This window comes from Scardinius erythrophthalmus, assembly GCF_964197995.2.
Source record: "Scardinius erythrophthalmus genome assembly, chromosome: 13".
NCBI classification, from domain to species: domain Eukaryota; kingdom Metazoa; phylum Chordata; class Actinopteri; order Cypriniformes; family Leuciscidae; genus Scardinius; species Scardinius erythrophthalmus.
This window is the reverse complement of record NC_138233.1, coordinates 27,392,487-27,493,685: the sequence shown is the minus strand read 5'-3', so window position 1 is coordinate 27,493,685 and position 101,199 is coordinate 27,392,487. Positions and strand designations below refer to the sequence as shown.

The following is a 101,199-nucleotide window of genomic DNA, read 5'->3' as shown; positions in this document are numbered from 1 at the left end:
TAAAACGTCAGTAGGCCTGTATTTTTTTTATATATATGAAGTATTGAGTTATGGCTTTATGGTATTAAGGACAGCTAGATTTAAGGGGTACATCTGTTCAAGCTATATTACTTGTGTACCACTTCATACTTCATTATTTCAGAATGGAAATGTTGCTATTTTATAAACTAATGGTAGGGAAAGTTGTGGGTCGTGTTTTGCTTATTGTCTCATTAATCATGTATTTCAGTTCGATCCGCTATTTTAGAAGAAAAAAAAAATAAGTTTTTCCCTTTCCTCACCCTTCACCTCCTCCACTCTCACTTTCACCCCACATCGCGCTCACATTTCTCTTTCCTGCACGGCACGAGCATGCGACTGAACCCTCCCCCACCCATCAGTGTCCGCTGGAGCAATGAGTCTCGATATGATTGGTTCTCGTTCAAGCGCATCCTACCCTGATTGGCTGCCTCACCGGTCAGACGGCCCTGATTGGTCACATTTTCGTAGCATGTTTTACCCGAATCCCGGGCACATTCAGGGACTTCAGCCTTCAAAGCGGGTGATGCAAGGTTTGTGATTGTTTTGGTTTTCTCTTTGGGCTGGCTTGGGTGCGTGTGCTTGTCAAACCGCGCTGATAGAGCTCTGTTTTCATTTGCGCTTTTCATTTCTGTCAGGCAGATGAACGCGGCTGTGGACTGGCGTTGGAGTGGCTTTCTTAGCTAACACACTTGACTTGCATTTAAGGGCACTTAGTTGTCAACACTGTGGCAGAGTTCGGGTTACTTTAAGAGTAAGTGTGTTCACAGTCACTTGATATTTTAAATTAATCATTATTCCATTTAAACAGCGGCAACAAGTGAGATATGAAGCTGGAATTAGGACGTGGTAAATAAAAACCCAACAATATCTATAAAACTTTAAGGGTTTTATAAGCGATTTAGTGTTGGAGATGTAAAAAAGGCAGGAATCCAGTCATGCATACGTGAATTGGCACAAAATCTTAATTTTTGTCATTTCATCTTAATGTCAACATTTGTGAGATTTAGTCAGTGAAAACACGTTTGAGTTTAATTGATCTAATTTTGTGTCTCTGGAAAATAGTGATCTATGACATTGTATTATGTTGAATATAACATTTTTGTGTCTATTTGTTAATGAGGGACTTGTGAACACATTCATGTTTTCTAGATTTGTGGAGCAAAAATTATAATTTGTATTCTGTAGTAAAATAAGATGACCCTGCAGAATGGCCTCAAGCGGCATGTTGTTACTAGCAATATTAATCAGTATTTTCATGAATTAGTTGTACATTTCAGACACCTTCGCCTTCATTAAAACAGGGTAGCTGAGTGAAATCAATAAATTTGCATTCATAGTGTTGCTATTAGGACTTATCTTCAATTAAAATATGTGCAATTAAATATGTAAGAATTCATATGCCTGTACATAAGTCAAAGAATAATTTTACCTTTCAGATTAATCTATTTTACTCTGATTCTGCTTGGTCTGCCATTGGTTACTCAATTATTCAATTAATTGTATAAATATATATATATATATATATATATATATATATATATATATATATATATATATAAGCATTAATCAGAATTATATCAAAAGTAATTTATATAGGAGGCTATTCTGTAAAAGTTTAGGATCCCAGATAGGGGGCCAGTAGTGGGGTAAGATGGCTTCTTTTAATATTTTTTACATTTTGTTTTATTACAACTAAATTAGCTATTTTTTCTATTTATTTCCTATAATAACACATTGGCTGATGAATCATCATCCTGCACATGCTAAACTGAAGTTAATAGCCTATATAAAAATTGAATTGGGCTGTGAAAGTGCTTGACATTTACCACCCTGAATGTCTAAACAACAGCTCATTCATTTTCATTACCTATTAGTAATAGTTAGTTCCACCTTATTTATTTATATATAAAAAAGCATTGACTTCTTATTTTTCCTCCCATCTCATATTTTTTTCCACCAGCATGTCCCCTTAGGGGCTCCATAATACAATGCATAAGAGAAAGCCAGTAAATTTGAAGCTGTAATGTTGTTCACAACTTTTAATCATTCTATTTTTTACCACCCTGTGGTGTGACAAATGAGTTTTTAAAATTACAAGTGCTTCATATAGTCTCAATTAATATGAGGTCATAAAAATGGCATGAATAATAATTATACAAGAATTACAAAAATCGTTTTACAATAGATTTAGAGGGACTTTAGCTTGTTACATCACATATCAACTTCCTCAAAGTATTTACTTTGGTTGCAAACCCTCTTTTTGCTACTGTTTGGATTTACTAAAGACACACAGTGAAAAATTAGCACTGAAAAGACATGGGCAGGCTGTTTTTTGCAGGCTGACCTTATTGCATCATGCATTTGTAGGAGTTTCCCTTTCAGACGCAAAATGTATGGGAGGAGAATATTTAAATTAATCATGCAAGGTGATTTACTAAGGTTTGCGTTCGTCAAATTACTGGCACTTGCGCCATTATTTAAAGCCCCAAATAAGCATGTCTCAAACCAGACGCTAATTTTTCGCAGCTCTTGGTAGATTGTGTTGGTCATTATGGAAATGATCCGGTTGCGTCTGTGTTCATTAATTTGCACGGCGTTAGTAGATCACGCACAGAACTTTCCACTCCTATTGGCGCTTTTTTGGAATTGCGCTCACATGCTAATTTGCCCTGTTTAGTAAATCCGGCCCTTAAAGCAACACTAAAGAGCTTTTCCTCTTCGGTCCCCCTCCAGGTTGGAAGTGGAATTGTCCATTACCGCTGTCGTAAATAATTTAGCCTACCGTCACATGCACGCTCGCTGTTTATCCAGCACCGGCTTTGGAATGAACGATGTCCACAGACAAGGTAGAGTATGTAACAACAATGAGAAGGAACCAACCACCGACTCATCTTCTTTTTGAATATTAATTCAAATTCTCTGCTTCTCGATGAATGAGGGGGGGGGGGGAGACTTGTTCAGAACGTCTCATGATCCTCATCCATCTTGTCATCGGGGCCAGGCGCCAACCAGTCGGGCTGTTTAAAACTGACCCCCAGCACTAACGAAATAACTGGTCAATACTATCTTTGTTGCCGAAATTACTGATTGGTTAAGAGAAAGACAGAGACCAAGGTCTCACAAGAGTCCTCACGAACCAGAGCCATAAATCATCCAGTCTCCAGAAAGTCTGCTTACCAAAGACATTTTTATTGGTTAACTTAAGGAAAAACTGGTCAACGTTTGATAGTTTTGCAAGACGGATCAGTTCAGAAAATGGTACTGCTGACCCCTGCGGCCAACGGACCCCATCTTGGTCCCATGAGAGATGAACAAAACCTCTCTTCAGCAAGAACTATCCATGACCTCAGATTGGAATATCTAAACTTTGCACACCAAAAAGACTTTACCTATCAAGATCCATAAAACTCATTCAAGAACAATTTTCAACGGACTTAAAAACATCATACATCATTCTATGTGTTTCTACGATATATATGTGTCCGTTTAATATGCTTTGATCCCATATAATTCATGTAATTGTTATAATTATAATTATTAGACGTGTGAATGTGTGAAGTGTGTACTGTTTCATATCAATGCTATCTTACGAACACAAATAGCAAGATGACGGGAATTAAATCTGTTTAAAAATGTTCATATTCTGATAATTCGAAATCATGCCTAAACTGCATCTGGTCTTTTAGTTTCATTAGAAAAACCCCTCAGGGAATACATGATTTATGACTTTGAAAACAAAGAACAGTGTCTAATTGGTCCGCTCTCTTCAGAAGGGGAGGACAAATTTTAGTTAAAAACCTTAGACCCAAAACTCTCTGGGCTCTCTCTCCAAGTTCGCTCTCGGGAGTCCAAAAGTTAGTTCGTTCAAAATGTTCTGATACAGAAGAGCTCTCAACGAGTGCAGAACAAAGACGGAGACGGCAGACGATGGTTTTAGTAACCATGTAACGTTAACAGACGAGCAGATCAACCCAAATTAATATCAGATATGGGTTAGATTCAATTTCCAGTCATCTAGCTCCTTTCCGTATCTTATTTTCTTTCTTTCTTTTGTGTTATTCTTCTTTTCCGATTGAAAGTCTCGGTTTTAAGTTAAGTTTTGCTGCAAAGTTTCGTTCCACGATTCACGGCTGCAACGCACGCTTTCAACTTCAAAGACGCATCAACCATCCGCGACCGCCAGCCACACGTGACTGGTCCTCGCCCCATCTATCCAGGCACGAGGAGACTATAACCAACGAACGAACCCTGACGCTGACCAAAGGAATTCCCAAAAGGAACGCAAAAGCAAAGACGCAAGTAGACTACCTCCAGACTAAAATCTTAACTGGTGTTTTGATAAATGTAATAACCTGTCTAAGAAACGATAGAAGGGTTAAATTAGCCTAATGATTGATGGTTCGTTCAGGTCATGTCTTACAAGTGCATATAGAAATTCGGAATTTCCTTCCTCTTACCCTTAAACCCATTCTTCCCAAACTCATTCTTCTGTTTGTATTTCTTTCTTTATTACTCTCTTCCTTTCTGCAACCTGTATGAATGTGTGTGTATGCGTGCGTGTTTGTGCTAGTTGTTAGGATAATCAATAGAGTGTGTTTGGGTTAGAGATTAGCTGTATGTGTTAGTATATAATCAATAAAGTATTGTTTGTATTTGAAAAGAGATTACTTGTGTATGTGCTTATCAGATTTATTGTCTTGAACTTCGATCAAAAGTTACCTATGCTTTTACCCTATTTCTTAATTTACTGTTAGGGGGTTATTCTTTCTTGGCCAGGAAGATATTATATTTCCTAGAGTTAATAATTGTTTATGCCTTCTGTTCATTGGATGAACTGATAAATGATCATATTGATTCTGTTACAGTAAATTTTGAAAATAATTAAATTATTAATTATTGATCATAATTCGTTATGAATAATAATTAATTATATTTATACGTGGGCGTATAAACGCTACAAGTATGTTGCATGATTTTACGAAAGTATGATGTATTGCGACATCAGAAACGAAGAAAAACGAAATAATGACTATTGTAACGCTTGCCGTAAAGCAAGTCAAATTTGTAGTTTCTTATGTCTCATTCGAACTACAGAAACGCTACCCGTTCTGGCAAACTTGCATAGTGCGGTTATAGCAGATATAGGGCCGCAAAGCGAATCCACAAGTGCCTTTCACCCTGTTACGACTTGATGAGCCACTGAAACCATTTTGGAAACATTATTTTAAGGAAAAAAAATAATCTTTAGTGTTGCTTTAATGTCACTTACCCTTCAGTCAGTGCCAGTAGTCAGTTTTAGGTGTGTTTAATTTGTATTGATTTAATGTCATATTTTTTATTTACTAAGTGGTTATGATGTGTGCAGTCTACTTTGGTCATATGTTTAGTGTCTGTTTTGTCTGTAGTTGCAGAGCAGAGCGGAACATCGAGTGCTTTCATAGGATCCTGTAGAATTTTGTCTTTTGTTGTTTGACTGAATCACAGCACCAGCTGCGCCAAGATTTCAAGAGAGAGTAATCTTGATCGAATCGATGCCTGTTTTCTGGCGTTCGCCATGTAGATAATGCATAGATACAATCTGTTAATGGACTTTGATCTAATAATGGACTGTTAGGTCTCAGCGGGTGTTTTAATAAAATTCTCTTGCTTCTGCACTCCCCGATTGCAGCCAAGTTTAATAGGATGCATTCAGTCACACTGAATTTATTTAGGGAAATGTTATCCGTGCACACTCTTCCCTTCAAGATAGGCTATGTGAGGGAGTTTACCCATTCGCCACGCTGCAGTGTGTGTGTGTGTGTGTGTGTGAGTGTGTGTGCTGGCAGGGAGGCGGCATCAGCAGTGTGTAATCTTTCTCAGGGGCATCTTTCTTATGCTCTTTGCCTCTCCCCACCTCTATTTTTCCCTCCTTTATTGTCTTTTTCAATACGTTTTTGAGGTTTTCAACGGTGCCAGTTGCAATATTCCTCATTCATCATTGATTGTGTCCTCTGACAGGTTCTTTTCCCAGCTGTCCTCTTACCGTGGCTCAGAATTGATTTGACGGTGCTGGATGTGCGTTTAGTGTTGAGATGGTTTTCACCTTGTTCTGTCCTTGCGCTCTTTTACAAGGAGAAAATATCCCCAGTTGGTTTTAGAGAAACTATATTGTAGTGGCAAAATTGACCAGCTATATTAATTAAGAAGATTTTGACTTTAAAGTATAGCCTAGGGTAACACTTTACAATAAGGTTTCATTAGTTAACATGAACTAATATTGAACCTCAGTTCTACAGCATTTATGAATCTTTGTTAATGATAATCTCAACATTTAGGCCTACTAATACCTTTTTTAAATCAAAAGTTGTATTTGTTAACATTAGTTAATACTATGAAGTAAAATTAACAAACAATGAACAGCTGTATTTTTATTAAAGGGACAATAAGTAACTTTTTAGGTATCTTAGGTATCTAGGTAACTTTTTATTATCTAAAATCAATATTTTATTCATAAATATGTCCTCAATGGTGTACAAATACCTCTGCCAATGATCTGACTTATCCTCGTAAACGAAGAATTTATTATCTTTATATACATAGGACGGGTAAGTCCACGGAGGCTTCCATGTAGTTCCGCCATCTTGAAAAACTATAATAGCAGAGAGGGACAAAAAGTACTAGGCCAACGCGTTTCCACAACGCGTTTTCGTTCAGAGCCCGCGTCACATGACTGAAACCAGCAGAAACGGAGCAGAGCAGTGAGAGGCGCTGTCACTGCCCGGCAAGTTTAAAAGGCTGCACTGCACGGTTAAGTCACAGGATAACGAGTCCTCTTCGTCGAAAAAGTCCACAATAAGACCGTAAAAGGAATCGTGATCGGAGATTACAAAAACAAGGGTTAGGCTATTAATTATTATAATGTCGGGATAGCTAATGCAGGAGAAAGCTTTCATAAGAGACACTGAAGTTTGCTGCTTTCTTCTCAACAGGTAAGTCAATATCACGGTCTTAATTACAGGCTTTTTATTTTTATTTTTTTATTAGCCTATATAGACCAGCGTTTCCCAGCGGGGTGACGCGGCACCCTGGGGTGCTTCTGGCGAGAGCAGGGGTGCTGTGTAAAAAAAAAAAATTTTTTTACCATCAATCTCGGATCGTCGGAAGTCTCTAATAACAACAAATAATGTGCACAAATTAATAATAAAAATGCAAATCATAAGTTTTCGGCGTTGAATTGCGGAGGTTGCGTTTGCGTGTGATTTTATTCCCGTGCCTTATTCCCAGTGCGTCCACATAAAGCTGCCTATTTTTCATTGATGCGCTTACAGTCAAATACACACGAAAACATTGTCACAACGTCCGTCTCGCCGTGTATTCACATAAACACATCGGTTATGTCCGTGCTTCTGTCAACGCAATGCGTGCGATTAATGTTTTTCAGTTTAACACGTTAAAAATATTTAACGCAATTAAAGCAGCATTGTTTTTTCTGTCATCCTTTGGCTAGCGTTACATTATATAATCACGTTCTTCTTAATGCAAATGCTTCTAACCATGCAAGCGAGAAAATACAAAAGAGAATGCGCTGTCCTGTGATGCTGACATGACGCGCGCCAGACTCGACTTCTCTTTCGCGCTTTCGCTTTGAGTATCCTCATCAGAGCAGTCTTAAATTAGTTAAGTCTTAAATGAACGTTAAGAGTTGTGAGAAAATGGGACGCGTGTGGGATCCACATGTGACAGTGCAGCAGTGACATCAGAATCAAATAACACTTCATTCATAAAAATATGCCATTAAACAATTATTTGAAATATACTGTCTTTATGATGTTTCTACATTAATTTGGAGATTTACTGTGAAATTATTAGGCTACATAAAATATAGTAAAAACAAGCTATCTTGTATGAGAGTAGGCCTATAAGTTCTTCCCTGTGGTATTGAAAATTAATACATTTATTTATTTATTTATTGCTCAAGTCATACATAAATGTTTCATTCATTCATTCATTTATTCATTCATTCATGCATTCGTAACATGCATGAACGAAGAAAAAAAAAAGGAACCGGAAGAAGAAAATCTTATGATACCTGTCATTTGTGCACATCAAAAAATAAATAAATAAAAATCCCAGCACATTTCAAGGTATAGTATCAAAGTAGTATCGTGACAACACTAGTGTAGGGTGCCACACATTTTTTTTTAAATTTCAAAGGGTGCCTTGACTGGAAAAAGGTATCAAAGTAGTATGTGCTATTAGAGGACATCCTGTCATAGCTTTTTGGTACATAATGGCTACCGTAGATGCAACACACATTTGAAAATGCGAGGCGCTAGAGAGCACTAGTCATTTGATTGCAAAATACAATTTCACCACTAGATGGGAGAAAATCCCACTTAGTGTCCCTTTAACTAATGTTTACAAAGAACAAATACAGTTAAATGTATTGCTCTTGGTTAGTCTATGTTAGATAGTACATTAACTAATGTTATCAAATGAAACCTTATTGTAATGTGTTACCAAGGGTTGTTTAGAGCAGTGGTTCTCAACTCCAGTCCTCGGGACCCACTGCTCTGCACATTTTGTATGTCTCTCTTATCTGACACACTCAGTTCAGTTCATGGAATCTCTTCTAATGAGCTGATGATCTGGTTCAGGTGTGTTAAATAAGGGAGACATACAAAATGTGCAGAACAGTGGGTCCCGAGGACTGGAGTTGAGAACCACTGGTTTAGAGAACAAGTTGCACCATGAATTTGTAAGGTGTGACGATAATTGTTATTACAGATTTTAGGTTGTGTCATAACTCGTTAGATAGCATTTATCTGTCGCCTGGTGTCTGGAATGTTATATTTTAAAGTAATAAAACTAGTTACTTTTGTTTAAAGGGGTGGTATAATTCCCTTTTCACAATATGTAAAATAAGTCTTTGATGTCCCCAGAGTGTTTTGAGCAAGTTTTAGCTCAAAATACCCCATAGATATTTTTATATAGCATGTTAAGTTATCACTTTTTGAGGGTGAGCAAAAACTCACCGTTTTGTGTCTATCCCTTTAAATGCAAATGAGCTGCTGCTCCCGGCACAGAGGGCGGAGCTTCAACAGCTCGTGTCCTTTTACCTCACACAGGCATGCACTGAAAATTTCAACAACTTTTAGCCTTTTATGTTCAAACCGGTGTCAGACAATGATGGAGAGTCTCAAGAAGAAGTGACAACATGTAGAATGCAACAGGACGTTTCTGAATGGTTAGTTGATGAATTTATGTAGTTTATGTGTAGTTATCTTCTAGTCATTAATTAGCATATTCTGTCTTGATAATCTATAAATCGTGTTCGGGGGCGGGGTTTATGTAAATTTTAGGGTTGGTGATGTCACTAACCCGGGAGGAATGTTGTGTAGTCCCTACCAGCCGTTTGTTGTAGCCTAGTTGTTGCAATTTCTTTAAAAGCAAATATCTCCCTTTGCTTTGAACTTTGAGCGGTGTAACTTTGCAGATGATGTTTATGTTCAAACAGCAACATTACACACTAACTACTAAAGTTAAAAAAGTGAAATCATAATCAACCACCCCTTTAATGGTTAATTGGAAGCGAGTTAAACCTGACTTTTTGTGAACAAATCATGTATTTTCCATAAATTTTCCTACTGGATCAATGCTTGAGTGGCGTTTTATGAAACAGGCATGATTAGCCAGCTTATTCAATGTGGCCAAAGTGCTCGGATCGCATACGTGACGCATACTTTGTGCTTCACTTGCCAAAACCAACGGTCCCCTGAGGTCCTGACCAGAGCTAATGAATTCACAAAGAATGGGGCTCTTCTGCATGAGTGCCAATCTGTCTGACTTCTCCACTGGAGCGCACACACGCAAGATACAGTATGTCTGTGTTCCCAGACTGCCTTTTTATTAACACACTGTAGCAGAGGCCTAGCAGAAATACAGTACAGTACGCCACACAACATAGCCTACAGTACAAAGGTGGAGTGTGCGTTAACTGATAAATGTTTGCAAAAACTTCGCGATTCATTAAATAGGGTACATGAGAAGAGGATAGTATGTTTTAACAGTTCATGTTAAGGAAAACCTTTATGTGAATCAGTTAAGAAACTGAACCTGCATTAAATAATGTTTAGGGCTCAGTACAAATAGTTAAGGACAATTCTGGAATTATCAGATGATATACATATAGAGCTTATACAGCTTGTAATAATGAAATATTTTGTGCAGTAATGCACTTGCAGTGGAAGTCTTTGAGGCAAGATATTGATCTGGGATAACGTTCAAATAAACATTGTTTGAAAGTATAGCCAGCAGCCACTATAGGGCTGGATCATGTGGTGTTGGTGTTTTTTTCTTTTTTTGAGAGAGAGATTCAGCTATACCATTTATGCCTGGTGTAATTAATAAATTCCCAGACTGAGCAGAAAACTGTAATCTACTGTGCAAAAGCAAGCGACTGCTTCCAGTGTAGGCAGCTTTGTTGATTTTAATGGGAGCGGTGTAGTTTTGAGGAGTTTAACCACACATTTTCAGAGTAATAATGATGTAATGACTAAAGTGTTTCATAATGTACAGCTGTTTTTGCGCCGATGCCAGGATTATCATTCATTAGTTATGAATAGTATCTATCTAAAGTCAAAATTCTTAACATTATAACTACATAGTATCTAAAGTATGAACTAAGTTATATCTACATAGTATCTAATTCTTAACATAGTTTTAACTAAATAGTTATTTATTATGTAAAATGTTTTGGGATCGAATTTCAGCAAATAACTTTTGAGATTCTTGAGCATTATATGTGTTGCTTTTAAAAATTAGACTATTGTGATAAAATTGCTTACTAACATTGTTTGCTATATTAAATCCTTTATCTCATGTCATGAGCCACTAAATGAACACTATCTTTTGCATGATAACAGAAGGATGCTAGAAAGGAAGTGGCCTCCACTTAAAGCAGAAGCATCTTTATTAACAATACAATTTTTCTGTGTACGGAACTACCAAAATAAGTCTCTTATGCTCCCCAAGACTGCATTTATTTGCTAAAAAATACAGGAAAAACAGCAACATTGTGTTTTCAGCATCATTCCTCTTGTCTTCAGTGTTGCATGATCCTTCAGAAATTATTTTAATATGAGTTGCTGCTCAAGAAACATTTCTTATTATCAATGTTGAAAACAGTTGTGCTGCTTTATTTTTTTTTTTTTGTGGAAACCATGATAAAAAAAATCAGGATACTTTGATAAATGAAGGTCAAAAGAGCAACATTTCTTTGGAATAGAAATTTTGTAACATTTTAAATGTCTTTACTGTCACTTTTGATCTATTTAATGTGGCAAAAAATAGTGCAAGTGCTAACAAAAAAGCATCACATTACTCCTTTTAAGCCTTCAGAATAGACTTCCATTGTAAGTTCACATACTGTATATGAAAATCTTTTGTTCATTTTTACAAACTGAGGTATGTGGTAATCAGCAGCATATACTGTATATGATACATGCAAACACCCTTTGACAAATTTGCATAGTAATGAATCATGGGTTATGTGGCCAGTGTCAACTGATCATAGCTTGTGAGTTTCTCTAGCTGACAAATTATGCATGTTGCAGCTGAAGGAGACACTTAACAGTTTCTGTTCTACCATTGAGCAAATGACTCATTAAGTAAAAGTTAGAATGACTTTAAAAAAAAAACGTGGTAAAAGACAAAGTAGTAAAAAGTACTTTGGCCGAGAGAGCTCCTCGCGCTGCAACTGAAGAAAACATGCAAATAGATAAAACACCAGCAAATTAAGAAAACATCTTCATCAGTTTGACAACACGTGCTGCAGCAAGTACTCATAACACAACCAAATACAGAAACACACTGCAAATAGCACAAACCACAACAGAAATGTTTCCAGGGGACCCCAACAAGTGACAATGTGTCCTGTCTGGGACATGCTTATTGTTCAATGTCTATTCATCAGTGGTGTTGTCGATGACCTGATAGGTGAGTTTTTGGTTTATGTTAACATCCTGGTCGTATGTGCCTTGTGAGTATTTACAGCGCTTTTCTGTGTTTAGTTTAGTTGTGAGTATTTGCAGTGTGTTTCTGTATTTGCTTGAGTTGTGAGTATTTGCAGCGCTTTTCTCTATTTGGTTGAGTTGTGAGTATTTGCAGTGTGTTTCTGTATTTGGTTGCATTGTGAGTATTTGCAACGCTTTTCTGTAGTCTATTTGGTTGAGTTGTGAGTATTTGCAGCGTGGTTCTGTATTTGGTTGAGTTGTGAGTATTTGCAGTGTGTTTCTGTATTTGGTTGAGTTGTGAGTATTTGCAGTGTGTTTCTGTATTTGCTTGAGTTGTGAGTATTTGCAGCGCTTTTCTCTATTTGGTTGAGTTGTGAGTATTTGCAGTGTGTTTCTGTATTTGCTTGAGTTGTGAGTATTTGCAGTGTGTTTCTGTATTTGGTTGCATTGTGAGTATTTGCAACGCTTTTCTGTAGTCTATTTGGTTGAGTTGTGAGTATTTGCAGCGTGGTTCTGTATTTGGTTGAGTTGTGAGTATTTGCAGCGTGGTTCTGTATTTGGTTGTGTTGTGAGTATTTGAAGTGTGTTTCTGTATTTGCTTGAGTTGTGAATATTTGCAGCGTGGTTCTGTATTTGGTTGTGTTGTGAGTATTTGCTACATGTTTTTGTTTTTGGTTGAGTTGTGAGTATTTGCAGCGCGTTTCTGTATCTGGTTGTGCTGTGAAGTAATTTGCAGTGCGTTTCTGTTGAGTTGTGAGTATTTGCAGCGTGTTTCTGTATTTGGTTGCTTTGTGAGTATTTGTAGCATGTTTCTGTATTTGGTTGCTTTGTGAGTATTTGTAGCATGTTTCTGTATTTGGTTGCTTTGTGAGTATTTGTAGCATGTTTCTGTATTTGGTTGTGCTGTGAAGTAATTTGCAGTGCGTTTCTGTTGAGTTGTGAGTATTTGCAGCCTGTTTCTGTATTTGGTTGCTTTGTGAGTATTTGTAGCGTGTTTCTGTATTTGGTTGCTTTGTGAGTATTTGTAGCATGTTTCTGTATTTGGTTGCTTTGTGAGTATTTGTAGCGTGTTTCTGTATTTGGTTGTGCTGTGAAGTAATTTGCAGTGCGTTTCTGTTGAGTTGTGAGTATTTGCAGCCTGTTTCTGTATTTGGTTGCTTTGTGAGTATTTGTAGCGTGTTTCTGTATTTGGTTGCTTTGTGAGTATTTGTAGCGTGTTTCTGTATTTGGTTGCTTTGTGAGTATTTGTAGCATGTTTCTGTATTTGGTTGCTTTGTGAGTATTTGTAGCGTGTTTCTGTATTTGGTTGCTGTGGCGAGCAGGACGAGGCCGAGGGTCTTGAGAGAACGGCGCGTGGACAGGGGACGTTTACACGACAACGATACGCTTAAAACGGATGTTTTTCCTTTGAGTTTTCCACGTACAGACGACATCACTGTCAAAACAATCCAATCACACGGATCTGCGAAAAAGACTAAAACGCTGTATTCTGCTGCCAGACCAGTAGATGGCGATGAAACACTATAGACTGAACACGTAATGCGCATGTGCATGGCGTCATTTTCTTCAGAGATTTGCGTTTTTGTTGTTTACACGGAGACTGTTTTCTAAAATTTGCACTTTGAAACCTGTTTTCAAAACTTTGCGTTTTCAGGCACCCAAAACGCATTTGTCGTGTAAATTAACGGCCAAAATGCATAAAAAGTGTTATGTTTTTAGTTGAAAACGGTGTCTTGTAAACAGCCCCTAAATGTCCATAATGAAAATGAAAGTGAAACAAAGGCAAAATGTGACAGTACGAGTAGTCATCTACAGTTGGATGTGACCAAAAATGCACAAAAAAAAAATTCATTCTAAGACAATCATAAAAAATAACATTTTTAACAATAGGAAATACACACCCAAATTTCCATTACTTCATGTTGTTTCTTGCACAATTTTCCTTTTTTTTTTTTTTTTGCCCCCTCTCAGGAAACAAAAGATCAATTTTGTGCGAGCCCAGGCTCCACCCCATTCCTCTTCAGTCTTTCTTGTAGCCACCTCACACTCGTTCCTCTCTCTCTCTCTCACTCTCCCACTCCCATAAATGCAGTGACACTTGCATTCTGTGTGTGCATGCGTGTTTGTCCGAGAGAGAGAGTTGAAATAGAAAGTGAGGGAGCAGGGGGGGGAGAGAGGGAGTTGGAGAGAAAGAGAAAGACAAGGAGGGGTGGGAGCGTGCTCGTGTGTGTGTGTTTAAGCTAGCTACTCACAGAAAAGAAGGAATAAGAAAATTGAAGTAGCCGCCATATGCTGAGGATTTTGGTGAATGCCTTGCTGAGGAGACACGCTCGTTTTTCCGGCGGATCCTAAGAGATGGGAAGCTCACATTTGCTGAACAAAGGCTTGCCTTTAGGTAAACGTTTACCTTTCCTTTCTGCATGGGGCCGCACGTGAAAGTGTTGTACGGATATCTGTGCCAATATTTGAGCGTTCGTTCGGCTGTCGTACAGTATTCTGGCTTCCCCTCCCCCTCTTCCTTTCCTCCTCCCCTCCTCTCTGCTCCGCTTTTCCCTCTTTCCTATTATCTTTCATCTCAGCCATTCATCCGAGTACAATTGCTTGCTTTCTGCTTTCTTTTGCAAAAGACAATATTCATCTGAGAGCCGGGGCTACGGACCTCTGATGGCTCGCTTTATTAACTGCATAAATCTTCCCGAGCTCGAAAGATTAAAAAAACACACACACTATCCCCTTTGGAAAATTTGAGGGGTTGGCAAGGACATGACTCTCTCTCTCCTATGGCCCTCCCGCACATTGTGCAGTGGAAATGTGGCTTCCAGTTCCGGCCTTGACTTACTTCCTAATTTTGCTCTCTTCGAAAGAAATTCTCATTTTAGAAGAGTCCAAAAACGGCAATACTTAGCCTTAGGAAGAATAGGGTTTTTCAGGATTTCATTGAAATAGTTATCCCGTTGTTTAAAATAAACAATTCAAACATATTTGTTTGGGCGATATTCCTAATCTGGAAAATACTATCACTAATAATATCAAGAAAATACTTTTTTTTGGGTCATATTTTTAGGTTGATTGATTAGGAAGGTTGGCTAATGCAAGTTAAATACAGATAAAAAATTATTACAATTTTCAAGTGACTCCCTTTCTATCTTTTTGAAGAAAATTCCCAAGTGCACATTTCTAGGAAATCTTGGATGAGAACAATGCATTGGCTTTCCACAAATTACAAAAAAAAAACAAGATTCATCCCAGCTCGCTCGTGACGAGCAAAACTGTTTCATTAAAAACAGGTTTTGTTCTTTTCACACCGTGAACGTGAGGTTGGGATTTGAAATTGGCTTTCATTTTCACCAGAAGACAACAAAGGGGGGGGATGTCAGCTTGAATTATCGCCCGTGGGCAGTTGAGGTCTTTAGACGCTATGTGTGACTGACCCTGTTGGTTTTTGTTGCTATGAACTAGCTAATTCAAACAGATCCAGCTCGCCCTCAGGGCAGGGCAATATGAACAGAGCGCCTAGGGATTTTGAAAGATAAAATGGTGCGAGAAACTACAATGTGTTGTTGTTTTTTTTTTATTGATTTACCTAGCTACATTCAAAGACGGAGAAAGTCAAAGATTGTTCTTATGAGCAAAATGTGTCATGCTTTTCTTCATTGTAGCATTTGATCCCAGAGCTGTGGGCTTTTTATGTGTGCTTGGAAGCATCTATTGCATGTTGTTGGCAGTTGTTTGTCCTAATCTGAAAAGGGAGATAACAGTGGCTGTGTTACAAGATAACCGGATCCTGCTGGGATAGTTTAGATGTCACTAACACATAATTTACGGTTGTAAAAGTTCACCTTCATTACAAATGGAGAAAACAGCTGGTTCTGTGTGGAAACGGATGCGTGAATGCAAGGGATCTTTTCACAGAGGTAAACTAGGTCTTGTTTGTGCATAAACGTGTGTATTGTGTGTGTGTGTGTGTGGGTGTGTCTGTGTCTTTTGGACATGATTACACCATGTCTGCACTTGTCAGACTGGGAGAGGTCACAGGTGTACATATTATACTTTTGTCGCTGTATCATTAAAAAAAGATTGGGCTCATTGAGATTTTGGAAAGAAATTAGGCCTTTTATTCAGCAAGGATCGATCGAAATTGAAAGAAAGGACATTGTTACCTATCATTTTTATTTCAAATAATAATAATAATTGTGTTCTTTTGAACTTTCTATTCATCAGAGAATCCTAAAAAAAATCACTGTTTCCACAAAAATATGAAGCAGCTCAACTGTTTTCAACATAATAAGAAATGTTTTCTGAGCAGCAAATCATCATATCATGTGACACTGAAGACTGGAGTAATGATGCTGAAAATTCAGCTTTGCATCACAGGAATAAATTATATATATATTTTTAAAATATATTACAATAGAACAGTTATTTCACAATATTACCGTATTTTTAATGAAAAATACAGCCTTGGTGAGCATAAGAGAGACTTCTTTCAAAAATCTTACCGACCCTGAACTTTTGAACAGTAGTATGCATATATAAATTGATTATCTGTCTGTCAGTAGATGTTTTTTCACTGACACTAGGCAGAATGAAGCCAAGCTGCAGACTTGTCGCCAATGTCAATACAGCGCAGCAGTGACGGCCCACTTTTTTAGCAGCCTTGGTCCTGGAAGTGTTTTTCCCATTTATAATATTTTTAGGGATTTGACCCAACCAACCAGCTCTGAGATGAATCAACATTACAAATATTTACTGAAAGCAAAAATATGTGAAAATCAGATACAAAGACAAGATTGTGTACTTTTTTTTTTTTTTTATACGTGAATGAACTGCATTCACATATAGCATTGAGAATGTTGTAATAGAAAAAAAACTGTGGTTTAGTATAAAACAATAGATTTAATTCGATATATTTGAAGTTTATTCCAAAGGGTTTAAATCTGACTTGATTGCATCAATGGCGAGTGGGCGACTGACCGCTGATAAACATGTTTGGAGTGGTTTTTATATGGTAATAGCAACGCATGTGGGTCTGTAATGGGAATTTGGCTCAAAAATCTACTGGCATATATTGGCTTATCACAGTAAAATGATAACGTAGGACTGAAAATGTTGAGGAGCTTAAAAACAGAACAATTTGAGGTACTGGGATAAGACAGAAAATCAGACACGCAGGTGTTCATGTCTTTATTATTCATCATCATCTCTTACATCAGCTGCAGTTACATTAAGATCATTCATTGTTTTTCCTTTAAAGCTGATTTCACATGAGCACTTGTGTATTTCATCATCAGTCAGTTATCTTATTAAGTGTTAATTCTGTTATCATATTGCCTTTTTTTGGACAAATGTTCCTCTTCAGTGCAACTGGTCATCTGCGCAGTGGAACGGAAAGATACATATATTTAACTGAATGAATAAGCAATGGACATTTAAATGTAAGAAAGGTCTTGTTCTCAGTAAAATAGCAGCATTAGTCCTTTTGATGCGTCTTTTACGAGTGGATGTAAAACCCACAACAGCTCTCTGTGTGACTGAACAGCAGCTGCAAAACGTGAAAAACATTTTTAATATTGAGCAATAAAAACAGGAATCAGCTGCTGATACACAGTGTTATCTTTTTCTGTGTTTGTGAGTCACTTTATTTTTAGAATCTGGAACTTGGCATTCAATATTTGTGTTTATCTTTGAGCCAAATCATTTGGAAAGATTGATATTAGAACGGTGAATTCACTTTGCTTATGCAGACCAAATGAACACACCTGAACACAAGCTGAGGACATGTAACATATGTGATTTATTACTCTCTACAGGCATCAGGCCTCCCATAATGAATGGGCCCATGCACCCTCGTCCTCTGGTGGCACTGCTGGATGGGCGGGACTGTACTGTGGAGATGCCCATCCTGAAGGACGTGGCCACCGTGGCCTTCTGTGATGCCCAGTCCACACAGGAGATCCATGAGAAGGTAACTGTACAGTAGCACTATGTTAATTTTTGCTCTTGGATTAATTAAAGGGATACTTCACCTCTGGGAAGATGAATGTGTATTTAAAATAGGTCATTTAAGTAGAAGAAATGTGGAGAATTTTTTTAATTTGGAGCTTTCTAGACTGAGAAAAGCCAGAAAATGTATTTTTGGCTTATGTGGATGAAAGACAACAACTCCCAGAATGCACTTGCTTCGCTGCCTTAGGAGGCCACGCCTACCGGTTAGAGAGCACAGTTGAAAACAACAAGGCTAGCCTAGTACGTGATGAGTTTGCCAGGGATTTAGAGACCCAAAATGTCCGGGATTCGGCTTTTGCGTTCTACAGTCGCCATTCATCATGTTTACTGTGGCGAGCAGGACGAGGCTGACGGCCGCGGGAGAACGGCGCGAGGCCGGTGGCGTCATTACTGAGACGCGCCGGGTCTCGAATCTCTCACGGAGGAGCGGGAATTTTCTTAGCAATGTTAAAACGCACATCAACCGATCACTTGTTTAGCGTTCATGTAAACACTACAGTCAGATTCACCGATCGGAATTAATTCAGTTAGATTGAAACGAGAGGTGTGCATGTAAACAATGAATGGCGACCGCAGAACGCAAAAGCCGAATCCCGGACATTTTTAACAGTCTCGCCCGCCGGACAAGTCCGGGAAAACGAAGATGGTGACCCCTACTTACTCAGCTTTCTCCTATTATTCAGCTTTCTCCACAGAACAAGAGCATGCTAGCTTAGCTTCCAAAGAAAGACGGCTGACACTGTGTACATTCTGTGAGTGAGATCCCACCCTCTATGGGCGGGCTGAAAACATGCGGAACAACGCCATCTACTGGCTGTAGTCTTTAGCCTCTGGACAGAAAATCCTCCGATGACGCAAAATGACGATTTTTGCGTCATCGGAGGATTTTTTCCAGACAAAAAAATACATAAGTCTCTCCTCTCAGGGGGATATGAGGGGGGAAAGCACGGTAATTCGAAAATACTACAGGTTTTCTACTAATACAAAGCTTAATGCTAAATCCTGAAGTAACCCTTTAATACAAAGATCTCTCATGAAACTCTAGATGGCTGCTTGTAATAACGTCATTCTCCATAGGGTACAGCTGATTGGTTCCTGCTGTATTAGTAGTAGGGTTGGGTATTGTTAAGGTTTTATCACCGGTATTACTACTCATGCCGATACTGCTTATCGATCCGGAACTTTAACGGTATTATCGGTTATTTTGTTATATTTTTGTAAAGAATTAACATTGTTTTATGAACTGAAGTGTAAAATTTATATGGTTCACCCAGACCATGGTATAACAATGAGCAATACATTTGTTACAGTATTTATTAATCTTTGTTAATGTTAGTCAATAAAAATGTTAGTTCCCAGTGCATTAACTAATGCTAACAAATACAACTTTTGATTTTAATAATGTGTGAGTAAATGTTGAAATTAACATTAACTAAAATTAATAAATGCTGTGGTAGAAGTGCAGTTCATTCTTAGTTCATTTAAATAATGAAACCTTATTGTAAAGTGTTATCATAAATATTTATAGCAAAAGAAACAGCAATGTTTATACAAATTAATATAAAACATCAGTAAATGCTCCAGTCTGCAGGCATTTCTTGTGTTTTATATGTAGAGAACATACAATAAGAACAAGAACAAATAGCCTAAACAAAGTAGTCAAATGGACAAATAAACACAGTATAACAAATATACTAATAAAAATAAGCAGTGTGCTTAAGGCTAAAGTTAATCATTCAAGAGCAGTGAGTGATTTTCTCTCTCTTTTGTTGTTTAATTAACATTAATGGCCAACAAGGTTTATTAGACTATGTATTAAACTGCTGTAACTTTAAAGGGTTAGTTCACCCAAAAATGAAAATTCTGTCAGTAATTACTCACCCTCATGTTGTTCCAACCATGTAAGTCTTTCGTTCATCTTCGGAACAAAAATTAAGATATTTTTGATGAAATTTGACAGAATTTTGACTCCTCCATAGGCTTCCAGTGTGACCGAAACTCACCGGCCCAGAATAGTTATTAAAACATCGTTAAAATAGTCCAAGTAACTACAGTGGCACTACATTAAGTTTATCATGCGACGAGAATACTTTTTGTGCGCAAAAACAAACAAAAATAACGACTTTATTCCACTTTTCATTTCCTTCTCTCTGGGCCTCGTAGTGTTTTTGCGCTGCGCGTCTGTGTTGCACATCATCACGCAACACACACATGACCGGCGTCGGCCAATAGTGAGCCTACGTGGTGACGTGTAACACAGACGCGCTACGCATTGTGCGCAAAAAGACTACGCGAACCAACTAGAGGCCCAGAGAGAAGGAAATGAAAAGTGGAATAAAGTCGTTATTTTTATTTGTTTTTGCGCACAGAAAGTATTCTCGTCGCTTGATATACTTAAGATTGAGCCACTGGAGTCACTTGGACTATATTAACGATCTCTTTAATAACTTTTCTTGGCCAGCAAGTTTCGGTCACATAGAAGCCTATGGAGGAGTGAAACATGGCTCAGATTTCATCAAAAATATCTTAATTTGTGTTCCGAAGATGAACGAAGGTCTTACGCGGTTGGAACAACATGAGGGTGAGTAATTACTGACAGAATTTTAATTTTTGGGTGAACTAACCCTTTAAGACCAAATGCACGGACATATTTTATACACGTCATATTTTCGACTGTGTTTAAGTGAATACACCAAAGCTGGTCATGTTGACACATTTTTATGTGTATTTGATCATTGTGAACCTGAAGCCCAAAGTATAATTTGCTTGTAAATTGCGGCCCGTTTTGGAGCGCACACACACAGAAAGCCTCCTTGGGAAAGCGTCTCTTGCACTGATTATTGTGCTTTTCATAACTCTTTTATTATCAAAATAGTCCCGCAATTTGGCAACATTAGACTGCATTTTACAAAAATGACCGATTTTGCTGATTCCGACGTTAAGTTTGGGCTTTTAGGGAGGAATGAAGGCACACCACTGTGAAGGAAATGAAAGGAAGGTATAGTTTTAAAATCATTTTAACTCTGATTTTTTTTTTTGTGCAATCATTGGAAGCCAAAATCGAAAAAAAATGTTATAAAATTACATTAATCACACAGCTCTAAAGTACAACCAGACTAAACTTTTGTTCATTCATTGCCACTCACTAAGCAAGGGCTTAGATAAATCCTGGCCACAAATTAAGAATTCGGAAGATGGAAAATGCTTGCCATTAATTCCCACTATTTCACTAAGGAATATGTCGTGTCACAGAAGTGAAATGCATTGTGAATGCTTTTCATGTGTATTTATTACTGTATGGACTGGAGTGGTATTTTTTCGTCACTGGTTCATACAGATTAATATATCATGTAATATATGTTTGAGAATGGTTTTGCAATTTATCATAGATCCCACTGGTTCGATATGATGGAGCCTCTTTGGCTTTGTTACATGGAAAAAGCACTTCATCTCACAGGCTAAAGAAGTATATTGCACAATGGGGTAATATTTATGAGTCTGTGAGCTTTTCTGCCAGAAATGAGTCGAATGATTCATTACTGTAGATGAATTCACTGGGTAGCGTGATGAAATCGCACAGCCATCCTACCAGCTGTACTTCGTGTGATTTATTTATTTCATTCTCAGTCTCTTGCTTGGCAGCCATTGATCCTTCATTTTCTTTAGCATTTGTTAAAGCTAGATCTGTCACGTTGTGCTGTTTCCTTGTGAAAGAACAAGAACTCGTTGCTCTTTGTCAGTCATTACGAAAGGTATTTGACATGTTTCTCAGCAATGAACTCCAGTGTCAATGACTCCAGTGTCGTGTCTCGGAAATGAATATGCACCTGTAAATTAAATTCGGTAATACATTCAAATAAGGTTCAATTATATATCATGAACTTACAATGAACAACAATTCATGCAGCATTTAATAATCTAGGGAATGTACTACCGTTTAAAAGTTTCTTTGTTTTTAAATTAATACTTATATATTGCATTAAAGGATGCATTAAACTGATCAAAATGGACAGTGAATACATTTTTAATGTAATAAAAGATTTCTATTTGAAGTAAATTCAGTTTTTTTTAGCTTTCTATTCATCAAAGAATCTTGAAAAACAAGTATCACAGTTTCGATAGAAATATGAAGCAGCACAACTATCTGAACACCAAATCAGCATATATTTCTGAAGGATCATGTGACACTGAAGACTAGAGTAATGATGCTGAAAATTCAGCTTTGCATCAAAGGAATAAATACATTTTATAATATATTTAAACAGAAAACAGTTATTTTAAATGGTAAAATATTTAGCAATATTACTGATTTTACTGTATTTTTAATCAAATTATTGGCAGCCTTAAATGTTAAAACCCTTACCCACCCCAAGCTTTTCAATGGTAATGTATACTAGTACATTTTTGTTTATATTTAGAATATATTGTACATTTAAATATACTATTATTCATTGTTAATTCATGTTTGTTCATAAGACATTACTTAACGTTAAAATATACGATGTATTAGATCATGTAGAAATCAACATTAACCTAGATTAATAAATGCTGAAAAATATCAAGTACAGCTGGCTGGAACAAGAGCAAGTGCACCGTTTGATAATGTGAGTACACAGAGGAAACCTGATTTGCTGCTGTCAGTGATGGTTTTCTCTTTCACACTTACCTGTGAACCTAAATGAAATTCATTTGCTCCGTTCATTCAACTGGCTACACACGAAAGACCATCCACAAACCATTCCCTCTCAACACAATTCCCTTAATTCCATGGCATATAAATATTTGCTCCCTCTGAATGCCTTAATGCTCATTCAGACATTTAATGTAGCCAGAGCCCGCATTTGTTTTCTGCTGAAGTGCTGATTCTGGCATGTTTTGTGTGGTTCTGGGCGGCTGCCAGGTTGATTCTCTAAGAACACTCCCCAGGCCTGCACAGACAGATGGCACTCGCTTTCTGCCCCTTCCCACAAACCTGCGAACAGCCTCCTTATTTGACTTATTTAATCGCCCACTGCTGAATGGACAGAAACTGTACATTCACTTCATATGGAGAAAGAACTTCTGATAAGATGCTAAATCAATTAGCAGGTGATAAAGTGACATGGAAATTGTGCACTAAAATGTAAAAAATGGCTGTAAAAATCTCATTCTGTTGTTGCTCTTAAACAACACTGATTGCTTGACGCAGTTATCATTTTCACGTCCTGCGCCACGTTGTTTAGATGGCAAATGCATTTGCGCCCATCTGTCAACCATGGGCGTGCTGGTCTGAAAACGAGGTGTGTTCAGGCGCTGTTGGCGCGTTCCTGTTTTGAGGCAACTGAAATAGATTGCGCCATTGACCAACAATAACCTGGTCTAAAGTCAATGGCGCAATTTTTGTTGTTATATGAGCCTATAAACGGGTCCACAACACTGTGTGCTTTAGCCACGCATGTGCTTAGATTGTTAAAATAGGGCCCATGTTGTGTTAAATCTGCTTATAGTGTGTTACTCCAGAACTTGATGGTTTATTAGATTGTCAAGTATGAAGGTAATATGATGTCAGAAAGAATCGCATGCGCAGGGTAAGATTTGTAAAAGTGCACATAAGATTGCAAGCGTAAATTAAATTTGCATGCGCAAGAGAGGATTTGTAAAGGTGTAAATTAATCTTACCCTGCACATGCGATTCTTTATGACATCATATTACCTTCATAGTCAAGTGTTTTCAAATAAACTGATTAATCATCATCAACCAAGTTGTACAGTGTAGCTCTTGTTTTTGGTCATCAGCAGAAACGAAACTCATGAGTAATATTAACAGTGAAGCTCGTTGCAGGCGTAGAGTGTGTGCGTTTACTGTCCTCAAAGAGTCTACATCAGGTTGTCCTTATCAGATTCACATAAAAACATGATCACTGAAGCGCATGTTATCTCATGACAATGAAACGCATCCCCACATTCTCATTACCATATATATGAAAAACATTACTATCATTACTTTAACCTCATAACCACGTTTTATTCATCTTCCATTTTATTTATTCATTGTAAAGTATTTTTACATCTTGGTAGTACTTTTGCAATGGTACACAGCTGAATTGATATTGATTAAAATCAGCATGAGTTCAATTCTGTACATTTAATACCACCATGATGTAAAGTATTCTACAATTCAAATAATATGTTGTTGTTTCTGAATTGTAATGTAATTGTAACATAATGTAATGTAATTACACAATGTGTGATCAGATCTTTAAATGGCAGTTGAATAATCTGTCATGCATCAATGCAGCCATTATGTTTGACGCATTTTTCTTTGAAATTTTTTTTTTTTTTTTTTTAAATCTTTTGTAATGACTTCAATTCATCTGGTTTAATGTTTACTAGTGCTGGGCGGTTTGACCAAAAATCAACATCACGGTTTTTTTCTAAATTATACCGGTTTCACGGTTTTTACCGGTTTTTTTTTGTGTGGTTTTTTTTTCTCAAGCATGATGGGTGTTTACCACATTTTCTACTGAGTGAGAGAGGAAATAGTGCAGTAGATTTACTTATAATGCCCTATTTTATTGTCATGAGTGAATATTATAGAAAAAATCCACACTAATATTAATAATACAGGCAGGGGCGTAGCAACCGGGGGGGACGGGGGGGACACGTCCCCCTCACTTTCATAGACATAATATACATAGACGCCCTATTGGCCGCTTTGGAACGTTGCTGCGATACGTCAACGCGTCCGCCATTTTGTGGAGGGCAAGACTGCGCTGTAATCAAATGCAAGTAAACTGGTGAGCTGCGGTTTTTCTGTATAACCAAAAAAAATTACATTTATCAACCGATTTCGGTGGTTTGTATGTGGTGTACAAAAAAAGTTCCATCTGTAGTTAGTTAAACTCTCGATAGTTAGACTTATATTTTATTTTATTTTTTTAATAAGGAATGGCCAAAGCTCTGGCTTGTCATGTATTTAGCTTTTCATTCTTGGATAAGAATTGTGAACACCCCCATACTGAGATATAATTTAATTTTCACATTAAATTAAATAAAGTTTTCTTATTGTGGGAAAAGCATATTCTGTCATTGACCCGATTTTAGCAATAACAAAGATAACTGATGGATCCTTTATGGTAATATGATATGGTACAACTACAGTGCAATGCAAATAGTAAATATAAGATAAAGTGAGAGGTAGGCTAATAGTAAATAGTTTAGTCAATAAAATAAACAAACAGTATACAGTAAATAAAATAGTAATAATAATAATAATAATATATTGATAATAGCATATAGTTTATGTATACTAATAGCACTAGAATATGAAATATCAATTACAGAATATAGACAATAAAAAATAATAGGTTAAATAGTTACTATGAATAGTAAAATAATTTAACAGCATAACTATAATAGATTGATTATTGCAAGTGGTATATTATTATAATAACAATAATAAATAATGTAAATTTATACATTTTAAAATATTATTACATAGGCTATATAAAATAAAATGACGCAACCCTGTCTCTTTTTGTTAAATTTCAGTTTTTAAAAGGTATAAGAAGCTATACAAATCAAGAAATAAAGTAAACGATCCAGTCAAACATACAGCAGGCTACACTGTTATAATAGCCTAAATATATTAAGTTATGAAACTTCACTTTGCCCTCAGCCAAAACAATCTGCCAAGGAACAAATTATAGATTAATGAAACCAAAGATCGCCCGTTAGATAAACACAAGACGAATTATTCTCACTAGACTGACAGCGACGAACGTCAGAACTCAGAAGCGGTGTACGACATGCACTATAGCCGAGGCAAGGCTGTTCTCGGCGGGGTACATGAGCGCTGAGCGCCCGCGGGGATCGCTGGATCTCACAACTCCGAAACCGTCAGATAACATTTTTAAAAAGGCGCTATCTTTATAAATAAACCACAGATTTGAGCTTTAAACAACTACATTGTCGACTGAAAAACTCTTAAAACTACATTTCGTGACACAATAACAGTAGTATTTTTAAATTTCGTGGCCTTTCTCCTCTGAAAATAAAAATAGTAAATGAAATGCAAGAAACAAATTTTCAGTTTTGCTTGAGAAAGGTAATTCCCTGAGACGTTTTCAATTGTGTGGCGATTTGTAAAGCCCCAAGCAGCACAAGAAATAGGCATTTTTCTCAATTCTCGTTATGAGAGGTATGGGAAAGTTGCCCTCCGCAGTATGGCGGCGCCGTTGACGTACGATCCAGCGGCCAATAGGGCGTCTATGTATATTATGTCTATGCTCACTTTTAGAAACCGGTGATTCTGTCCCCCGCATTTTTTTTTTTTTCGGACAAATGCCCTGATTAAAACAATTTTTAATATAAAAATAAAAAATAACCAGGCAATCACCGAAAACGTGAGGAATGGATGATTCTGTTTTATTTCATTTGATGTAAGTGGCGATTGATAGCCTATAGTTGATAATAATATAGGCCTAATGTGGGCTGTCGAGGCTCGTGAAGTTATAACATTTTAGAAACAATATAGCCTAGTTAAGAAACAATATATAGCCTAAGGCTACACACGACCAGCTGTTTTCCTGAATGCCATCAAGATTGAAACCGTGACTGGTTTCATAACAGTTCAATAAACAAACAGTTAAAATTAACTTACATTAATTTTACTTGATGTACTCAAAAATGTACTCACTTACATTTTAGTCGCAATGACTGTTTTTGCTCTGTTTCATCAGCGAAAATAGTCCCAAACAAAGATCACAGCAGAACGCGCATCTCACAGCAACACTCGTTGCATTACTGAATGATTCAGCGTTTTGAACAAATCGGTTGAGTCAAAGATTCAATTACCCATTCATAAACTGCCTCATTCTGAATAAATCAGCCGTTTGAACGAATCGTTTGAATGAATGACTCAATGACTCGCTCATTAAGACGGTTGCCTGCCGCCTCCTACTGGCGGTTTAGTTTCATAAAGTATCATTCTATTCAACATTCCTTATTTGTATATTCAAAAATATTTAAAATAATCTAATTTAATACAGTTATAATTTTTCAATGTAAATTATTTAATTTGATTGGTAACAGCCTAGTGTCTTATTATTTTAATTGAATATATTGATCAAATTTAAGAATTTAAAATGAAAGATGGAGCATAAAATTAGGGGGGAAATGCCTTTATAAAAGGTACAAAAAAAATTGTGTTTTCAAACAGTGATGTAATGAAACATTGACAATTTAAGTTTGAAGGGAGTAAAGCCTCTGTTAAGGCTATAAGGAAATAATTTTGCCAAAAGAAGAACTTTTATTTTAAATAAATGTTCATTTTAAATCAGCCTACTTCAGTGTGATATGTTACCATAATTTGAATAATTTGATACCAGAATTTGAATAATTGTAATGTGATGATCAGATGCAGATATCTAAATCAGAGAATATCATCGGGCGGTTTGTGGGTGGATTATTTATTTTTAACAGTGGATTCAGGTGACTCAAAGTGCACCAGATTAATGAATTTATCTTTAAAATGTACAAAATTTTCTTCCGGGGGGGCATGCCCCCCGGACCGCCCTAGAGGTTACAAGCTCCACCAACAAAAATAATGTGGGAAACACATTAGGGTATGATGATCTACAAAAAAATTACACATTTAATTATCTTATTATTAAACATTATTAGGATTTTACCACCTCCGCCTCGTTTTGAGCCAGGAAAATGAACATCACCTTTGGGTCACGTCCTATGGTCACATACAGCTTTTGTCCCCCCCACTTTTATAATGGCTGCTACGCCCCTGAATACAGGTTTGCAAGGCTGTTTACAAAGAGGTGCCAGCAGGACGCGCTTTAGGAGCGGCAGAAAACAGTGGTTTCCCCGGTAACGGCTGTACACAAAGCAGCAACGCTCATAAACACTGCTTTATCAGGAAAGATAAAGAAAGATTCAATCGTAATAACAAAGAAACTTTTCTAAAGACCGTCAGTTCACTTCAGATACGTTAATACAGTATAAAAACACGCGCGCCGCAAGAAAAAAAGACTCTCACCCCCACACGTCTCGTGCCCATTCTAGTCAATGCTTGTGTTTCAGATCGAAGCTTCCCAGAAGCGGCTCTCCGCGCCGCTTCGCTAAATATAGGCGCCTGGTCTATTTTGACGCACCACGTGGAGGACGGAATAAAACCTTGTCGCAGCTGTAATGCGCCGCAGACGTGTGTTGTAAATGAGGGGTGAGACTGTGTCGCGCAGCGCCGCGTTCCGATTAAAGCGACATACACCGGTTTTGCGGTATATTAAAAATTCATATCGTAACAAAAATAAACACCGGTATTCGGTATGAACCGGTAAACCGCCCAGCACTAATGTTTACTCATATGAAGGTGTAGAACCTGGAGTTTCAATTAATTTCATTTCATAGCTTAATCTTCTTGGCCAGGATGAAATTGGCTCAAGTCTGCAATGCTGTCAGTGAGTATTAACATGCAGAGCATTGCAGGCTTGAGCCAATTTCATTCAACTTTCAAATAACTTGCATTGTGCGCATTTGAAAATATAAAAAAATTAAATATTGTTCTTGAGAAATAAAAAATAGTGCAGGGGTCGGCAATCTAGTCTCAATTTATGTTTTTTTTCTAAGGAACGTTTATAAAAGCTACTTACGGTAACTCTTTCCCCGCCAGCATTTTTGCTCATTTTCACAAAAGTTTCATGGCCCCCAGAATACTTTGTTGTATGAATATGTGAACATGCAATATATCAAAAGAAAGAACAGACTGCTTTTAAACAAGTTTTATTCTAGCTTAATGCATTCTTTTTGATCAACAATTGACTATGGGTATGTTATATAAAAAAAGCAACATTTTGAGCAAAAAGCTGAGAAAATCACATTTTTGTCAAAGACTACGTCTGAATCAGATTCAGAATGATGATCAAAACTTGTCCTGGGTCGACATTTCATTTAATAACATTAGGCAGTTTTGATTCTGTTTAATGTTGATGATCACGTTATTTTACATAATATGCTATCGCTTGTTTCTGCTTCTTCATCTGTGTTTTGATCAGGAGATTCAGTGCTCTTTCAGAAGATGTGTAATAGCGCCCCCTACTGCATAAAATTGAAAACACGGAAAGCTGGAAATTTCCGTCATTGGCGATGAAAAAGTTAAATGTCCTAATTGAGCTAAGGGCTAATCCTGGCTTAATCTAGCCTAAGCCTTGTCTGTGAAACCAGGCCTTAAGGTTCTGCACTATTTCTATGTTACTAATCAAATAAGTACGTTTGTGATTGATCAAGTAATGTTTGTCTCTTCAAATCGTCAACTGTGAAAATGTGTCAGTCAAATCGCAAAAATGTGTAAATCAATCACTGCACTTTCTCTTAGTTAGGAAAAATCTTTTCGACTTTTTGCCCCTTAGTTTTGGAGCTGTTGTACTTGTGTGTATCTTCTTTGCGCAGACTGACTGTAGTTTCTGTATATTGTCTCAGGTGTTAAATGAAGCAGTGGGTGCCCTCATGTACCACACAATCACGCTGATGAGGGAGGACCTGGAAAAGTTCAAAGCACTTCGTATAATTGTCCGCATTGGGAGCGGCTTTGATAATATCGACATAAAGTCTGCCGGAGACTTAGGTAATGGTTAAGAAGGTTTTCCATTAAACAACAATGTATGTGTGTGTGTTTGCTGTATGAAGAGCCTGACCGTAACCCTTCCACATCTGCAGGTATAGCAGTCTGCAACATGCCAGCGGCTTCAGTAGAGGAGACGTCAGACTCCACCATGTGTCACATCCTGAACCTGTACCGACGCACCACCTGGCTGCACCAGGCTCTCCGGGAGGGCACGCGGGTCCAGAGCGTGGAACAGATCCGAGAGGTCGCGTCTGGGGCGGCCCGCATCAGAGGAGAGACGCTGGGGATCATTGGTCTAGGTGTGTTGTCTCACATAGCCAGACTTTTGACTCTAGACATGAAGTCTGATCCACTTTGCTATGTATTCTGGCCAGGAAAAGCCCCACTGAGACCGAAAGAGATATAAAGTAACAGCGGTGGTTTGTTTTGGTTTTATGTGCAGTGTAGGGGTGGGTAAATATTAATAGACTGGTGCAGGCTAAGTAAACATTAAAAATTCTAATGAAGGCGCCATCAGTGGCTATAAAGATAACAGGAAACGAACGGTAATGTGTGGAGACTATGCGATCATCCAGAAGTAATAAGCATCGATTACTTCACTGACCAAAAAGAGAGTTAAAGATACAGTTGTGCTCATTTCAGGCCTCAACAATAAGGATTTTTTAAAGAAGTTTCATTTTTAGCAATATAGAATTTTTCATACAAATTGCACACACACACATAGCCTAGAAATCTAGACGCACCCTAGCGGCAGCAAAATGTATTTTGCAGCCAGGGTAGTCTAGCAACTCTCCATAGACTTTCGAGCTGCAAAAACCTAAATTGGGTCAGGCCAATCACGTCGCGTATAGAGTAGGCGGGGCGGGCTTAACATACACGACAGAGTTGCGACGGTTACCTGGCTGCTGCCACTTGAAAACAAAGAATGACAGCTGCTGCTGGAGAACAGTCTTTCGAATCGGCTTTGGCCGCGACTCTGGAGGACTTGGAGTTAAGTTTTTCTTTGAGAAAAGAGCAAAGAACGGCACTGAAGTCATTCTTAAAAAAAGGAAGATATGTTCGTCGTTTTGCCAGCCAGATATGGCAAAAGTTGAATCTATCAACTAAGCTCGGCTGTTGGGAAAACGCTCTGGTTGGTTGAAGCGCTGTCCTATTGCGTGCAGAGGGAATTTGAAAGACAGCCGTTTATCCCGCCCCTCGGATTAAACCGCGTTTATGGTGAGTTTCCAGACCTATCATCTTGATGTAGGTCTGGCTTGCCAGGCTAACACACACACACACACACACACACACATATATACACTGTGTTCCAAATTATGATGCAATATACATATCAGTCATTTTAGCACAATAGACATTCAGATTTTTTTATTTATTTTTTATTCCTCCATATCTTTTCAGATAACTGATATCAATCTCAGACAGGTTTGTCAAGAAAACGTTTACAGTGGGTGTAGAAAGACATTTTAAAAATGTTTTATTGCTGTGGTGTTTTTTTTGCAGCATTTCCCTGCATGAAGATCCTTTTATTTCAGAAGGCACTATCCTTCTTTTTATACCATAGCAGAAAATGGCCAGTTATGATCTCCACATATCTTGCAGAAGTCATTTTGACACTCTCAGGGACCCTAAAGGGACCTTCCATCTCACTTCCCAATATTCCAGCACAAATCATCTCCCGCCAGCTCCTTGCTGACGTCGCAGTCTGGGTGGAACGGGGTGGACATTCTCCAACCATCCAGAACTCCATCCATCTAGACCAGAGGTGGAGAACGTCAGCCCTGCAGAGTTCAGCTCCAACCCTGATAAAAGTTCACCTGTCTGTAGCTTTCTAGCAACCCTGTTTGATTAGGGTTGGAGCTGAACTCTGCAGGACTCTGCATGTCCACGTGTTCGTTTGAAAGCGCATCTTTTTGGCCTTCTGTCCAACACGCATTTTTATTAATGAAAACGAAGCTTTTTGAAAACACTCTCCAAAGTGGATAAATTTGAAAACGCCGTTTTCGCGTTGTAATGTGGACTGTCAAAACGGAGGTATTTAAAAACGATGACGTAAGTTTAGTCATGTGACGCATATTGCGCCGATAGATATTCATGTTTATACCGGTATGTGCCTGTTATGTGCTATTCACTTTCACACTGTTGCTAAAATGTTTCTTTGCACACTCTTCATATCGCAGTTCTGCAAAGATGACAGAAAATTTAATCACAATTTCTATCCTGTAGCAAAACATGAGAGCAATTGCGCTTTAGACCAAACATATAACGGTGATTGAGTGTGACCTGGACGCATTAGTGAATGGTGAGATATTTTGCTAAATAAAATTATCCTGCCAGAAGAATTGTGCGATAACTTTATTATTTATTTTTCCGTCTGTATCATCTCAGTGAGCTTTTTTGAGACTCCAGAGACACTGGCGGCTTCAAATACATGTTTGCTGCTCAACAGCGGCTTTTTTACAGATGTTTCACAAGTTCACCTGCCCATTCAGTCTTAATATTTGGCTTGCTGTCCTGAAAGGAGGCTCAAACCTGAGGCTAGACCCCCTATATTAGTGCAGAGGAAGAATAAGAGAAATAGAGGAGGACATGGGGAGAAGGAGGGATGCCGGAAGAATTGTCGCTGGGATGGTGCAGTGACTGATGCTTATATACACTCGTAATGATGATTGACAGGAGTCGCAGGACTGAATGTTTAGGCTCCTCCCGAACCGATGTTTGGAACATCATTTAATACAACTAATTTGTTTGACAGAAACTTCCCTTGATAAGCCTTTATCTGACCGGGTTCTTCTGTGCCCTAAATCACTCACAAATCTTCGAAAATCTCAGTTTTTGCTAAATATTAGTTGTTTTTATGCCTTTTGCAAGACATCGCACCTTTTCATGGTTTTCATCTCCAGGAAGATCTTTCTTCCTCCTCATATTGCATGAGAAATGTGACTTGCTTAATAATGTGGAACAACCTCTTTAAGTAGGTTTTCCATTTAGCTTAGAAGACCTGGCAAACTACTTAACAAACCGACACACACACACACACACACACACACACACACACACACACACACACACACACGCTATTGTTCAAAAGTTTAGGATCAGTACGATTTTTTTTATATAATAATACTGTTATTTACCCATTAAATGGATTAAAGATGACAGTATTTGGAATGTTACAAAAGATTTCTATTTCAAATAAATGCTGTTCTTTTGAACCTTTTTTTTTTATCACAGTTTCCACAAAAATATTTAGCAGCACAACTGTTTTCAACATTGATAATAATAAGCAATGTTTCTTGAGCAGCAAATCATTTACAGTTATTCATTTATTCATTTAGCTGACGCTTTTATCCAAAGCGACTTACAATTGCTATATATGTCAGAGGTCGCACGCCTCTGGAGCAACTAGGGGTTAAGTGTCTTGCTCAGGGACACATTGGTGTCTCACAGTGGATTCGAACCCGGGTCTCTCACACCAAAGGCATGTGTCTTATCCATTGCGCCACACCACCCCCATCATCATATTAGAATGATTTCTGAAGGATCATGTGACACTGAAGACTAGAGTAATGATGCTGAAAATTCAGCTTTGCGTCACAGGAATAAATACATTTTAAAATATATTCAAATGGAAAACATATTTTAACTCATAATAATATTTCACATATATAATATTTTACTGTATATTACTTCAGTGTATTGCTGTGTATTTATTTATGTATTTTATTTTATCTTTTCAAAGAAGCTGGAAATAATTGAGCTATAATATAACTCCATTAATGAAATTAATGCTGGAAATTAAGATGGCATTCAAAACATTACTTTAGCTCATAATATCAGCCTGGTACCTTTTAAACACTTTCTTTTGGCATACTGTGGCCTGTAGGAAGCAAACACACCCTTTTAATAATAATTATTATATGGCTCTTCATTCGTGGCTCAAGTGAAATGTTTGCTCTCAGGTCGTGTTGGACAGGCGGTGGCGCTGAGGGCCAAAGCATTCGGTTTCAACGTGATGTTCTACGACCCGTACCTGTCTGATGGGATGGAGCGAGCCCTGGGGCTGCAGAGAGTCAACACCCTACAGGACCTGCTCTTCCACAGCGACTGCGTCACCTTACACTGCAGTCTCAACGAGCACAACCACCATCTCATCAACGACTTCACCATCAAACAGGTGCTACTCACAAACACCGGAGCACACATGCACTGCCGTCACGTTTGTGTACGATGTATCACTATTTTGTGTTGGCTGTAGATGCGTCAAGGCGCCTTCCTAGTGAACACTGCGCGTGGTGGTCTGGTGGATGAGAAAGCGTTGGCCCAGGCTCTGAAGGAGGGCAGAATACGGGGAGCAGCGCTGGACGTCCATGAGACAGAGCCCTTCAGGTGAACAACAACATTTGATGTTGAAGTATTGTGTTGTTTTGACATTCGGTTCGATTGCGTGCTCCAAACCCCATTCCTATTCCACCCCCGGACTCTGCAGGGCTTTTTTATTTTATTTTTGCATTGTATTATTTGGCTCCAAAGCGCACTGATAAAACATGCATCAAAGGCAAAACAAGGGATATAAAGAATGCGAGCTGATTCCTGAAGGCAGTTTCTAAGGAGACTAGAAGAAATGCGAAATGCAGGGATTTATACGTCATCTCTAGTGATTCACTTTTAAATTTACACTTACATTTACATTTAGGAAACACTTTTATCCAAAGTCGCTTACAAAATAGCAAATCTAAAAAACAATTTGTCAAAGAGCCAACAATATTCGTAGTATACAATGCCATGTTTATTAGACAACTAGATATGGAAAACTTTTGTGAATGAGGTCAAATTGCTTTCATAGCAATTGTGAAGTCTAATGTTATTTTAGTATTATATATATAAATATGCTATTATAGTTAGTATTAATATTTTATATTAGCTTTTACTTTTATATTTTCAGTTGTATGTGCTTTTTGTTATTTTTATTTATTCATATATTATTATTTAGGTTTCATTTATTTTTATTCCAGTTTTAGTTATAGCATTTATAGTTATAGCCCTTCCAGTTAGTCATTTTGGTGCTTATATGTGTGTGTGTGTGTGTGTGTGTGTGTGTGTGTGTGTGTGTGTGTGTGTGTGTGTGTGTGTGTGTGTGTGTGTGTGTGTGTGTGTGTGTGTGTGTCAATTCACAAAAGTGTTTCAGGGAATGATAACCCTGAATCAAACCTCAGGCTGTTTCCAGGATTTCCAGCTCTAGAAAAGTCATTGTAATATAAAATCCAAAAAGGCATGAAAATTAAGTTTTCAGCTCTGAAATATTTCTTAGCTAAATTTTGCTTTTTGTCAATGCAACCTATATAAAAAGATTTTTTTCATTATCCAGTAATCACAAAGAGCTGGAAAATTCCTTGATCTCATTGTGAAAAGTCCTTATTAGGGCTGGGTATTGACACAAATTTCACAATTCGATTCGATTTCGATTCACATGCTTGCAATTCGATTCGATTTCGATTGCGATTCGATTCGATTCAATATCGATTATTTTGGCTATCAGGTACAATACATTGCAAATTTTCTCAAGGAAAACAAATCTCTTAACTATTATTGTAACTGGGAGTCATTTGTAGCCTATAGGCGTCATTAGCCTACTATAATATTGAAGATAAAAATTAACTGATTTGTATACAAACACTTAAAATACACTTTTCTTTATTTTTATAATAATAAAGTTATATGAAATTATATACAATTTTAAATGATGGCTGTCATAAAAAACTTTCCAGATTTATTCAAACATGCATTAAATATTGAAGAACATTAAAAATTATAATGAATATATAATATGGTGCATATATTTAACAAAATGCTCCTCTCTAGAGTTAACTTTTCTAGCTGACTAACGAGTTTATGGCACAGTCTATGGTTTATGATCACTGGATATGGTTTTTCTGAGGTAAATGTGACGTTACATGACATGACATTGTTTACTAACCTCTTTGCACAGTTGAAACACTGATTGAGCGATTCCATGAGACATGATACGGACTTCGATAAGTTGTACTCTATCTTTTAACACACTTTCAGATGCTCATTCATGTTTATTTCGCGCTGTAACTGGTGTTATTAAGGCGGAAGAGAAGATCACGTGCGCTCCGCGCTGCTGCTTCTCTTGAGCTGCGCAAGAGCGATCTCACGTCACAGCGCCAAAACGCTTTATGTTTTTGAATTTCGTAACAAAATGGACGTAATTTGAAATCTGAGACTTTGTTTCATATCAATAATAACAAAGCACAAAGATTATTGCGATTTATTGGATGGGATGCGCGCAACAATGATCCATTCATTCATCAACTGAAAACAGGATGACTAATCGATTCTTGGGATTTAAGAATCGATATTGTTTCGTAAAAATGAGAATCGATTAAAACCGAGAAATCGATATTTTTTACCCAGCCCTACTTATTATACTGAAGTCATTTTCACTCAGACTCTTACACTGCTGCATGTGTGTGTGTGTGTGTGTGTGTGTGTGTGTGACAGTTTCAGCCAAGGCCCTCTTAAAGACGCCCCCAACCTGATCTGCACCCCTCATGCGGCCTGGTACAGCGAGCAGGCCTCCATTGAGATGCGGGAGGAGGCGGCGCGGGAGATCCGGCGAGCTATTACCGGTAAATCGGCACATGAAGCCATCAATACCACTTTTTAATGCCTCAGACATTTGTCAAATGATTTGAGAGCCTTGGGTGTCTGATCTCTTTCATCAGTCCGGTGAAAACCGCTCTTTAATTGCAGCTCTGCAGGCTTGATGTACTGTGATCAATGTCTCGGGGTTTCCCTGTAATGAAGCTGTTTTCCTCCTCCAGGTCGCATTCCAGACAGCCTGAAGAACTGCGTGAACAAAGAGTTCCTCACACAGACCACGCACTGGGCCGGCATGGACCCGGCTGTTGTTCATCCAGAACTCAATGGCACCTATAGGTACAACAAACCATTGAGAAATGCTTTCCTCTGAACTGAATGTAGAATATAGATGGTGCTGTAAAACAAGAATCCACAACTGGCAATGCAAGATTGCCTTTACTGTGGTTAAAATCAACATGATGTCAAAATAGACCATTTTGGACTTCTTATTATGTGTTCCTGGTCTTATTGCACATAAGTGCATGTTATTAGAAAAGTCTTCACAATATTTCATCAAGATGTCATATTGAAAACGCAGAGCCAAGTGTGTGGGGAAAATAATTAGTGGTTGACTGAAGTGGGTTTATTTTCCATTAGGATCTAGAGAGCCAGTATATATATATATATATATATATATAACTATTTAATGGCAGCAAATAAGATGAGGCACGGTATTGCATATATAAAATGCACATATTTTACAGAAAAAAACTCAATATGATAATGATCAAGAAATAAAAAAACAGGATTGTTTAATATCTAACTTGTTAAGGATTGTTGAAATCATTTTGATTAAGACTGATTTGCCAATGAATCATTCAGACCAATATGTGAATCTGTATGACTTATTCATTGAAAAGAACCGATTCGAACGAATGATTTGCTCATGAATCAAACATTACTAGCAGGGCTTGACATTAACACCCGCTAACCCGCCAAATGCGGGTCGATTTCAGCGGCGGCGTGTAACGCAGTCACTCCTACTAGTTACTTTGGCTGGTTGAATTTTATATAGAATATGTACATTTTTCAATTGTAGCCTTTCAAAAAGGCATCTGAAATAATAAAATAAGTGCAATGTAGTGATGTCAAAAATTTTTCGATACATATCGATGCTGAAATATGAACATGAATAACACTTCCAATACTCATTTTCCGCAGAATAGATACACCCTATCAGCTGAGCTTTCTCTCTCTCTCATCTTTCCAACAGTGAGTTACACACAAACCCGCCTCCCATCATTCACTCATTTCATTTGCTCCGGATCAATATTGTTGGTGCATTGCTCTCATTCCCGCATATTGTGTTCTCACACCCAAAGTGTGCGCACTTAAAGCCGCCTCTCGGTACTAAATTGAGTTCTTTTTCGCTGCTTATTGCGCTTAAACAATCAAATACACACAAAATAATGTCAAAATGCCAGTCTTGGCGAGTATTCAAGTAAACACAGTCAGTTGTTTTAAGTGGACGCTAACAGTTGAGAAAGAAAACGCATGTGTAACAGTATAATGGATCAGTGCGTCAGGTCTTAAAGTGACAGCAGCCTAATATCCCTGCTGCCAAATTATGATATGATATTAAAAATATCTATATGGCATTTTTCCCCCATAACTTTGTAAAACCACTAGCCACAGTGACTGGTGAGCAAAAAAGTTAATGTCAAGCCCTGATTGCTAAAGTATAACTAGAATATATATTCACTAGTTATATTTTACGTGGCTTTTAAGAAAAACGATCCTTGAAAAGCACAGTTTTAGTTTTTCCGTGCCATTACCACAATAACACACAGCCTCGAGCTGCTTAGTGCTTTTATAGAACAGCAAAATTATATGACAAATTTCCAATAAAAAAAAATACATTATTACAAATAATAATTCAATCTTATTGTAATATAGCAATGTACAGAGCCCCTAATGGGACCTTTGCAAAAATAAAAAAATATACAGACTTTCGCGTGTGCATGGGTAACTATTGCTCAATAATTTTTTAATTGGCCATTAAAGTTTTTATTGGACAATATAAATATATTGCCCTAATGAAATCAAAAATTTGAGCCATTTTTTCCATACCAATCTTTTTTTGTGAACCATTAAACTTAGCATATAGGACGACGCACATATTAGCGCATCCATGCTCTCGTTTACTTCAGAGTAAGATGGCAGTGACGCACAAAGGAAATAAGTTATAGTATACATAAACCGGAAATTATGACCATGCTCATGTGAAAAGTAAAAATAATTCAGTAAAAATATTAATATTATACAGTTTAAAATAACTGTTTTCTATTTTAATATATTTTCAAATGTCATTTATTACTGTGATGGTAAAGCTGAATATTTCCAGGATTCTTTGATGAATTCCATTTTTTTTTAACAGAAATCTTTTGAAACAAAAGTCTTTACTGTGACTTTTGATCAGGTTAATGCATCCCTGCTAAATAAAACTATTAATTTCTTAAAAAAAAAAAAAAAAAAAAAGCGATCTCACTGACTCTAAACATTTTAATGGGAGTGTAGCATGTGATGTATGTACATTTAAACTTGGGCCATTCAATCAGATTGTAAAGCTGGAAGTTTTTTTTTACAAACCATTATGCACACATAGTAGTTTCAAAGAGACATGGAGGGCTTCACTGCAGGGACAGTTGCTCTATTGCAGGTGTTTAATAGGTTTTAACATTATTCCCCTTCCGCAGGTACCCCCCAGGCATAGTGAGCCTCGCTTCAGGGGGTCTACCACCACCAGTGGAGGGCATCATGCCAAGTGCCGTGCCCATAACCCACAGCCTGCCCACCGTAGCCCACCCTCCACACGCCCCCTCACCCGGCCAAACCGGCAAACCCGAACCCGATAGAGAGCAGCACCCCAACGAACAGTTGTAGCCCCCCTCTTCAAAGGCTCTCCGTACCACTATAGAACTCTCCTGGTCCTTCTTTACCCCAAAGAAGAGCAGCGGAAACAAGCTCCCGGGCTCAGAACCAGCCACTAAAAACAACCACCACTCCAAAGTAGCCAACTCTTTGACTGAAGCTGGTGGACTGCGCTCTTTGAAGTACTAGTGGGGGGAAAAAACAACAACAAAAAAAGAGAAAACCGTGTGGGTTTCAAACAAAGTTAACTTTCTCCCTGATGCAAAATCCTGCTGTTTTAGATTGTAGTCTGTCCAAGTGCAGTGGGCGATCTTTTATCTGTTTTTTTTTTTTTTTTTTTTGTCTGTCTAATGGGTTTCATTGTTAAAACAACAGTAGCTATTACATGAATGTAACCTGTTTGTGTACAGTTTTTAGGACATGATTAATGGTTTGTAGACGAAAAAAAAAAAAAAACGAAAAAAAAATAGACCGTTTTACAGGAGGCAATCACCACCTGATCATAGATGCGATAAAAAAGCATATTAGTTTCACTCGTTTGATTTTAAAAGCCCCGAAAGAGGCGGGATTTGCACACCCTCTCAGGAAAATTTATTTCCCCCCTTCCTTCCTTCCTTTTAAATTAAACCACATAGTGCATTGTTTTTGTACCCATTTGTCTTTTTGTAGTCAAAATTAAGTACAGTACATTAAAGAACTACACTCAGTATGTTTTTATTTTTGGAGCATGTATTACCTTATGTGTTAAAGGTTAAAAAAGAAAAGAGAAAAATGTTCAGATTTTGAACAAAAAGTAAAAAACAAAAAAAACAAAAAAACAAATTTGTCTTGTGCAAAGCTGGCGTAATGCTTGCCTGTTTGTGTGTGACTTGATTGTACCGTGTGTGTTTTTTTGTTTTTTTTTTGAGGATGCCGGGATAGTTGCAGCTCTCCATCGCCTACATAGTTTCCTTCCTGGTAAAGTGGTAGGCTAGCAATATACATACTATATATACTATGAGATATTAATATTTTTTGTTAAACAGAGTCCAAAAAGAAATGTTTGTGACTGTATGCATTTGTATGAATTATTTTAAATGAAATAAAAGTCAGAGTTAAGCGACACGACAACATTTCTGTGAGTTTATCGCACTTCCATGAATAAAGAGATGCCAGGACAACAGAAATAGTGGAGGTTCAGTTCATGTTTCCTTTGTATTTGAACCCATTTCCGAATATAAACAACACAATCACTGTGAACGCCCTCTTGTGGACATTGGTCATCATATCATATAAATAATGCAGATCAAAAGGTACCAACCAGGCATCATGCTGCAAATAGTTTGTATACAGGGGAATTGGGATCTTACCTCAAAGTTGTGAATTAGCTCGCTCTGAACAAATAGGTATTAAAGGATTCCTTCACCCAAACGTTCTGTTATTCTTTATTCACTCTCGTATCTTTCCAAACCAGTTTTGAAGAATGTTCACCTAGGGATACCAAGCTCCAGAAAGGCTTCATTGAATAATAAAAAAAACATAAAAAAAAAACATTTTATGTTACCAATTGTTTTAGAGTAGTGTAAGGAACAGACCAAAAAGACCATAACATGAGAAATTAAATTTGCCTTGATCTTTTGACATATAAGAGGTCAGTGTACCATTAAAACATCTGGCAAGTTTCAGAGCTTAAAATGTCCTCATTATAAACAAAGCATTTATTTAGTCAAGCTCCAAAAAACGGCACTTTTTGATATTTGGAGGACTTGTGACGTCACACAGGCAAATGCATTTGAGTGCAAATGGGTGAAAGACATCGACGAATAGTTATAGGGCCCGCCCACTTGCTTTCGCCGACTGAATGCTAGCATTGTGTCTAAAAGCAAACAGAACCCATTATAATCACTGACGCTGTCTACAGTACATATGCTCGCTGACTTCACTCCACACTCTTTAGTCTACTGACAAGAGGACTAAAGGAAGATTAAATAGAAGCGTAAAGGATTGTTCGCTTTGATGCGTCCAGTTTAAACAGCTCATTTGCTCATTTCTTTATAGATTCAGAAGGATCAGCGACTGAAACAAGTGGATGGTTTATTTTTAACGGAATCTTGAATCTCGTCGCAGGATTATATGTTTGTTCAGAGACTTTGACTGCATATTGTTTTGTAAACGAGGCAGTGTAATGGAGAGTTCGCAAAGAAACTTTAGCATTATTTTATAATGCTTTGTCTGTAAATGACGGTTTTATTTTGATAATGTTTTTAACACACAGCTGCCGTTTACTCACAAGCCTTAAAGGAGCCGCCCTTAAAAAAAAAGGATAATTTCAGACAGAGAGTCAGAATGAAGGTTGAAAATCATTGAAAATCTTTTAGAATATATTTTCTAAATGCATGGTATTGATCTTACTGTGAACAATTCATCACAATTTGTAATTAATTCCATCTTCCTGTGAAACGACAGACTTCTATCTGATGACAAACGCAGGATTTTTTCAATCATTTAGTCGCTTAAACTCCACCCCTTTCTAACAATCGACCATAAACTCGCATTCAGATCTGCCTCTATACCAAAGTGTAAGTTTGCCGATTTTCAACTCGCTTTGTATTGTTACAATGTCGTAGTATTATGTAAATTAACAATGCTTACCGTTTCTCTGTGTTACCTGGACAGAGAAATTCACGTTTATTTGTCAGCAAAAGTCTGACTCGCAGCTTCAGGGCTTTCGTGAAAACTACAGATTGTACTTCTGCATTTTTGTATTCCAGCCCAAAGACAAGTCAAATGAACTACAACTCTTTGGATCCTTCACTGGAAACAGTAAATAACTCACTCACGATAAACGTTTACTCTTTGAATTCTTGAGCCCAGGAACAATACAAGTCGACAAGTTTGCTAAGAAGTATTTCCTACTCAAGCAAAGCAGCATTTGACTCTGGTCAAGCCTATTCAATAAGAACAGACTTTTTGTCAGTGGTTATTTACCCCTTTAAGTTGTTTATAGCCCTATTCGGACGGGATTAGGTTTACAAGGGTAGATGGAGTAATATAATTTTACCACATGACGTCTGTTATATTAATGGCCAATTCACATGCGAGATAGCAGGAGTGGGAGGTGTAACTCGATTTACACACCGCTGTCACCTTTCTGTCATCATGTGCGTATTACTTTGCTTCCTGATATCATGTGCGCAAACACATGTAACCTATATATATATATATATTTATAACAGTTAAATCCAGTCGAATGATGTATTAATTAAATTCAGATTGGATAATGTTGGTAATAGGCACTTACCTAATGCTAAAAGATATCTTGTGCCTCTAACAAGTGCTTTCAACCTTCTTTTGATCTGAATGGTGTGTGGAAAACACTTGAGTTTTGCCACAGACTTGTCCCAGCGTCTAGAACGCAACTGAATGGATTTTCAATCGCCTCCATACTTGAAAAAACGTGGAAAACTATTTTTAAACAGGAAATGACGGAATATTTACGTACATATTTACAGCGGGTCTGTTCGCACGGGATTAGTATTACCTGAGGTAATTTTTCCAGAAGGTAAAAGTCAATCTAATCTTTACTGACATATTGTCCATAATGATTACTGAGATGCACATTCGGACGGGACGAGAAGCTCTGGTGATAATTACTTTACCCCACCTATCCATGTTAAACTAATCCTGTCCGAATAGGGCTTAAGTTTGCTGAAAATGCTCCCCTCCACTGCACCATTAAAAAACATGTACGCATATTCAAGCTTGCTATGTTTGACGTCAACATAGGCAAACTACGGCCTAGTCCACACGGACACGGGTATTTAAAAGACAGCAAAAACACGCTATCAAGCGCTGTCAAGAGCATGCCACACCAGCAGGCGGCGTGTGCCTTAACCCTAATCGTAAAGCCACGTTGGTCAATCAGAATCGTCAACAAAGCAGTCAGCAGTCAGCGGCGCACAATCTGACGTCAAACACATCGGATAACGGCGCACACTCTGACGTTGCAAGGCAAAACCCCCGGTTTTACTGTCTACATGATAACACTGCAACCGGCGTTTCTGAAAATCCTCACCCTGGCAGGGGTTTTCAAAATTGTTCGGTTTCAGTGACCTGATACTGCGTTTCCGTGTGGACGAAAGTCTGAATTGCGTAAAAAAGAGTCACGGTTATAAAAATACCCGTGTCCGTGTGGTCAAGGCCTACAATGGTCCTTGCATGTCTCTTAACTGTGCCAATTTTGAAAACACAGAATCGCAATGACCTTGCAAGATACTGAAGAACTACTGTGTATTTTTTCCAACGCTATCTCATAACCAATTCGTACGAGTGAGTAAAAGGTGGCTAATTCGTACAAATTTGTACAACCTCACTCGTACGAATTCGTACGTTTTGTCTAAACCCCAGTGATGGGTAGGTTTAGGAGCGGGTTCAGGGGTAGTTCATTCGTTCAAATTCATACAAATTGGGCAACTCGTAAAATATGTTCGATTTAGCAAATATCTCACGTATTCATACGAGTGAGTTCGTATGAATTCGTACGAATTGCCGCGAGATCGAGTTGGTTTTCACATATTGTGTGGAAAAGAGCAGCATGAACATTCCACTGAATTTCTCTTCAGGAAGAAAATCAAACAGATTTGGAATGACATGAGGGTGAGAATTTCTTTTTCATTTTTGGCTGAGCTGTTTCTTCAACACATTAAATAAAATCATCCAACCAGTGCACTAGCTAGCAAATGCCTGTTAGTATGTGTTCAAAAGCGTTGAATTGGGAATGCTCTTTACACATTGAGGTGGGGGTGTGGTGATGACTCAGCATTGAAACTGATCCCTGCACATGCTGTTTTCCTTCCAGCAATGTCTCTCAGCAGACCTCCATAATTCCTGCATCCTGTCCTCTGCTTGTTCTGGATTCCGTTTTGGTGAGTTTTGCCATTGAACATAGGAAGAGGCCTTAGAGAGTCCCTGAGCAGTTTAGTCAAACCAAAGAAAACTGAAGAAACCTCAAGCCTGAGAAGAAAGAACAGACACGTAATTCTATACAAGCAGTGCAGAGCGTTGTAAAGCATTGTAAAGGCTCTGATTCGCTTACAATCATCATTGTTAAATAAGCCCTGTTCATGATGAGCAAACAGCTTTGTAAACATGCATGTGCGATCTGTAAGTTTCAGGGTAGCTGAACATTATCTAACCCGAGTGTTCATACTGCATGCCATGCTAGCACTGAATCTGAGCGATACATTTTCATTCAAAACCACAGTTATAGTTTCTATTATTCAAATTGTTGGGGTTATACATGTCCGTAATAGTTTTTGAGATTGTTCTGATACTGGTGACACTGAATGCAGATGGGAAATGTGATAATAAAGGGCAATCAAATGGACTGGATCTTGCACGTGTTTTGTGCCACAAGACTGTGTAACATTACAACGTCAGATTTGGGTGCGTCTGTCATTTGGGAGGCGCGCTTTGTATTTCCGGTGTGTTGTGATGTCCGTTGGCCGTCAGTCTGTCCTGAAAAATGTAGAGGTTGTTGCTGGCAGCGATGGCGATGATGTTTTCTTTGGGATGCCAGGCGGTATGGAGGATTTTCTTCCTGAAGTCCAGACTGTCCACGCTGACGTCCGTGTCTTTCCGTTTCTTCCCCACACACACGCGCCTCGGCTGCAGGACGGCACGCCGCTTACACATCTCACGACTGGCCTCCAGAGTCACGTCTCGCCGGCTCGCCCGGTCAAACATTCGGAAGTAGTTGTTGTAAGCCCCCGTCATTATCACGCTGCGGAGGGAGAGAGGGATTGAGAGGGAACAGGTGCACAGCGGGTGGATCCGCTCGAGTTATATTTCAGAGGTCAAAGGTGAATGTTGTAAAGGTTATGGTTAGGGCCTCACCTGTCCGTTCCATTCCAAGCACATTCAAACTTGTCAAAAATACAATCGCTTTCATACAAAGAGCACAGTTTGGTTCGCAAGTAGTCGTGGACCTAAAAAGACAAGCAAAAAAAAGTTAAACGCTCATGATAAATGCAGTGAAGTGATATATAACTGGAATGTTGCTTTATACTGTAGGTTAAAAACATAATCTGTAATTAAATAAAACCATTCTGGTTTTGGCTTTTCTTCAATAGAGAATTAAAAGGATTTGTATAGGTCTCACCTTTGAGGTGCTTTTTGTCCGACTACATCAAGATTTTTGATGGAGCTGCCCTCTCCCTTTCCTGAAGATTTATTTAGATCTATAACTCTTTAGCACGGTAATGGCTATGACAAAGTTAATGTATTTGGTCTTGTCGGAATAGATCTGCTACGCTGCATCTGCAGAGCAAGTACAGAGCCTTGCTCACAGCAGCGTGTCTGTGTATCTATTAGCAGTAGCATGACATACTGTTGCAGATCTATACAGGTGGAGCTGGGGAAGGTGGAGGGCTTCTGAAGTACTCTGAAAGCGCGCTGCAAACTGCCACAGCAAACACTGACCAACTATTTCAGTGTTGATCAGCAAGCTCATTGGCTGCAGATGTGACAGGAACCAATCAGCTTGTGCCGTGTAGTTAACGATACAATTGTCAGCAGGTTGCAATAAGGAGTGTGTCTGTTTCCGAAATCGCACCCTATACCCTCAAATAGGGCGCTATTTGTAGTGGTGTCCAAAACCATAGTGGACGTTATCAAGTGCACTCATTCAATCCCACAATGCACCGCAATAACGATTGTACAACCGTTGTACGCTCAACGGCTAGAGAATACCTATAATGCACTGTGAGACCAGAAGATGGCGCCCACAGCTGATTCATCCATTTTCCAAACCGCTGGTCCAAGGTGGCTACAGCGTAATATCAAACAGGTATAAATTCATTTTTAATTGATTCAATTGTTTCATTAAGGTTTTACGTAGTTTCCATGACATCTTTTCATTATTGCTGGAGCTGCCAGTTTGCTAAGTTTCAAATGATTATAAACAGCAAACACAAACTATGCAAAGGCGGCGGCCCTCTAGGCGCACTCAGTGTCCGAATTCACTCACTCGTTTTCATTCACTCCTTCAAGTGAACTATATTAGTGGAGTAATGTAGGGAATAGTGAATGAGGGAATAAGGGGCGATTTTGGACACAGCCTTGGTATTTATATTATTAGTCCTCCATGGTAAATTTAATTAATTTGACCGTATTACTTTTTTATTCTGCTTTCTAAAAACAAATGTGCATAGAGTTATATAATAACTATATATTAATATTTTAATAATAATATCATACTTTGAAATAGATTTTATTATATATTTTCAGTGTTCTTTTGAATAAGTTTGAGTGCTTTATTAGTTTTTTTTATTCAGCTTTAATCTTATTTCAGTTTTAGTCATTTTAGTACTTCAACTTCAACTTCAACTGAAATTTTATTTTAATCAGTTGCCAAGGCAACATTTTTACTTTTCATTGATTAAAAAGGGTTTTAAGTTTAAGCTTTTCAGATTTATTTCATTTAAAGAAAACAATGTTTATTAGTTTTAGTTTCAGTTTCAACTAAAAACAGTTGATTCATTTTTATAATTACTCTTAATTATATATTTTCTTAATAATAATATACTCTTAATATAGGGTAGACAACAGATAAACTGTAAATTTAACAAAAAGTTATTTTTTCAGATATTTTAATTTATTTTGGCTATAGTGCAATAACTATAAAAGTCAGTTTAATGTAGCAAACAACATTTTTTCTTTATAATATCACATTTACTATTCCTTTTACACGAAGAAGTTTCAAATTTGAAAACCACTGGTATGGTACTATCATTGTATATGTCCAAAACAATATTTCTATGCTATTTTTTGTGTTAGTGAGACCACTTGGATCCCTTCTAGCTAAAACACTGTGTGAGTTTGTGTAGGCTATATGTTTGAGTGAGTGAGTAGGTGAGAGACCTGGTATGTTTCCACAGGTTTATTTTCCATGTTGAGGTCCCAGACTTTAGCAGTGAGGTAATCTCTAGTCAGCAGGTAGCGGCCGCTGTGACTGAACTTCACATCTGACACAGAGGAAACAATCTCTGAGAAGAACGAGCGGCGGGCTGGATCCACTGCCTCTTCATACACTGTAATGGAGTGAGCCCACAGACATAAAAACACTTCATTTAATACAAAGCATTATGACATTAACAACCATTTGAATGTAAACAAGCATCACCATATTACATTAAATATGGACGATGGCAAATTGAGCTTCAGGATATCTTAAGTTCAATTTAATTTCATCTAAAAAAACAACACTTTTAATAGGCTACTATTAGTGGATATGTTCCACATTAGTGTATAAGTCTTGGAACAACATTACTGCCAACCACTAAGATTTTAGGTTTAGGCTTAGGACTGAAGGAATTGATGATTTCCAAGACCAACAAAATCAGTACATTCAGGAAAATGTTGTACTTTGCAGTATGATTTTGCATTATATGCATGTGCGTGGCTTACATTTGGCATGCTGGTCGCAGAGCGCGCGAGCTCTCATGTCACAGAGGCGTGTGGTTCCTGTGCTGCTGCTGAAGGCCAGCAGGTGGCAGTGGTGAGGGTGAAACTCTGCCACTGTGATCACCTCACTGAGGTCCTCCATGTTTTCCGGCTTTAAATCTACAATATCTGACAGAAACTCGCTGAGGAAGCCTGACAAACTGAGGTTTTATATCATCACTAATTCATAACAACATTTCTAACAGTAATTATTAACAAAAAGTCCAAAACAAAAAGCTTTCTTCTGGATTTCTGTAGGGTTGCACCAGCCGTTTGCAGGTTCTTGCCTAAACTGGAACGCAAAGAGGCTACGACACGTAACTACTAGCTAGTTTGTAACTAACTCTGTAATTTATTCACTTGCACCATTTGTTCTGTAATGGGTTGGTGGACGGTTGGCAGAGGAACTAGAGATGTGAGGTACAAAACTGTTTAGCCTAGAGTGTCAAGTGACTCTGTCTCTCTAAATAAGTTATTGAATCATTCACTCAAGTGATTAGTTTAACAATATTGATTTATTCAGGAACGTAATATCACTGCTGTGTGCTGTTTAGAGATGCAAAGGTCGATTCTGTGATACAGACTTTGATTCAGATTTGTTGGGAATCTTTTTGATTTAAGTGAAGCAAAACTATAGGCAAAGTAATCAGCAAATATCTAGTTAAAGCTGCTCTAAGCGATGTTGGATAACGTCACTTCTTGTTGACGTTCGAAGTATTGTCAAAAAAAACGGAGGCTAGCTCGACCCTCCCTCCTCCTCATCCCGTCCCCTCCCCCTCCCTTCCCTGCTTCCTGAAACAGTCATGAACCATTTAGAAAAAACAAACTGGATTTACCTACCTGTCCAGCAAAAACAGAGCCACCTGAATGTCGGATTGGAAGCCCTTTTGCTGGCAGTTCTCGCCACCTTTTGAACGCTTTTCCGATGTAAATTCGGGACTCTGCATTCCTTCTCCTTTTCCCTATTCTTTGTTATTTGTTCATCGGAACGTCGTCTCTGTTAGCTATAAAATTTTAAGTTCCAAGTTGTTAGGACATCTCTCCTCTAGCTAACTTCCCTCTTCATGCTTCTATCTCCTCCACTCCCCACACCCCCCTTCATGTGCACGCGCACTAACCCCCCAAACCCCACCCCCAAATCATTCTTTTCGGTTATTGGCTGGAACACTGTTTGTTTTGTTTCGTGGTCCAGGCTGGGCCAGTTTGTTTTTCTTGCCGTTTATGGAGCCTGGGAAGTCTACAGAGACCGCGTTTACAGTGTGTTCAGGGGACAGGCAGCCAGCGGATAGTGAGGAGATGTTTGCTGTGTGTGACAAAAAATGTTTTGGCCTAAAAAAGGCATGACATCGCTTAGAGCACCTTTAAAGGGACTGAACAGATACATTTACACTAAATATAAAATTTTCACCCCTTTTCCAAAACTCGTTTGTTCGAACATCCCAAGGCTGACGAACTTAGAGTGGTTTAAATTTATTTTAAACACTGTTCCTGAATATTATAATCCAAACGTTTATCTGTGTGCTACACATTTTACGGAGAACAGCTTCTAGAGGCACAGTGCAGGCTAAACGCACAAAAGCTTGCATACCACTCTGAAACATCCTGTGGAATCTGTGGATGCAAAGTCTGTGCATGAAATCCATTCTGGATGCTCCTCTTGTTTATTAACATTGTCAGGGTCTGAATCAGGTTTGAAATTGCCGCCATACTTTATATTTACACCTGAACAGATGAAACTTGGAGTTATGGTAAGGGACGTGACATTTCCCTAATACTAGCTTCTCCGCTAAGCGGTGCCAATCACAGCACACTGGGCCAGTTAACCAATCACAGCACATTTCAAAAGGAGGGGTTTCATCTAAACAGAAACTAAACGACGCATCCGGGCCAGATTGGGAAGAGAGGATCTGTAATAATGTAAAATAATGTTTTTTTTTTTTTTTTAACAATCATGCATGAAAGCATATTTTAGTACACCCCAAAAACTAAATCAAGACTTTGTAAAAGGGCATAATAGGAACCCTTTAATTTGCAACTCACGCACAGCTGATGCAACTGGCTCCTGCTAAAAAGATTGATCACCATGTTGTTTGGTGCACAGCAATATGCTAAAAGCCACTCAAAGCACCTTAGCACCTTTCAAATCTAGTTTTATCCATATCTGTGCAGCTCTCTCTCACAGTAAAATGATGAGGATACTGAAGCTGCGGTCCGTGATGCTGAGATGCCACAGGTTAATTCTCAGGTCATCAGCAGACAGGTACGTCTCACAGTCGCTGTTAACACTGATGGAGTTGATGTGATATGCATGTGCGTTAGCAAAAACACGGCGTGGGGTCGCCTCCACCAGCAGATCCATCGGCCGCAGGACAGGGACCTACACCAGAACAAACTCACATCAGGCAATGAGAAGAAACAGAACAGAAGAAAGGAGAAATACCACACACCTGTAGAGTGGTGACTGTTGAGAGGTCCTTCAGTCTGCCTTCCTCGTCTCTGAGATTATAGCCTTCTGCTCGCTTGTCTCTCTCACTCACCTTCCACAGCTTTACGGTCTTATCTGACAAGAATCACAAAAGGCATGTTATTCTTAATGATTCATCACTGTGTTTTGGCATTGTTTGATATAATGTTATCAAGCGTTTTAGCGGCTACCATTGGTGGAGAGGAGGAAGTGGGCGGGGTTATGTGGAGGCAGCCATCGAATCTTATTGATTTTCTCCTCAATCTCCAAACTTTTCAGGTAATCAAACTCAGGCTCATGACTCTGAAATGTACTATAAACATTATATTCGCCCTAAAAGAGAGAGGTAGCGGGACAAGACAACAAGCCGTTATTAGCATCAAGGAATTATGAATTAATTGTTTTGCTGTTAATTTTGCTGCTTACTTCCTGTGTTAAGATATCTGAGTAAACGTTAAAATAAAAGGTTAAACTAGGTAAATATTATAATATTCAAAATATCATTTATTATAATAATTATAATTTCCATACAAAAATGTAATTTAATTAAAAATAAAAGTCCCCATGAAATCTAATTTAAAGCTTTGTGGTTTCGTCTGTTAGCTTTTAGGGCATCTTTATGTGAAAAGTTAACCCCAAAAAAAGTAAACAAGATATGCATATTTAAAATATATTGGGCCTCATTCTTAAAACATAAGGGGAATGAATTTTGGCTTAAATCATTCATAAAAGCATTCTTACGTAAACTCTCAAATCTGCTAATATACCCCAGATAGCAAATGACATCTGGCCCAGTTGTGGCCCACATCTCCCACATTCTTCTGGCCCACATATTTAACTGTGTGTGGCTGGCAATAGCATACATATCCGGGCCTCATCTGGGCCAACTGTGGCTTAGTTCTGGCAGCGGCAAAATGGGCCGCATCTGGGCCACACACAGCAAGCCACAACTCACACTAAAACCGGCTTGATGTGTGTGAGCCAGTATGACCTTTACGACTGCCAGAACTGATCCATACGTGCCATAGTTGGCCAAGAATGTCTCTTCCCACAACATTATAAACACCACCTGCCTTCAACTCGCAATTGCAAGGCAATCATGGTGTTACTGTGACCAAAACTAAAACCTATTGACTTTAAAAATGCAACTTGTGCTTCAAAATCTCCCATCCCAACTTCCAGTGTGTTTGTGTGAGATATCTCTCACCTGTGGTTCTCTCTGAAAGATGACAACCCTCCCACCCTTATCACCCGTGGCCAAGAACTCTCCAGTCTGGTTGAACTCCACCGTAGAGATGACATCCGCTGAAACACAGACACGATTGAAAAATAAAAAAGTTGCATGTGAATCAAAATACTCTTTTGGTTGATCTGAGAAAGGAATCACATGCATATATATATTTGTAAAATCCAGAGGCCTCTATTTATTGTAATGTGCTGTCAATAAAACTGCAGATCTGCTCAGTCAATATTAGATGTGCCTGAGTCAAACATTTCTTTGCCAAAGTAAACTAATGAAATATTTGTATTTGAATACAGATCCAAAAACAGTTTTAATGCCAAGGTGTGCACATTCACTATGTAAACACCAATACAAAGGTCGAAAAGTGTCTCTGTCTAGTTAAAGTACTCATCAAAAGTTTGGACACTTTTTGTTATGACTAATTTCCACATTTTAAAATAACAGGGAAGTCATGATTTCAAAACTATGAAATAACACAAATGGAAATGATCTTATATTTGAGCTTCTTTGTCGAGATCCCAGCTCTGCACAGCAGGGTTATTATACAAAATGAATGTGTTACGTGAAATAAATGATACAACAATACAATGTTTAAAAAAACCTTACAATTATTTTATTTCAACTAGTTGCCAAAGAAACATTTAAAAAAAAAACTAAAACTGAAATAAAAATGAAAAAGATTTATATATATATATATATATATATATATATATATACATACATATAAATCTTGGCCAATACAAAGGTTTGACTATAAACCTAATAAAAAGGAAAAATAACAAAATTACTAAAATTTTGACTAAAATATGAAAATAACTTAAACTATTAATAAAAACTATAATAGTATCTCAATAATACTAAAATAACACTGATGCATACTCGTTCTCTCAAAAACTTCACAAGGTGCATCCTGGGATGCTTTTAAACAGAACTGAAGTTGTTCCTACGTGTTGACTGCGTCATATAAAGACATTTATCTATGTCTACAAAACTAATTCAAGTATTTCAGCAAAGCCTTTACAAGAAACATCAGTGTGTCCAAACTTTTGACTGGTATTGTAGATCCACGAGAGTTTGTGGGGTATGATGGTGTGTGTGTGTGTGTGTGTGTGTGTGTGTGTGTGTGTGTGTGTGTGTGTGTGTGTACCCTCAGTGTACTCTGGCTCCAAGGCTGCGAGGTCTGAACAGAGAACCGGGCTCAGCATTCTGGGACGGAACCAAGGGCGGGGCTGCAGCTCTACCAATCCTGCAAAGAGGAGGAGTTTCATGATGAGCGTTAAAAAAGCGTGAGTGGAAGGGTTAGAACAAGCTACCGGTGTTTTAATGTCTGCCAGAGAGAGATGTTCCAGGGGCGGATATTCAATGCAGATCTACACGATAGTTTTGATGTGCTGAAATGGGCCTAGATTTGAGATTAGTTGATGTAATCTTGTTTTGCATCAACATAAACAACAGATTATCAGGGAGGGGGGGCAGAGGGAATCCCAGATCTGCCACACATAAACATCTCCATCTGGTCTAAAAGCTTTAAATGGCCTCTGAGATGTAGTTTAGGGTGTTTAAAGAGGATCACATGGCTCACTTTTGCTTGTAAACATTCGGACAGCAAAGCAAGCATGCAAATTTAAATGGAAAAACAAGACGTTCGTAGAAAAACACTCTTACCTTCTGTCACATCGCTGTGCTAGCAGTCGCGTTCAGATACTGATATATTCATTCAGTTCCATTGCTGAGTTGGTGTGTACAAAAGATGTCTGTGAAGGTGTGTGTGTGTTTGAGGAATGAGCAACACACCATCCATTTTTCATCCATCAGCATCGAGGTCTGCTGCAAAGCGTCATGGGGTAAATGAGGGGTAAGTCCGTGCGAAGAGACTGATGACTCTCTACAGGATATGAACTCCACAAAAAAAAAAATGCTGAAGAAAAACCACAACAAGAATCTCTTGGCTCAGTTGGGATGCATCTACACCCAGAGGACCCTTCTGGTCAATTCATTCCTGTTGGGTTTTCCTGAAATCAGAAGTAAACATATGACAGCTGGATTTGTGCGTAGGCATACTGATGTTTGTGCAGAAGAATGAGGGAGGGGTAAACATTCTGCCTATTCTGCTGCATAGACTCCTCCGACGAAGCACACACCACAGAGAGGGAGACACAAAGATGCTGAGTGACACGCACTCGTCCAATCAGGCCACTGGTCAGGGAGTTGTAGCCAATGGGAGAGCAGATCAGCATCACAGAGAGCAGCATCCCCCCACTACAGCATCACACTGATACAGCTACAAGAGCGGTTGCCTGGTAACCGCATCTGTCTGTGAGCACAGCGCGAGTCTGGCAGGAAACATGAGGCATTGCAATGGTTACATAAAGATGTGAGAAACCTCTTATCTACCCCCAAAAGGTGCATTTTAAATAATAATATTTCAATCATGTCGACTCTCGAAATTTTCGCATGTGTTAATGTTGGACTGGACTACGCTGATGCTGCAGAGCAAGTATGGACTTGCTGCTAATACACAGACATGCTGCTGTGAGCATGTAAGCCCCTGTTTACACTAAGGTATTAAGAAGCGTTTTGGTCGATTGGATCACAAGTAGACGAGGGAGAAACATTCACGTTTACTCCTGGTGTTCTCTTTTGTTCACTTTCGACCATTTTTGTCCTGATTTCTACGAAGGGAGGGTCTATGGGCGGGTAAATGAATGGGCCTTTTCAGATCTTTTGAACTAATGGACGAAAGTGACGAGCTGTTTTCCCCAAAAAGTATTTTTTTTTTGCACATTTTGTTTTCTTAGTGTATTAACCCTCTGGGGTCTAAGGTGTTTTTGGGGTCCTTGAGATGTTCTGACATGCCCTGACATTTGTGCTTTTTTCAGTTGCTTATAAGCATATTAATGGCAAAGGTGTATTTACACTCTATTTAGCACAAACAGGGCTACCATAATATGTGAGAAACATATATGTACATGTTTGTATTTTTGAGAGAATAATGTTTATGCATGGTTATTGAAAAAACTAAAAACTAAAGTTTCTGAAATAAGGCCACAAAACACATACTAAATATGTGTCCACAAGACTTTTGACTAATGGATGTTGTCGCCTAGAGTTTTTTCTTCAAAATGATCTGAAAATCATCCTGCCTAATCATTCACATAAAACAATACATTGATTTAAATTTTGTAAGACACTTTTTGTTTGGAAAGGCTATATGTGCTGGGGCGTCAATGATCCAACACCATCATGCATATTTAGTGGTTCACACCTGAGGAGACAATGGGTCCCGCATACATAATGAGCCATTCATTCAGGTGTGTCAATGAGCCACAAGAAAGAATGCAAGAGCAATATATATATATATATATATATATATATATATATATATATATATATATTCACAGTTGGAAACACAGTTGTTGTTGTTTACACAAATTGTGCTTGCAAATTGTATAATATCCAAGGTAAACATTTCTAGTAATTGTGCAGTTAATTGTTCTCATACTGTATGTTCAGAAAGTTTTGGAATATATTCTCTAGCATTTCATATCCTGTCCATTATTAATAATGAAGACTATCTTTTGAAGAGTTCTGTCTTTTGGGCTGCAAAGGCCAGAGAGCATCAGGTGTTGATGAGAGTGTGTTGTTCAGTGTGTGAGAAGATAAAAGTAGACTGAGCTTAAAGATAGCAGATATATTTTGTTAACATGCTGCTTTTACCGTTTTTGATCTTATGCAACATCCTGTGATGCTTCATAATGACTAGATGAAATGGGGTGGTGTACCGATGACATGCATATATATTACAATTGATGTGAGAATAAAAGCATGCAGAAAAACATTTAAATATATTTGTTGTGTTGTGCTGTGCTATAGTTTTGAGTTTCTGACATGTTCGCTGCGTGAGTTTCCCTTACACTCACTGCCTGGAGGGAGAGAGGGAGGAGTCTGTTTTCACACAGATATAAGACTTCTGAATGAAAATGAAAATGAACATTGGAATAGCAAAGACAAGAGCAGCACCAACATTAGGTAAAGCATGCAATCTCTCAATTTTATGAATTATTTTGCTCAGAAATGTTTATTTTACACACCGCTTAAGGGGCTTTAGAATGATATTGGAGCACTATTCTCAATAGTTGTAAAGACTGTGTTGGGTTGGCACTTGGCAGAGGAACTAGACATGTGAGATACAACACTGTTTAGCCTATATATTTTATTGAATCATTCACTTAAGTGATTACTTTAACAATACTGATTTATTCAGGATGGAAACACCACTGTGTGTTGCTTAGAGGCGGTGTTCTCGATTTGATTCAACAGTTTTCGAAGCAAAATATTGGCAAAGTAGTCTGCTGCAAAAAAGTTTAGGGACTGAACAGTTACACTAACTACTTACACTAACTACATTTACACTAACTATAACTACAAAAAAAATCCTAATTAATAGAACTGTGTGATAGTTGGCTATAAACAAACCTTAAATACCATGTAGAGACTCAAATCAGTGATTCTCGTAGTAATCTGTTAATTTACAAGAACAAAACGTCTGAACGAACCGATTTACCAGAACTAATAAGATTTTCCAAAGTTACAATTGAGAGTGAGGACTGTTTAGGACGAACCGACCCACTATGATGAATCAGACTTTCCATGCTTTGTAAAACAGAGAAAAGTTCATTTAGGATGAACCGATACGCTAGAATGAAGAGAGAGCTGAGAATTGTTATTTAACACTCGGTAGTAAACTAATACTATGTGACATTAAAACTGTGATCGTTGTGCTACTCGCTAATCATTGGAAAAAGTAGCTTGTTACTGGAAGTCTTTGGTTTAATTTCCCTGTCATCCATTTATTTTGCAGAAAGAAATAATCACTCAAAAAGTGAGTCAAATCCGCACAATGTGAATGAATTATGTGCGCTGATCAGCGGAGGTGCCATACACTTCATTGAACGTCATCGTATCTTTCGAGAGCCATGCAGATTCGTTACAGGTTCGAAATAATGAATAACTTTATAAACTATAGGCTATGCTAGGGCTCTTTTGCCAGGGCCTATTCTGCCAGACCATTGGTATATTCTGGCAGTGTTGTTTGGGTGGGCCAGCATCAACCTAGACTTGTGGCATTGACCCTGGTTTAACTGTGGGCACTTTTGGCCCTCTGGATTGTAAAAAAACCTCAAAACACACTTTTTTCACAAGTTTTCAAGTTTTAATGTAAAATAAGTTCAAATCTGGTAACCCCTGGCTGGGACATTGAAGCATCCAAAGTTAAACATGCAGTTGCTCTATATTCAACTTAACTTGTTGAGCTGTTGTATAAGAGAAGATCTTCAGACCATCACTCTTTTAACATGTGAAACTGGTTAAGTAAAGTCTGTCAGTGTGATTGACAGAGTTATGTTGCTCGCCTCAACATTCTTTAGCTCCATAGTGACTCTTTCACATTGTTGGGAAGCAACTCTTCAGGTAAATCTTGATTCCCAGCTGGAGGAATGAAAGCGTGATCCGTGACGTTTGGTTTCCAGGCACTAGGCTTTGGCTGATTAGAAAGAGAAGAAGTGTAAAGATACTCTCTGTGTGTTGAAAGATGCCAAAACCCACTGATATGATGATGAGCACTGAAGTCTACCAGCAGCAGTATGACGTCTCCCAGTTCCTGAAGATCAAGCCGATGGCTTTGGGGGTAAAACACACTTTTCACATTCTGCTTGGCTTCTGTTACTCTTAGTTCGTATGTTGTGTTTAGTTTGAGTTTTCTTTGTTGCCCTGGTTCCTGTTGCTAGTTTGTTTCCATACTTGCCATCATCATCTTGTTTAAGTCCTCCTTTAGCTTTGTATTTAATGCCCTCAGTTCTCTGTCAAGTATTGCATTTACTGTATGTTTGTTAGTGAAGCTGTTGCGTTTTACCTTCTCCTGTGTTAATCTTTGTCATTTTGGTTAAATAAAGTAAAAGTAAAGCCTTGCCTCGCCTGTGTTTAGTGTGTATGAATTAACAGGTATTATTTCCAATGTTTTTCTATCACAGATATTGGAAATCTTGCTAGCCTTATTAGGACTTGGTTTGACAATCTGGAATAATATACTTTTTCTTCTCTGGCCACCAATTGTAGTAAGTCAATCATTTCAATATCAGTACAACATTATGCAATGAACAAATACTGAATTTTGTTCCATTTCTATTCTGCAGTTCATCATAATCGGAGCTCTAACAGTCTCGGCTGCGCACACATGTAAACCGCGTCTGGTAAGTGTCAACTTTACTGCCTCGAGAAGAAGCGAAACTTTTTAATAAATTGCTATATGGGGAATTTTAGTTATTTATTGTTGTCTTGTAGGTAAAATACTCCCAAATACTCAGCTATGTGAATTTCACAGTTGCTGCTTTCTCCCTACGCTCTCACTTTTATATCACTTGGGTAAGTGGTTTCATTCAGTATCTGTATGTGTGTCTAAATTAAAATGATTTACTGTAAATTCTTGTTTTTCCAAACTTAGATGAAAGTGCTTATATATTGTGACTCTGATATAGTCTACAACAGTGTAACATAGCAGTAAACTAATCCACCCTTTGTACTGTTTGGATATGACAACCGGTTTTTGATTCATACTGTATTCATATTTTAGCTTATAATCACTGTATCTTTCTTATTCAATCAGGGTGTGTCCTGCTTTCTCCTAATGACATGTGATATTCTGGTCTCTATCTTCTCTCTTGCTGTTGCCGCAACCTTCTGTCCCTGTTGTTGCAAACCAAAGGTAAATATCATCAAGAGCTTAAAACATTGAGGAAAAACCGAATAAGATGAAATAGATGTATAATAAATGTGATGTTGGTTCTCTTTCAGTCAAGACCTGTCACGGTCAGTTACATGAATACAGATTTGCCTGTCAACCATATTGTGCTAATGGGCCAGCCGGACTCTTCTGCAATGGGCCAGCCTGTTAGTTCAGTCCTGTACATGATGCCAACATCAGATGGCCAAGTCTCACCTGCACTTCTGCCAATGTGGGGTCCGTTTTCCAATTCACCTCCACCAAACTACAGTCAAGTACCAACTACACCTCCACCAACCTACGACCAAGTCTCAGCTGCACTTCTACTAAACAACAGTCCAGTCCCAAGGGCACCTCCACCAGCATATGAGGTAATTATGAGCATTTTTAAACCCGTTCACACCAAGAATGATAACTATATAAGTGTCCACACCAACACACAATAAGCAGGCTTCAGGTTTGTCGCCTGTAGCTTCAAATGCCCAAGCTCTTTAAAGCAGGGTGGATTCTGATTGGCTGTCAATGTTTTTATCGTTCAACAGCTGGAAAAAATGCTTAGATACTTTTATACTTAGAACGATAACTTTATTGTTATTGTTATAGTTATCGTCCTTGGTCTGAATGGGCCTTAACTGTAGATAATCAGAAAATTAATTTATAATGGTTCATACACATTAAAATCATATGAATAAACTTCACTTTTAATCATATTTGCTTGCAACTCCATTGTAATTGCTGTACTGCTGGTTTTAATACAGTGTGTTTTACAATTACAGTATGAAGATTTACAGGCCAGAAGATGAACTCAGACACAAATGGGGAAATTTGATGTTTACACTATTTATGGCATTGAGATTTGGTGAATGGAAAACCGAAGTTTGTAAATCATTTGTAAATAATTGTAATATTACAATGTAAATAAATTATTTATGAAAAACAAAGCTGTGAATGCATGCTTTAACTGCATTTTATCATACAAAAATGATCAGTAATGAAACCAAAAGTCATTGATAAAAAAAAAAAAAAACTAAAATATGTCACACACACTCCTCATAAATGACACATGGATGAGAAACATGCATGAGTCTTGTGCTTTCATTATGTTTAGATATTTTTATTTTATTTTAACATATGTACATAGACAAATTAAAAAAATTAGTTTATGTGCAGTTTTCTTTTTTAAAATGTCAACAAACCCTCAGTCGTGTGTGAGAACAGACTGTGAGTTAAAAGCCCTATCAAACAGTGTTCAGTGTGTACTTTAGAGAAAAGACAAATATTCAAGTCTGTATCACTCAAGCAAATGGTTGGAACAATCAAGGTATAAATGGATTATTTATTAACTTCTAGAATTATCTTAAGAACAGACTAACAGGATTCAAATTTTATATTTTAATTTGTTTCCTGTGTCCTGCGTTTTTAAATCTGCTTCCTCCTGTTGACGCCTACAGGAGAAAAGTGTAATGTTCAGAGAAAAAACAGCACTGGATATTCACATTAGTTCGATAGTCCACTGTAAACATTCTACTAACTATAAGTAACTTTGCAACTACATGTCAACTACTCTACTAACCCGAACCTAACAGTCAACGTAGTTGCAAAGTTACTTATACAACTTTAGTTTAGTTAGTAGAATGTTTAAAGTGGATTATCGAAATAAAGAGTAACCCAGATAATAAAGGCAGTAAAAATGGTCACAGAACTACATTATAGATTAGATAATTCATTCCAAACGTTGTCCTCACAACTGTATGTTTTATGAATGCATTTGTGGAACTGGATATTCAGATCTTCTCTCTCCTTTTAATAAATTATCAACCAAAGCCTAACCAATTTAAATAAACAAGGGCTTCTTTACTGTACAGTATATAAGCTTGTTTCTGCCATCGTGTGACTTTTTTTTCCTTGCAATTGCGAGATTTCAGATTGTTTTCCTCAAAACTGCGAGTTTATATCAATTGTGAGAAATAAAGTCTGAATTGTGAGATATAAACATGCAATTGCAAGAATTGCGAGCATTTACCTTTCTTATTTACGTGTCGGAAACGAGTTTCCATATCATTGTGAGGACTAACACTGAAACAAATGTAGGCTAACTAATAAAACTCAAAATTTACATGTGCACACATCAGTGAGAGTGTAAGGGTGAAATTTTGCAGAACATGTTTTCTTTCCTGATTTTAACAATCAGCTTAATGATTATTTGACCGTTTTTTTTGGGTGTTGTACAATATTATACCTTTGATTCAAAGTCTGATATGAGTCTATTCGCCCTTGACCTGCCCATCAGAGGCTTTGGCTTTGTCTCTCGGCACTCTACCCATGTTGTAAAACTCTGTGTTAGGTCTCATGTCGGTCAGATGGGCCATGCGGTTGGACAGGGCGAAGAAGGCAGCAATGGCAGAAATGTCCCAAATATCCTCTCGGTCAAAACCGTGAGCCTCCAGGGTGCTGAAATGTTCTTCAGTTATTGTTTCACTCCTGCAGACGGTCAGAGCAAAGTCCAGCATGGCTTTCTCACGGGCGGTCAGATCGGCAAGCCTGTAATTAACTGCAACCTGTGGGTCAAGAAGACAGTACCAGTAAAATCACATTCATCGTCATTTCATATTACTTATAGGATTCTTGGAAAACGGACACTGAGAGGTGTTGGACAGTTTTACATGGTTTTGTTCAAATTTGAGGTACCTGATCAGCCAGCATGGGTTTTTTGGAATAGATGCGGTGCAATGCACTGTGGGATATCACACAATACAAGCAGTGATTGTGAGCACTGGTCGCAACAACGATCAGTTCCCGATCCGCCTTCGACAGACCACCTGTTACAAAAGTACAACACATCCTGATTTTTTACTGTGCCTGTGGCAAATGTTTGATCATACAATTATTCCATGTGGTTTCCAATTATATTGATGAAAGAACTACTAAAAACTTTTTTTTTAGATGGATGATGCATGACAACTTTCCAGAATTAATTTCCTATATGTAACACTAATTATTCAAGTAAATCCCAATCTTGCGCCGGTTGAAACCTAATTTACAAAAAAAAAAATGTATATGCTGTATAGATGTGGATTAATTAAATAAAAAAGGAGCTACTTGCTACTATGAAGCATTATTAATAATAGGTCGTACCACTTTCCTTGTTCATGAGGGCATTATAATAAGAGAAGAAAGCCCGAAATTCATCAGGACGATGGGCAAGAACCTTGAAGACATTGGGCAAAAATCCTCCCTGTAGATGAACACAAGAAACACAAAATTCATCATATTTTGTGCTTCATGGGGAGCAATATGGGTTTGAATGTCATTAGGGCCAGTCAATGATGATGAACTCTCCCTTTAAACGTGAATGTGATGCCAAACCTTCTGTTCAACCTCCTCCATCAGTTCCACAATATCAAATGGCAGGTTCTTCTTGTTTGGCACTGGATAGCGACTGATGTCCTCTGAACTGCTGTGTCGTGTGTGAGGAGCTGCTATCTTCACACAAACTCTGCTTGCTGGGGAAACTGAGCACTGCAAAGGACATGGCTTGGTTAATATAGTTGCATCCATTAATTCATACTAATAAACAACTTGAAGAAGTCATTTTTTCAAGCTCAGCAATTACAGAGTGATAAATGTGTTTATGATTACAAGCAATTACAGAAAGACATACAGGTGCAGGTATGTTTTGCGTACAATTATTGAAGCTTTAAAACAATATGGTTATGTCACAGTTCAGAAAACTCACTCATTTATAAAAACCTTACCATTATCCCAAAATTAGAGCGGTGAATAAGCTTAAAAGCGCCTCGTAACGACATTGTTAAACTTTATCATGCAATGGTGCTCTCTGTGTTTATTTTTGGGAAAGACAGTCACGTGTTCTAATGGGCAGCCAATCAGCGAGTCTTGTTCTGACACGCCTCATTGCCGATCGACCAATGAAAACATTCTACGGACTTCCATTTTACTTCCTGCTTCACGTAAGGAAATGAAGCAAAGCATAATAATGACCGAGCACATAAAACTATTTCAAAGTAAAAGTGTAATTGTGTGCGCGTGAAGAGCAACAGTTATTAATATTAAGGCTCTATCATTTATGTGACTGAATTTTCCGCCAGTAGCAACTAATTCTCCAACTATCACAGTCCTGATAACATGTTCTGTGGATCATTTATAAAGATGATCGTCAGTGTTTGATTAGCTAGTGATAAAAGTCGAAATCCTGTCAAACAGTTGCAGAGGGACTTTTATTTTGAACTTTACTCTGCACTACTCTCTGCTTATCCGGAAATAAATGTTATTGTTGGAGTCGCTGTTTTCTGATAAGATACAATCCATTTTACATCATAAATATATATATATACATATATATTATTTTGCATTTTAATAAACGCGTGATTATGGCTGGGTATGGGGTGATGGCAGATGAGGAATCTCTGGATTATTCAGTACATGAAGCCTGGAATGAGGCCACTAATGTTTACCTGCTGGTTATTTTGGTCAGTTTCGCCCTGCTAATGTACGCCAGAAAGTAAGTCTCCATTTAATTTCATATTCATTAACGCACGATCATGTAAATATATTGAGTAAAAGCTGTCTCGATGAAATATTTTACACAAAGCGCTTATGATACGTCTCTTAAATAAGAATATCTCTCTCATTTTATTTTTTTATTTTTATTTTTTTATTATTTTATTTAAGAAATAAGAGGAAGATCATGCGTATATTTACGCTTCCACCAGCAGTCGTCGGCAGTTCACCAGAGCCAAACTTCTACGACAGTCTGCAGAAAGTCAGGCTGAGACAACAACTGGAAATGTATTCACTGGGTGGGTTGGGCTCATTTTCGCTGTGTAACTATGTTTCTTGTCCTTTCGAAAAGTTGCCATGGTTGGTAATAGCTATAGTTTCTGGCAACATGCAGTTACTCTAGCTATTTTTCTTAAAATACAGATTCATCACTTTAATAGTGACTAATAAAAAAAGTCTAGCACTCTCACAGTTCAGCTAATGCTGCATTAACTTGCTCCCCTACTCAACTGTGTTCTCACTACATTTTTAAATTGTTTATCATCATCATGTATTTTTTTTTTTCCATTATCATTATTTGTATTACATTTTAAAGGCACAGTATGTAAGTTTTGCCTCTAGAGGTTGCTTTTTCAAAACAATAACAAAGGCGTAGTTTGATGGATGTCGTCACCTCCACAGCCGATGGAAAGCAGTCCGATGGGACTCAGGCAGAAATCGTGTTCATCGGTGAGCTAATGTATTAAAGTCTTATTAACATTACTGTGCTATGAAGCAAGGCGGAGTCGAGAGCCTTGGACATTAACATTGCTGTTTTATTATGCTTAAATGCCGCAGTAGGCCGCTGCCACTCCTTTCGCTTTGTTGTTTACGCATATTTTATGATTAAAATGACCATAAAAGTTAAAGTTTAATATCCACCTCCTCCTTAAATACATTTGAGTGTGTGAAAGTTATGTTATAATGTTACTCTGTGCGTTCGCTTGGTGGCTGGTATGAGACACTTGTTGCAAACTGCAATAAATTTATATTAAAATATCATATTATTAAAAGCTTGATGACTTCTATTTCTAAATGAAATGCAATTCATTTTAAAATATATTCTATGGTGGAGAAAATGCTGTATTATTTTTACTACAAATAAAGCTCTTTCCGATTATGTTATGATAGTGTACCAATGCTAATCATATCTTTCCGATTTTGATTAGCATTGGTACCAACATGCTAACTTACTCGCGGTAAATCAATAAAACAAGAGATTCAAACAATAAGACTTCCGTGTTAAACTATATAATAATGATATTAGGCAAGGCAAGGCAAGTTTATTTATATAGCACATTTCATACGCTATGGCAATTCAAAGTGCTTTACATAGAGAGGAATAAAAATAACCACAAAATAAAAGCAAGGAAAATTCAAACAGTTATTCAAAAGCTTTACATAGAAAGGAATTATAATAATCACACTATAGCAATTCATAAAGCTTTGCATGGAAAATAGACACAAAATAAAAGCAGGTGAAAATTAAACAGTTATAAAAGGAATTAAAAGAGATAAAAAAAAAGAGATATTAGTTTTCGGTTGATAAAAGTATCCTAACAGTTGCTCACTTGTCTAATAAAACGCATAATATATTAAAGCGCCTTTGGTGTTTCAATGGTTTCTACGTAAATCGAGGGTAACGCGGATATGACGTCATTGACAGGCGACGCAACGACACAGGCTGATATCTCCGGATTTAAACATTTGTTAATGTAAGTAGTCTACAGAAGTCAACAAAATATTGTTTTAGTGTTTTTTTTTGGATATTTGGATCCAAATATCTTACATATTGTGCCTTTAACTGCACACATGTGCATTTAAATTTCCATGTAACAACACAAACACTTCTCATTAAGTTAATATTCAGAATCATCTCTTTTCTTAGTCTTCTGTGAGCACATCTCCAACTCCTCAATCTCCTCAAAGTTCCTCAATCTCCATTAAAAATCTTATATTTATTCCTAAAAAGCTATCTTTACCATTTTGACATATTTGTATAATTTCTATCAGTCAATGTACATGTGTTTTAATGGAAAGCTAAACATTCATGCTGCATAAGTTTTTTTTTTTTTTTCATAATTGTGCATATTATGAGAACTGTGCCAGAAAGTCGATCTGCAAAACAAACTGTTGAAAAATCCAGATTTTTAATAGATTAGTCTTCAGCATCCTTATGTGAGGATGAACTCAGTCTTGAAGAGAATTGGTTATCATCGTAGTTTTGCAAGGTTATAATCGGTATATGTTCAAACCCCTGTGGTATGTTGTTTTCCCAGCTCGTAAATATGATCAGCAACAGCAGTCGCAGTCGGACAGTGTGCAGCTGTCAATGGAGTGAAGTCACCAGAGGAGGCGCTCTTCACCCGCAGATGGTGCAGAAATGCACAACGGGTCACAGAGAGAGAGAAGGGGAATGTTGAATGTTATTTTTTATTTGAAGAGCCTTTCTTTTTCTTCATTACCTCTCAAACATTCAGAAGAAGTGACAGTTGTGATTTTAACTGGGGCATTGGTGGACTATGACACAGACTGCCCTCTGGTGTTGGAAGTGAAATTGCTTATATATAGGCTAATATCTCAACGTTTCACACGTTTGACAAACATCATCTCTGTGCCGTAATGTTGATCACTGTTTGTGATCCGCACCCAAACATTAAGATCAACATTTTAACTCACCTCAAAATCATTGTTACAAAATGCTATTTAATGTTGACCAATTAAAGCTGTTGAACAGTATGTTCACTGATTTTGTTGTGCATGCTAGGGTACCTTTTTCTCCAGTACTGTATTATATTGCCCTCTAGTGCTAGTTTACATGCATGTCAGTTGTTTTGGCCTGATCTGCCTGGCTGTATAAAGAGTAATCTGCCAAAAATAAAGATTTTAATGTTAAACAAATGTAACTGAGAAGTCCTCTGTTCTTTATTTATATATAAAAAATAAAAATCAAACGTAAGATCATGTCTCAGTTAGCCTTCACAAAGTTGTCACATTTTCCTGGCTAAATAAACATTACATAAAAAAAAGAAACCAAATACAATTCTATTTTGTATTTTTACATTAACAATGCTATTAATGTTCTATTTATTAAAAACAAGTATAAAACTCTTCAAGTTAGTGTTTTAAGCATTTTTACATTTATTCCAAAATAATAACTAAAGCCAGTAACAATTTAAACTATTTATTTGCGAACTGATGTTCATCTGTTCTTTTGAATAGTCAACTTATTTTCGGATCCGCAGTCATCAAGCTCAGCAAACACTGGTCACAGACACGGAGATGTATCTTTAAAGGAATAGTTCACCCAAAAATGAAAATTCTGTCATCATTTACAAGTTGTTCCAAACCTGTATGACTTTCTTTCTTCTGCTGAGCACAAAAGAAGATATTTTGAAGAAAGTCGGTAACCAAACGACTGATGGACCCCATTGACTTCCATAGTAGGAAAAAAAATACTATGGAAGTCAATGGGGACCAGCAACTGTTTAATTACCAACCTTCTTTAAAATATCTTCTTTTGTGTTTAGCAGAAGAAAGGAAATCATACAGGTTTGGAACAACTTGTAAATGATGACAGAATTTTCATTTTTGGGTGATATAAAGCGGTGATATCTTAATGGCTGAGCTGTTTTTAGTCTAGTCTTCCCCTTAACCCATTTATTTTTGTTCATTCAGACTGATTCGCGAATGCAGAACGCGCACGAAAACAAAAGGCAGGATTTATTTAATCATATATCCAATCATCATTCATTACCAATCACTTCCAATCATAGCGCGATGGAGGCATTGCCTCCTCTCATATGACTTTCCCACATTCATTCTCAATTACCCAATCTCAATTAGGGTGTCAGTTAAAAGTCAATGGGCTCAGGGGAGGCAAGAGAGACGTGCTGTAACTTCACCTGCAGGTGTCGCTGTTGGACAGTGTTACTTTAGAAAAACAAGTGATTTACATACTTTTTAATGTCACAATTTAAAATAGCTGCGTTGTTTTATTTTTGTAATATGGATTATTTTCTCATCCTATTTTTTTTTGTTGAGGAGGCACAGCCTCCCTTGCCTCCTCGAATGAAACGCCCCTGAGTCGCATACTTCCCTACAAGTTCAACAAACCCTTAATACTAAGTATTAAACAAGTGTTCATTAAAGGTGCAATGCGCAACATTTCATGTTAAAAATACCCATTTTTCTAACCCATACATGCTTAAACAATTGCCTGATGAGCTGAATGAGCCCTTCTCTGATCACTGCGATTGCCTCTATAATCCTGTACAGTAAAATAAATAAGAGGGATTCGGGACGGAATTTGAGACTGGGCGTGACGTCATGCGCGTTCACACTCACCTGGCTATGTCTGGCAGGTTTGTGTATTCGCCGCCATTCTCCGTATCAGCGAAGACAACTCGAGCGACAAAACTTTAGTCAACTTTCGACAAAAGTAGAAGATGGATTCCAAGAGACCGTGTGGTCCGTGAGCGTGCACACCTCTGGTTGCAGTTTCGCTTGTTGCCAGAGGGGGGCATAGTTCTGCAAAAACTCAGAGACTTGCGCATTGCACCTTTAAACATAAACTTGTTTAAATTATAGTGTACGTCAAATTGTGCAAATTCTTGAAGTAAAAACGTGATTTCCTTCTTTTCTAAATACACTTTAAAAAGCGCGTTCCTTTGCCCATATAATCTTTAAGCTAATAAGGCATTTGGCTTGCTGCCCGCAATGGAGGGGCTCGAGGAAGCAGCTTCAACTCGAGCTTAGATACACCCCCCAGTGGGACTACTAATGCTTGGATGATGAGTATGGTAGCAGGATGCCTACGTCATGTTGGTGGAGTTGGGGAGGTGGAGGGATGCCAGAACAGCTGATGCCAGAGCAAGGTGAGCGGCTGCTTATGTGCTCCGGCAGTTAATTGAAAGATTAGATGGGTTCACTCCTCCCGAAATTACGTTGTGAACTTCACTTATTTGCACCTATATGGTTCCATGAAGAACCTTTGACATCTCTGGAACCTTTCCATTATTTATAGAACTTAGCCCCGCCCCTTTTCAGCGATGCACTCGTTGAAGGTAAGATGTTACAGATTTATGAATGAACCACTCATTTTAAAATCTTCATGGTCTACTAACATTTATGACATCCTCTTCAAACATTATAATGCTTGTGATTACTTTTGTTAACTCTACAATAAGTAAATCCACTTCACCAGCTAATTACTCTTCGACAGCGATGCCAGAGCTACTACAAAAACGTAAGTTCAAAGACAAAGTTCTAAAGATGGCCGCGCGCTTGATACACTGCCGGTCTACAGCGGGAAAAGGTTCTTTAGATTTAAAACACTTGCTACTGTTAACAACAGAATAGACATATATAAAATACTGTGATACACACCATGTTGGCAACTCTTGTATGGATAAGTACCACTCAAATTTTCTTCACAAAGTGTTAATATATATATATTTTTCTTGTTTCAAAAAACACTGAGTGAACAAAGTGCAAGAAATAAGTCCAAGTGATACAGAAGTGAGAAATGAAAAACATGGAGTGAGAAATATAAGTTAAAAGGTGTGAGAGAGAATCACAATCTTGGACAGTCTCGCTTTTGTTTTTGCGGCTTTGTTCTAATCGTTTATTTTTTTCCTTCATGCCGCTCTTCTATCATTCTCTGGCTTCTGATCCACTGTGGTATCATTTCCCCAGATGAATCACAGAAAGCTAAAGAAATGATGCCTCGCCTCATCTTAGTCATCTGCCCCCCCACCCCCCACCCTCCCTCCGCTTCCTCTTGCGCTTTCCCTCAGGTCTCTATGGAAATAAGATGAACAAACTCTTTTTTTTAAATCATTTTCAACCTCCAATAATTCTAATTTTACTTTATATCTGCCTTTCCCTTTTATCCTAAACCCCGAGAGTCTCATAGCAAACTGTATGCTGTTGTAAAACAAAAAAGAGAATTTTGGAAGAATCTTCATGCAGCTTTTTTCCAGATCCCTCAAGCTCCAAAAAGAATCATGACAAATGACTCATGTGCTACATTCCAAGTATTCTGAAATCTGTGAAGAAACAAAAATCTGAAAGTCTTTCCCTGAAATCTAATACTATGTAAGGTTACAAAACATGCAAGAACCATTGGTGATTATTGGTGTCATTGACGTCAAAAGGCACCATATTTGATGTGAATAATAGTCATATGGACTATTTTATGGTGCTTTTTAAAATCTTGACAGACATAAAAACATATAAAAGAGCTGTGGGAAGATTCTTCAAATTCCTCTTTTCGTGTTCCATATGGATTTGGGTGAGTAAGTAATTTTAGAATTGTCTTTTTTTTGGTGAACTGTTGCTTTAACACTCAAATAACACATTATCCTTCCTTCTGTCTCTCTCTTTCCTCTTTTTTTCCCTCCGGTCCCACCCCTTCCATTGTTTAACGAACACACAGAGAACTGAATTCCAGGTATTAACGCATGACATGCATCAACACAAATCTTACACATTCGTTCTGCATCCGTTTGCAAGCTCAAACCAGAAAAAATAATCAATAAAGCAGATGAAAAATAAACCAGAAGGGTTGAGGAGCAACGTCCATGGCCGCTGGATTTCAACACGTTCATCAGCGTATGGTTGATGTTTACTGTCTGGCTGTCGTTCCCTGCCCTGTCTCGATCCACTGCGCTGTTCTGAGACCTGTGGCTGCTTGAAGCCCAGACAGATGTAAACATGGCCTGACCGCACGCACTGGCCCCAGGCCAGCGGCTGGCAAAAACAGCCAGGAATGTCAGTGCCACGGCCCAACTCCCTTATTCTGGATTTTTACACCCAGTTACACTGGCCCACTGCCACAAGGCCCCACAAACCAGTCAGTGTTAAACAGAATCACTTTATTTAAAGGCATGACACAAGGAGGTTGTGATCTGCTTATACAACATGCTTATGAATAGTACAAACATTTATAAATGCTGTGAGTCAGCAACATTTGAGTTGGAATAACAGTTTATGAAACCGCAGTGAATGCATTATGCAGCTTCCAGACCTGTTACTTGGTGCAGACGGTGAGATTATTATTTAATGTGGCTGTCCCGTCTGCTTTTTTATAAAGTTCAGAAAGCTACGGACAGCCAGTTGGAGGTCATACGTTATGTCAGCATCACATCCTCCCGACTCCTGGGGTATCTTATCATGAACTGCATTTCCCATTGCCTGGACTTATTATGTTTGATTACTTGATAATGCCTGCCCATTTTAAGCCCTGTGTTTTCACTCATTCGTTGTGAAGTCGCACTGCATTTCTGAGTGCTCTCCCTCTGGGTGCCTGTGTTTTGGTTTTGACTTTCTGCCCAGTTTCCCACATTTCCATGTATTTTTCAGCCCTGTGGTCTCTTTGGTTTATCTGCCCTGGATTTTGATCTATTGCCTGTTTTATGGATTGTGATTCTGGATTGCCCCAATAAAGCTGCGTTTGGATCCTCAGCCGTGTCATAGCAGTTCTTGGCAGTCAAATCCAAATTTATATTGCACAATTTAATCAGATACCTTATCAGTAAACATAACTGTAAGATTGCTTTTATACAACAGTTCAATAAACTCAATAAAACACAATATTGACAGATACTTTCTATAGTTTTGCTCAGCCAATGAAAATACCCACAGCATAATTGCTACACACATAGATATAATAATAGATAATAAAATGCTATCATGAATTGTGCACATATTAAGGAAGTAAACAGTAAATTATTTAGATTTTATGTTGACTTTAAAGCTGCAGTGCTTTAAATATTTCAGATGCCCTACCAGAAAGTTGAGACTCATTAGGACACCTCTGTGTTTGAATTATACGCAGGGACAAATATGGGTCACAGTGAAATACCCAGCACTGCACTGAAACCTGTGCTTCTCTCTCCCTCCCCGTTTCATTTCTCCGCATCGCTTTCTTCTTTCAAAGGCATCCGCGCTGCACAGAAGCGCAAGTCTGTGTGTGTTTCCATGCTGCGTGTCTCTGGATCCAAGCGCAGATGAGACATGACAAGCTCCTTCATCCTCCCCTCCGCTCGAGCGTTGTGGGGCCAAGCGCTTTGCCTTTCTCATCTTCATTCCACCATTCTTTCCTCTTTTTTTTACACTTTCTCTTTATGTCACAGGTGGAAACAAGACATGACTGGGAATGAAAGAGAACAGGCGCTAATTAGGGAAGGGGGACTGGGACAAAGAGACTGGAATAATAAGACGTTTAAAACAGGGAACTCTAATCTGTGAGGATTGCAAACGAGGCTGACTGGTGGTCGCTTTCTTTTTCTTCTCGCAGAGCAGGAGGATCAAAAGAGGAACACAGACCTTTTCAACGTTCTTGTTTCCATGTTTTGCTTTTCTTTTCTTTTTTTTAAACACAGAGACCCTTTAAACCAACAGAGTTGAACAAAAAAGAAGCCGTAGTCTCGCGCGGTGTCCACTGCGTTCTATAAGGATTTCAGCGTCAGGTTTGTCAGATAATGAGAGTGTATGAGGCCCATTTTGGAGCCTTGCTTGGGGACAGTCTGATTTTTTTGGAAAATAAATGATTGAGAAAGCGTCTACAGCTCTCACCGTCTCCCTGAGGTCAACTGCTCTTCACACCAAGGTTCCACAGAGCCTCCTAAAGCTCAAAGCTATTAGTCATGTGTGTGGTTTCAGGTCTGACTTAAGAAGAGCCCCTCGGGGGCTTCTGTGCCGGGGCAGACAGCTCCGGTCATTGGCAGAGAACAGCCCAGGTATGACCCAGAGTTCTGTCTGACCGCCAGCCTTCGTGGAGCCAAGACCTGAACAACAAACACAAGGGACCCAGGCTGAACCTCCTCTCTGGCCCCCACACAGACAGTATCCACGGGGCCCGTCATCACACGTATGGACCTCTGTATGGACGTGAGCCATGGCCCGGCCGCAGGCTCCATTTCACCTCACGCTTTCTGCAATAAACAACAAGAGGAGAATTGAAAACCCACCATCGCTTATGGCAAGCCAAGAGGACAGCTCAGTCAATATTTGCCTCAGTTGTGAAATGGACACAAGAAGGACAAACTTAGGATGGTTTGATCTGATGAAAAGCCAGACATTTTTGTCACCCTAGAGATGATACCATGAAATATTTTAGCACTTAAACAAATAACTAAATATAAAATGTAAATATAACACCTTAAATGACTGTCGCCACTGTTAGACCTGTGGCGTACTGGTTATTGCTTGCAACATGCTGCTCATTTAAGTAACGTTCAAGTTTTGCTCACATCATCATTGATCAATCCAGTCCTTTCCTTTCTTTCCGTTTTTTTCTATCTCTGTGATTGAATATCCCGAAAAGGTCATTAATTAAATTTAATTAAACATAATGTTTTATATAAAAATTGTACATTGTATATTTGAGTCTTTTCTGTCTTTTTGCCAATTAAAAAAACAAATATAATACAACAACAACAAAAATATACGCAGATTCAGCAGATTCTTATAATTCGCTCCATCAGTGCTTCTCAGGACTATTTTCCCTCTGTTTTTCCTTTCGCTTCCATAGTTTTCATGGTTTGAACTCTCTCTCCTTTACTTTCAGAAGTGTGGTGTCCGCTGTATTGACACAGACAGACTGCCTCTTGTCTGTTTGTTGTTAGTGGTATCTGTGCTTACTCTTCTAACCTCAAATATTTCATTGGACAGTGCTATAAACCTCTCTCAGCTGCAGTCGTATCAGGAAGAGCGAGAGACTTTTCTCTTTCTGTGGGCACTGGTGTAGTCGATGAGAGACGGGTGGTCGTGTGGTTATGTGGCGGTCAGTCCCCGAAATCAATCTTCTGGGAGTTCCAGAAGTGTATCAGGACAGAGAAACTACATCTGGTTGACATTTTCAAGCTTGTCGCTGGAAATTTTCCATCAGTGGCAAGTAGCTTTTTGTAAATTGGTTTTGTGTTTGTGCTGATGGTTAGAGAGGGTAAAGTCCATCGTACATATATATGGTATACTTAATGGCAGTTGCAGGTGAGGAAGAGGTCATGGCACTAGTGTATATAAAACTGTGTCACTTTTCAAAAGCAGGTTCTCTGCATTATTACATAAGAAAGCCACTAGTACTAGTTGTCCAGACTTCCAATATCCAGATAAATACCAAGCCAAAAGTATGTGATTGGGATTCAAACCATGCATTAACTGGCATGGGAGGCGGACATGCTCTAGTCAGTGTTTCTTAACTCCAGTCCTGAAGACCCACCTTCCGTAACGTTTTAGGTGTTTCAATAATTAAAACATCTGGTTCAACTCATCAGCTTCCTAGAATAGGGAGACATCTAAAACATTCTGGGAGGTGGGTCCCAAAGACTTGAGTTGAGAAACACTGCTCTAATGTGCCTCTTGTGAGATTACAAGCTGGCCTCTATTACACTCACCCTCTAAACTTCACTCCCGACTGGTCCTACTCACAACGCTCTGAAGCTGACCAAGTCAACCAGTAAGGGAGTTGAGGACCCTAACAAGGATGCAACCTCTAATGCCAGTCACTAGTGTGTCTCTTGATGCCAGGGGTGAGGTTTACCTTCACAGCTCCTACCAGCTGACACTCACCCCCTAACCCTTATTTCATCCGGGTCACGGCACCAATGTAACTGGCTGTACTTTCAGGGGCAGGGGGAATTTACCTGGCGTCCGTTACACGTGCATATGCTAGAAACTGACTGCACTAATTGTTGGGTCCACTAAATGGCAACACTCACAGTTGGGTCACTGCTTTTGATTTAAACCAGCGTCAATCAGCATGGGAGCAGACAGGCTCTGGTGTCAGTTGCTAGTGTCTCTTCACTGTACAAATAAGTCACTGCCTTACATTTTTAAAGGAATAGTAAACTTAAAAAGGAAAATTCTGTCATCATTTATTCACGCTCAAGTTGTTTCAAACCTGTTGTTCCCTTTCGTGGTCACTCCGAGTTACGTCGTCATCCGACGTAACGTCTCTGTTCCCTACTCAGGGAACGAGGGTTACATACGTAACCGAGACGTTTGAACACATTGTTTCATCTTTAAGTGAACTAGCCTATTCCTTTAAGTACAATCAACTTGGATGTTTAAGTCTTTTAAACTTAAATCAGTTGAATCTTGTATAAAGTTGCTTAACTCATTTTGATGAGTTAACGCAATGTAAAAATATATGTTGTCATAACTTATTGATCATGCATTTTCTTTTACAGTGTTGTAGCAGGGGGATTGAGGGTTACCTGGCCTACATTACACGTGCAAATGCCTGAAATTGATGGCACAGTTGGGTTACTGATTTTAAGAACTAAGAAAAAGATGAAAAATTTCAGTGTAGACAACAGAAGACCAAGGTGGAAAATACAAAAATGGATTCACATGGAGGTCAGTATACTTGCGTTCACAACCTCGTTCCGGTTCCGGACCCTGGCTTGGTTCCATTTTACTGTCTCTACAGTTTTAAGTGAGCAGCGCGTCAAAACATTGGAGCGGTACACACCATTAGACAATAAAAATGTAATTGTGACTTTTTTTCTCACAATTACGATTGTTTACAATTGTTTTCATCTCACGGAAAAAAGCTTCCATACTGCCCCGATGGAAATGTATAACTGTTCCAAAAAAAGTTTTGGTCGGACCTCCGCTGGGAAAGAAAAATAGAGGCCGGAACTCTTGGAGCTATAATTGAAAACCCCTGGTATAATGCACACATTTGAACAGAGTTCAAGACTGATGACTGTTCAAGAGAGGAAAAGGAAAACCCTTATATGGGCATGCTTGGGTGTGTGTTATGGTAATTACAAACTGTGTGAACACTGTCATTTAGAATCTGGATTTATCAACATTAGAAGGAGATTAATAACAAATGTATGTGCAATTATTTTATTGTGCACACAAGTAAGAACATTTGTATGAAATTTTTAGTGGATGACACCCTTTAAGTTTGCAAACCAAAGCCAAGGCCACGTTTATGTGTTTTTTAGTGGTCTCAGTACCAAGACCACCAGATTTACTGGGGTGGTATGGGCACTTTGCCAACAAAAGACCCGTACTATATCTAATGCCATATGTGATAATAATATCTGCTGCCAATAGTTGCAGCATATGTCACTTGAATGGCTCAGTGAAGGACCACATCTAAAGGTGGACCCCTTCCACCACACCCCCTCATGACAATCAAATCCGGATATCCTGCCGTTATGTTTTACACTTCCCTCATTTGTGCCGCACATGTTGCAGTTTCTGATATTCAGCTTTCTTCCATTAAGAAGCCTTTACAAGTTCTAGTGCCTCATTAAAAAGCAAATGTTGGTCCTCTTCCTGTACAGTTCCACCTGTTTTCTGGAAATGGCGAATGAGAAAGAAGTAAAAAAGGTCTTTGAGGGTTTTTCACTCCACTGAATGTGTTGAGGGCAGGTTGGGGATCGGGTGGACAGTCTTGGCACTTTTCAGTTTGGCCCACACTTTGATTTAGAGCCACTCTGACGGCCATGTTTCTTTGATGAGGCCTGTCGGTGCGGTTTAGCTCAAGCCAACTCTTCTTGACAATTGATCCTGTCCTCGGGGCACGTCCCTGGTCCTCAACGTGCTTTCAGTCACCCAGCTGTTTACGCTGTGAACTGACTTGGTTTCTCGGACTGGGGGCAGGAACGAGGATGTGAACCGCAATCTTTAACGGGGCCATGAGGGAAGGAGCAGAAGATGACCTGAGTCACTTGGTGAAGTTTTGACTTGGACCCGCTCATTGCTTTTCTTTGACTTTAATTTGTCTTTCCCAGTAAGCAGTCATTCGTTGCCAAGGCATCTGTGAAAGAATGCATCATCTGGAAAGCATCATGTTCTATTTTTCATATTCGTCTACAAACATCTGATAAACATCTTAAAGGTCCCACTTGCACGTATGAATGCAAGTGGTCAGTGCTAAAAAAGGGGGAAACAGTGTGCTAAACGTTTTGAGATTTGTTCACTCAAACCACTTTCAGAAGGAGTGAGAATCGCATGCGTTCAAATACCGATGCGTCCTGATGAGTCACATGATCCTTCAGAAATCATTCTAAAATGCCGATTTGCTGCTTATGAAGCATTTCTGATTATTATCAATCAAACTTTGTGCAGCTTCATATTATTTATGGAAACTGTGACGCATTCTTTTCAGGATTCTTTGATGAATAGAAGGACAGGATTCATTTAAAGGCAAACTAATCTTTTGTAACACTGTTAATGTCTTGACTGGCATTAAGTATTAATTTCTTAAAAAAAAAACTTGACTCCAAAAAAAAAAAAAAGAAAAAAAAAGAGAACCTTAAATCAGGACTCAAACTAAAGTCAATTGAAGAATGTCTGCGAAATATGTCGGAGCCCAACAAGGCAGTTCACATACATTCTAAATGATAGAATGTCACGGAATGATCTGTCGTTCTAACATCTGACGTTTGAAAATGACATCTTGCATATGTAAACAAGCGCATCAAACCTTGAATGTGTGCTATCATGGATCACACACAAAGCCATACCAACGCACTTTTCTTTGACTGCGCTGCCCTACATACAGATGGAATCCACCAAACATAGCTTTTGAAATAACTTTGGTTTCACTTTGAGGAGAAAAACTGAAGGAATCTGGTGAAAATTCCCCTTGCGGTAAAAAACAGGGCCGTGCTGATGGCGCTCTATAAATATGAGTGTGAGGGGTGTGTGTGGTTAACCATAATTACCAGCCTCTTAAACTCTGGCTCAGCTAAACTATCTGCCTGCTGCCCCGCACACACATGAACACACGCCATCGAGGATGTAAACACTCCATTTTCACAACACTTGTCTAGAACAATAAAAAGACGCGTTAAAACGTGTTACATAACGCCGTCTCTTTTGAAAACAACTTGTTTTTCGGTTGCACAAGTTTACAGACTATAACCTTTTTTGCAAATCATGTTTTTTTTTCTTCAGACAGACAGACTTAATAACGTCAGATTCGCTGAGCCAAGATTTCCAGAATTGGAACCATTGATTTTGGTTTTCTGCAAGTTGATTATCTCAGTATATTTATGGCGCTCTGAGTGACTTCTTTGACTCTAGCGCTCATTTATTGCTTTTGGACAGCAGACAGTGTGTGTTTTACAGTACATCTATCAATTTAAATGTTACATATAAACTTCTGCCCTACTTTGGCGATGAATTGTGTGTTATTGTAAAGAGAGAGAGAGAGAGAGAGAGAGAGAGAGAGAGAGAGAGAGAGAGAGAGAGAGAGAGAGAGAGAGAGAGAGAGAGAGAGAGAGAGAGAGAAATAAACTCATGACCAGTAACTCTCATTGGAATATCATATAATCATAAGACAGGATCCGTCTGGAAACATAGGCCTTATTTTTGGAAGGGAATTCATGGAATTCTTGGAAAAAAATTGTACAACATGCCTGGTTATATTATAATCATTTGGAATTTGGTTTCTTAGAAATGTTTGTATCATTATCTCATAAACAAAACATATAATAAGCCATTAGTCACAGATTCAACAAACTCTATCATCATTTTTTTTTTAAATAATTTGAGAGCAGGCCTATAGTTAAAAAAATATATTTCTGTATAGGAATGTTACTTAAATTCTTGACAATTTTAATTTTTTTTTTACTTTTCTACCATTACTGCAACAGATTATTGAACACATGTTGACCTTTTGTAAGAGTAAGCCCAACAATTCTATTTAATAATATAATATAATTGACCCATTATTCAAAATATTTCAGTGATTTTATTGTTCACTTGTTTGCCTAACAGCTTTTACAAAAACATGACAATATTGTGTACCTTTGAAGGACACAATTCACAAAAATTCTAACTTAATTCTGTTTTGAACATATTGGAAAACTTTCAAAATTCAAAATCAATGCCATAAACTTTGTGTAAGTTGATGTTTGGCTAAAACTCGCAACTTTCTGTGTGACAACTTGCCCCACTGCCATGTGAAAAAAGTACACTTCAGCAAACTTTTAAAAAGAGTAGCCTACTTATTATGAAATATTATACTTTTAAAGAATACACTTAAAGGAGAACTCCGGTAAATTTTAACAATGAGTTAATTTTTTTGTACATTTGGAGTGCTGTCAATACAGAGAACAACAACAAAAATCGTTGTTGCCTACACCGTGTTATCCTCTTTTTAAAATTTGCACCCTATTGACTTCAATGAGGCAAGTACTAAACCTGCTTTTAGCCTCTTAACATCCTTGATGTGTCATTACAAGTGCCCGGCCAATGTGAGTGATTCCTTCAGAGTGATCACGGGTGAATCTGACTGCAGTAGATGTGAAAGATATTAATAAAAATGATGTTTTAGCCAGCGCTCATACCTGTATTTACATCCTGTTTTCGGTTGAAGTCCAAAGTAGTCGATTGTCGAGTTCACGCGCATATGCTTAGTTACCTATGATCACGCGTGTGAACTCGACAATCGATTACTATGGACTTCGACCAAAAACAGGATGTAAATACAGGTATGAGCGCTGGCTAAAACATCATTTTTATTAATATCTTTCACATCTACTGCAGTCAGATTCACCCGTGATCACTCTGAAGGAATCACTCACATTGGCCGGGCACTTGTAATGACACATCAAGGATGTTAAGAGGCTAAAAGCAGGTTTAAAACTTGCCCCATTGAAGTCAGCAGGGTGCAAATTTTAAAAAGAGGATAACAAGGTGTAGGCAACACCGATTTTTGTCGTTGTTCTCTGTATTGACAGCACTCCAAATTTACAAAAAAATTAGCTCAATGTTAAAATTGACCGAAGTTCTCCTTTAAGTGCGAACCGAACGCCATGTTTTCGGAAACTTAATTGAATGTTATTTACAAATAAATTTAATGTTTAGAGTTTAAATTTATGTTAAATGCAATTAGTTGAACTTAAGAGTCCTTTTTTGACCCACTTAAGTACATGTAATTTCTATAATTACTTATATTTTCTGGTTAAAGTGTACTGCCGAATGTACTGACGAGCATTTATGATTAACTTAAATAGACTTTAATATCATTTCTATTGAAACTTGCATGTCATGTATTTTAAAATATTTGTAATTACACATTTGTAATGATGAAGTTGCAATTTAGTACATTTAAAAATACTATATTAACTAAATGTAATATTGAATAACACAAATACAGGTAAAATTATAATCAAGTACGTTAGTCAACACATCAAAATAAGTGTACTTCTAGGCATTATTAAAACAATTATTTAAAATGTACTTTAAAGACCTATTGTACTATTGCTGTTGTAATAACTATAAATTATGCATAATTACACTTCCCCTACAAGCAACTAACCCCTACAAGTAGGCTACATGTAGCTAATTAATATTACTTAGTACTTACATTTATAAATTCCCCTGTAAGTACACTTAAGTGGACTTTTATTTCATTAATTTGATTTTATCTGTAAGTATTGTTTAAAAAAATTGGTTACACTTTTTAAGGTATCCTTAGTACAATGTAATTATACAATGTTAATGAGCTCCATGTACTTACTATAGTATTAAGATTAGGATTGGTGTTTGATTCAGGGTTAGTTGCATGTAATTATACAAATGTATAGTTCAACTATGTAACGTGTAAGTTAACAAGGACAGTGTAAAATAAACTGTAACCAAATCTTTTAAGATTTGTATTACACTACAAGTGGACATTCAATTTGTACATCTAAAATATGTAACCAACTCACACTGTTCCGGCAAGTTTAAAGTGAAGTGTTTCCAAGCTGCCTCTTCTACAAGAGAATGATCCCACTTTACTACTAACCGGCTTAATTTAAATAATACATCTATATATATTCCAAGACTGTGGTGCAGCCCTTTGGACCGGGGTCTTTACAAGAGCCTCTTGTTATTTTACACTTCCTGTCTCACTTCTCCCTGGAGCCCGCTGGTTTAGGCTGGGCTTAGACTGTGGTCAGATAGACAGGGGCCAGGCGTTTCTGTCTGTTTCTCTACACACTCCATTTCTGATGTTCTCTGAAGGCTACTGTTCATGGCTGCTTCACGGCTTATATAACACACTCTCATTGAAAGGTTTATAATAGCACACGACACACTCGCCCGGTGCTGCTTTTTAAGCGCCGTTACCTGCTGTACTATCAGCTTGTGTTTTAAAGCCGTCCACAGCGCTCATAACATTTGCTATCATGATTGTGGTCGTTTGAGCATGTACTTTGTACCGAGTGTGTGTTAAGAGGCTGCATCGGGTGTGAGTACAGCAGCGCTTCTCAAAGTCCATTTCTCCAACTGTTCATCTGTATAGTGATTTTCAGATTAAAGTGCAAACCCACTGACTTCTCTGCCGTGTCGCTGCTGCTCTCCTCAAAGTCATTCCTTTCTTTCCTGACAAACGATTCACATAGTTCATGATGTTTTCTGACAAAATCAAGATTCTGTCTCAATAAGGATAGACGTTCTGTTCAGAGTTGTTCTTTTAAATTGCAGTGAGACGTTTGACACTTTGGATGTGTTATTATTAGAGTTTTTAGTGGGTATGAAGAGTGAAAACATTGGAAATTGCTCACATTTCTTTCATGCCCTGTTCACAGTCGGTTCAGTTCTCATTTTTCTGTTACTCAAACATCATTTCAGGCAACATTTCACTTTGTTCTATGCAAATCTATGTTATTATAGAAGTATACTTTTTTGTGTAAGTGCTACTTTCCTCATCATAGGGTGTTGATGTGTGGTTGTTAAAATATTTTAAATAATAATACTGAATATCATCTTAATGTTATGATTTCTACCAATTTTAAAGTGGATTTGCATTTTCCCTTTCCTTGGGTTGTGCCAAAGTCAAGTGGAGCTGGACCTGATTTAGTCATGCGTCAAAGTTTAATGAAAAAAGAGAATGTAAATTTAACACGTAACACCTGACTTGCACGAAAATGACGGTTTGGTACGAACTCGGGTGGAGCCGGATCTGATTTTGTTATGCGTCAAAGTTTAATGCTCATTGGTTTGTTCAGATCACTAATTTTCAGTTTGAACAACAGTGAGATTAATGATTTCCTTCGCAAACGCCACTAATAATAAGACCGAATGAATCTCATTATCCAGCTCAGTTATATCCCAGTCCAGACTTACACATTATTTTTCAAGCAGGACTGCGGCATCTCAGTGAATGAAGAATTGAAGGTTCACCCTAACATTTACTGTAGGTGTCAGCAGAGCCGTGTGTTACCATGTGGTCTGTCTGGATGGTGCCGGCGATGCTTTGAGCCAGATGTGGTCATGACAGCCGGGTCATTTTCTGGGGCCATCATCAGCTGTCAGTCATTTGGACATCTGTGGATGTACTGTGCATGTTTGTTTGGTGTAGAATATCAGGGCAGAGATGATATGTTGTGCAACTATTACGCAGAACTATCAGTCATACCCGCTGAAAGCTTCATATGAGTTGCTGTGGAGACTTTTGTGCTTTCCGTCTGTGATGATTCATTGTGTTTGTAGCAATACACAAACACCGCTCAACAAACACCATCTTTGTTTAACCTTCAGCTGTGCCATTTTGAACCTGTACAAATGGGATAAAGGCAGGAAGGGTTTCTTGAATGTTTCAGCTTTTATAAAGAGCCTTGAAGTTATTTTAAAGCGTTCTTCTCATAGTGTTGACTATTGCACTCCTTGAATAAAGCTAAACTGTGAATTGGACAACCTAGACATGAAAGTATACAAAACCTCTAGCACGCAAACTCCTCTCCAGGAATGCTCCACAACATTACTTCAAATAGGAAAGCGCCTTATGCACTATACATTTATTTAATTATGTTACTTTTTTATGTTTGTAAAAAAATTTACATAAAAAAATTTTTTTAAAAAAAATTTACAACTTGCCACTGTTGCCTTTGGCTTGCTCAGTTGGGGATACTTAATTTGATTAATCGATTCAACAGTGCTATTGATCTGCATTACCAAACGTGGATGTTTTACACCAGAAACAAACACTGATGTACTATTTTATTTAATACTGTGAAGCTGCTTTGATACAATCTGTATTGTGAAAAGCGCTATATAAATAAAGTTGACTTGACTTGACTTGACTTAAAAAAAAGACGTTTTTTTTTACTGTCAACGGACACTATTTCTGTCATCAGGGTAAAGGGAGAGGCTTTCCAACCCGATCTCACGGCAATTTGTATGCATTTTACGAGGTGGCTAATTCGTACGAATTCGTACAAATTCATACGACCTCACTCGTACGAATTAGTACGATTTTTGCTAAATCGTACATATTTTACGAATTGCCCAATTCGTATGAATTTGTACGAATGACCTACCCCTGACCCCGCCCCTATAACCACCACGTGGGTTTAGACAAATCGTACGAATTTGTACGAGTGAGGTCGTATGAATTAGTCACCTTTAATCACTCATACAAATTCGTACGAATTAGCCACCATTTAATCACTCGTACGAATTCATACGAATTAGCCACCCTTTAATCACTCATACAAATTCGTACGAATTAGCCACCATTTAATCACTCGTACGAATTCATACGAATTAGCCACCCTTTAATCACTCATACAAATTCGTACGAATTAGCCACCCTTTAATCACTCATACAAATTCGTACGAATTAGCCACCATTTAATCACTCATATGAATTCGTACGAATTAGCCACCATTTAATCACTCATATGAATTCGTACGAATTAGCCACCATTTAATCACTCGTACGAATTCATACGAATTAGCCACCATTTAATCACTCATACGAATTCGTACGAATTAGCCACCATTTAATCACTCGTACAAATTTCGTATGAATTAGCCACCATTTAATCACTCATACGAATTCGTACGAATTAGCCACCATTTAATCACTCGTACAAATTCGTACGAATTAGCCACCATTTAATCACTCATACGAATTCGTATGAATTAGCCACCATTTAATCACTCATACGAATTCGTACGAATTAGCCACCATTTAATCACTCATACAAATTCGGATGAATTAGCCACCATTTAATCACTCATACGAATTCGTATGAATTAGCCACCATTTAATCACTCATACAAATTCGGATGAATTAGCCACCATTTAATCACTCATACGAATTCGTATGAATTAGCCACCATTTAATCACTCATACGAATTCGTACGAATTAGCCACCATTTAATCACTCATACAAATTCGGATGAATTAGCCACCATTTAATCACCCGTACGAATTCGTACGAATTGGTCGTGAGATAGTGTTAGGCTTTCAGTTGGTTTTGACAGTAAATAAATCAGCTAAATAGAAAAGTAACATGCATCGCATATTTGAAGTAACAAAATAAAATTGTGTGTGAATTTAACATGTAACGTGATAACATACAACATGTAACGTGACTTTATACTTGTTACTAGGGGTGTAACGGTACACAAAATGACGGTTCGGAATTGGTACGTAACTCGGTTTTGAAGTAATGGTTTCGTGTACAGCAGAAGGAAAAACAAAAAACAAGTTTCTTTTTTAATTAAAAAGTAGCTTAATTAACAAACAATGACTCTGTCTTTGAATACAAATGTCTGTCAATACTACTGACACTGGCTGTAACACTCTTTATGGTGCTGTTGTAAATGGGGGAAGAAATTTGAAGTGCTTCCACTTTTGGATGCAAAATATTTTGAGTCAGAATTATAGCGCTACCATTCTTTTGCACTCCGTCTGTTTGACGCACATGGCGCTGGCGCTCGTTCAGTGAATTTTGTTCGCTTATCAGGATGAGCCTTTACGCGAAATGGAAATTGAACAACTTGGAAGTTCTGCATGTGCAGTGGTTAAAACAACGCTGCATTTGTTAAACTGAACATTCATGCCGGCAGCTGTCTAGCTGTGATATATATATAACCTCATGACCCTAGCAACAAGCTGAAGTATCGAGGATTCAAAATGTGCTATTACCTAGTAACAGAGAATTATACATATGAGAACCATCATACTGGAGAAAAATTATGTAATGAATCATGTCACCTTTGCCATGCTCCTATTCTATAAAAACTGTCAGGCTACCATGCTACACGTAACGTCCCCGTGCTAGTTGAGAGAAGATTAAGTTGAGATGATTTTAACTGTGCCTGACCAAGATGTTTGTCCCCAGCACTGCAGGAGCGCAGGTGTCCCCCTGCAGACCGTGAGTGTGTATTGAGAGGGGAGATGGAGAACAATGGGATGGTTGCGGCGACCGAGCTGCTTCTCTGGGGCTCGCGCTGCGCTCGCTAATTGCGGCTATGGATGTGTTCAGATCTCTTTGAAGTATGTCTGAAGAGGATGCATGAAAGACCGGCAATTACCACACATCATGTAATTGCTGTGAGACAGGCAGCCGTATGAGAGAACTCACTGCTTTCTCTGAGAGAGCGAGCGTGTGTGTGTGTGTGTTTGTACACTTTCTTGAATTAATGGAGTAATACTTCACAATATCAGTGTAAGAAAACATCAAATCAAAGGGATTGGAAGCCGAGCACCAGAGCTGTTTGAGCTTTTGTTTGATGCGCAATTTGTAAATAGTTTCATATAAATGGCTGAACTAAAGCTTAATTTTGGTTACATCAAATTAATCTCACTTACATTCAATGTGTGTTTTAAGTTTTTAAGTTTCATCAACTTAATTGATGATATTGATCAGGATTAAAGTCACTATGAAATCAAAATGGACTATTCATATTTTTTAACGGATTATTGCAGTGTTAATTATAAATGAATTATCTGTTACAAACAGAGCCGGTTCTAGACATTAGGAGGCCCTAGGCAAAACTCATGTTGGAGGCCCCCCACCCCCAATAAAAAAACACTTGAAACAAATATGATTCCTAACCTTTTTATTTATACAACATTTAATTTTAAAATCAGTATATTTTTACTTACACAGTACATAAGTTTGGACACATTACTATTTTTAATGTTTTTGAAAGAAGTCTCTTATGCTCATCAAGCCTGGATTTATTTGATCAAAAATACAGAAAAATAATATAGTGAAATATTATTAAAATTTAAAATAATGGTTTTCTATTTTACTATACTTTATATTTCTGTGATGCAAAGCTGAATTTAGTGCCACGTGATCATTCTGATTTATTATCAAATGTTAGAAATGGTGCTTAATATTTATTTTATAACCTGTGATACTTTTTTTCAGGATTTTTGATTATTAAAAAGTTGTTTTAAAAAAGTCTTCACTATCACTTTTTATATATTTAACACATCCTTGCTGAATATTCCTGTTTTTTTTTTCTGTTTTTTTTATCAAATAAATGCTGGCTTGTAGAGCATAATAATAAACTTCTTTCAAAAACATTAAAAATAGTAATGGGTCCAGACTTTTACCGGTACTCTATGTACATATTAATCAAACTTTATCTAAGATAATCTCTTTTTTGTTTAATGAAGATGTTATTGTTGTTGTTGTTTTTTTGCTGTTTTATTCAATTTATTCACAGTTCCAGAATCACACTTCAGTAGATGAGCATAAGTGCTTTTATATTGCATTGCCACCTTAAATATGCTATACACAAATCAAGTGGAAGAGAAAGACACGATCGCTACTGAGCAGAAAAAAATATATAAAGTGATATTATTGGCGTAATGTCAGGAATCTAATCATCAGCAGAATTTAGAAGATAGACCCATAGATATGAGATCCTTTAGACTATTTGAAACATTTAAAAATGTTGTAGTGTATTGGCTTTTTAACTTAGAATACAGACGTCTTGTCTTTTAATTTTATAGCTTTTTTACTAGTCAGCTCCCGACGCGATGTTATTCATTGTACGCGCAAATTCAAAGCGTCGCGTCTGGGCACGTTAATGACGCTCGCGCTCTTTTAAACTCGTAATAAAGCGGTGAATGATTTTTCCAGAAATGACGCTGATCTACAGTACAAGTTTATATTTAGAATACATTGCAATCACTCCAAAATAGATGACGACAACTCACACACCTGCATTATGAGCTGTGCTTCTTTGTTTGCTTATTAGGCTTTTGCCTCGCGCACCTGATGGATGCGTTCGTTACACATACTTTCAGAAGCCGGCACCCGCTTTGTAACGGACACATTAATTGGTTTAACTGCAGTAATGTAACAGTCTATGGTTAAGATAAACATCGTCACTATTTTTAGTTAATTAATAAATATTGAAATAAATTGTAGATAGGACATTTGTACTTTTTTTTTTTTTTTTTTTTTTCTCTGTCTGGGCCCCATCCCGCCAATCGGGCCCTAGGCACGTGCCTAGTTTGCCTTTGCGTTAATCCGGCTCTGGTTACAAATGAACTCCTCTACACAATAACATCTCTTCTCTGACGACGTGTGCACTGGAGCAATTGGTCGGGACAATAATCACAAAAGAAAAGACGATTGCAATTACATTTTCATGTCTTTAAAGGAATAATTTAACGATAAATGAAAAATCTGAAAAAATATATCTATCGATCAAACCACTGCACTATATTATATTATACTGTCATTTAAAACCAGTGTTGGGGAAAGTTACTTTTAAAAGTAACTCGTTACAATATTGAATTACTCCCTAAAAATGTTAATACTTTTTTCATACCTTGGCAGAGCTTGCTTGTTTGTTTTTTAACAAAAAAGAATAAAAATTCTATTTTTGGCAAATGTAAAGGCTTTTTCACACCAAAAGTGAAATGAATAAGCCTCAGGCTGAAGGAAATGCAAAATAAAATCTGTACAGTAGAGGGCGCCGCTCAAACAAACTGGTGCAGTTCTGGATCACAGAAGAATAGGACACAGAAGAAGAATTTTTTTTATCTAAAACAATTTTTGCTAATTAATATGACTGAACTGGATAATCGAAAGTCAGCAGCAAAGACATTGGGTAATAAAGTGAGATTAAATACATAAAGGCCTGGTTTCACAAACAGGGCTTAGATTAAGCCAGGATTAGGCCTTAGTTCTATTAAAGTTCAACAAAACATTGGCAGTGACATATTTTAAGATATGTCAGTGCAAAATTGTTTCAGTTAAAACAGACTGGACTAGACTTAAGCCTTGTCTGTGAAACCGGAGGATAGTATATTTTTATTCATTAACATATTTAATTATTGGAGGTTTGCGTAATTATTCATCTTGAGGAGTACTGAATCTGTTTTAGCGCAAGTGAGATGAGTGAATGCACGTTCACATAAGTCCAGAACTAATCATCATGTTTACACACAACACCTCTGTACTTACTCACGATTTCCCTCAACATGGGGACAACAGAGCTGTCAGTCATGGGAAAACAACTTGCGTTACTTATTTAAAAAAGTAACTCCGATAGCCTATTTGGTTGTAAATCTAAAAGTAATGCACTACTTTAGTTGTTACTTGAAAAAAGCAATCTGATTATGTATCTTACATTATTTGTAATGCGTTATAATGTTGGGTTAACTGATGTTGTGCATTAAAAAAATAACCCGGATCTTCTTTTTGGTCTGGGTGTAACAACTATGTTCTGGATGTGCATTTAAGCAGATCTGGAAAGGTTCACACAACAAATTGCACACTGAATATATAATTTATATGGCCACATCTGCTCTTTGCTTGAATGTTGATCTACATGTGTGTTTTAGAGAGAGAGAGAGAGAGAGGGAGAGGGAGAGAGAGAGAGAGAGAGAGAGAGAGAGAGAGAGAGAGAGAGAGAGAGAGAGAGAGAGAGAGAGAGAGAGAGAGAGAGGAGGAAAGGCAGAGGAGCGGTGTGGATGAGTGCCAGATTCCTATGGAAGTGCTGGCATGGACAGCCGCGGTGTTTACCTGAAGGTCACACTGCATATCAGCAGGAGCCGCGAGCACATCCCATCACAAACAGACACTGAAAAATCGCATATAGAGTCAAGACTGCACTCAGTCAGAGTTAACCTAGTTTAACATATAAACATATTTTAAACAAGATCAATAAAGGTGAGTGTTAATGCTTCTCTTTATTTTTTAGTATATAGTGGTGCCCAGTCCTGTTCTTGGAGACATATTACCTTCCTGCAGAGTTCAGCTCTGTTCCAGAAAGCAAGGTTATCTTACCGTCAAACATACCCTGAACTCCCGGTTGATTAAACCAAACCTTGTTTACTCGAGGTGTGCTGGTTCCAAAACCGCGTCCGCGAGTAAGTTCCTCCAACTCAGAGTATGTTAACGGTTAACACACAAGACATTCTCAACAGTCGACGAGTCACCATGGAAACGCACATAAGAAAAGCACTCTATACTACTTTCCTCTTCTTTTGTTCAATGGCGATTTTGCATAGTGCATATCGCCACCTATTTGGTGGTTGTGTTTCAATAATCGTTTAATAATCTTTAATCACTGTGAATAAGAACTGAATTGTTAAGACTGATTAAACTAAATAACAGTCTGTGCTTGCAAAGATAACATGGCTGTATAAGTTTTTTTATTGTTTTAATTTTTTCATGTTTAGTCATTTGGCTTCCACATTGCTTGAAAGGTACGATACATCATGCGTTTTTTTTATATTATAGAAATACATTATAGCATAGAAAATGTCCTGTTGCAAAAAAAGAAAAGAAAAACACCTCTGAATGCAGATCAATGATGTGTGAGATGAGTATAATCTAATAGTTTACAATAATATATATTGGTAAGCAGACAGTTGACAGCACCCATTGACTTCTATAGTAGGAAACAAATACTATGGAAGTCAATGGCTACCAGCAACTCTCTGCTTACCAACATTCTTTGAAATATCATCTTTTGAGTTCAACAGAGGAAAGAAACTCATACAGGTTTAGAACAACATGAGGTTGAATAAATGACAACATTTTCAGTTTTGGGTGAACTATCCCTTTAACTTTGGCCTCTATCCTCAGTTGCTGTTTTACTTCCTAACCTCTAGTGGGAGCTTGTTAACAGTTATTCAACAAGTTGGTTTGTGATCACTCTAAGGCTACATGTCAGTCAGAATCAATTTTGTGCCTATACCAATTGAAATCCGATCAGATTTAGCATGTGTGAACAGCAAAAAATAAATAAATAAAAAAAATCACATGAAATACATGTTATTTTACAAATCCAATTTCGAGCTACATTCAAATGTTGTTTGAAATCCTATTCAAATCACATTTCTGGAAATCCGTTTCAGTCTGACTGCTCTGGACTGTGTTTCTCAAAAGCATTGTGAGATAAGTTGATCGTAGAAACCAATGGTGGCAATGGTTCTACGATCTACGATGCTTTTGGGAAACGCAGCCCTGGTCGGATCTCGCGTGGTTCATGTAACTTTCTCACGCCATGTAAAACGTAAACGTCAGACGTTGGTCTAGGAAACATGCTGAAAGAAGCTGTAACAAGGTTGACAATGACAATATAGGAGACATGTTTTGAGACCAACGGAGACGACGTCATGTTGTAAATAAGACAACATCTGTATTGCAAACCACTCCATGTTGCAGCTGTTGTTGTTTTTCGTGTAGGCCTATACCTACCAACGCAATGTCATTGCAATAGAAACCAATGCAGATATTACGGAAAACGAAAAAGCCCCATGGACACACAAATCGGATCTGAACAGTTGCGATACACAACGTGGACAGTCAGTCAATAATTTAGATCAGATTCCAGTGGGATACACAAATAACAGGATTTGGACTGACAGTGTGAATTTAAAATGATTATTTATTACGAATAATCTTTAGAATTTTATCATTTGAAATCTGAAAATGATGGTAGTTTTAAGGGATGCATTGGTAGACTTAAAACAGGCCGAAAACCACAGAAACTAGAGTTGGTAGCTGATTTCCTTCAGAGCCTCGATGTGTTTAGCTACTCTGCAGATAATACTTTGATATGAGTCTAATAAACAAAAACAACAACCTTGAGGCAAACTCCACGTTCACAGTTATGCCAGGTATGCAGCCGTACAGCGCCTATCACATTTCAAGCGCAGCAGAGAATTTTAAGGGAAGGCATACAACAATGCAAAAAAAATAGTCTTTATTTTGATAATAGCGTGTCATACAACAATACATTTTTAGTTTTCTACTTTTCAGCACATGATCTGGAGTCATTGCAGTTTAAATATCATGTGTATTATGTTTCAGTAAATACATTTATATTGGTCACATAGCAGTTGAAAGTATTCCAATAGGAAAGAAAAAATTCTTTAATTTCTCTGTTGTTGTTCCTAGACAGCAATGAGATTATATGGAGAGTTTTGCAATTTAACAGTAGCTCCACACTTTTACTGTGTGAGCAATTGCATTTGGTTACACTTTATTTTAAGGTGTCATTGTTACAGTGTAATTATTTAAGTACTGAGTACTTACTATAGGGTTAGGGTAGGATTAGGATTTGATTGAGGGTTAATTGCATGTAATTATGCATAATTTACTGTTATTACTACGGTAAGTACATGTAACATATGTAAGAAGGACACTGTAAAATAAAGTGTTACCCATTTTTAGAGACTTTATAGAGGGAAATATATAGGAGACAAGGTTTATCCTTAAATTAATCTAATAATTATAAAATAATGATAAGAAATGGATAAATAACTAAAGAATTGTATTTTGTTGCACTTAAGCTTTTCACACAAGGCCAAAGGATTCAGTTTCATCCAGTCTGTGATGTCAGTGTTAAATCTCCTAACGCCATTGGTCCAGAGCTCAGCAGGCCATGATGTCAGTAGCTCAGATGGGGGTTGTGGTAGTAATGGATTAGTACAGCCATTGGTGCAGGAAAGTGCACGTTAGGACATATGATGTAATTGTGTGACTTCTAGGCCATACGTGAGGATAGTCCTATTTGGTTTGTGGTCGGAGGGAAATTGTGATATGTGGCATTTTTTGAAAGTGTTTATAAATCATACTCTAGTATTGATTGTACTGCATAAAAGTTAACTAAAAATCTAAAAAGACTGTAATGCAATACATATACAACACTGTAATCAGCTTAGCCCTATAAAACATGCATGATATTTGATACATTTCCAAGGCCTCCTAATTATCAACTTTGCTGAAAAACCTGTTGCACACAACCTCTACTACATGCCATCTGCCTGAAAGATAGAGAGTGAGAATCGATATTTATATGAATTTTATGTAAATAGTCTGCTATACTGTTATAAAGATGTCATTGATTTACATTACAAGCTATTGAATTTCATCTTTTTGGCCATATAAATGGCATCTGCACCAAATTGCATATTTTTGCTCAGTGTAAGTGCTTTTTTCCCTCCTCGATTATGAGCTCCATATTCTCACTATATCATATACTGTATGAGCCATAAAATCCAGATGTACCAAATATGTATCAAAATCAATATATCAAAAAAACTTTTTCAATATTTTGTCAAAAGGTTCAATAAACATTTTAAAATTGAAACATTATCATTTCATATTTCAGGCTTTACAGTTACAAGCAGTGCAACAAATTATGGTTTATAAATATTTAAAAATTAAATATAAAATATATATTTGTCTTATTAAAGTAATGAGAATGAGATTTTTTTTCCTTCATTGTAAGGAAATATCTGAGGGGAGTCTTTTTTGTATGTTGGATTTTTCCAACTTTTACATTTTCTTAAACTTTTAAGACTGTTCCGGGTTCACTTCTTAACATATAAAGTGCATCAACATATGTCTGATAGCCTAAACCCACACACCCTGTTCTCACTAGGCGTTATTATAACATGCATGTATACAACTACACACACACACACACACACACACACGGCCGCCATTCCTTCACACAGCAGCAATCAGTAATCAGAAACCTCTGGCCTGCTTTCCACACACAGAAAAAAGGCAACTGCCGTAGAGAGAGAGAGAAAAAAAGATTTCACCCAGCCAGTTTACCAGGGCAGACAGCCAATACTGAGAAAGAGAAAAAGAGAGTGAAAGGGAGGGAGTGAAAGGGCAGGAAACTCCATACATAGCCAACAGGAAGACGAGAGTTGGGGAAGGAAGTGCCTTGTATGGTCACAAAAGGTTTCCTGGCTGGCCGCAAGAGACCACATTTCTTTAGCTGGTTGGTTCCCTGAGCCCGGATCACATGACACGCAGCGGGAGAGGAGAGATTTCAGGGCCCGGGCCACAGCATGTGTTTATGTGTGTGTTCAACACTGAAGCCACTCCCTGCTCTCCTGCACTCCAGCTTTCGCTCTGTTACGCAGCTCGCGGTGACTGCGCTAAGCTAATCCGCACAGCTCAGACTGTGGTTATGTATGCTTAGAAAAAAACCCTGAAACAACCACTCAGGCTTAGAGCGTAACCCAAACATTCCTTGTCGTCTTCTTTATGTCACAAAAGACAAAACAAAACTGTTGGAACTTGTTTCATTAAATGAGGAAAGTTCAACAAAATAAAAAGCATAGCCCACAGTCTGCTAGCTAGATGTGCCTGAGGTGCATTTTGGCCAGCATTTCTGATAACATACTCTTATCTTAGACTAATATGTCATGTATTTAAAACATCCCATGAGAGTCTGGCCAGATATGAGGATCAGCAAAAGATTCAGGTTTGATTGCTCAATTCGAAATCTGAGACACTTAAGCATAATCTATCATTATGCGTATTTTCTTCCATTGTTAAAAACCTATTAAATTCGTCCTAAACTGTGGGATGACATTGATCATCATTGTCATCACAAAGTGCCTCACTTTTCACTGTTATTTACCATGAAATATTGGATTTACCATAAAAACTTTGCACGCACAGATAGGCATTTGTGTTTGCCGTTGATCCTTTGCGATCAGTCAGTTAATCAATCTGTCAATCAATCTCCAGAAACAGAGAAATCTGACAAAAGGTAAATGGGTCCATGCAAGAAAGAAACAACACATAGAAAAGAAACTAATTTCTAAATTTGTTCAAAAAGAAGAAACTTTCAGAAAAATAAACATGGTTTTCTCTCAGTTAAGTTTTTTTTTTAAATCCAACTGCCATTTTTTTTTTCATATTTTAAACATTTTTTTTTTCTAAAAAAAGACCTAATATCTTATTAATGTAACTTTGATTCTCAAGTAGCCTAAATGCATCTTTATGCCATTGCGAAAAAGAAGTGTGCTTAAATGTATTTAATGTGCACTTATAGTGTTCTTCAAATCTTAAAAGTATAGTTTTAAAAACTGCATTTGCAGTTAATGAAAGGCCATTTAAGTGTACTTAAAGGTGCTATAAGCGATGTCAGGAGACGTAACTTCTTGTTGACATTTGAATTGTTGTCAAACAAAACGGAGGCTAGATAGACCCTCCCTCCTCCTCATCCTGTCTCCTCCCTCCTCCCCTCCCTTCAGGCATAAAGGAAAGTCAAAGTAGACTCTACAAACAAAGTTAAGTTTTACTGATACTTCACTCAATGTGTAATGTCACCAAGTTAGATAAATGCTTTTATATATTGCAGAACAGAATGCAGAAAAAGAAAAAAATTATCTTAAAATCGTTTCGCCACCTGAGGTTATAACTATAGCTCCCATACGAGGACGCATAATAAATGAACATTCAAATTCATAACAAACAGTGGGTGAAAACATCATTCACACAAATTGTCGCCCTACTGTGAATTTGCTTGATCATTTACAATAGAGATTGATCGCTGCTAGAAACATACATGTTGTATTCACCAAAGTTAATGCTGACTGCATAGTTCTAGTTAATTACATCCTTGTGTTGGTTTGGCGAACATGAATGTCAATTTAGAAAGAAAAATGGATTTACCTGTTCTGGAAAAACAGAGCAACTGAATGTCGGATTGGAAGCTCTTCTGCCGGCGGAGTACTCGCCACCTTTTGAAGGTTTTTCTGATGTAAATTCGGTACTTCGCGCGTTCCTTATCCTTGTCCCTCTTCTTTGCAATTTGTTCATAGGAACGTCGTCTCTTTGGTCGTGTGTCGGCCATAATTCAAACTTCCCTCTTCATGCTTCTCTCTCCTCCACACCCCCTTCATGTGTACGCGCACTAACCCCCCAAACCCCACCCTCAAATACTTCTTACCAGTTATTGGCTGGAACACTGTTTGTTGTGTTTTGTGGTGCGGGTGAGCCCAGTTTGTTTTTCTTGCCGTTTGTAGAGCCTTTGGTGTCTACAGAGACCGCGTTTTTTTACAGTGTGTTCAGGGGACAGCGGATAGTGAGGAGATGTTTGCTGTATGTGACAAAAATGTTTTGGCCTAAAAAACGCGTGGCATCGCTTAGAGCACCTTTAAGAGATTATACTTGTTAAATTAAGTCAAGTCAAGTCAAGTCAACTTTATTTATATAGCGCTTTTCACAATACAGATTGTATCAAAGCAGCTTCACAGTATTAAATAAAATAGTACATCAGTGTTTGTTTCTGGTGTAAAACATCCACGTTTGGTAATGCAGATCAATAGCACTGGTGAATCGATTAATCAATTTAAGCATCCCCAACTGAGCAAGCCAAAGGCAACAGTGGCATGGAACCGAAAAACTCCATTAGGTGACCTAATGGAGAAAAAAAAACCTTGGGAGAACCCAGGCTCAGTCGGGGGCCAGTTCTCCTCTGGCGTTTATGAAGTAGAGACCGGATTTAACTGTAAGATTAAAATATTATATGAATGCCTGGCTGAAGAGATGCGTCTTTAATCTAGTTTTAAACTGGGAGAGCGAATCTGAGCAACGAACAGTATCAGGAAGGCTATTCCAGAGTTTTGGTGCTAAATGTGAAAATGCTCTCCCTCCTTTGGTGGATCTGGATATCCTAGGTATGACCAGAAGCCTCGAATTTAGTGATCTTAAAGAGCGCGATGGATTATAGGGCGATAGAAGATCCGTTAAATAAACTGGAGCTAAGCCGTTTAGGGCTTTATAAGTCAGTAGCAATACCTTGTAATTAATACGGAACTTTATAGGTAACCAATGTAGTGATGATAAAATTGGTGTTATATGGTCAAACTTTCTTGATCTAGTAAGAACTCTAGCGGCGGCATTTTGGACTAACTGTAGCTTGTTTATTGAGGATGCAGGACAACCAGCTAATAAAGCATTACAGTAATCTAGTCTCGAGGTCATGAATGCATGAACTAGCTTTTCTGCATCAGAAACAGATAGCATGTTACGTAATTTAGCAATATTTCTAAGGTGAAAAAATGCTGTTTTTGTAACATATGAAATATGATTTTCAAAAGACAAGTTACAATCTAATATAACACCCAGGTCTTTTACTGTAGAGGATAAAGTAACAGGACACCCTACTATGTTAAAGTTGTATTGTAAGAGGTTTTGTGGGCGGTTTTTTGAACCGATAAGTATTACCTCTGTCTTATCTGGATTTAATAAAAGAAAATTGTGCGTCATCCAATCTTTTATATCTTTAACACACTCTGTCAATTTGGATAATTTAGCGTTTTCATCCGGCCGTGATGAAATATATAGTTGAGTGTCATCAGCATAACAATGGAAACTAATTCCATGTTTCCTTATAATATTTCCAAGTGGCAGCATATATATTGAGAATAATAGAGGGCTTAACACAGATCCTTGCGGCACTCCATAGTTTACTGGAGTTATGATCGATTTTTCTCCGTTTCTCCGATTTTTCTTTCATTTCAAATTAATGTTAAATGTTAAATTAAAAGTTTTTTTTTTCTTAAAAGTACATTTTAAACCATTGTGTTTTTATAATCTTTAGAGTACACTTATTTTTAAATGTTGACTAACATGCTAAAGCATATCCCTGATTTCACAGACAAGGCTTAAACCTGTATAGTCCCAGACTAAAATGCGTGTTTGAGCTGTTTTAACTAAAAGCAACTTGTACTGACATTTCTTAAAATATATCAGTGTCATTGTTTTGTCTCAAGATGCACACCAGTAATGTTTGTTTCTAAGGCAAGTTTATAAAAAGCTACTTAAAGGGGTGATTATGATTTCACTCTTCTAACTTTAAGATAACTAGAAGATGATAACTACACATAAGCTACATAAATTCATCAACTAACCATTCAGAAATGTCCTGTTGCATTCTACATGATGTCATTTCTTCTTGAGTCTCTCCTTCATTGTCTGACTCCGGTTTGAACATAAAAGGCTAAAAGTTTTTGAAATTTTCAGTGCATGTCTGTTTGAGGAGGTAATCCTCCCCCTTTTCGCTGGAGCAGCAGCTCATTTGCATTTAAAGGGACAGACACAAAAACTGAGCTCGCGCTCAAAAAGTGAGAATTTTAACATGCTATTTAAAAATATCTGTGGGGTATTTTGAGCTAAAAGTTCACATACACACTCTGGTGACATCAAAGACTTATTTTACATCTTGTGAAAAGGCCATTATACCACCGCTTTAAATGTCTTATTTATTCAGAGACGAGAAGCTATGAGAAATGCATGTTACTATAACACTGTAACAAGGAGCATGACAAGATCAAATATGCCATACATAACAGTTTACTTTCATGAATAAGGACAGATTGCTTTCATGCAAATTGTGGACCGCAACAGAGTTGAAATAAAAAAAAAAGCACACAAACCGAATTCTGACATCAAATGAATCAACACACAAGTGGCCTGTTAATTGAGCACTTTACAATTTAAACACAATCTGGCTTTTTATTTGTTAAGCAATAAAACGCTTTAGTAAAGCAAGCCCTCTGAAAGCTCATACTGTTGGTTTTCAATTCAGGATTTCTACATGAGGCTGTTTTACCTTATCAGCTCGTGTGCAGGGCAGCATCTGACCTTTTAAACTGCACCGAGAACATAGTAGTCGATTTTCTAGCCCTTGTGGCGGTGAACGTGGAAGAGAGAATCTGAAAAAGAGGGAGAGAAGACAAGAAACAGAATCACTGAGATCTGAGTATTTAAGCCATGTCGATGTATCGATGGCAAGTCCTACGAGATGATTGACATGTTAATGAGCGGAAATCGATTCACACTCATTCAATTAGCATCAGGATTCATTGTCACTTGCTTATCTTGGTGCATATCAAATCGTCATTGATTGAGAAAATAAATGTTTGTGGGAAATTCACGACAGTGTTTGTGAAAGCATACAAATCTGGTGTGGATATATTAAAACAGCCGTTGTTTAATTTCAAAGAAAGTTTAGAAGCTCTATAATTCCTGGGATAATTTACATAAAATATGTAAACATAATGTAGCAGGTGCATGTTTTCTGAATAATAATAAAAATATTGCTTTTTAACACTTACAGAGGCTCAGATGCATACTGGGACTTCAGGAGCTTTTTAATACAGACCCAGAGAAAGAAAGAATTATTCATAAATCTTTCCTGCATGTGACACGTATAAGTCCATGCACCTGATCTAGTTGCGTATAGAAAGCGAAGATGATGGATGGATGGATGTGTGTGTTTGTAGGGTTGGGCTGTAGACATGAGGGTAATGAAGCAGACATGTAAATTCTTATGTAAACTCATAAGATTCGTTAACACACCCGCATTGTGTGAATTCACAGAACAGTACCCATAAAAACACAGTAGATGGACAATATACACAGAACAATATATTAATGGCACCTGCGCAGGGCCACCTTTCACCTTCAGTCCCTCCAGGAATGCTGCCAGACCTGAAAGTGCTTCATTTCTTAACCAATGTTACAGTTGGAAAACTAAGGAAGCTTGTTTCCGCCACTGAATAATAAATAAATAATAATAATTGCGACTTTTTATCTCACAATTCTGACTTTTTTTCTCACAATTGCGATATATCAAGTCAGAATTGTGACTTCTTTTCTCAGAATTGCGAGATATGAAGTCAGAATTGTGAGAAATAAAGTCGCAATTCTGAGAAATAAAGTTGCAATTCTGAGAAATAAAGTCGCAATTGCGAGATATAAAGTCGCAATTCTGAGAAATAAAGTCGCAATTCTGAGAAATAAAGTCGCAATTGCGAGATATAAAGTCGCAATTCTGAGAAATAAAGTCGCAATTCTGAGAAATAAAGTCACAATTGCGAGATATAAAGTCAGAATTGCATGATACAAAGTCGCAATTGTGTCTTATAAAGTCAGAATTGTGAGATATAAACTATTCTGAGGTAAAAAAAAAAAGTTTATAGGCTATCTCACAATTCTGAGAAAAGAAGTCAGAATTGAGAGATATAAACTCGCAATTATGTGTTATTAAGTCAGAATTGCGTGATATAAAGTCGCAACTGCAAGAAAAAAGTCAGAATTCTGACTTTATATCTCGCAATTCTGACTTTATAACACGCAATTGCGACTTTATTTCACGCAATTCTGACTTTATATCTCGCAATTCTGAGAAATAAAGTCAGAATTGCGAGATGTAAACTCGCAATTGTGAGATAAAAAGTCGCAATTATCTTTTAAAATGTTTTATTTTGTGGCGGAAACAAGCTTCCATAGAAAACAGAATAAAACTTGAGCGTTTGAGCAACAGAACTGTCACAGTGTCTGGTTTGTGTTCCTTGGGTCACCACTAGATGTCCTCCTTCCTCACGGTGTCCAGCACACTCTCGTACTACATTCCCCATGATTCTTGTCTTTTCATTGCACTCAGCTGTCCCTTATCACTCATCATTGCATACAGCTGTTTCTCGTCACATTGTTTGTACCTGTCTATAAATACCCTGTCTGTTTTAGTCCTTGTCACGGAGTCATTGTGGTATGTCACTTACACTTCTGTTTCCTGGTTTGAGTTTGTTTTGTTCCTTGTTTGTTTATTTTGTTATTGGACTGCTAACATGGATTTTGACCCCTGCATGGATGATGACGAATTGGATTGCCCTACGAATAAAAGTGTTGTATTTGGATCCACCTGTTTCTCTCCCTTTCCTTGGTGTGTGGATCGTGACAGAATGACTCCGTCATACAATGGATCCAGCAACATGAACATTTTGCAGGGCCTTGCTTTATGGTGTCCGCCCGACCGAAGAGGCCAGGGCGCTGAATTCGTGAATTCCGTGACTGTTCCCGGGGTCCCAGTTCTGGTGGTCCCAAGTCCGGTGGTCCCGAGTCCGGTGGTCCCGAGTCTGGTGATCCCAGTTCCGGTGGTCCCGGGTTTGGTGGTCTCGAGTCCGGTGGTCCGGAGGCGGAGGAGGAGGTAGACTTCCTGCCTCCCCAATGGCACGGAGGCTGTCCCCTCCAAGCAGCCCGCTGTCATCCCGGAGGCCGTCCCCTCCGAGCAGCCCGCTGTCATCCCTGAGATCGTCTCGGAGTCGCCCACCATCAGTCCTGCCACGGCCAAGAGAGTGGTCTTCCTTTTTTATGCAGTGGCGGTACTGCAGTCGTGGAGGAAGCACGGGTCGTCTGCCGATCCAGAGACTGTTCCTGAGCCTGTGTCTTCGGACAAGAGGGCCGCCGCTGAGAGTGTTCACGTCACGTCTGCCGAGCCTGTGTCTTCAGACAAGATGGCCGCCGCTGAGAGTGTTCATGTCACGTCTGCCAAGCCTGTATCTTCAGACAAGATGGCCGCCGCCGAGAGCGTTCACGTCACGTCTGCCGAGCTTGTGTTCCCTGACAAGATGGCCGCCGTCGAGCCTGTGTCTGTTCCTGAACCTGAGCCGGTGGTGTCTGTGCCTGAGTCTGTTCCTGAGCCTGTGCCTGTGGCTGTCCCTGAGCCTGTGCCTGTTCCTGAGCCGGAGCCAGTGTCTGTTCCTGAGCCGGAGCCAGTGTCTGTTCCTGAGCCGGAGCCAGTGTCTGTTCCTGAGCCGGAGCCAGTGTCTGTTCCTGAGCCGGAGCCAGTGTCTGTTCCTGAGCCGGAGCCAGTGTCTGTTCCTGAGCCGGAGCCAGTGTCTGTTCCTGAGCCGGAGCCAGTGTCTGTTCCTGAGCCGGAGCCAGTGTCTGTTCCTGAGCCGGAGCCAGTGTCTTTTCCTGAGCCGGAGCCAGTGTCTGTTCCTGAGCCGGAGCCAGTGTCTGTTCCTGAGCCGGAGCCAGTGTCTGTTCCTGAGCCGGAGCCAGTGTCTGTTCCTGAGCCTGTTCCTGAGCCTGTTCCTGAGCCTGTTCCTGAGCCTGTTCCTGAGCCTGTTCCTGAGCCTGTTCCTGAGCCTGTTCCTGAGCCTGTTCCTGAGCCTGTTCCTGAGCCTGTTCCTGAGCCTGTTCCTGAGCCTGTTCCTGAGCCTGTTCCTGAGCCTGTTCCTGAGCCTGTTCCTGAGCCTGTTCCTGAGCCTGTTCCTGAGCCTGTTCCTGAGCCTGTTCCTGAGCCTGTTCCTGAGCCTGTTCCTGAGCCTGTGCCTGTTCCTGAGCCGGTGGTGTCTGTTCCTGAGCCCTCAGTGACCGCGACACTGGCCATTATGGCCACAGCCATGTGGTGTGTGTGGGCTACGCACACACTTGGGCCGGTGGTGTCTGTTCCTGGGCCGGTGGTGTCTGTTCCTGAGCCGGTGGTGCCAGTTCCAGTGCCTGAGCCGGTGGTGCCAGAGCCGGTGGTGCCAGTTCCAGTGCCAGAGCCGGTGGTGCCAGTTCCAGTGCCAGAGCCGGTGGTGCCAGTTCCAGTGCCTGAGCCGGTGGTGCCAGTTCCAGTGCCTGAGCCGGTGGTGCCAGTTCCAGTGCCTGAGCCGGTGGTGCCAGTTCCAGTGCCTGAGCCGGTGGTGCCAGTTCCAGTGCCTGAGCCGGTGGTGCCAGTTCCAGTGCCTGAGCCGGTGGTGCCAGTTCCAGTGCCTGAGCCGGTGGTGCCAGTTCCAGTGCCTGAGCCATTGGTGTCTGTTCCAGTTCCTGCGCCGTGGCCGCCCGAGGGGTCTTCACCGCCGTGGCCGCCCGAGGGGTCTTCACCGCCGTGACCGCCCGAGGGGTCTTCACCGCCGTGGCCGCCCGAGGGGTCTTCACCGCCGTGGCCGCCCGAGGGGTCTTCACCGCCGTGGCTGCCCGAGGGGTCTTCACCGCCGTGGCCGCCCGAGGGGTCTTCACCGCCCTGGCCGCCCGAGGGAAAGTCTCCGCCCTGGCCGCCCGATGGACTGTTGTCTCCGCCCTGGCCGCCCGAGGGAAAGTCTCCGCCCTGGCCGCCTGATGGACTGTTGTCTCCGCCCTGGCCGCCCGAGGGAAAGTCTCCGCCCTGGCCGCCCGAGTGACTGTTGTCTCCGCCCTGGCCGCCCGAGGGAAAGTCTCCGCCCTGGCCGCCTGATGGACTGTTGTCTCCGCCCTGGCCGCCCGAGGGAAAGTCTCCCCCCTGGCCGCCGGATGGACTGTTTGCTTCGCCCTGTTCCCCTGATGTATTGTCTGTGTCACCCTGGCCCCCTTTGAGTCTGTTACCCCCTGTTTCTGTTTCCCTTCATGGACCTGGCCCCCCGTCCCTCCCCCTGATCCTCCACCGTGCCACCTCCCTCCTGAACTCTTGTTTTGTTCCGTGTCCTGTCTTGGAGTGTCTGGGAGCCACTCCGTAGAAGGGGGGTTATGTCACAGTGTCTGGTTTGTGTTCCTTGGGTCACCACTAGATGTCCTCCTTCCTCACGGTGTCCAGCACACTCTCGTACTACATTCCCCATGATTCTTGTCTTTTCATTGCACTCAGCTGTCCCTTATCACTCATCATTGCATACAGCTGTTTCTCGTCACATTGTTTGTACCTGTCTATAAATACCCTGTCTGTTTTAGTCCTTGTCACGGAGTCATTGTGGTATG

The 101,199-nt window shown here is 38.5% G+C and overlaps 5 protein-coding genes across 15 annotated transcripts; 3 read left to right on the top strand and 2 right to left on the bottom strand.

The window, feature by feature from the left end:
- Positions 1-340: 340 nt before the first annotated feature.
- On the top strand, positions 341-40,275 carry ctbp1 (C-terminal binding protein 1). 7 transcript variants are annotated; one of them, XM_081382857.1, is made up of 11 exons: positions 509-551; positions 657-772; positions 17,825-17,979; positions 29,490-29,634; positions 29,727-29,933; positions 33,597-33,811; positions 33,893-34,023; positions 36,160-36,287; positions 36,483-36,597; positions 37,462-37,512; positions 38,997-40,275. In XM_081382857.1, the coding sequence occupies exons 3-11, from the start codon at positions 17,842-17,844 to the stop codon at positions 39,181-39,183; spliced, it is 1,317 nt and encodes a 438-aa protein (XP_081238983.1). In that variant the 5' UTR covers positions 509-551; positions 657-772; positions 17,825-17,841; the 3' UTR covers positions 39,184-40,275. The 7 variants fall into 7 exon arrangements, with proteins under 7 accessions (XP_081238980.1, XP_081238985.1, XP_081238984.1 ...); XM_081382859.1 differs by lacking the exon at positions 37,462-37,512 and having other exon boundaries at positions 498-551; positions 661-772; XM_081382858.1 differs by lacking the exon at positions 37,462-37,512 and having other exon boundaries at positions 498-551.
- Positions 40,276-43,792: 3,517 nt separating this feature from the next.
- Positions 43,793-50,258, bottom strand: ppp2r2cb (protein phosphatase 2, regulatory subunit B, gamma b). The gene is made up of 6 exons (XM_081382491.1): positions 50,100-50,258; positions 49,852-50,029; positions 47,617-47,781; positions 47,071-47,240; positions 45,046-45,137; positions 43,793-44,932 (listed from the first exon to the last, which is right to left on the bottom strand). Exons 2-6 carry the CDS (start codon positions 50,009-50,011, stop codon positions 44,605-44,607), a joined length of 915 nt encoding a protein of 304 aa, XP_081238617.1. The 5' UTR covers positions 50,012-50,029; positions 50,100-50,258; the 3' UTR covers positions 43,793-44,604.
- A 5,089-nt stretch (positions 50,259-55,347) lies between these two features.
- Positions 55,348-59,069, top strand: LOC308700909 (uncharacterized protein). Its single transcript, XM_081382799.1, has 7 exons — positions 55,348-57,045; positions 57,389-57,472; positions 57,551-57,607; positions 57,699-57,779; positions 58,021-58,119; positions 58,209-58,508; positions 58,914-59,069. Exons 1-7 carry the CDS (start codon positions 56,950-56,952, stop codon positions 58,938-58,940), a joined length of 744 nt encoding a protein of 247 aa, XP_081238925.1. The 5' UTR covers positions 55,348-56,949; the 3' UTR covers positions 58,941-59,069.
- LOC308700910 (uncharacterized protein) lies at positions 58,819-62,979 on the bottom strand. 5 transcript variants are annotated; one of them, XM_081382801.1, is made up of 6 exons: positions 61,893-62,046; positions 61,504-61,656; positions 61,273-61,372; positions 60,826-60,956; positions 60,377-60,695; positions 58,820-59,582 (listed from the first exon to the last, which is right to left on the bottom strand). In XM_081382801.1, exons 1-5 carry the CDS (start codon positions 61,944-61,946, stop codon positions 60,402-60,404), a joined length of 732 nt encoding a protein of 243 aa, XP_081238927.1. In that variant the 5' UTR covers positions 61,947-62,046; the 3' UTR covers positions 58,820-59,582; positions 60,377-60,401. The 5 variants fall into 5 exon arrangements, 3 of the variants coding, with proteins under 3 accessions (XP_081238928.1, XP_081238926.1, XP_081238927.1); XR_014031371.1 differs by lacking the exon at positions 61,893-62,046 and adding an exon at positions 62,860-62,955 and having other exon boundaries at positions 58,824-59,678; positions 59,751-60,695; XR_014031372.1 differs by having other exon boundaries at positions 58,824-59,678; positions 59,751-60,695; positions 61,893-62,010.
- smim19 (small integral membrane protein 19) lies at positions 62,413-65,601 on the top strand. The gene is made up of 3 exons (XM_081382803.1): positions 62,413-62,659; positions 62,830-62,957; positions 64,977-65,601. The coding sequence occupies exons 1-3, from the start codon at positions 62,529-62,531 to the stop codon at positions 65,036-65,038; spliced, it is 321 nt and encodes a 106-aa protein (XP_081238929.1). The 5' UTR covers positions 62,413-62,528; the 3' UTR covers positions 65,039-65,601.
- The last annotated feature ends 35,598 nt before the right edge of the window (positions 65,602-101,199 follow it).

Excerpts from the sequence above, each read along its gene's own strand:
- ppp2r2cb (XM_081382491.1), bottom strand. The coding sequence starts at position 50,011 with ATGGATCTGCTGGTGGAGGCGACCCCACGCCGTGTTTTTGCTAACGCA. Across the intron at positions 47,782-49,851 it reads CATCACGGACCGCAGCTTCA|ATATTGTAGATTTAAAGCCG; the intron begins GTATCCTCATCA and ends AGTTTCTGTCAG. Across the intron at positions 47,241-47,616 it reads CTGCGACCAGCATGCCAAAT|TGTATGAAGAGGCAGTGGAT; the intron begins GTAAGCCACGCA and ends ACTCCATTACAG.
- ctbp1 (XM_081382854.1), top strand. The coding sequence starts at position 395 with ATGAGTCTCGATATGATTGGTTCTCGTTCAAGCGCATCCTACCCTGAT. Across the intron at positions 34,024-36,159 it reads CATGAGACAGAGCCCTTCAG|TTTCAGCCAAGGCCCTCTTA; the intron begins GTGAACAACAAC and ends TGTGTGTGACAG. Across the intron at positions 36,288-36,482 it reads GATCCGGCGAGCTATTACCG|GTCGCATTCCAGACAGCCTG; the intron begins GTAAATCGGCAC and ends TTCCTCCTCCAG.
- LOC308700909 (XM_081382799.1), top strand. The coding sequence starts at position 56,950 with ATGCCAAAACCCACTGATATGATGATGAGCACTGAAGTCTACCAGCAG. Across the intron at positions 57,780-58,020 it reads CTCACTTTTATATCACTTGG|GGTGTGTCCTGCTTTCTCCT; the intron begins GTAAGTGGTTTC and ends TTATTCAATCAG. Across the intron at positions 58,509-58,913 it reads CACCTCCACCAGCATATGAG|TATGAAGATTTACAGGCCAG; the intron begins GTAATTATGAGC and ends TTACAATTACAG.
- LOC308700910 (XM_081382801.1), bottom strand. The coding sequence starts at position 61,946 with ATGTCGTTACGAGGCGCTTTTAAGCTTATTCACCGCTCTAATTTTGGG. Across the intron at positions 60,957-61,272 it reads CCTCATGAACAAGGAAAGTG|GTGGTCTGTCGAAGGCGGAT; the intron begins GTACGACCTATT and ends CTTTTGTAACAG. Across the intron at positions 60,696-60,825 it reads AACCCATGCTGGCTGATCAG|GTTGCAGTTAATTACAGGCT; the intron begins GTACCTCAAATT and ends CTTGACCCACAG.
- smim19 (XM_081382803.1), top strand. The coding sequence starts at position 62,529 with ATGGCTGGGTATGGGGTGATGGCAGATGAGGAATCTCTGGATTATTCA. Across the intron at positions 62,660-62,829 it reads CTGCTAATGTACGCCAGAAA|AAATAAGAGGAAGATCATGC; the intron begins GTAAGTCTCCAT and ends ATTTTATTTAAG. Across the intron at positions 62,958-64,976 it reads ACTGGAAATGTATTCACTGG|CTCGTAAATATGATCAGCAA; the intron begins GTGGGTTGGGCT and ends TTGTTTTCCCAG.